Here is a 144,179-nt window from a genome sequence, read left to right as displayed (position 1 = left end):
AAATTATTTTCTGTTTTAACCTTTTCATTTGATTAACATTGAATATTGCTTGGTTTTTTGTTTACATTTGATTCATTCGCTTCATAACTTTTCAAAATACATAAATTCCCTATCCCTTATTAGGGAACAATACACGGTGACGTCTATCATCAGCATTAACACAAGACTTTTTTTGATAACATCATCCATGAATGAATATTAACTGCGTCATCATTCTCCAAAGAGACTTAAGCGGTCAGTTTGTCTTATATTTTTATTTCATTTACGATTATATATACATTAATTCATCCCACCAGTGATCAGTAATTTTTTTATTATATGATTTAAACTAAGTCATTATTGTCATATATATTTGCCAACATTATGAAACAGATTTTTTTCCTTTCTAGTTTAAGCTAATTTTGATCAAAATGGCTAACTTATATTTTCACTTTTTTTCTAAGAAAAACATTGTTTTGTGCATTGACTAATAAATTTATATTTATACAGTTTCTCATTTATTCAAATCAAACACTCTATATTGAATAGATAATTCTATTAATGGACCAAATTAACAAAAGACTGGTCGGGTTGCATATATGTATTAATTCCGAAGTAGTATCGAAACAAATGTATTGTCATAATCAGAAAACAATATGTTAAGGACAATCTATCGTTTGGATAAAATGAGAATATAGTATTGTCATATCATAACCGTTTTACGATACTATATTGATCTGAAAGGTAGGTGCCCTTGTATTCAAAGCACTACCCCGAATTCAGAAGAAAGTGATTAGTGAGTTCTTGAATGTTTTGGTTTGGTTATAAATACATAATCGGTCATTTAAATAAACTAATTGTAACTGACTATCAGAACATCTTTACCAAACCCCTCTGAGCTAGAATTTTGTATGAGAGTTTGTGATATTACCCGGATGTTCTAAGTCGAAGTGCGGAATGGTTTTAACTTGCGACCCATCGATTAAAAGTCCAGTGCCTAAAACACTTAGACATCGTTCAACATCAGCCATTTATTTAAACATCTATTGATGCAGTTCTATCTACTGCAGAAAAAGGTTCTTTACTTAAAATCATTGAAATCATTAGATGCAAATCTACTGAATTATTTCGTATAAAAATGTATTTTTGAAAAGTTTATAACTATTCTAAATGCTCTATCGTACTAAGCACGTAGTAGTTTACATCTTAATAACCTTAACAATTCTGAAATTTACATGCAAAATATTGAGCTTTTACTGAAATATCACGTAAATGTTGGGTAACTGTGCAATTTACTGTGGATCAATCAAGTAATCTACAAATCGACAGTACAAATTTTACGCTGTTAATAACAAAGATTTAACTAAATAGCCTTTGTGATAACATCAAGATGTTTTTGGTTGAAAGTGGTATGCTGAAAACCAGGGTTTATAAATATATATTCCGAAGTACAAATGAACAAAATAATCAGTTAACAGTTATTGAAATAAGGTCTTATCACTGAAAACTCATTTTTTGATATTAAGGTTTCCAGTTGTGTATTTTAAACATAAAACTAGTATAAAAAATAATCCATTTATGTGGGTAATAAATTATGTTATTCGCAAAGTATTTGAGTCTATTCAAACAACGTGAATTATTCTATTAAGAATATTAAAATTTTATTTCATTTATTTGTCAAAAACGTTTTGTGATACTTAAATAACAATTTGATAGTTTTCAGTAAAAAAAACTAGATGAGAACAGGATTTTGATGGGAGAAATTAGATAAACCTTAAAGGTGTAGGCATAGACTACTTAGCTTGTTTATTTATACCAACTTCTGAATGTATCTTAACAGCTAATTTACATCTGCTTTTTGAACACTAATGAAATTATTAACTGCTTTAATGTATGTATATATTTATATTAGCAAAGACGATAACTATGTACAGTGTAATATGATCACAATTATCAATGTACACGAATTACGTTCATAAGTATTAGTTAGCAGACGTCAATATAGTTCATAGTCTATAAATTTTATCGAAAACTCCGCCCTCGTCGACCACCTCGTTGACGGGTTCCAGAATGATGGCGTGAACCACGTAAATTGACAGTAGGGTTATTTGGTGTTTCCTTTTTTCTTACAATGGTGAATAATGAACATAATGATTCTGTACAGAATGCACATCCAGAGAATGTAGTGTTAATCTTTTCAGAATTATTTTCGCTTGAATTAGGAACTTTACCCTGGAAACAAAATAGGAGCATTTTAAATGCTGACAATCATATTATCAGTTCAGTTTATTACATTATGAAGTTTAATAGCTATACAACTATCTATGCAGGTTCAGCATACTTGGACGCGGTTAAATAGCAGCGATATTTTTTCTTATTTAGTGATATCACACAAAGAAGTTTTTTACTCAGCTTAGTCAAATTTCAGTTGACTGAAATACACACTTTTATTTCAACTATCATTCGGACATTAACAGTAATTGTGAGATTTTCACTACAGGCAAAAGGAGGGTAGTCGGTGCCAAAGTTATATATATATATATATATGCTCTTTGATGCCATCGTAGCAACTAGAGCGGATATGTATTTTAAATTTTAACAGAACCGCCTGTGATTATTTAGAGAACTTTCGTCTAGTTGCTCTTTCTCGAATGGTATAAAATACACTAAATAATAATAAATTGCGAATCACAGGTTAAATGCACTACGGAAACCTGAAAATTTATAACTACAATAATACCATGGACGAATAGCCATCATACGAAAAGTCTTCATTTAAGAATATCTATGTATTAATTATTATTAGCAAAACTAGTGCAACTTCACAGATGAGTAAGCCTAACAGCTATGATCAACAACTACGATTAAACTTGTGACGATTTTTGCAAGTTGTTCCATATTTTGAACAATTTTTTACCGAGCATATATCGTACATTCTATTTGTTATCGAAGCCAATTATTAGAATAATTGGACTCAATAAACACTGCTGATGAATTATTGTACTTTTTCAAACACAATACACCAAAGGCATAGATAGACTAGTCGACAACTTCAATCGGGGAAGATTTAAAATTATCGAGTTTAGTTTATGTTAAACTGGTGAGTATAATAAAATAAGATTCTTTTTTAAAAAAACATACAGTTTGTACATACCGGATCAAATCTCAAGTTAAGATGCATAGCTGTACATACTGAACAACTAACATTTTTGACAGACATACTTTTTACAGAGTCAGAAATAGACAGAAATGTTGGACATCTATAGAAAAACAAAAAGAGAAAGCACACAATATGTTAGAATAATAACAAAGTTTTTAGTGGAAAATGGAAAAAAAGCAGTCATCAAAAAACACTGAAATCGGTCTTTAAGCTTACGTACACAATAAGTAAAAGGAACTACTGTAAAAACCACATAACTGTGCTTAAAGATGCACCGAAAGAGCACAATCAAAAATGACAGTTAAAAGAAATATCTATAACCTCAGTTTTTAGAAACGAAAACTTGAATTCATGAAGGAACACATAAATATCTGTAACCGATAACCACAGAAGTCATGTCCATGGTTTTAGTTGAATGATTTCAAATACTTTGAATAATACATTGGAATGCTGTGTACTATTACTAAGCTTATTTACTACTTTTATCGGTTTATGAATAGACTACAATTAACAAAAATGACTAAGACAAAACACTGATCAGTAATCAATTTATAAAAACAGTAGCTGTACTGTTAAACATAAAGTGAAAAACATGCAAAGTCCATCAACATAGAACCACATTTCTTCACTGAATTGGCTCAGTCAGTTGTGAAGAAATATGACTTCCAGAAAAATATACAATCAAATATTGTAGCGAGTTTAGTGAAACTTCATCACGTAGTGAATGGTTTGAAACTACGAATAATATAATAATCATAAAGATAAATCCCAACTTCATAAGAATGAATTTTGTATCATTTAGGTGAAATGATTTTTTTTTCCGAAAAAGAATTACATAATAATAATCAACTAACCTATTACAATTTAAACGATATTTTGGTGCATTAGAATCATCTAAAACTAGTATACCATATGGACAATCAGGGCATGCATCAACTCCTAGTGATTCCATTGATTGTGGACATGTTGGATGAGGGCATCTATTACAACCGGATAATTTTGGCATTGATTCAAATGGTGGATGGGAAAAACAATACGGACAAAAAACCATATTCTACGTAAATAAATCAAAGAAATACATTAATTTTTTTAGAGTGGATGTTACATAAATCATTTTCAGTGAATGTTAATAAAAACCAAATAATAGAACAGAAAAAGAACTTAATAAGAGATCATAAATTAGAATTCTAGATATTGAAATAAAAATCTAGATTTAATAAAGTATGTTACTTTCACTGCATTCGTTTCTATGGCAATGTAAACTCCTTGTTATTCCCTCTTTGTCTGGTTATTATCTCCTTTTTTTTACAAAGATTAAGTGTATTAAGAATGGAATGGAATATAAACTGAACTGTTGGCATAAGAATTTATATGGATAAAATTAGGAAGTATAAATATTATGGTTATTTGTAATAACTAAATGGGAGTAACAATTTCGATATGTGAATCCCTAATTTATGTATGAATACACACAGGTGGATCTCAATGATTAAAAAGTCGCCTATATTTATATTATATATGTAAGATATATCAGGAACTACAGCAAAGATTATTGATACCGTTCTCAATAGGTGTAATGCATAAACAACGGAAATCACTGAAATGAATCTTATTCAACTAAAGAAAATCCAAACACCTAAAAAATACACTTCTCCAATTCCAAGAAACAATATATTGAACAAAGTGGGCACTCTCTTCATATACACTCTCTTCTATACGTGCATGAACATCAACGAGCTGTTAATGCACGTAGACAATTATGGATACACGTTCAACTGGTAAAATGTTGAAATCCTGGACATAAAGAATATTGAGATCGGAGAATCTTTAGAAGCTTGGCAGTCAGTTCAATCAGCAATCAATCAACAAAAAAAATCGATTCAATTTGTCAACCAATCATAAAAATTATGAGCAACTTGGGATGACAATCGAAATACATATAAATAAAAGGATCAACAATAACCAGTCAAGATCAATGTTGTCAACAACCTATTAGTTACGTATCTAGAAATTCGAATAGTTTATTTCTGTCTGCAGTTTGTACTGGTGTTATTCGAAAAGTAGATGAAAGCTTCGAAACTAAACTATCTGGGCCGAAAAACCTCATCAAAAACTTCATCATCATTGTGAGAATGGTGCCGCGTTCTCCGACGAATATGGTATAATCGCGAAACTTTTATTGTTTTAATGGATGTCATCACGACCTACTTCAAACAAACTTCTCAAAGAAGACAACACAACCAAAACTATCCATTCGAGTCACAAAGCTTCATCTTCTCAGAATCTGAACACTAATTATAGTGTACGAATTATCCAAAGTCAAACGAGTACCTTATATTTCTTGCACAGCGATTAAGAAAACAACAGGTTACCATAATAAGGTTAGACATGAAGTAAATTTCTAAACTCCTAAAGGCCCTTACATAAAGTGTTGACAAAATTAAGAATTTCACCTCACGCAACTAATTTCCATCAATATGGGATAAAAAATTTCTCTCAACAGACTATGCTCATAGATCGATGACCCACAATATCAATATGATATAATCATTGGTATATGTATAATATAAAAGGTGTATACAATGTACATAATGAGCATTTATACATTTTGTTAAATTCAGTAAATTCTTGTAAAATAACATTAGTTTAGTGATCCCCCAAAAATTCTTATAGTAAAGGATTAAATTTTTATGGCATATTCAAATGCGCAGCACTGAAAACTTAAGGGTCATGGTGTCCCAAAATAAGTATTTAGTTCTCCATAATGTAAATCCTCTTTAAGTATAGGGCCCCGCTACTTCCATTGTTGGGAAGGAGTAGCACTGCACATATTCCTTCTTTAGCTGACCTGTATAGAACGATGACACTTGAAGAAACGAATGTTTCAGCCAGTAGGGCTTGGCTGGGTCATCATGATAAGTAATTGATATCACCATGTCACGATATTTTAAACTATTATAAAATAACCGGAATTATAACTTCATACAATAAAAAGTCAAAAAGGAACTTACTCTTCCTTTACCGCCTTGAGTATAGCATAATAGTTCAAATTTATCTAAAGGACACTTTTCGGTTTTATACGGTCGGATTGTACCATTCTGTGGTAATGTATATGTTTCATTACAGATTGAACAATGAAGACGTTGTGGTCGAGAATCTATAAACTTTAAGTATCGGTGACATTTACCACATCTAAAGTATAAAAATGAGTAGTAATAACACAAAAGAAAAATTAAATTGTTCAACAGTTGGATAAATGAAAAAATACACTATCTCGAGTTATCTGAAATAAGAAAACTCCCAAATTTCAATTCTCATCGATTAAACTCACAATAGTTATAGACGTTTGTAAAGGGATTCATATAACTGTCTAGTTAGTAACTGACTACCTGAAGTTCAATTGATTTAGCGAACAAGAAATATTAGGCGGATAACATCACAAAAGTTTAATACGGCTTTTCTTCGGGATACTGACAAACTCAACAAATTCAAGATAGCCCTCAGCAACAGGTTCCAGGCCTTTCATGATCTACTCACTGGAGAGGGAACTACTATGGAGAGCAACTGGAAGGGGATAAAAGAGGCAATCACTTCAACATGTCAGGAGGTTTTGGGTAACAAAAATCACCATCACATCTTATGGGGTCCAAAATCCGTTGCCTGGTTGGTTTGATTCCTTCCTCAGCAATCGACATCAAAAAGCTAAAGTCAACTCCTCATTGTCGAAAGCCGTCCCTGTTAGAAGTGGGGTAATACAGGGTAGTGTCTTAGGCCCTTTGCTCTTTTTAGTTTTTATTATTGATATTTTTGTGTGGGAAAGTCACTTTTGCAAACTACCAAATCGTCCATGTAGGACAACTCACCGACTCATTCGAGGTAAAAACCGATGTTAGGCAAGGTTGCTTACTCTCACCCTTTTTCTTTCTCCTAGTGACCGACTGGATCATGAAGACGTCAACATCTGGAAGGAAGCACGGGATACAGTGGACAGGCAGGATGCAGCTTGACGATTTAGACTTCGCGGATGATCTGGCTCTTCTATCACACAGGCAACAACAAATGCAGGAGAAAACGACCAGAGTAGCAGCAACCTTAGCAGCAGTAGGTCTCAATATAAACAAAGGGAAAAGCAAGACTCTCCGATACAATACAGCATGCACCAATCGAATTACACTTAAAGCAGAAGCTTTGGTGGATGTGAAAACCTTTACATATCTGGACAGCATCATTGATGAACACGGTGGATCTGATGCAGATGTGAATGTGCGGATCGGCGAATCAAGAGCAGCATATTTACAACTGAAGAACATCTGGAACTCAAAACAATTATCAACCAACACCAAGATCAGAATTTTCAATACAAATATTAAGACAGTTTTACTGTATGGGGCGGAGACGTGGAGAACTACGAAAGCCATCATCCAGAAGATACAAGTGTTTATTAATAGTTGTCTACGCAACATACTTCAGATCCGTTGGCCAGACACCATCAACAACCTACTGTGAGAGAGAACAAACCAGATTTCAGCGGAGTAAGAAATCAGGAGGAAGCACTGGAAGTGGATAGGACACACATTGAGGAAATCACCCAACTGCGTCACAAGGCAAGCCCTCACATGGAATCCTGAAGGCCAAAGGGGGAGAGGAAGACCGAAGAACACATTACGCCGAGAAATGGAGACAGACATGAGAAGAATGAACAAAAACTGGATAGAACTAGAAAACAAAGCCCAGGACAGAGTGGGTTGGAGAACGCTGTTCGACGGTATATGCTCCATTGGGAGTAACAGGCGTAAGTAATACCATACATTGGTAAGAACTAACTTTGATAAGAAATCTATATTCAGTTTAATTTCCAACAATCGCGTATACATATGCATATTAAAATCTAAGATTCACCAATTATGTTACAAGTAATGATTCCAGTTATTCGGCTCAAGTTCGACAAGTGCAATTGGATTGGAGGTAAAATATAGAAGTTAATTAGCCACACTTTCAGATACTTATGTATATAGTTAACCGAATTCAAACAAAACTATACATATTTAGCATACAATGTCCTTAGTGAACCGTAGCTGATTTTTCCTGTTGTCAATTTCATAGTTTAAATTAAACTATGTAACTACGTCTTAATAAAGGATCACATATCAACTTAAAAAATCCTTCTGATTTCCATAAAATGAATTGCAAATGTCTGGATTTAATAGTTACTGGAACTAGTTAAAAGTTACAGTATGTATGCTTAACACGAATCCAGCTATACACTTGCAAATAACAACCCTACTTATGTATAAAAAGTCAGAAACGAAAATAAACAAAAACATGGCTCTACAAAACATAAGTTATTGAATATCTATGCTATTCTAGTGGCACTCGCGTATAATATCTTTAATCCTTAAACCCTAGGATCATAATAACGACTAGTGATTATAGTGATTTTTCTTCATGCATCTTGATGTATCATAAATAAGTATTATCATAGAGTTTTTGTCTCGATCAAGTTTTTTCATCTGTTAGTGTTTTAGGAAAGTACATCTTGCAAGTAAAAGCAAAATTACTGAATAGAAAAATTAAGCTAATTGTTCTCCACTTACCTGGATAAAGGTTTACCTGAACTAGCTAGAGTAGTGAATGAAACTTCAAACAGTTGATCCATACCATTAATATGTTCAACAAAATAACGATATTTGGCGGCAAAAATAGCTAAAACAAATTGTAATACTAAATCATATTTAGCATGACCACGAGCAATATGATTTAATTGTTCTTCTACAGCTCTACGCATATGTGGTAAGACAAGTTCGGCATCGATTGTTTGATAACCATGAACAAGAACAATCCCTAAGGGTGTAGGTTGTAGTTTACGCCCCGAAAGAAGCTGTGTTTGTTTAAGAAAGAACATACACAAACATATAGATAGGAATAGAATGAACGAGAAAACAATAATTTTGAGAGTAAAAAAGTTATATCTTAAAAAAAATAAAAAGTGACGAAAAATAATTTATATATTGACTTCTTGTAAGTAAGCAGGTAACACATTCCAAGTCAATGAAGATCATAGAGTGAAAAATATAAAACATTAAAACTAAAACGATTGTTAGTGTATTTAATGTTCAAAAGTAGTCTACAGTAAAATTAAGAAGTGCTTTTATGCGGTTAATAATTGAGAAAGTAAACCAATAAACATGGAGAAAAGCATGTTTTTCATGAGAGCATAAGGTCTTTTGTAAAAATCAGATAGCTTCGCACTGAACACTTGTTTTGAAGTGAATAAACTCTCAATTATGAAGTAGATTAAAAAGATAACTTGAAATCATAGTCTCTGCTATTCCATGAAAATTTCGTATTTTTCAGTCAATAGAGTTTCTATATTATTAGACACTAAAGCATAGTTTTTCGTTACTCTCATATCAGAACGAAATGCAAAATCGGAAAATTTACACTCATTATTATTTAAAAAGATTTAGTCACTAATTGGTTGTATTTTATTTGTTAACATTGAGCTTTTAATCAATAAACAGAAAATTAGGTTAAAGATTTATTCTAGATTTCCTTTTCATTTGTTTAAGTAAATAAATAAATATATAATTTGCTTATAATTATGTAAATAATTAGGCACATTTTTACTTGAGTAAATTTTCACATCAAAACAGTACAAACCGACATGGATAATCTTCATGGATTAACGTAAGGGCTGATTTATAAACGAACTAAGTGATTTAAGTTTCTTACATAAAAGCTTGAAGTTAATTCTAGTATTCGGTTACATATATACATGATGTTTGTAGAGAATCTAGGGTCAGACTCCAGTAGCTTTGTGCTAAATAAGCTAAGACAATTTCATGTTGAACAATGTAAAGTAATATATAGTGATGAACAATTGCAATCTATATGCTGGTGTGACAATTTGAACAGCGATACATTCGTGCCAGCTTCTATATATACAAGGAACAAGAATTCAGGTGGAAACAACCAATTTATTGTTTAATACAAAACCACAGAATCTCTTGGTAAAACATAAGAACCATACACTGAATACTTCATTTGTAAAATTTCGTCATTTGTCCTTCAACATACTATATGATTCTTCCAAGTAAAATTCCTTTTTATTTCCGTTTCTCTTTTCTTCAAGTCGACCTTCATAGCCTTCTGCTACCAGGTTTCCCACTTCCGATTGGTGTTACACACTAACGTCTGTCGACACAAGTAGTATACACTACACTATGACTGACTGAATGGTAGTCCATTGTCAGAAGTAATGAGTAATATGGTCCTAAAATGTTAACAGTGACTCTGTTACCTTATCTATTTTAAATCTTACTAATTTATTTTCATGTTATTGATCTCCTCTCTCACGGTATTGGTGAGGAAATGTAGTACCCTGGACTGATATACATCTACCTTAGGTCTTGATTTGTCTATATTAATTAATCATTAGTTTTAATCCTTATTTTGACTAGTTTATCCAATCCACCTCGTAATTATTTCGTCTCTATGCAAGTAAATAAACAGTTTGTTTTTTATTAATAAGAAGTGATGACATTCGCTGAGTTGAGTTATCTCTATTTAGGGACAGAAAAATAACATGGACATCAACACAAAGAAGCAAATATATAATATTATTACTATGATAGAGAATTTACTTGCACATAACCTCTTTGAACGATATTTTCTATGTGTGTTGGAATTGATGCATCAGTTCCAATACCATGACGTTCCATAGCGGTAATTAATTCAGATTCAGTTAAATAGTCTGGCGGACCAGTTTGTCCTTCAATTAAACTTGGTTCTTCAAGTAAATTGAATTGATAGCCTTGATTAAGAAGTGATTTAGGCAATGATTTATCTTCTACTGCTTGCCAGGTTAATATTCGTGTAAAACCAGGTTCAACTACTTTTAATCCACTTATTGTAAACAATTCACCATCACCAACGGATACAATCACTTGTGTTTGCTCATAACAACAATCGGGCATAATCTTCAAGGTAAATAGGAAAAAGAGTACAATCGTGTTGGTGATGCTAGATACACAGAAATCAATCGGTGAACATATTTTTGTAATTTGATTTTGGAAATTTGAATTCCTCATTTTAGCTCCAAAAGTGCCCATATAATTCACAATAACTTCCAGTGAAAACATTTTAGACTACATGAAAGTAATTAATTACAGTTTACTTTTTCAAAACCGATCAAAATTTGCCAAACAAGTTATGTGAAATGCACTTATGATCTTAAGTGTAAAGCGTTGAAAGCTAATGAAAAAACTAATGGACAGTATTTACCAGTTACCAAGTAATTCAGTCCTAGTAAATCTCAGTAACTAACGGAATAGCTTAAGCTTAGTTTAAAGAGATTTTCCAACATGAACTGATATCAATTAAGAATTTTAAAATGTCACTTTCAACGTCAAAGGCAATATGTCTTCTCGGTATTGTAGAAACATACATATACATTAAGAAATGAGCATTTTAAAAATTTGTACATAAAATCACTTACGGTAGCAATAAAATGTTGTGTAATATATTCATACAATCGGTAGGCTTCATGTCCCAGCTCTTGGGAAGACGCAAAACGCATGGGAGCAATAGGAGGATGATCACCCGCATCATGACCAGCACGAGGTGGAGTCAACCCACTGTGAAGAATCTCACGAGCTAGATCTCCCCAAAGTGGATTATTCACCTAAAATGATTATATCAATATAGAGAAAAACAGAGTTTTAAAGCAATTAGTCCCTTTGATAAATTTCGATAGTGTAATAATATTTTTATATATAAATGTTCTTAACAAGTATACGTGTGATCAGATTGTTCGAAATGTATTGCGCTAATATATCACATAGTTCTGATAATCTTCGTCTTCGTACTACACTATCGAAAAACAGAGGTGGTGAATTAAAATTTTAGCAGGAAATTACATGCAAAATAAAACCCATTAATTATAACTAAACTTATGTATTTCTTAGGATGGAAGCATCATAAAAATCGTTCGGCATGAAGATAAATAACCTATAAATCGGGTTTTAACTGGACAAACACAGGAAATGAGGGAGAAATGGAGAACTGTTTACTTAGAATTGTGGAACTCAGCAGTGTGGAATGACAACTAAGTACCAATGTTCCCTGGTCTTTAGTGTTTGTGTGGCTAAAATTCAGTTCGTGATTCAAATGATTTATTTGTTTTGATTTTTGCGATTGCTTAGATGTATCATCTGGTTGAAGTGTGAATGATGAATAATAACCATGACCGACAATGTTCAAGATTTTTATCAATCTAAGTACAGTAAAACCTATGAACTCTATACTGTACTAATATTATCTTATGTGAGGATCTGGAATTTCAAGAATAGTAACAGGCAGTTAAAATCGCCTTTTTAGGAAAATTTCCCAGTTACTTGCAAATAAAGATAGATGAGTCTCATTTCACCTATTTCAGTTTTGACAGCCATCAAACAAGAACAAAATGTAATGTAACGCCGAGTTCAGATGTTTTCACCTAGTAACTAGGTTACATTAATTGGATTAGGATGTAAAATAATTATGATTATTATATTTATCTTATATGACCAGTTTGTGACGATGAAGAATACTTTAACAATAGATGCTGAATTTGAGTCAGGATGGAATACTGTTACAATTATGACACCCAAAAACATCAAGTGTAAACTCAACTTTAAAACTATAATAATCGGGTAGTTGATCAAAGATGGTAAAGTAAAGGAGTTAGTCACTGAAGCTACTGCTCCGAATCATGTTGAGGTTCACATCGAACTTCAATTTATTCACAATTCGAATTCTTTACAATCTAGAGTATCTCAAATAATTGATTGCATTTATACGCGATTTAAGATAACATATTTCCAATAGTAATAAACGTAAGAAAACTTGATGGCTCTTTGAAGAATACTAACCAAACGTAACATACCTGCTGTTGCAGTAATCCACGTAAATCAAATGTGTTTGGATAAGCTGTTGTTTCAGTACGTGGATAGTTTATGTAACCAGATGTATACAATCGTTCCGCGATGGCCATTGCACTATGTGGTCCAATACCTAAACCAGCACTGGCAACTCGTAACATTTCTACTGTATTCAAACCTTGTGGACGTGGTTTAATCTTCTGTTTAACAGATACTTGGACGACTCTGAAATAGAATTAGGTTAATAAATCTTAAACGGCAGTAAAGTAAATACATGTGTATCATGTATGGCTGTTTAATTATAATTATTTGAATAGAATATACGTTAAGACAATTCGACCCATTAGAAACTGAGAGATAAATAGTTTTCTGCATGAAAAAAACGTGCCTACGCTTATCCATTTAATCGCAAATAAACATTCCTGAAATGAGTTGTAAACCAAATTTTTCAAAGTCCTAGTAAAATAATTTACACAGACGATTTTCGACTACACAACCAACTTTCAAAAACATGATTAATTTAAATTAGTGATGATCTTTAGACCTTTAAAATTCCAATGATTTCTACTACGTAAACGTACTGAGACTATAGTTTTGTGAAAGAACTTGAGCATTCGAATAATATATACATATAGTATAAAATTATGTGATAATAAATGGAATTTTTTTGTATCAGAAAAATTTAGAACAACATATATAAGCGAACAATATTCTCTTCGATTACATCATCATCAGGCTTTACTCTAATATACAGTAATATTTATATGCATATACGAAATTATTAAACCAATCATGGCAGTTTATGAGTCAATGATAACAGTGGAATAGATTACATATAGTTTATATAAATAAGTCATTTAAAGTTATTTATCGTATTCCTACTAGTTTTCCTTATGGGGTTCGATCTCGTCTCTTACACATAGCAAAAGCTATAGGAATTCGAGCCAACAATCCAAGCCTTTGAGTTCATAAGAAATTTGTAACACCCTTATCTCTCCCTTGGCCTTAATAAATGATTTCATTTTTCATACTCTTTCTTCGTTAATTTTTCTTCACCCCTTCCTACCAATTTCTTTCCTCAAATATTTGTTTCATGGTCCAAGTATCTGAACATTTCTTGTTGCGTAATCATATAATTTTTATGAATGTTATTTCAGTGTCTATATTTTTCTAATCATTTCCCATTATGTAACATTGATTCAAGCCTTTATTATTTTTATCACAACTAGTACACCTGTCATCACGCTACCGAATTGTACTTTTCACTTATTATGTTTATTTATGTAATCTATTCCACTGTTATCATTGACTCATAAACTGCCATGATTGGTTTAATAATTTCGTATATGCATATAAATATTACTGTACATTAGAGTAAAGCCTGATGATGATCTAATCGAAAAGAATATTGTTCGTTTATATATGTTGTTCTAAATCAGAAAAATCTACCGTTTATCAAAACTCCCACAATGAAACTGAGGCGTCAAGACTAAAAAAACTATTTGATGGTTTATTATCATTTTCTGTTTACTTTTAAGCTATCAAATTATAGGAATTAACTATTTTAAAAAATTGATTAGGAGCAAGATAATGTTAGTTTTATTTTTACTGTTTCAGACATTTTCATACATGTGTGTTCATAATAGAAAATTGTTTCAGGATCTTCAAAATTCTAAACTTTTACCATTTCAAACAGCGTACAGGAGCACTATATATACGTATTTCTGTGCAGTTTTGAAATAGAAAGAAACAGTTTTGAAGAAACACACATAATCAAATAGTTATTATACTAGTAACAACGTGAAGTGACAACTGCAGTCAAATTCATGTACTTAATACACTTGATTCATTTGAATACATCGGATCTTATTGTATTACTGATTATGAACAAAAGGAACAAAGCAGTAGCCAAGTTATCTAACCAATTATCATATCATATCATCTTTGATATAAATCAGTTTACTGCTTTCACTGTGAATCTTTAACATCAAAACTACTTCCTTACAAACAAAAAGTTTTAGTTTCATTAACTTACTCTGCTGTTTTGGAAGATTTGACTCGGTTTAAAAATACTGAAGCAGCTTCTTTATCAAAGATACGATCACGATTCCATGACATTTCTAGTACACCCCCGGTATCATCTACACCCGAGACCTATGATCGTTATCATTAACGAAAATAAATTTGAGGTGTAAAACAATAACAATAATTTTATTAAGGGAGGATAAACCTTGAAATATTTCATTTAGAACAGCATATACAAGCGAACAATATTGTTTTCAGTTAGATTGTTATCTGGACCTACTCTAATGCGTAATAATATTTATATGTATATTTGGGGTTCGTATGATCATTGGAGCAGGTGAATTCACTTTTTATCTTCCCTTAAATCCCAAGTTTCTGAAGTCCTCATAGGTTTTTTATCATTACACTTTTTTCTCGAACTGTAACTGGGATCGCTAACCTTTACTATTACCATCTGTACTATTTTGAGATTTCTTCTGATAATTTTATTGAGCTGTGCCAATAGGGTATGGCAACTTGAACCAATGTACACGTATCTCAGGCCCTACGTTGCGTTTGACTGACTGACATACGGAAATATCAAACCAATTGTTGGGGATGTTAGATACTCATAACTCACTTGGTAAATACCTTATTTTTGTAATTTTATTTTAAAATTCTAAATGTCTTCATTTTCGCGCCAAAAGCACTCTTTTCACCTTCATGTCGCATTTCCCACTTGAGAAAATCCTAAACGCTATCGGTCCGTTGTATCTTTTAGTATGCTATTTTGTAATGCTTCCCAAGGACAGTTTTATGCTATATATTTACGTTTGATTTGTACCCATTGGGGTTGCTTGTGCTTCTGGCTGCTTACGGAATATATTTTCCCCACTTCCAACTTGGACTTCTCACTCTAGTTAGGGGGGCTGGGATGCGTCAGAATAGATAGCTTATTGGTCTTTGGTCACAAGTCTTTGTTCGGCTCGCAAACTAGGCAAACTCGTAATAGCTTCAAACATAACACTAATCAAGACAGATTATGAGCCTATGATAACAACGAAAGTAACTGTACAAATAAACGTAATAAAAGGTAGAAACTGATGGTATGATGATAGGTGTACTACTAGTGATAACAAGAATAAAGGTTTGAATCATTTAATCAAAATTGAAATTTGATATCTGTAAGTTGCATAAACTGACAATATGTAGGGAGTATAAGGTGATAAACATGACTTAATGTGAAGTCATACAACACCACCTATGAGCTTCATCTAGTGTCGGTATTGATAATGCGACGTAATAGCACAAATCTTGGTAGTTACAAGACTTTTAGTGAATCCATGAACCAATACCCGGAAAATAAATTGATAAAACTATTGTAAATAGGATGTATCTCAGCTTATTCTTAATCAGTAGAAGATGGAGATGTAAATGATCAGAAAAGTGGCCGAAGGAAATACATTTTTTCTAATGTTAAAGTAATGTGATTAACACCAAGTCAATAGCTTAAGTAGTTACGTAATAAAATGAAAGGTACACATTAGTATCCAAAATAAAAACAGAGGGAACTGTAAGTTGAATTAAAGTCAAGGAGGGTGATTATTGATTTTAAGATCAGTGACACATTAATACTTGATATAAATCGAGAGACAAATGTTCAAATCACCAATGGACGCGATACAAAATTACATTGCACATAGTTTGTAAGTTATATGACTAGAAATTTGAAATTTGAAATACGTAAACCCGGATCTCTAAACGGAATAAATAGTAAGATCGATTATCAACTAGTTCTGGAAAAAATATGTGACAGAATTTAAGATTTTCTGCCACACTATAAAAATTGGACAAACACTCATGGTTCTAAACTACGAACACAACGTTTTTGCTTACCTTTATCCGCCAAAATGTTTCTGGTTTAAATGACTGGATTTGATCGTGTCGTTTTACGCAAAATCCAAGGGTAGGTGTTTGACAAGGTCCAAATGACACGAGATTGCTGTTTAGATCACCATACTTCCCCTTAAACAGATAGAAACTTTTATTCCAAGAGAATGTATACGGAAATCAATAAACAAACGAAAACAAGATAAATGAGTAAATGGCTTATAAAAATTACTAGGTTCTTAGTCGAAAAACAAAAAAATATAAAATGCTTGGTCTAAATGCTACCGTAAAATCTTCAATTTTATTCTATCACTACCACAATCAACGAGACTAATAATTCAGAATTAGTGATGACTACTTAATAACCTTGTCATGTAGTCAAATTACAACGATTAGTTTGGCCATACAGTATAAACTATTATTTATCAAATACATTTATTTAAAAACATTGGGCACCAAATATAAAATGCGCCACTCAAATCGTGAGAATAACAGTGACGAAAAGAAAGTACATTTAGAGACGAGAAAAATAATTGAACAAAAACAGTATATGATGGGAAATACAGTTTAGCTAACAATACAAACAAAAAATTTCCTTCCAATTAAATGAGTTCCTTTCATTATTTTACGATTTTAAAGGAAGATTACAATAGGGGTTCATTCATTGGCTTCTGTCTCAGGCATTGACTGATAGTATTCCAAGTCACTAGGTTGCACTACCCATCCGACGCCAATCAGGGATTTATGATGGATAAACAGATTCCAATCCTACATAGCTTCCTTTCATACCGCGGCACCATGTCATAAACTGACCATCTCCTCGCTTTTTCCAACTAGTTCCAGAGTCGAAAAATAATTGATGTGGAAGTCTTTGATAAGACATTCGTGCCATATGACTATGCTACCGAAGCGACATTTCAAGATGACGCCAACTGAGTCGTTTTAACTGTGCTCCAACACATTGCCGAACCTAAAGAATACTAACAAATGTTGTCTGAAAACGTCACCAATTCTTTGGAGACAACGAAGACCGACGCCAAACATTCTCAACTCAGAGAGGCCAGATTTCACAAACATAGAGCAGATTCTTTCCCACTGAATCGTTGTAAACCCAATCTTTTACAGACAGACTAAAAATACGACTGCACCAAAGATAACCTATGTTCGCATAATCTACTCTGGCTTTTACTACTACTCACACTATCACCAGCACCCACACGGCTAGCTAAACACACAAACATTTGGATTAATTATGACGCAATATCGTCGAGAGTGATTATAGGTACAGAGCTCCTGCCAGCCTCATGAAAGTACTTTACAAAGCACATGGAATACCGATCGATAGTGATTGTAAGCTGAAGTGAGGATAGCTCAACTTGCGTATCGTCATACAGTGATACAATATCATTCGAACACTCAAGATCAAAAGGTGTTTCTTTAAGTAACACATTCACACTATCATTACCAACATTGTAGTTCCATCAAAGCTATTTCCAGAATGTCATTGGAGGCAAAGTTGGAGAGAAATGATAAGACTAGTCAAACCCACAAAACCCCACTTCAGGAATGGAAAAATGGGGGTAGGTGGTTATATGTCGTCATTCTGTATACAGACCCTACAATATGTCAATAAACATCTCAGGAGCACCCTTTCTCGACGAACAATATTAGAACACATTCCTATCCAACAAATTGAAAGTAGTCCTGATATCAAAAAATATAGCGATTTTTGACCTAAAATAAAGATGATGGTGCTCTAACATTTGTGAGGTTTATTTACTTGAACTCATAAATATTGGTACAAGGGGGCACCAGATAAATATGCAGCACACGAAACAATGAGAATGGGAAGATAAAAAGAGGGTAAGGTGCATATAAAAAAAAAGAAAAAAAGAACAATACAAACCACAGATTTGTGTATGTTAGTATGATAATAAGAATAATAGAGGGGGAAACAGAAGTATACAACAAGAAAGACTCTTTCAGTTAAGGAAGTTATTATTATTATCATTATTATTTAGACACATAAACATTGGTACAAGGAGCACCAAATAGGTATGCGAAACACAAATCTTTCGATTTGTGTGCGGGCTGGTATATTGTCCAGGTGCCCGAACTCAAACAAGTGGTTTTCTTAGGGGACCACACCCGGAGCCTTCTACCTAAAGGTCTAATCCATAAGGCAGTGGAGCAACGTAGGGAGATGCAGTCCCATAGTAGCCGGTGACTAATAATTGGTTCATACGCCATTTGTTCTCTCAGGATACTAGAGCCCATGTGCACCATTGGTTTGAAATCAGGGTTTTCCAACTCCCCTAGGCGGACTTTCCGTGTCCAACAACCCGGTTGAAGCGCCGGACATTCGCTTTTCGTCCTCTCAGTTTCGTAAACAACACCCCCGCCGCGAGAAGGCAGTGAGTAGGACTTCCCTGTCAGTAGTTGTATGCACGTAGCCATGTGAAAGCATTTCATGAGGGAGGGCTGACTCTCCCCGATCTTTTACAGTCAGACTAACATCACGAAGGCGCCAAAGGTGGCCTAGCTTGGCATAAGCCTACGTGAATCGATCTCATCACTAACGCCACCACCACCACTTATCCAGCTATCCAGATACACGAGCTTTTTGACTACTTCTATCTGCTCACTACGTAGATTGAGTGCAGGATTAGAGTCCTCCCAGTCTTGTAAGAGTACTTTGCACTTCGAAGGTGCAAAGCACGTGCCATACTTATGAAAACTAATTGCCAACTGATTAAGTGCGGATTGCATGGCTTGGGCATTATCGCACAGTAAGACAATATCATCCGTATACTCAAGGTCGAGAAGTCGTTCTCCAGGCAACAGATCTACACCGCCATTACTTACATCTATCAGAGCTGTTTTCAGAATGTCATCGATGGCAAAGTTGAAGAGGAATGATGAGATTGGGCTACCCCGTCTATCCCCACTGCTTGAATGGAACAATGGAGGAAGGTGGTTGTATGCCCTCAATCCGTTTGAGGTATTTGTATATAGGGCCTTTAATATGTTACTAAACTTCTCAGACACACCTTTCTTCAATAGACAATCCCAGAGGACAGTCCTGTCCAACGAATCGAAGGCGGCCCTGATATCAAGAAACACTATGATTGTTGACCCGTGATAAGTATGACGGTGCTCTAACATTTGGCGGAGGGTAAAGATATGATCAATGCATCCTCGACCAGAACGAAAACCAGCCTGTTCCTTCCGAGTCAATCTTTCTCCGGTTTTAAAAAATCTACGAAGTATGACAGAAGCCAATAGTTTGGACGCAATTGGAAGTAGACTTATCCTCCGATAGTTGTTACAGGAACGACGTGAACCCTTTTTAAAGATAGGGACAACTATTGACTCATACCATGACGTTGGAACACTCTCTAGCTCCCAGACCTTTGTAAACAACTCAGTCAATTCCTTAGCCAGAAAGTCACCACCAATTTTAAAAAGAGCCGGAGGTAAGTCATCTAGGCTCGGTGATTTGTAGCGCTTCAAGAGTTAGAGTTCCTTGCGGACCTCGGCCTCATTTGGTGGAGCAGTTGTCACCGGCCATGGAGGACAGGACAATTTGATAGATGTTGCCGGAGCAGCGAGCCAGTTGAACTGTCCTTCAAAGAATTCTGCCCATCGTCCAAGACGTTGATGGATGTTAGTGATTGGCATCCCGTCATCGTCACAGACTGTTTCACTTACACCAGACTTCTTGCTGCTAGTGGCTCGGATGAGCAGGAGACAATTCACCGTAGCCAAGTGGTTCTGCAGCTTTAGGAGGTGAAGTTCCTTGAGGACTTTCCCCTTTTCAAGTGAATCAGTTGTCAACGGCTAGGGAGTGCAGGACAGCCTGGTCTATATTGCTGGGGCAGCAGACCGACTGAACTGCACATCGAAAAACTCGGTCAATTGTATGAGACGCCTTCGGATGCTATTGAATAGCGTCCAATCAGTTTTCCAGATTGTTTCACTCACATCAAGGTCTTTGTTGCCAGTGACCTGGGTGAGTTGAAAGAGCGTCCAGAAATTGACAGATGCAGATGTTTTCAACTTGTTGGCACACTCCAACCACTAGGTTCCTCGGTCCTTACGCAAGCTTTTCGTAATACCTTGATGTAAGAACCCACGTTTACTGTCAAACTCTCAGTCAGCCAGAGTAAACCGACTTGGCTCAAGGAGTTGTAAGGGCCCTGTAGAAACCCACTGCTTATATAAGTGGGACGTTTAGCAACACTGCAAGCGACTTTACTGCCCATTTCTATGATGTCATGCAAGTGCAGCCAGACTTAATCTATAATTTTTGGTGGTGTAATCGCTACCTTTGAATCTAGTCCAGTTTGATATTTCGCTGAGACGAAAGTTGTGTCCGATTTGCTGACAACAGTCTGTTTAAGGAGATAAATTAATTTAGCTTGTGGGACGCAAGATAATGATGATGAAAATGAGGGGAGGATATCATTATTTAAGGTCCTACCATGCCAAACAAGTCACTTGAAAAGCGTTAAAACCAAAAGTAGTAAAATAAAAATCTGGTAGAGAAGTCATAATACAGACTGTGCCAGAGTGTAGCAGTAATAAGCTGTTTCTCACAGGAAATCAGCATCTTCAGTCACACAGCCTTCTCACGAAAGAAGTTAAAAATGATGGGCTACGAAATTTAATACATGCTTCCTAGCCTGATGAAGTATCGATAAGGGTAGTAAGAATTTACAAGAATAACTGAATCATCTACCAATCACCATTCTATTTATCACCTTAACTAATTAAAAGTCGTAACAAAGATTTGAAATTATCTCCCATAAAGAAAGCAAACACTTCTGAGATAAATTAGAAAGTGATATTTCCACACTGAACTGCCGATAAGAGGGATGATAAAATAATGGTGCTGACTGACGAAACAGCAGCATTCATGAAGTTAACAGATTGGATATCACTAAGCAGTCTCAAAGAATTATTTATTCAGTTACATGGATGTAATGGTGATATCTATAATTTTGAGGAAATAGACGCTGATTATAGTATTCAGACTCGTATATCAATCAAAATACTCATTACTGCATTATTCGCAATCAGAATAGTCTATTTATGAACAGGTATATTTATTTAGATAGAAAGCTAAATAACCTAAAAAAAATCTCATCAGAAAAAGGATACAAACGTTACTATAATTATGATTTTATAGACTATTTTATTAATTGAGGAAAAACATTACTTCAGTTCTGAAAACTCACTTGAAAAAATTTCGTTTGGAACCTAGTGAACGCACAACCGATTCGAAGATCAAGTTCTTGCCTAGCATCTACTGACAATGCTTCGTGTTTGTTAGGTTCTCTAAGGTTTTTCATAGCACCATGTAGTTCTTGGTCAGTAACAGCACTGAAATGTGCACGTAGAATTCTTTTCTGAACATAAAATCACGGGTAGACAGACTAATCATGAAATAGAAGATTTATGAAATGAGACGAGTAAGCATTTTCAACTTACTCTCAAAATATGAGATTAAAAGAAACCAGTATGTTCAGTATAATTGAGCGATTGGAATCAAGTCCCTTTACACAGTGACAATTACGTGACATTTCATTTAAGAGCACTAATATTTTCCAATAATAACTCTTCATATAAACATTAAATAAAAGCGGAAACGCAAAACAGAATGGAGAAGCTACTGTCACAGTGTAAATTTGAAGCATATATAATAAATCAAGTGTTAGTTAAGTGGAAAACAGGATAACAAATGAGTCTCCAGTTGACATTTCAATAGTTGTAGTGAGCCAAAAATAAGCTATGACTATTCACCAATCAACTGCTAATCTTCAAACATTAAAGCACTTTTGGACAAGGTGAAGGAAATGTGAACTTATAAACGGAAAAAGAAAACCATAAAATGTGATAAATTAATGGAAACAGACAATAACTGTCAATCAGATAATCGAAAAGGTTGGGAATGATAATAAAAAACCATCACAATGTGACAACGTGTTTGAGACAATAATTAAAGTATGCACTAACGTTCGATGATACACCTCAATTGGTCATTATGGTCCTCAAAAGTTTAATGTTGTTCACAGCTGCAAAGTCAAAAATAAGTGAAAAATTACTCATGTTCTAGAACTACCAACCCTTTTAAAACTTTAATTTATAACTTCACTTGGTGTTGTTTACTTCTATCTTCCCATTGTTATTTAGGACCTTTTTCATACTACAGACAACGTACTGGTTATTGGACGACAATTCATCTTTTAACATAATGTTGATAATTGGGAATAATTCAGCTTATTAGCTCATATCATGCTGAAGGAAAAGCAACCAAATACAGTGAATTTACTGTACTCATCAAAAGTTGTCGTTTTTGCCTTGTTCAGATTTGTGAAAGAAATTGATTGTATGAAAATTCTTAATAGTCACAAATAAAAAATAGTAATGCACTGGGAAGTAAATAGACATGATATATAAGCAACTCACGGGATGTATCATAACTGAATGAACACAATTGATAACTTCAAAACAGATATTTTCGCCCTCTTTGTCACAATCAAGCCAAAGAATTAATATACCAGCATTTTTCGCCTAAACAATAGTACTGTCAAAGATATAAAAAACCTCGTGACGAAGAAAATCCACCATTTTCAATTTAGGGTTAGCTTCTTTTTTTTCAATTGGTGCAACAAACAATTCAGCCTAAATTTGATAAACTAGAAAAATCAACTTACAGGATCTACTTTATCCCAACTATTATAACGACTTAAGAAATCGACATTCATTACGTGACCACACACTGACGTCATTTTAAAGCGAACTTGCTCACTCATAAACTGACCGGTCCATTCATGAATAGAACATGCTCCATTGAATCCACGTCGACTTGAATTACGCTTATTAGATAACGATTTTGCTATTGATTCAGCTAGTGATGGTTTTTCAGCAACCATAAATACAGTCTGCATGGTATCTCCTGAAATGAACAGTAAACAAAGTCAGTCATATTTAAAGTAGAATCTGACACGTATGTACACAGTTTAAGTTACGCAACCCCATTAGCACATAGAAATGAAACTGTCAGGACAAATCCTACAATAGTAGAGGTAGTATTAGTCTTAGTGATGAAAGACTAGGCACCCGGAATACAATTCGCGAAGATTCTAAATTGGTGAAAAAAGTATTATGAAGACTTCAGAAGCTTGGAAGTTGAAGGAAGAAGAATAATGGATGCACCTGTACCATTGCGAACGGTTTTGAGTCTAGTTCTTTCTCAAGGCAACAAAATCACATGCGCAGAGATGATCTGTAAACATTCTCAATCAATACTGAGCATAGCAGCTGTTCAGTCTCGAGAACTAAACTTGCTAGCCCACAAAAATGAAAAATACCTGTTTATAGCTCCGAACTTAATCACCCAATAGATTCATAGCTCTGAATATGATTAAATTTTCACTGTTTGACAAGATTTTGAACACTTGCTAACACCCAAATTTAGTATATGGCTTATTAATTTGTCATGTTTCAATGGACTTACAGGTTAACACTATCTAACGCACAATACTTCTTTTCAAGTTCTGTGGTGAATTTCAAGTTTTAACCGTCAGTTTGTCAGTGTATTTGAGAATCTTAATATCCTGGACCCAAGCCTTAATGCATAAAGTAAAATGCCTTTCTGTCCCATCAATATGATATTAAAATGTGTTGAAAGATATTTAAATTTGTACAAAAGTATTCAGCACTATCAAAATACTCAAATGTTGAAACTCATGCACTTTAACGGGTTACCCAACCAATCAACTTCCATTTCTTTACAAACTGACAAAGTAAATTAAGCGAGAAAAAGACTCGTAAGAATTGACGAGTCAAAATATTGCGAAAGGTGTTATTTTGGTTGGTTTTAAAAAACTTATGGAATGTGTTATCAGGTATTGTACGAACTCGTGCAATAAATTGTTATTGAGTGCATAGGGAAAATTATGCACGAAATGTTACAAAGGTGACGAGATGTTTTACCGGTGTTAGGAACGAAGAATTCTTTCTACATTGTAAATTGATTACCTAAATTTCAGATATATTCGTAACTTAAAACTAATTTATGCATCCAACTTTTACTAACACTAGTGACGCAATAGTTCTATGCGTAACAATACCGTAAGAACAACCAAATTTAGGGTTCACAACTAATCTGGGAATGATATGATTACTTTTACAAGTGCGATTGCGTCTGGCCTCGATTACTAGTGTAACGAACCACTCAAGAAGCGCACCACTTTAAATGGTTCAAATGGTTGAGGACGGAATAGAAAAAGCTTTCGCTTAACGGGCTTCCGTGTCTAATAGCAGTGGATCACCAATACCTCCAGGCAAAAAACTAGGTATATCAACGATAATAGAGGAAAAAAAAGAATTTGGTAAATCATTATAATATGTTATCCTTAGTCCTTAAGAATAAGTCAAGTTTCCTCTTAAAGGACTCCTGCAAAGTCGCTTGGACTAGCTCAGTCGGCAGCGAATTCCAGCACTTGACAACTCTGACGGAGTAGAAGTTGTGTCTGCAGTCTGTTCTGCTATGTAGGGTCTCCAATTTCTGGGTGTTACCTCTCAGGTTAGTGTTATGACTAAGCTTAAGAAGATGTTTAAGGGGATGACCAGAAGTATTAAGGATACTACAAGTCATAAGAAGATCACCCCTAAGACGCCTGTACTCTAACGGGTAAAGGTTAAGTGATTTGAGGCGCTCTTCATAAGGTTTGAATTTGAGTCCCCGAACTGATTTCGTGGCTCGACGTTGTATACGTTCCAGAGTGTCCTTATCCTTTTGGAGGGAGGGAGGAAATACTATGTTTCCGTACTCTAAATGGGGACGGATAAAACTGTTGAAGATTATGTGGAAGGTTCTACCGTCAAACTGGCCAAAAATGCGCTTCAATGTTACCAGTGCAAGGTTTGCTTGAGAGGCGTTTTTGTCACAGTTCGCATACGATTTCAGGTCATAGGGTACCAACACTCCTAAATCTTTTTCGACTTGGGAAACTCCTAGAGGGGAGTTACCTAAGTTATAACTATAGTCTGCAACATGTCTCAGATGGACTACCTTGCACTTTGAAGTGTTGAAGGTAAGTCCGTTGTCGTCTGCCCAACTTTGAAGTCGGGTCAGATCCTCCTGAAGAACTAGTATGTCATTATGATTACGTATCTCTCTCCAAAGTTCCACATCATCAGCAAAAAGCAATAAGTCAGATAAAACTTGTTAAGGAAGATCGTTAATATAAATCAAGAAGAGAAGAGGTCCTAGTATTGAGCCCTGGGGGACCCCACTAGGACATTCCATAGCCTGAGAGAGAGTGAAGTTAACCCTGACCTTAAAATGTCGGTTTTCTAGATATGAAGTGAGCCAGTCAATCAAAGGGGGTTTGATATCTAATCGTCTAAACTTACTGTTAAGACATACATAGTTGACCCTATCAAAAATCCAGGTAAATGACGTCAACCTTCTACTTGCGATCACGGATGGTTGTCCATCTATCCACCGCAGTCAGCAGGTTGGTCATACAAGAATGACCCTTTCTGAAACCGTGCTGTTGGGGTGAGAAGAACTTTAAGGACAATAAGCATTCGTGTATACCGTCGTATATTAGAGATTCTATAATTTTAGGTATGGAGAGAAGGGCCACTGGTCGGTAGCTCGAGGGTTTACTGTGTCGACCTCCTTCGAAAGTTGGTGTGATGTGGGCCAGCTTCCGAATTTCCGGTAGTTCGCCTCGGTTTAGCGAGTCTGAAAACATCACGCTAGGTGGTGATGCCAGGATTGAAGCTGCCTCCCTCAATATAGCAGAATGAACCATATCCGGACCAGGAGAAGTGTCTTTTCTTAGGTGCTGCAGTTTACGGAGCACCAGGTCAACGCTCAGGTGCACTTCGGAAAATCATGTAGAGGTGCAGGTGAAGCTTTCATCAGTATAGTTGATGTGAGTCGGCTGGAATGTCTGAGAGTATTGTTCAGCCAAAAGTTTAGTGGCATCACCGTCGTTATTGGTCGGACCATTAGGACCTATCAGTTGGGAAACTCCAGTTTTGCCTTGCCTAAAAGAAGCTGCACATAAGATCGTGTGCAGTAAGAAATCTCAATGAGCATCCATTTCAAGTTGAGGGTGAACATCTCAATCCACCTGTTGTAGATAGTCCTGTAAAGCTAACACATCCGACCGTTTGAAATTCCAGCGCCTGTTGTTAGTGGGATATCTTAGCTCCATTTTGCTGACAAAGCTGAATGATAAGACGACGTGATCACTTTTCCCCAGGGGAGCCAGAAATGAGAGGTCGTCGACTAGGAATTCTTCATTTGTGAATACCCAGTCTAAGCGCGACGGCGTCTGACTGTTTCTCCAATGAGTTGCCGACTTCACATTTTCGAATAATCCCAGGTCACCGATGAGGTTGAAGAACAGAGCTTCAGTAGAGTTGTCACCTCCAATGAATGTATGTTCCACGAAGTTGATTCTAGGAAGATTGAAGTCCCCTAGAATCAGGATTTGAGAGAATCCGAGACGCGTAGAGCGGGTTAATCCTTCCAGCAAACGATTGTCTTACTCGATGTCGGCAGTGGGCTTCCTGTAAATGACCCCAACTAGACACCTTGAGGTGGTAGACAATCTTACTGAGCACCATACTGACTCATCAAGATTGAGAAACTCTTGGTTGTGAAGTTGGTGCGCATCCAGGCATGACCGTACGTATAGTGCTACCCCACCCCCCCATTCCTGTTTTTCTGTCGTTGCGAAATAAAGACATTCCAGGTATTGCTAACTCCTGGTCCGTAAACTGAGACGATATCCAAGTTTCGGATATTCCTATCAGATGAGCATCATTAGCGTTGCTAAGTTCACGTAGCTCATTCATTTTGTTTGGCAAACTCGCAGCGTTCATGTACAAGCAGTTTATGCTTTCATTTTGGAACGCGTGAGCCTCTTCCTGTGTGAGCCGTGTGTGAGTGGACAGGTAGCCTACCTATACAATGTGTACTGAGTTGGTAGTCCTTGTCTTTTACATGTTTTTATATGATCAAGACAGTCCACAAGTGGGATCGTCAGCTCCAGCTTGCGTTTGTGCTTGATCTATGTAAAGGTTTCACACGTTTTATACACTTGTGGAGATAGTTAATATAGACTTAATTTGTAATAATTTTCTAATTATTTTTGGAGTTGTATTTTTGTCTACCACAACTATCTGGTGAGCCCTTATGTCTATTTTCTCACCACACTCATTATCTCACCAGACGTGTAGGCTTTTTCATATGGTGTATTATCCTGATGATCTTAGTGACTTTGAGAGTCCTTCTGCAAACGCTCACCCTGAATTATTTCAGATGTCTGAAGCCATTTCGGAGTTCAGACTTCCAGCTTTCGCGTTAAGCAACTCAAGAATCTGGTTTGCCCAGACAAAAGCTTTGTTTTTGGCTTGAGCAATCTGGTCACAGACAACGAAATACACGAACATAGTAGGTTCCATTCCGATTGAAATGGCTTCCAAAATCGTTGATTTTGTCGAGATATCTTTACTGAAGTTAATCAATTAGCTTCGGACATGAACTATGATTCTTTCCTGTTAAGCCAATTATTATAACAACCTAGAAATTCCAGGTGATGTAACTACTGCATATTTAAGTGATCTACAAAGTAGCTTGGGCTTTCCGAAAGCAACAGCAATTAGCACGACGTGACTTTCCTATCTATCAAACCTCGATACAACTAGCTCACTAGTTTGTTGAAGGGGAATCTCAAGAACTAAGAACGCTCAACCAAAGCCCTTCAGGTGTTATATTGTGCGAGGAATGTTCTCCACACTCACGTTCAGTGTTGTGGAAGTCAACTCATATCACTGACACAAAAATTGGAAGGACGAATTAAATACATTACAGCATCAGTTCCCATTTCTACTAACACACCTTATACCAAAAAACTTTACAACTTCCTCCCCAAACCTCGCAAAACCCTATGTAGCGACTATTAGAAAGAATGAACAATAAGAGGTTCCCATCATAAAGTCGTGGATGATAGATAATAAAGGTGATAATTTAGGATGCTGAGAGGGGGTAAATCATTTTGGCTGGACTATATATTAATAAACGCCCAAAATCCAGTCAAAAAGACCATCGAATGTCATGGAATTGCATCTGACATGATTTTCAGTGAGATACTTTCATGAACTGAAAGGGATTCATGTCTCTACAGTAATCTGACGAACTGTCTAGACAGCAAAAAACATCGTTAACATGACTTATTGACCTAGGATTGAATGCACACATTACTGGACCATCAACCCCTCGTTTATGAAAATGTCTATAGGTTGTCGCATAACCTAATTACAAGAACATACTAAACAAAACAAGTCATCAGTCGACCTAACTTTCAGTACCCCACCAAAATCAAAGTCACGGAAGTCTTTGATAAACAACTAAACCAGGCACCCAACTAAAACAGTTTCGAACACCAGTGAGCAATAGTTAGAGCGCTATTCAAATAAGACTGGGGAATAGTTGGGAAAGTTATCAAGAATGAGACCATGTGAGTCACCATGTTGCGATGATAAGTGCTTTTTTCACAAAGAGGATCATCAGATGTCCGTTTCTACTGAGTATTCTCTGTCAACAATCCTTAGATTACAATCAATCATCAAAATTGTAGAAAACAACAATCCCATTTTTCGACTTTTAACGGAGAAGACAGAATCAAATCCGGTTGTTTAGAATTTTAACACTACTTTTAATATCATCGGATGTATTGGGTAGCCTCATAGATGATCATATGACTAGTTGACTAATGTAAACAGTCTCCACGATGAAATATACACTTATATCGTACTTCGGGAAAGCATTTGACATGACATTGGAGTTGTGAAATTTAGTGTTGTTAACATAAGTCAAACAGGTTTAACAGTGTTCCTCAATCAATAATTTGATCCCTACTTAAAAAATTAACCAAGCCCAATGATATTTTTGATTTGAAAATTATCCTAAAAATATTCTCTGTACAAAAATATCACATGATCGCCCTGCAAGTCTACTTCAAGTATGGCATCCTAAATACGTATATGTATTTGGACATGTAGTAATGTGGTGTATGCTACTTATGTCGACGGATATAAGTAGTATGTAACACCAATCGGAAGCGGAAAACATGGAACAGAATGCTATGAAGGTCGAGTTGAAGGAAAGAGAAAGGGAAATTAAAAGGAATTGTGACTTGAAAGAATCATATAGCTTGTGGAGGACAAATGATGAAATTTTACAAATGAAGTATTCAGTGTATGGTTCTTATATTTTACCAAGAGATTCAGTAATTTCGCAGATGGGTCTCAGGCTACTGAGCTATTTAGATGAAAAGTATTTCATGTACATTTTGCCTGGCTATAGTAGATACGCTTGACTGAGCGCCATCAGCGTATTGTGTCCGTCTCAACTGACAAGGTCATGATCAATGCTGAATGCCTACAGAACTATTGTTTGAGCATTCACTTCCAAATACAAGCTCTTTTTTCACATACTTATGTTCTATCCTTGAACATCATTTATTCAGGGATCCCGAAAGCGATGTCTCTACAACGGGAGCTTCTTAGTTCTATTCACAACTACTTGTAATCGTATTAGATCGGTCATTGTGTTTTATCTAATTGCACAGAACTACCACGTGCTATCACCGGGTTGGTCTAACAGGACCTTGCAGTTTTTGACAGAAAACTGATAGCAGATCGATCAGTTAAAGTAATTTTATATGCTTACAAGTTAATGACGCTATAGAGAAGAATTCAATGATTTGTATGTTTGTTAAGACATCATACATACTTATTACATACAGTGACGTAAGCTAATAAATCTTCACTGTGAAAGTTTAGCATAATCTATTTTTATAAAATATCTAGACGGGTTGTAGAAGCGTAATTAATGAATGTGCTGAAATCATTTTCCCTATCTCCTCTACTTCAATTAAATTTTCTTGACTATCACCATTTATTAACTACTGTTTTATTTACCAGGACTTCTGATTCTACTCAACAACTAAATTTCCATGGCCTTCGCATTGTCTTAGTAACGTGCATAGATGATCGGAAATGTAACTTTTGTTTTTTTATTATGATGCTTTTATTTCTGTTAAATAGTGTTAAGTTTCTTATTGTTCTTATCATTTTTTATTTCTTATATACTATAGAATGTTAAATAATTTATTTGTTGTACTAATTGTCAAGGGATTTGAACCGATTGTAACAATTATCTAGGTCAACCAAAAATGTGCATAAAAATAATACTACTGTTAGAAAAAGTTGTGTTTAAGTATTACTAATGTAAGAGTAGATGACTTAAATTACCTAAAGTATATTTTAACCGTGTAAATATATATGTCTAACATTATCAAATAATGTATACTTGTCGTATTCAAACCTTGGTAATCCTAACTTCTAATTGCCAGTAATGTGTCTGTGTAACGTCAAGGCTCAAGTGTGCATTATAAAGTGATTTATACAGAGCTTGGTAAGAAATATTTAAGGCACAGGTAACAGCAGTATTAATCAGTCATGAAAATATAAAAATTCTTGGATATATTCCCATTCATAGTTAGTTGACAACAAAATTGATTTTGGTTATCTATATACTATAATATATATTAAAACCAAAACCTTTTATGGACAAAGAGTAGTGTATATCAATACTATGTAATATCATTTACAAAAATTTACCCAAGCCAAAAACTCCACCACAAGTATGTGGTACTCATTAAATAATTTATATCCTCAGGAAGTAAATATTCTTATTACAAGACAAGTAGAAGTGACTAGGATTTAACTAAAGACATATAGAATATGTTATATAAGAGGCAAGCTGTCAAGATGTACAAGAGATTTAAAATTAGATCACTAAGTCCTAAAAGGTTTTCGAGTATACACAAAAGCAATGTCATTTTGTTAAGTTGTAGAAAACATCTACCATGAATACCATACGATAAAATTTATTTTTCTGATATTCTAACTCCTACCTTTAATGTACAAATAAACGCTACAATGTTTACAATGTGTAAAGAAGAAAAAAACAAAAGAATGTTTTACATATTATTGATACTTTTTCTTCGTTTATCATGTTTGCAATCAACAGCTAACTTTAAAATGATCATAAATACATCAACTATGTTATTAAAAAAGGATGTAAAATTAGGGAAACAAAGACTCTACTAATTTTGTATCCAAGTTCTAAGAAGAATTGCATTGAATCACTAATATAAATGAGAATATGTAATATGTAGTTTCAAGTTCATACTAAGTGAAATATAATAAGTGGTAGTGATTTCAAGAATTTCTAAAGAATCACTGAAAAAAAAATAAATAGACAGAGAAAGAGATATATAAGGTTATTTCTGAACTTGTTTGAATGAAATCGATCCTAAAGGATATGATTATCCAGCAGTTATATTAGTTTCTAAGCAGTTTTAAACAATCGATATTTATAATGGAAAATGTTGGTAGAAACAAAAAAAAATGAGCTTAGTAATAAAATCTGTGTGGAAAATTTCCTTTTTCTCAAAATTTCACACATAAATGGTTGATAAAAATCAAAAATGTTTTGTATCAAAAATTTTCAATATTCGTGTTATTTACTTCTAAATATTTAATATACAAATTTTATTATGATTGAATTCACTTAGTATTGTTTGTTTGAATCTTCCCATTGATGCTTAGGACTGCAACTGATCAGTCTCTTATTGGCATATGTGCATACTGTACGTATTGCCTCGAAACGCACGTCCTGGATTCCACTGCTAGCCACTATCCATCTTTGTATTATAATTGTTGAAATTTTTTATTAGTTTTTGAATTAAAACAGAACATTCCTTTGATCCAATCTAATTTGTTTAATAGAAAATTGTGAAACTGAACGAATACTTTCATGATTAATCATTATGAAATTTTGTTGGTTTATAAACTTCAGATTCACTATAGAGTTTCATTAGTTCAGGCTATTTTGAAATATATAACTGAAAATAATATGAGACTTTTATCCTTTTCTTTCTATTGAAATATTCGTATTTCTTGTTTATATTCTTGTGACTAATTATTTATATGATGATAACTTTGATAGTTTATCGTATTCCACTTCAAAGACTTGAAATTAATTGCACGGTCATTATGATTCTCTACCACCCATTGAATAGAAATTTAAGGGTGTAATAAAAAAACTTAGGAATTAGTGAACTTGTTTTTGAGAGTGTCACCTGTAATAATTTTTTAATTGGCTGTAATCCGGAATCCACAAATGAATAATATTGAGAAGAGAATACAAATGATGAAAGTAATGACAGGAAATTAGATAAATTAACTAAGTAAAAGTGAATACAAATTCTTCAAGAAAAATAAAACAATAAACAAATTATTAAAGATGTTGTCCCTTTTTAAGTTTTTCAACTACTCATTTTTAATATAAGGTAATAACTCTTTAAAATATACATATCTCTTTGCACAAAGACGATCAAGACTTGGGGAATCTATAGAACTTGTCTAATGTTTCGGTTTGACATTTTCATAATTTCTCTCACCATATTCAGTATATCACTCCTCACAATACTATGTGAATAAATGACATATCTGTTAGAAGTTTAACCACCCGAGTTTATTAGTAGTTCAATATTTATCAAATTACATATTTTCAATATCTAGAACTGAATTTATCATTTCGTGATTTCTAATATATTGGTTTCAGCAAACTGCCCTAATGATAATTAGATATTACTTTGAAAAGAATCTTTGTCTCATTCTGACATCAACTGGATAACCATTAGCATATAACCAGAAAAAGACAATTGTTTGGTCCTAGATAAAGATTTATCAGTGAAGCGTATTCACGATTATACGGTGGAACGAATCAAGTATCACAGTGAGCACAGCGGTTTTCAATCACTAAGACCAAATCCACTAGTATGAATTTCCCGGCTCAGTCACTGTATGATATTTTTCAAACTGCGTCAGTTCAGGATGGGAAGTTTAAGATTCTACAAAATCACCACAAGACCATTTAACCTGATAATAATGGTACAGTTTACTAGTAGTTATCTAAGTACTGCAGATGGTCACTGTGAAGTTAACGAAATATGGGTTGAGATAGTCCACCGCCGCTTACATTAGTTGAAAACACTTGGTGACTATCATAAAATACAATGTGACAATGCAAAATGTTTGACTTAATAGCAGTATGATCACATTCAACATTCTTCATTACGAATTAACCGCATGTTTAGAAATCACCATTCTGTGGACCAGACTGCAATGCTAACTGTGAAAACAAATAAAATTAAACTTTTTACAACTCAAGGACGACAGAATTAGTACCGAACCGCATAATAAACAGAATCTGTATACATCACAATCTTTCTAAAAATTTAAACAATTTTATAAGAGAAATGTAAAATTCCGAAAGAATGCTAAGAATTAAAGGAAGATTTTCTGGACGAATTTGTTAGTTATTAGAATCCTTATCTTTCAGTTCCCTAATAAAACCTGACTGCTGGTGTTTTTCCAACATTTCTTTGGATATACAGTTATACCTATTAAATTACAAAAACCGCTATTTTAATAGCGCTACTCTAGCTTAATAATGAGATGTTGTGTACGAAATGTGAATTTTTTAAAGTGGATACCAGAGTAAATGACTGACCCCTAAATAATCTATATAGACGAATGATAAATTAGCAGTTTTTGGATGAAAATATCAAAATATTCTGATGTTTAGTTTGGCCTAGAAATAGTATCCATCTTATAATGATATCACCTGGAAAACTGATGAAAACTGGAGACCATCTTATTGTTTCGACTTCGTAGTTTGAAATTAATATCATCGTGAGCCTTGACAATTATTATTTTAAATGAGTATTGAAGGGTTCCTAGAATTTTGGGATTTAAAACAAAACTAAAATTAATCGTTACATATATCATTCAAAATTTATAGCCTTTGGTAAAAAATGACACAACTAGATAAATTATTCAATAAATGAACTTTATTCTCACCAATGAACATGAACTATTCAAACAACACATATTCAATACTTTCTAATGTTCTGCAATATTCAAAATGATGTCAATCCATGAACAAGAAAAAAAGAATTATTAACGAAAACCTCATATCGTTTATTTTAACAAAATGATAGTTTTAAACAATTAAAACAAAATTAGTCCCATTGATGAAACCTTTATAACAGTATATATTTTAATATGTATGGTGTACAAAATATTTTGTTATTGATCGTTGATTAAAAATATAAAACTATAAAATAATTAATAGAAGATAAATAAGAAAACAAAGAAAAATTTACCGTACAACCATTTAGTTATATTATCCATAGTTTTCACTTCTATGTAATCTGTTATTCAATGAATGTTTTTGTTTTAATTCACATTCACTTTTGAAATTAAAATATTATTCACCGTATTTAAAAATACAATTTCTTTTAAAAAATAAATTGAAGAAAATTTAAAAATTAATTCATTTTAAAAGTATTCGGATCTTATTATTTAATCGATAATTCAGGTGATGAATTAAATGAACCTGACGACGACGACGATGATGATGATGAACGATTGTTTGGAGATTGTTGTCTAATAATTATTGGTTTATTGAATTGTTTTGAATATTTAATTTGTTGATTCAAATTAGAAGAATGTAAATCTGATTCATGTTTAGATTCTGAATTATAAGATGTTTCAAGTTTAATCTTATCTCCAACATCTTTATTGAATCGCTTCATATTATTATTATTACCATTATTATTACTATTATTATTATTACTATTTGTTTGGTACTTATTATATGATTTAAATGGTAATTCATTTGGTTTTAAAGTATTTTTTGTTTTTTTATTTTTAATATTTTTCTGATTTATATGGAAATTTTGTAGATAAGAAGATTTTTGATAGGGATATAATGAATTTGGTGTAATAAAATATTTTTTATAATCTCTTAATTGTTCTTCTCTAGTCATACCAGTTGTTGGTCGAATTTTTTGTAAACGTTTAGCTAATTCCTAAGTATTATTGAAAAGAAGAATAAATAGTAATTTTAAAAGAAAAGAAGCTATTAGGGGAGATGTATATTTACATATTTTGTAAGTTATGAAAAACGTTTTCGTTGTGTTTTCTTAAATTTCCACTACTATATTACTGTAGTGAATTAGACCGGTGGTGGGGACAATCGAACATATTTAAGCACAAATTACAGACTATCTCATTATATTCTGATAGCCATACAGTGAACAGTTAATTTGCAAAATAACAATCAATTGTCTCAATTTTGACTGTTTCTTCTGCAAATATCAGTCCGTCTTCTCTGATTTCATTGTTCATGCATTTTTGTACCGATTGCGCTTCATTCCTGTTCGTTCCTTATCGATCTTGTGCCAAAATACATTCTATGTCTGACAATCAGCATATACTACATATGTGGATATAAGTAGAACATACCATAGTACTATTCCTTTTAACGTGTTTTTTTTTTAAATTCATTTTTCCGTATCATCACCTGGATACACAAATATCTTTCTCAGTTTCAATATATTTCAAATCCATTTGTTCACAAATAATGAAAGAATAATAATAATAATACAGCTGTCTTTTAAATGAGTGAACTTTATAATAAAATTAGTAGATCTGTTGTAACAAGGTTACTTGCACGAATGCATGATTACCATACGTTTTCGTACTTAAATGTTACACATTTTTACGTTACACATCTTTAAATATGATATCTTTTTGTTAATTCATTATTAATCTGTCAAAATCAAACTAGAAATAAATTTTCAAGGTGTAACGACATTTGCACTACATTTGAGCGACCTTAAGAAAATTCACTTACCTACTTAGATCTAAAGAAGGATATAAATTAGTGTGAGAAATAAAAATCGGGATTTAGAGTTAGAAGCTAGGGTTGTAAACATGAACTCATATCAACTATAAGGCCGAAATGTTATTTAGCTATATGGGTTAGTGAATCTAACGTCAAAACCTGAAACTAGCCACCTTAAATATGATAGATTCGCTCTTAAATTATGCTCTCGTCATTTACAAGTTTCACATTAGTAAGAGAGAAAAGAGAGCAAAAAGTAGAAAAACACTGAAATAATGAAGACCTTATTGCATATTGAGCAAATAGGAACAAAGTAGAATTTTGATTTATCATATCGTGTGGCCGTATCTTAAAGCCAAATAATAGGTTTACAAACATCCTGACATGACTCTATAGGCTTGAAACTGAAATAGTAAACCATATTCAGTTCATGACAAACTTACATAGTTTTCCAGTTGTATTTTTTCATTTTGACGCAAACGATTCAGTGTTGAATGATACAATCTACGCACAGCTACTTCGTCATTCAAACATTTTGTTGTTGAATATCCTAAACTTGACAATGGTCGCTGATCTCGATATTTTAAATAATCCTCATACATGTTATAAAATGCTATTGTTCGATCACTTGGAAGTGGTCTTGAATTCGGATCTTTCCATGGTGGACGAATATGTAAGCGATGGATTTTTTTGTCAAAACTTTTCAAAGCATCTGCAATTTGTGCAACATTAATACATTCATTGTTTACATTATAAATATCCAAATTTGAAGTACTATGAAATGAGGGTCTGGTTTGTTTTTTCTGGTTGTTATTTTTGTCTGGTGATTGTCGTATTGGAGAATTTCTAGATGTTACATGTTTACTTTTACTTCTACGAATATTAGAAATCTCGTCAGGAGATGAAACCGATTCTTCTTTGTCGTCATCATCACTCACTAAGTCATTGTCGATATCCTTCACTACAGCTTTATTCATATTTCTTCTATCAGAATCGTTAACTGGTTTGTGAAATGCTGGACTTTCGACCAAATTGTTCTCATCTTCTTTCTCCTTCTTGTTCTCTTCTTCCTCTTCAGTGCTGTGATATGTTTCATCGTTTAGATCAAGATCTTCATTCCGTTGATACAGATCATCTTCTTGTTTTTGTTTTACTACAAACGTTTTAGTGTTTGCCTTAACTAAATTCGAATTATTGTTCTCATAATTTATATTGTTATTCTTTTTCAATGATTCCGGTATAGACTCGCTTTTTTCATACAAATGGAAATTACGAAACAGACGGTAGAATTAGTGTGAATTATTAACTGTCAAAATATTGATTAAACGAAAGAAGCTTTTGTGAAGTTCTCAATGAAAAATTTTTATTTTAAAATGGATAAACTCATTTACTAATGTTTAGTGAATAATTTATATTCAGATAATAACAATAATCATGATTAAGATAAAATAATAAAAAAGTTAATTCAAAAAGAAACCTCTTTCCGTTTAACTAGCCTTTTGTGTTTTCAGTCTTAATGGGCATATTTCGTTTCAGCAAATCGATAACCACGAAATCCTATTAAAAAGAACTCCGCATTTTTAAAGTGAAATCACTGAGTTGTCCAGGTATCTATAGCGTATTATTATTATTATCGAATCTCGTATACTGAATTTCTTCATAACCCTCCAGAGTATACATATATATAACATGATTTCTGAAGTACTTAGATATGTAATTTAAATTAAAGTTATATACTAACATTATTATCCCGAACATTACCTGAAATAAATATAACAGTGGTAACACTTGAGCCTCTCAAATGTCTATAGTTTTATCAGTCAATTTTCGTTTCCTTATATGCATTGAATGATGTACATGTCTTTTGTTAAACTTTACATAGGCTGTGAAATGGCTAAAAGACTGTCTATTAAATGATTAATAAAGTAAAGTATCCTGATGCCTGGAATAAGATTATTTAAATATACAAAAAACTGGGTATGTTGGAAAGCCCTCAGAATAAAACATAATCAGTCTCATCTCATGAAAAAGTAAAAAAAGAGACCCTTATACATTTCAATAATAAAGTTTAACATCCATATTAAACATAAGTACTTCATTTTGATTATTTGTTAAAATCTTATCAGAGGTTATATATATATATATCCCACTTTTTAATACGTTGGAAGTTGGCACTTTAAAGTTTTTATTACCTGATTTCTATTCATTATTAAAATTATCCTTTAATACTTATATACAGCAGAGAATTAGTCCATCTGATGCTACTCTTCAAAAGAAGAATTCCCCTAAAGCCCGAAGAGAAGTGAGATTTAATTTCTCATTATTTGAGATACTCTCAACAGTTTCCGCCTAAGATCCTAACATCGAGTCAATAACAGAATTTCTAAACCTCTTAAAGAAAACAGTATCGTCTAGATAATTGATCGAAATTTAATGACCCAATACCTGTATTGGTGTTTCACTTTCCACTTCAGTACCTGGATATCCAACCTAGAATTAGTTAGAAATAAATGGTGGGATATCACTTATTAAATTAAATAACTTTGCAGCATGCAAGTACGACTGACCTTTCTTCATAGAAATAAGAGGATAAATACTCCGACCTATTTCCATATTTTTAATCTTCATAACAAGCCAGGTTGTTAATCTGCTAAGTAGTGGAATTTTGTGATCAATAATAGAGGATGCACAAATAATATTAGACAAACTAATAGAATTGAAATTGCTGTAGCCTAGTGACAACTGCTAATGAGACCGAATTATCGACGCAAGTCACTGAAGTAGCAAATATTGGAAAACGAGACAACTGTTGAGCAAAACAAGTTATTTTGTTGATAAATTTGTATGCTTTTATACAGAATATCAGACACAAAACCAAACATGATTAAAAGTCAGCTTGAAAGTAGGTGACTTAAAAGTATTTCTCAGATCTACTAAGTCTGAAAAACACTAAGATCTACCCATCAGGCTTATTTCTTGGTCAACTGTGGTATTTGTACGAATTGATGACTCATTTGTACTTGATTTCCCGCTTATTAAGAATTCCAAACACAATACTTTCATTTGTGCTCATTTAGTTCTACTTACATCAGATTGCACTATTGGGGGAATTCTTAGTCAGTACAACAGTTTGAATACTTCTAATCACCATGTCAACACTCCAAGCAAAACGATATGGGATCTATCTATTGCCAATTTGATTAAGAGGTGATAATTTCGATTGATTTCACATATTCACCACTTTTTATGATTTTTGTCTCATCTATGGATTATAACCTCATCATTGACTCAAAATTTAAGACAATTGTGTCAGTGCGTAATTACCGAGAGTGAATAAATAATAGTTTTTATTTGCTGCCCCATTGTATTAATGAAATTTTACCACATAACTTGGTCTAGAACCACGCGAACATCCTAATAGTTTTAGTTTTATATCTGAGCAAATCAGTGGTTTTCATGAGATTGTTTGGGGAGCGGATCATTTTTTATGCGAGGAATACATTGTTGAATATGTTGAGACCACAGTAACGATTCTATAATAGAAGTTACATTTTTGGGAAATTCTAAGCGCAATGATTTGACTGATTTTGGACTAGTAAAATCAAGACTCTCCATCAACTTTGTCTTGTCAATGCTTGCAGCCACTCTATTATTGCGCTAACTCAGTTTTTCAATTATGATGCATTCTTTTTTGACTGCATTTGATACTAATTTGATAGCTTGTAACTGATATTCAGATATTTATTCATTTGCAAGTATACCTGGATTTCCCATTTATGGTTCGTTCAGCTGTAAATATAAGGATTTCAACCAACTGAATTAAAATAGCATTTTGCCAATCGATTCTTATCCCAGACATATGTGCTATAAATCATGATTTGTGACAAAGAACAGGTCCTATATTACTAAAATGAATGAACACGATCCTTGATATAACCATATCGGGGTAGTACATACTGTGTAGATATGTGATAAAGTGAAGTTGTAACCTCATATAAAATTTGTTTATTCATTTGTTAATTTATGAAGTCACTGGATGACTTTAATGTCTTGCTCATGTATAAATAATTTTGCTTTGAAAAGTTTGAAGCTATGAAGCTTGTAAAGTTCATAGTTTCAAATGGACAGTCGAAACTAATGACAGGGGTTTGTGATCGAATAAATTGCTTAATCAAACAATCGGAATACTTATCAGAATAGTTAGACAAATTCTTGCAACCATAATACAATAGTTGACACTTCCATTCCACTAAAATCTGAAGGAAGTCAGAAATTGTATCTTTACAAAAAGAATTTGTAAAACAAAGTTTATTTTTCTCATTTTAGTTCAAAACTGTTCTGACCAGACATTCTTGAAATGAGCATATCGGATAACCTCTAACTAATCGGTTAGTTAAATATTTGAATAAAGCACTTAGAAATGTTGTTACACTGAAATTCAACATGACGATTTACTCGGGTCACTATTTCGCTACCAGAAATTCAATGCTGCTACCCAAACCATGTAAATAATTACAAATGCCTCTGTTCTTGACATGTGTTAAAATAGGTTTGAGGGATTTCTTATTACTTACTGGAGATTATTGAGACAACGAATAATAGGAAGTAAAGACAATGTATTATGTCTCACGATACATTATTGTATCAGTTTTATACATGTTTTTTGTACTAATATTTAGTGTCGATGAAAACTATTTTTCTTATGCGTATTGTACTATACTATAATTTTTTCGAATTATATATTGCTAAGGTTGTGATATTTAATACTATAATTCCTAGTAATCAATACTCAACTGACTACTATAGGTTTAGTAGTTCTTAAACGTTAAGTTGTGGATAAATCCTAAAAAATGGACAACAGAAACATCTGAAATGTATACACGTCTTTCTGGACTTCATAAACTTAGTTAATAAGATAATTTCATATTGTATCCATAACATGTTCATCGCATTATTTATATGATTCTACAGAGACAGCTATATGTACTTAGGTTTTCAATAATGTTAATTCAACATACATTCACTGATAGACACGTAAAATGAAGAGCTTTTATAAAAATATTGAAGTTCATAATTACAATGAGAGTTTAAAAAGTTCCGTATTAGGATTTTAATATCATAAAAATTAATCAATAATATACCCATTGTTTAGTGAACTGTGTCGTTCATCGTTATATGCCGCAAATCCCTAAAGCAATGGTATACTAACTGGCAGAACTGCGATGAACTGCTCCTCGTTTCAATAGAGCAAGGGTTGATGATACTAGGTGCGAGGGTGGCTGTAAGGCTGGAAATAAGATTCCATAGCACCATAAAATATAACCACAACAGATACAACCAGTGATTTAGTTACTGATTCAAAGATAATGTTTAAATTGCATTCAGTAATACACGATTTAAATACATGGTTATCAGGCAAATGGAAAGATATTAAACTGAGCAGTGGTTAACAAAAATTAGCTAACAGCTAGTTGAATCTGTAAAACTCACAGTATCAACAGATTAACAGCACTGACTAAAATATGTATCAAGATTATGTATTTGTTCCTTCCTAACATCAAGCATCCCAATTTTTACCTGGTTAGAATTCAACCAAAGCCTTTGATAAATTTAGGCAAAGCACGAACAACACGGTATTCAGAATAAAATGAATTCATTATATTTCATGACTTGTCATCAGCTGCATACAACTCAAAAAACAAGTACAAGGAAAGAACAGAGAGTAAGACCTTTACAAGGTTTTCTGAACACATTCCTAGGAATGTACGACTAAAAGAAAATAAAGCCTTTACAAGTGTAGTTGCATGTCACATGGTAATAAATAAATTATTTTGCCACAATTACTTTTGGTTCCAATAGTTAGGATATTTATCATTCCGATCACTCACCGATGTTCTTCAAAGAATTCGAAATCCACAGAATCTTCTTGATCAGCTGGATTGTCACCAAAGTGATCGAAAAGTCTTCCAGTTGACATGATGCTTGGATGAGGCGGGAGACTCTAAACACTGTGTGTATCGATGATTTAGAAACGTAAAACAATACAAATATTTTTGAATTCTAGATAAAGGCATAAAGGACCATGTTATTCGTTCAGAATTTTCTCGGTGGACATTTAGAGCGAACATACACCACGTCTCTCATCAATAAACTTTCATGTGGAATAAATTTCACGAAACATATGGTCATTTTCCTATTCAGCTAATATGAAAGCTAACCCAGCAACTGAGTAATGTAGCCTCATATTTTTGCTAACTCACATAGGCCATTGTACTTAGGCCTGTAATAGCGATATAATCAGATCCACCTCATGAAATATGGGACCGATCGTAGATAAGTCAACTAACGATATTTCAACTCGCCTGCTTGTGGCCAGGAACGCATATAAGACCGCAGAATAAATACCCTGAAATGCCCGTCTATCTATTAGTAGTAAGTCCTGACTTTTCTGGATTGTGACAACATTCTTATTTAGTTTAAGTGGATTTGTTCTTTGATTCTATCAAGGTGCAAGTGTCCTTCTGTGATTTCTTCCCAATAACAAAACGTGGTGCATTGGAATTTCTACCTCCAGCCTACATCACTCCAGTAGGCCGAACGTATTTAGATTTTACTTTATAGTGCCAGCCTGAAACTCGTAGAAAAAATTACTTCCCTTTGTGTTAGGGGTCGCTGTATGCACTATATTGATTGCATTCTATTAATTTACTTGGATCCGATCAAATAATAACTTTTCGCAACACATGCCACCAATATAAGGGAGAGGGTCGCCTCACACACCAAGAGCTGTTCAATGTGTGTATTGTAAATTACATTTAGGACGAAATTATGTACTAACATGTATATTCTTATAATCATATCTCACATAATGGACACAAAATGTAGTGTTTTATTTAGTTGCACAAAGGTTTCGTGACTCATTGAGAGAAGATACTACTAGCTCCGAACAAGACTTCTCCGATCACATAAATTTCTCTAGAACTCATATAAACAAACTGTTGTATACATGTTTAAGTTGTTGATAACTCAATGCAAATGTCAATCAATTTATGTTCACTCTGTACATAAAATCCTGAAACACTGTTCTGGAGTAAGAGTATGAAAGTAACACAAGTCAGAACCCATCAAGTCACGTAGAAAATATAGTTACCTTTTTCTTCGAGGTAATATTGGAAAGATCAGCTTCCCCATAATTGCTCTCTCATCATTTGAGAATTCAGAAACTTGCGAGATGACCTTGGGTTGCGATTAATTACGGTTTTGTCCTACCCTTCAGACCTAACTGTTGTGATCATAAAATTAGATCTAACTGACAATGTGGGCAGTTAAATAATTGTGACAAAAGTCACTGCCATAAATCTATATCGTGGCTAGACTTTCGTGTTCAAAGTACCTGGTAGCATTTCTTCTAGGTACATCGTTCACAGAAATTTTCCAAATTTTAGAATGCATAACAGCTCGACTTACAATGGACACTAATATTTCACCAATGACTACTGTTGTGCAGTCTCTGATGATTTGGAAAACACTAAATCTCGCCTTCAAACAACAAATTAACGTTTCATAACACCATACTGATTTTTCAAACTACTAAAGTTCTGTCAGCAAGACCAGGGTCTATAAATCAACGCAGTTTCTAAAACATTGATGAGTTTTCCCGTTTCGCCAATTCAGTCATAAACTCCAGAACAGTGTGAACTACCCCCTAAACTGAAATGGATGTTGCCCTCTGAGAATTATTAGATTATGGCCTCTTAACGAATCGAGGCACGGGAACTGAGAAAATCGTAGTCTAATCACTAGTGAAAAACATAAACTGTGTAAGTTAAGTTTAAATAAGAATATCTGTTCAACAGAAACAGATAAAACTGCTCTTTAGTGATAGATCAAACAAAACAGAACGCTGAACGAAAAAACATCCATCATAAGTTACAAATACGACGGAATCGGGCTGCACATCGCCGTCATCTCGCGACCTTGACTCGGACGTCTAATGATTTCGACGCACCCAGAAAATCTCACCACATTCATGATTACTAGAAGATTCTCTATAGGCCATAATGTTCGAATCTGACAGCCTTTTTCATGAACTAAACTGTTCACCACCCAAAGTTCACTTCATCACCGAATCACATACAGCGGTCCTGAAATTATACTTATTATTGCAGATAAGACACCCGTGGGGAAGAATTCTGTGTCACTATAATCACTCTGCGGCTAGTAATCAACAGATTGTTACGGAATCAAAACTTGACGTTTATACTCAGTGAAGCTCTTCTGTAGAAATTCCTATAGTAGACCCTCTGAAGAGTAATATCTTTGTACTTTAGCAACTGCATGGAATATTAGGCAAGTTTATGAGAAACCGCTTTAAGTACACAAGTCTACAGCTCTCATCTTTAACCTCATACAAACGCCTTCACTCAGTATTGTAGATTCCTAAATCTGGTCCAGTTGATTTGAACGGAGCTCCAGAGTCCCTCACAAAATCAACCAAGAAGTCTGTTATAGTTTGGTTAGCCTGATAAGCTAACTCGCTACCTCTACATTAAACGTCAGCAAACACTGGGGCATAAGTCGATCAGTGGTCACGAGACTACGATATGGCATGCACTCTGATTCGCAAGAAACGCTATTGAACACTTCAACTAGACAAACCAATACACCCCATTAAAGCCATTATTTATACCAACGAAAAGCCTGGGTTAGGGCACCGATAATTGAAGGCTATAACTTTTCACGTGCTTTTTGTGGTGTTTGTATAAACTAATGATTCCTTGGTGCTTGATGGATGCTTGAGTTATAACTTCAAAGACAATACGTTCGTCCATACTGACCTAGTTCTGTCTACTTAGAATGTGCTATTTCAGGAATTCCTAGTTTAAGTAAAGACAGAATAAATATTGATGCAGAATAGTATTAATTCATTATATTTACTGATTCCTCATCAGCTGCTTACAAACAAATATGTATTAGAATTTTAGCATTGGAATAATAAATAGTATGGAACAATTGACATAATTGAATGTAAAGGATTGGAATAAAAAAGGTCATCAATGATAGCTATATATATACATGCAAGGAAAGGTCAGAGGTTATTAGGTATTAGAGTGAAGGAAGCATAAAGGGTGGGTGGCTTAATAGTTGAGTGGAGTTCAAAGACAGATCAGATCAAATGTGTGATATTTTAGTGGTAATTAAAAACAATTAGGGTGGGTTACGCAGTAATTAGATGAAATTTGGAGAGTTCATATAACTAATAGAGACAAGGGAGCGGAAATGTGTAAGCGAAAGGGTGGCTTAAGAATTGGGTAAGGGAAGAGGAATATAATAAAAACTAAATATAAAACAAGATAAAACTAATATCAAAAGATAAAACAAAAAACAAGACAAAAAAACAAAAACGGATTACCAGTGTAGTAATAAGTTTATCGCTGTCTCTTTTTGAGTACATAGATCCGGTTTGAGTTTCTTTATCGCGATCGCTTCAGCGAACCGGAGAGCAGTTGTACTTCTTTATTTGCTAATGATTTTAAAAGCATGAGAAATGTCAATGGTATGCCCGGTGTCGAGTAAATGCCGAGCTATTACACTGTTGAGAGCCCTGGTCCCTCGCAGCCTCAGTTTCTTGGGAACATGCTCAGAAATGCGAACATGTACTCTTCTCTCGGTTCTTTCAATGTATGTGCTTTAACACGTACATGTAAATTAGTAAATGCAGTTAAAGCTACCGAGAAAAGAGGACTTGTCGATTTCGGCTTGTTTGAGTGAGCAGTTAGTTTCCCACACCGTTGTCAGCTTAGCTGGAATTCATACTATTCTGCATCAATATTTATTCTGACTTTATTTAAATTCATAAAGGGAACTAACTGCATGAAATTTCTTAGTTTGTAAAATAATTCAAATACTCTTATTCACCACATTTTTCTTTTTATCCGCCTATAATTTTGCACCCAAAGCTGACAACATTTATTCCCGGAAAATACTATATTTTGATAGTGTTTTCATCAATTCGACACTTCATCTTTGTTTTCAACTTCAAAGCCGTAGTCTTTTAGATTACAAGCAGTGCTCTTTTGGTCCATAAGCGTATACATAGTACGTCTTAAAGATGTTAGATTTACTCTTTCCGGCGAACATGTATCGTCTGTTACGGTAAGTTGTAATGATCGCCACTCAGCTAACATGATTTCTACTCAAATATATATTTCTGATGATTCACGGGGCATCTAAAAAATTTAATCTCCCTTGATGCTTACATCAGCTGCAAAAGAACCAAATATTTCATCAAAGTAAATGATGTGAATCTATATAGACATTGGTCAATCTGAATCGTATTCCGACCTCTCTATAGACACACTAGAAATGCATCATGTACTTTTTCATGACCTACATCAACCGTGAGCCCCTTTTATAGATATAAATAGAACCACTCATTAACCACGTTAGTCAATTTTATTTTAAACTTCTTACAATCCACTAAGAGGCACCAATTACTGCTGGGAATTTTCTTAGAAACGTGGCTGAACCCAGGCAATCAACAAACCCATAGTCGGATACCATGTATAGCGGTTCACAGATTGTAAGTCAGACCGTAATAGATCATCAAATGATATAGATCTCGAGTATTAGTCTAAAGATATATTTCTTTTTTCAACTAAGTATACACAGGGTGATCACGCGATAGAGACTTGCAACAGATCTGTATGCAACCATGTCAAACATAGCGACCTTTAGATTAACTCCAATTTTTTCATCAGGAAAAATTCTAAGAACAGTCAAGTGGAAATTTACCTCACCCAAACTATTCACGATTTGTTACCACACAAATGTCTGATTAGTGCCTCAAAAAACCCTGATCTCGAAATTACAAAAATCGCCTAAAAAGCAGTTGATCATATATCTTCAGAAATGTACAAAAACCTCAGTATGTACAGAATGTCATAGCGTATAACGTACGTGATAGTACGAACTTATGATCTGTTGAAAATATCTTAACACAAGTATGTGGATTACCACGATCTCCGTGTATAACACGGAACTCACGTAAATCACAGACTAAATTCTCATAAAGCACCAAGCAAGATATAACATTTTGTCCAAAAGTAGGCTTAAAAGAGCCCAACATCACAAAAGGATAGAGAGTAATTACTGAAAAAGAACATTTGTAGTGAGAGTGATAAGTTTAGTACAATCACGTTTGCGGGACTGAATACTTTTTATGTTTCAGGCTCTTTGTGATGGAGGGCGAGGAAATCAATCAGTGATATTTGGGTTGTTTCCAGCACTCGCTACTCAAATCAACGCTTCCAATTTATGATGGATTCACTACACTAATAGGTTTACCTTTAACATGTTAACTTAGATGTTTACGTTACGACCAAGTAGTTGATATTGGATGAAAAAGTAAGAATAATAAAGAAATAACAGACAATGGAAGATATAGTTGTTAACGTTTTTGGGCACTTTATTCTTTTTCAATACACCTTTCATTCTAGTAAACAGCTTTCCTGATTTTAAGTTTGACTTTCTTTACGTCATTTGAATCCATTCCACCTTTTTACACATCACCACTCACTGTCCTTTAATACTGTATTCTCTTATCTGTAGACTCTTAAAATGAACTTTATTCTAGTGATGACGGCTAGTATGTATTTTTTTTAATGACTTGTCATACCCTCGCCTGGTTCGGCACAAACCATCAACCATTGTTTAGGATTTACATCCTAATGCTTTGCTGTTCCTTTGTCTCTCTTTTTGAGAATCACGTTCGCTCTGCACAGCCATTGAGTTCCCTCTTACACCTGGGATACAGAACTAACTCACATGTTTGTCAGGGTCACAGCTTATACTAAGAGCTCTTTAATTGTTACTTTATAACAGTCATCAGCGTATTAAACACTTTCATGACAATAATAGTCAGGAGGTAGCCCTTATGAACAATGCTGTAAATCCTTAGTGATTTATTAATGTCACGTTCTGCTGACTCTGGCTGGCTTTTAGCCTTGTTGGAAATCCCTGTGAGATCCATTTTGGAAGGTCTGTGCATGAAAATCCCTTCAAATACACACTGTTCTTACTACTTTCTTTCGATTCCCTCAGACGTACATTTTGTTGACGTTTTAATTTCATTTCAGATGGTATTATTTGTATTTCACTGTTGTTTTTTTCCTTACGTCTTGATTGAATTTTCACGTTATTCTTGAACTGCATCTATGTTGTTTTGGTCAATGTTCAGTTATAGCAGCTGCCATAATAATTTCTTTCCAATCGTGGCTGTGTTACTTGCAATGATTTTGAATTGAAACATTCTTTTACAATTAGAAACGTTTGATGTTACAACAGAATTAAGGGATTATTTTTTGAACGATCTGTACGTGGTCTATCCAGAATGGATAGAATAACATTTATTTGTTGCACTTGTTAATTCTCTCACATCCTTTATCAAATTATCTACTTAATGTAATTTAGATTTCACCACTGATTGGGAAACTATTGTTTAAGTAAATTGGTGACAGTACTTATTTCGGCAATTTTGTACATTTAAATTTATGTGAAATTCACAACCACCGTCAACTAAAATACCTTGTTTCAGTTTCAACTGGGTGACAGAGCGTATGTAAACTAACCTAGGCAGTTATTCATTATTCTAAACCTATTTAGTTTGTAAAAAACAGCCGTGTTATATGCTATTGATCATGCTCGTAAAAATGACATGGGACTAGTTTGCCGAAAATACATTTCTTTGCTGTCATGAAATGTTGTTGACATATAAAATTTAGGCATCGTGGATTTCTGCTAAAGCTCATACACTAATTGACCCTACAGTTATGTATGGGAAAATTAATCATGTTAACAAACTTTTTAGAGAAAATACAGGGCCCACCAGCTCATCTCAATTCCAAAGCCTCTGTCATCTGTTGAAAAAACCGAACGGAAGAAGTGAAGTTTACAACGTTCATTGAGTAGTTTATAATGCAGTGGCCCATAATAAGCAACATGTAATCTATGGACTGCCGAACGAATGGTTGCACAAAAGTTTTATTATAATGCATGCTTCGGATATCAAAATTAAATGCATTATCGAGAATAATCTCGATAGCTCTAACCATCACCTCAGTAACAATCACTAATAAGACCGATGAAAAGTCAAGTTCTGATGACATCGCAACAAGTCACCATAAATTGACTGAGCGTGATATACCAATTTTACTACTCAAGGTATTCTGCTCATCTTGAAAAGCCGAAACATATCTAGAAACCTGGATGGTAACTTACTTAGTCATTAAACATAAATCAAGACTAAAAAGAGATATCCAGAACCATTGATCAACAAATAATACTCCTGCTACTTCGCGAATTTTAGGTAAATAGTAGGAGCTGAAATATCTGGCCATCTGCTATCTTAAGGATACAACGGTGTCTGAATTCATTGCTTCCTTGACACTTAGTTATGCATTTAGCGTCTGATAGTCTTATTTAATGAAATTACTTGTGATCTGATTGACATGGTAATCTTACTATACTTCAATAGAATGAGAGCTTTTGATGGAGCACAGCACTATAGACAATGATATAGCTTAACTCGGGGTTTTATAAATAGGGTACTCACATTATGGAATGTCCACAGGCGCGTAATTTGAAAGTAGTAACATTTTTTCACGTGGTTTAGAAACTCTTAGACTTGTTCTTTTGTAGGCTGTATTGTCCTTAGATTATCATCCTATCGCGTTTATCGCTTACACTTTACTCTAGGTTAATAAATTTTAACCGACACTTGCCCAGTTAATAGAGATTTAACTGATCAGTACTTCCTTACATTATAACTGAGCACTTTTTATCTGTAATACGTTATATACTAATAGTCTCTGATCCTAGTATTAACCCGGTTAATACGTAGAAATAATTAAATACTCATATATATCTGTTAGACAGGATTTTAACTCATACAGCTTCAAAATATGTCAAGTAACTCGGGTAAAAGAGAGATTTCACCAGCTTTCAAGCCTACTAAAAGGTCAAAGTCCGTAACTCCTAAGACTGATGACTCAGTACCTGAAAATGATAAGCATTTATCCTTTGAACCCCATTCTACCTACCCACAAGTGTCACTAACACTACCTGATTCTCCGAGTAACAACCCCTCTATTTCTTCGTGCAGTATGCCAACGGTAAGACTAGTTGACATAAAAAGCGAAATGCCCACGTGCATCAAAACGTCAACACAGTCCACCAGACCTCATGCTTTACTTAGGCCTAGGTCCAATATACCAAAAGCCAAGGAGTCTAACAGTGTATCTCACGTATACGAGAATGCTGATCGATATAGTACTGACATTCGTCAGTTACAAAACTCCCTAGCCGAAATTTACAGTAGACTTAACCAACTAGCACCCCTCACACACATATGGGGTATTAATACCGATAAAAATCTCGAACAACTCACTAAAGCTGAGTGTATTTTAGATTTTGTGGCTGAAGAAGTGACGAAAAGAATGATGTCTTCCCACAATGCAGTAGTTTACAATCTCCCTGATCGCATACACCCAAATAAGTTGAGGGACATCTGCCTTAAAGCATGCGATATGCTGAAAGTCAACTGCCAAGTCATCCGCCTTAGAAAAAGGTCGGATAGATTGACTTGCCCTCTACTATTTAAGTTTGACTGTTGTAACGATGCTAAGCAATTTATTGATTTGAGCAAAAATATCAGCTCATTAATTCCATACAATAGCATAAAAGTCACTCCTAACCTAACACCGTGTCAACGTCGTATAAGAAGACGTGAAGCAATAGAATCGTATGATAGAGTGATAGTAAAAAAACAGCTAAAGACAGTATGCAACAAAATGAATGATATAAAGCGCATGGATAACAAGCATGATGTTATACCACAAACGACTGGTCCATCCGTAGATCTAGATGAGTCTGCAGATCAGAAATCTTTGAATAAGATACGGTCCCCATCTGTCACTAAAAAGCGTGACGGCATCTCTGATCCCGGGTGTTCGCTCAGTATAATACCAAAATGTGGGCCGTGTAACGAAACACACCCAACTAAACATATTCATGTAAAAATTGATTCCCCAAGAGATACTTCACAAGAGGATTCGAATGAACCTAAGTTCATCTCACAGAGACAAAGAAATCCTTTATCTCTGACAAAAAAGACTGGGGAGATAAAATCCAAAATACGAAATAGGGGGACACGTAAGATTGAGGCCAACTGTTCTGTGGGTATCCCAACAACAGTGAATAGGTTCTACCCGCTGATATCATGTAACTTGCCATCAACACCTCTCACAATGGGTAGTACGCTTGAGCGTAACAAACCTTTTTACACGCACACTCATAAAAACTATCAGAATACTGATCACTCCACTCACCTTCTTAAGCCTAAAACCGTTAATAAGCATGGTAATTACAGGTTCCTCACTCCACACCCTATGTACATTCCCCAGGATCACAATTGTAATTACTCTCAGAACGAGAACTTTCCAGTATCAACCCACCACATGAAGACGGCCTCCATATATAACAACAGTCGTAACCACTTCCAGTTACGAGCATCAGACCCCCCTCATGCTCGCACTAGCGCAAATAGTTATAACAGTGGCTACGAGCTTAACCATCAAAACTGTCTTGCAAATAACAGTACACTTTATAGTCAACATGTACCAGATTTTTTTGGAATAAGGCCCCTAGTTGCACCCCTGTTGAAGCATATAGCCCTAGTCATTTAAAACCAAGTGCGGAACATAAACTCGCTTCCCCCGTACAGTTCGCATCAGAAAGTACTCCCACCCTTTCCTCCTGGATAAACTCCCCAAGCAACTTCACTAGCTCATTTGATACATGCCCCAGTAACTCTAGCTATCAAAATACAGAGCTATTGAAAAACACTCAATCCATCACTTCAAACCCACATCAAACCTGCGAGGGTCATGACATCTTTAATCGAGATACTCTCACTCACTTTAACTTAGTAGGCCACTTGTTTAATATGTGTCTTATCAACGCTAGGTCGATCTGCAATAAAAAGACTGATTTAGCTCTGTTTGCTTCCATATATCAACCATCACTTATAATGATATCTGAAGCTTGGACTAACAGTAATATTTCCGATCTAAGTATATTTCTTGATAACTACCTCCTATATAGAAGCGATAGATTGAAAGGACGAGGCGGAGGATGCCTTATTTATGCTCACTCTAGCTTAAACTCACTACTATGCGATATACCTGAACTGAACAAACTGAAGGACTCGGAGTGGATTGTTTTAAAGCCATCAAATTCCTTTACCTTACTGTTCGGCTGTATCTACCAGCAACCTAACTTGGCAATAGGTGAAATAGCAGTATTATCAGAGGTATTCACACTAGCATCATTCACAAGCAAGCTCATTTGTGGTGACTTCAATATGCCTGAAATTTCTTGGTTTCCAGTCAAAGCTCCGAAACGTTATGAATCATTTATTGAATGTCTAGAACTAGGACAGTGGACTCAATATGTTAGTAGCCCTACCAGACATCAAAATATCTTGGACTTAGTCTTTACCAGTGACCTCACCCCCAATACTGTGTATATTGGAAAAAAGTTTCCAGGTAGTGATCATAACACTGTCGTATGTAGCCTTAATATAGAAAACACAAACGGTAGACGTAAAAATGTAACCCTTCGTAGAAACTATCGCAAGGTAGATTGGAATAATTTTCACAATCACCTAAGAAGCACTGACTGGGGAACATTCTTTACTGCAAACAATACCGACACACTAACCAATATATTTTATCACAACATCGAAAGTATCATCAACAAAATCGCATCTTTAGAGTACTGGAGACCTAAGTTTTCTAAAGATCTGTATATACCGGTCGGTACACGAAGACGTTTGCAGAGACATTGTACTCGCTTCCACAACTCTAATGATTTCTCCTCTTTAGTAACGATGACAGAAATACTTGTCCGGACAGACGCAATAAGTACGCAAAAAGCAATCGAACAGGAAAAACGTGCTGTTGAACTTAGTAATAACTCCTCAGCACTCACCACACTCTTTCAAAATAAACTTAAACGTTCTAAGTCGAGAGGAAACATATTTATTAAAGACAAACAAGTATATGAAAATCCTAAACTTGTTACGGAACTATTTAATGAACACTTTTGTTGCTCATTAACTGATGAAAAACCACTTAACGATTCAGAACTTATCACAGCATCTGCCTGTGAGATTACTAACGTAGACTTCAATGTACAGAATATCTCTATCTCTACAATCGTGTAATAAGTCTATTTTTCTTGTGGCATAGCTAATTGTACTAATATTGACCTAGATAATAATTTCACAAGCTCACCACTCTCTGTACCACATAAGCAAGTAAAGCGTGCCTGAATCGTGTCGTCTAAGACAGGTAAAACTGCAAATTGCAATAACTATTTATACGTTGATTTACTAATGAAAAAACAAGTTCCTTGGATGTAAGAAGTCAATTGCTGTCCAAAAGGTATATGATCTAAGTAGTCCAACGGTTTTCAAGGACAGATGTGATATTTAAGGCCCGAGTAATCTGCAATGTTCAAATGTTCATCTGGGTCAAGATTGTACACTGTCATCCGTGTTGCTTGTGAGCCATATGGGTCTTCCCAAATAAGTCAACAACCAGAAAAAACTGTTTACAAAGATCCATTTTGTGTTCTGGTGATTCTTGCGTCAACACCTATTGGCAGGTTGAAAATAATGTTTTTCACATCCCTTTCAAGCTGCTTTCCATGATGGTTTTTTCTAATGTATTTCACGTGGCTCAAAACTTGTTGTGGAGAACTATCTTAAACCATGGGTTTGTAAGCACGTCAGATAAGTTCTATACTGTGGCTTATCCCTTATCAGGACAGTCGATTATTCCCAACAATTCTCCTGGGTTACAGACACACAAAACTGATCCTTATTATCTGCACTACTATCATTGAGGTTGTATAACACAGAATGAAGTTCATCATAATCCCTTCCTCCCTCACTTGAAGAATGGTTTGATGATCCTGGAACTATAAATCCTCCTTCAAGCCATTTTGGCGTTTCTTTGGAAAGCATCAGCTCGAACCTTTCTGTGTGTGGGGCGTTTCTTCCATGGATGGGATATAACAACACTTCGCCCGAAGCTAGTCTCTTCAATATAGCTTGTATCCAGTAGGTTTCGCCTAGTTCGAACAACACCGGGTATTCTCATTTCCGCTGCTATTCAAATATTCCTCCTGGTTTCTTACATTGCCTATACATTCTACGTACTAATATTTATTGTTTCCCTGGTCGTCAGTTTTATTAGTCTCACAGCTTCAGAAGTATCCTAGGTTTTGTCAGGTGTGATAACTCTTCTATATGAAGACCATTCGACTGTCAGTGCAGAGTTAATGTGGATCAGCCGAAATTTTTTAAATATGGTGTTATTAACAACTCTAAAGCGGTTATTTTCGTATAACCAGGTATATAAAATTATAATCGCGTCCATTCTGAACGTCTCTGAAGTCACATTTACATGTTCAAAACAGTGATGAATCGAACCATTATGCTTCACATAGTTCTCTTATTTGACCGAATACTTATTTGGCGAATACTTTAAAAGTGTTAAATAAATTCAGGTCCTATTTATCATGATATATTGCGGGAAGTCAGGGACATTTTAGGAATTTCAGCAAGTTCTAAAACATGCGTCTTTGCATTAAAAAACTGTTAACAATATATAAATCCCCTCAACAAAAATGACACTCGGAGCTGACAAACGTTTACATACGTCTCATCGCTAGTTCATCCGGCACGCTTGGGGCATCTAGACAATTTTCACATGTGTGGATAGTGTTTGAAAAAATAGTAGTTTTCAAGTGCATAAAAGTTCAATTATTATTCCTTCTACTTGATAACTGTTCATCCCAATAAAAAGTGTATAAATCTGCCTCCAGAGATAAATTATTGGAGAATCAGGGAGTCGTTGACGATGTATGCCATTTGCTATATTTGGAACTTGCAGAGACGACACGCCTTATAACCGCTGGGGAGAAAATGCGTAGGCAAAAATGAACTGTATTCAAACTAAATGGTTTGGTACCACTGACCTTGTACAGAAAATATCTGAACACAGGCAGATATTTTATTCTGGTGAAAAATCTAAAACAATACACAATAATTGTGGTGATCTTTCACTGTAAATGTTTTAAAAAATATCCAGCACGTAGAAAACTACATGTAGTAAAAATAGAAGGCAAGTTTCAAATGAGCAAGCCACCTCGTGCTACTCAAATACCAAGTGCTCTCCTTTACCTCACCCGTCCAAGATCATGTTAACGAAGGGGAGGTATCCAAATGCCACTACCATCTGAGAGCGTACCTTGAATTAGTTTAGTTTTCTACAGGAAAAAAATTTAACATATGTAAAAAGATGTATTCTTCCAATGCAACTTCGAAGACGGACGGAAATTTGATCTCATCACTTGGGTAACGAAGTAACTATGATTCAACATTTATAACCCTCTCTTATTATACAAGAGTTCAACTGATTGTTGCAGGAAAAAATCCATTATGACGTCACAAATATAGCCCCATATAGAGTTTCTTCTTGCTATTTCGGTAATACTTCTTAGGTATTTGACCTTGGGTTAGCGGGCTATTCGTCTGACTTTCGGAACAAGCGGGTTATGAATTTCTTGAGTATTCCTTTAAAGAAGTCGGCTTCTGTTGATTTATCTAGTCAGTTTCAACAACTGATCGCCCTTCAGTATGGTGCGTTGACCGCGAATGCGTGCGTTGGTTCACTCAGTGAGCTAGCGCTAATGCGAACTGTCGCATGTGTCAAGGGCGATAATTACAATCCGACAGTCGAAGCTATCGCATCGTAAGTTGAATGGTACTAAGAACTGTATTCAATAGTCTCACTTCTGGTATTTTTAGTTTATTGTGTGAAAGGGGTCTTTTGAACGGTTTTTCGGTGTTTAATCTTTCTCATATTGTTCACTACTGTTTTGTGGTCATATAAACACCAATTTCCCATACCAACTTTCAAGAATCGCCATTTATATCCTCCAATTGCTTGTCGGCTTATGAGTATATCGCAATGGTTTTTACAGTTCGTAGTTATTTGACTACTGGTCTTTGGAGATTCATTGTTTGCTGGTGAATATACAGTATATATACCTATTTGATATTCAGAATAATGCTATGACATTAATCCAATGACTGTGCCTCAGTGACAATGACTTTTCAAGGAAACAATTATCTCTACTGTCTATGAATGTATAATAAGCAGGTTACTCAAGCAAAACATGCATTAAATCTGACATTTTACTAGTGTGCCTGATATTATGATTAGGTAGATATGAAACCATAAACCTTTGATTATTGTCCGGAGAGCTTGGATTGCGAACTTTAAAACTTGAAATTCGCTATCCCATTAGCAGGACGCTTTTTCGTAATGTTAGGAGTTGGAAGTTCTTACATGGGTTGCTCTTACTCAAGGCAAGCAAAATACCATGATAACAGTCGTCCTCATAAAGTTCATAATAGGTGTATAAAAACCTAATAAGAAAGTAATCCGGCTTATTATCCAGCTATGTTTACCACCTAGATGTGTTTATTTTCGCCAATCAGAGTAATCTGGTCAACATGTACCATGTGGAACTTCTGTTTATCAATGCTTTGTGTCAAGAAAACCAGTTGAAAAAAGCATGTAGTGATGTGGTGTAAGTAGACTACATTTTTTAAACGTGATCTAAATCCGTACTCGTACACATCCCAAATGTCTATTCGTAAATGTTACCACATTCTGGCTGGAATAAATTGTGTAAAAAGAACAAAAACCAGAAAGTAGTATATCAACGATAATGAAAACTTGTTGCTCGGGGTATATTTCCCAAAAAAATGAAACGGATAGAATCATGACGTCAATCCGTTTCCCGTTTGATGTACTCATTACTGTCGATTTTCAAAGTACGTACGGCTGTCAAACGTCGCTTATTCACATACTTTCAACCAAAAATTTTTTAATTCTTACTATCAGCTGGTCAGATTCCCGTTCTTCTGTCAAATTTGCCTCATTTGGTTGACACTATCAGCTCCAACGACTCAAAATGTCCTACTCTTTTACGAATAATAACGGTTCGAGCCTACGAGATAAGGTCCTCGCTTTTTTAAAACCCCTGCTAACCATAAATTAGCTCTTCAAAGTCAAACGCTTCTAGCAAAATTTAATGTCTTGAGGCTTGGTTGTATACTGTATTTTCACAACAGAGTCATCAGTTAGGGAATTTCGCTGTTGCATTAAAAGATATAGTCAATGGGAGTAAATTCGCGCATTAATTTTCGGATTTTCGTCTATTGAGGTAGTTGAAATATGTAGTATGGATGACCAGTCACCCTCTATCTCTCTATATTGTGTTGACTCCATTCAACATATGTTGAAAAACCAAGAATAATCAGGTCAGTGAATTCAGTGATTCTAAACTGTACTGATGCAAAAAGAAGCAGACTTCTGCCATGCAGCTATCAAAATAATGGCTTATTGGTTAGGGTGGTGGTGGCAACCAGTAGGCTGTCAGGTAGTATCAGTGGCTCCAGCACTAATACTGTGACGCGGATTTGAGTTCATAGCTCTGTACTTTCCAAGTGAGTTGGTTTCCAGATGGCTGGTTTTAAACTGTGTAATACATCTGTCATAGTTGCTTAGACGCATTCACTTAACACTCTCTAGACCGTAAACGCCTTCCACTCATTTTTAAAAATTACTTTCGGTTTGTGTCTCATACGCCTATTATAAAATTTTATCAGTTTTTTTCTGTTTCTGGTGTTGCAAAGTGAGCGTACATACGTTTTACAATGTTGGTAGTTTATACGTTCTTGGCTGCGCCAAACTACAGATTTGTATATTTACGCCTGAGGTACACTTGCCAAGCTGAAAGCTACTATCAGATTAGCCAAATTAGATTGGACTCATCTTTTCCTTTTGGTTGGAGGGTTCCAAATTAAAGCTTGCCCTGTGATACAGTTTTATGGTTTGTTCAGTGTCTCATCCACCAATCACATCTTTTTTTAACCTCAACTGGCAGTCGGTTTGCCCTCTATTAGAATAGGGTATTGCTGATGATCTATAAACGAATCTGGAAAATCTTGCTTTGCTAGTTGTTTATAAATACCCATACGTTTTCGATGATGATGGAGTTAGTTCTTCAAGCCTCAGCTTTCTATAATAAGATTTTTTTAACGTTGATGTTGAGAGAAGATTCTAGTTCCATTCAATCTCTCCATTGTATTCCGTGCTTACCCTGAGATGTCTTCATAATTCAGTCGACTACCAGAAGAAGGGGAAAGAACGAGACTAAGCAGCTTTGTCTGATACCGATCTTCACTTGGAATACATCTCTAGGTTGTCCTCCATGCACGACTTTTCAGTCCTGTCCCTCGTAGGGGTGTAGGGATTTAGACGGTACATAATCTATCCTTACAAAAGCCAGCTTTTTAAACTCATTTGGATGTCTTTTGAATCTCTCATTAGGTTCAGTAATTGATGGTGGTGTGATGTATCTGTAGTATTCACAATTAATAAAATCTTTCCTCAGTATCTTGATGAGGTATCCCTCCTTTCGGTCTTTTGTTACTTTTTCTTCCTCCCAAATCTTTCTGAATAGAACATGGGACATCTTTATAGTTGTTTGTACATCTGACTTTAGCACTTTGGCTCGTATATTGTTTACTCCTGCTGCCTTGCCTTTTCCCATTTGTCTGATGGTTTTGTTAGTTTCTATTGTTCCTCTGCTTTTTAACCTTAGTGATTAGCGTTCCCTCTTCATTTCTAATTGATTCCTACTACTTTTCACTGCAAGTTTCTTATCTGTATCATATTGTTCTTTCATATTTCTCTCTGTTGCAGATTTTTCTGCTATTTGTCAGGCCATCTACATATTTCCTCTTGTCTGATCTAATGATTTTCTCACTCGGTTGTCTACTTATGTATATCCAGTTCATGTTCTGTCTTTCCTTAGTTTTGACTGATGTTTTCTTTCTTGAATCTTGCCTAGACCACAGAGGTCCATTATCTATGATGATGCTTCTTGGGGCCAAGCGCCTAGCATTTTGAGGTTGTCGCTTTAGTCCGCTTCCAGTTGTTCTCCTTAGTGGTTTCCTCTTTTAGCAGATACACTATATTTCTTTTGTGTATTATTACCATTGAAGTAACTACTATGAATTTGGCGTTCATCTTGTGCTAATGAAGTATGGCAACTTGGACCGATGCATATATGTGCCTGGTCCTACGTTATAGCTGACTGACTGACTTAGCAGATATGATCGGACTTGGAACTTGTTGCTATTAGCCATATTGAACTTCCTCCCTCCCTGCACTGATGTGGTGTGTAGCGAATTGTGTGAAAGGTGAACTTCTCTAAACCTCAATTTAATCGTGTTTACCGTCTCCACCAAAAGTCTGGTTACGGTATGTAGAATGGTTTAGAAGAATTGTTTGAAAATATAAACATCACTTTGGAGAGCATTAAGCAAACAAAATAAATAGAATTTGATGACCATAAACTAGCGTTTCTCTATTGTTTAGTTGAACGAAGACATAATAATAAGTTCAGGAAATCAACACTTTCTGAGAGATACTTAGATTATAGTTCAGGTCATGCGTTTCGTGCGAAAGTCATAGTTGTAAAAAAATTAACAGAAGTACTAATCTCGTCGCAGATAAAGAGGACCAACAGATTGAATTGAAGGAGGTTTTGTCTACACTTAGGGATAAGAACTACCCCGAAGAGTTTTTGAAGATTATTAGAAATGAAAGAAAAACTAAACTAAAATGTATACCGAAAGATTGGATGTCCACTGTGGTCATCCCATACCGTGGTGAGACATCCAAAGAAATCAAGCGGATTCTAAACAACCACTGTATAAGAGTGTATTTTAAGGCTTGTGACACCGTAAGATCAGCATTAGTGAAAGTTAGGGATAGGTTCTCAAATGAAAAATAACAGAATATTGTCTATGAGATCAACTGCCATGATTGTAATGCAACGTATGTAGGAGAAACTTCTAGACAATTGAATGTGAGGTTAATGGAACACAAACAATGTTTGAAATGTTCCCAAATCCTCGGTTGGCCCAAAGAAACTTTAGAATAAGTCGGATATAGCGTTATATGCGTTGGAAACAGAACAGAAGAATAATTTTGAAGGGATCAGAATACTTGAGAAAGGTTTTAACACTCATAAAGAAGGATTGATAGCAGAATCTCTATATATATGTTCGAGCAAGAACAGCCTGGACTAAAAAGATGGTATTCAACTGGCAAGTACTTGGCAAATATTCGTTAAGAAGTAATTGGACCCATTCTTTCTCCAACCTGTTTATTTCACATTCATCGTTATGCTGACTAAAATTAATGTGGGTTATTTTAGTAATACAATTATGTATTGGGTGATTCTCATGTTTCGATAGTGTAATAAGAAGATGAAGATTATCAGAACTATGTGATATATTAGCGCAATACGTTCTCATGTTACATGCACATAAGTGATTCAGAAGCAATTTTTCAACATTCAACTTGCACTTTTATTTTTCCCTTCTTATAAAAACATATTAACACCTAATATCAACTATTAATAACCCAATCGTGCACATACATACACACGCACAATTCGTCCAGTCATTTATTTTCACATCTTGAACCTTTTACATGATTCGCATTTAACTGACTCATGTTATTCTATTTGCCAAGCTCAACATCCAAATATGATTGGATTAGTGCAGTACAGATATGATTTGATTTGATCGTCAAACGCTACATATTTCTTTGATGAAGAAGTCCAGACAAGTTTTCTGGACGAAACGTTGGAATTATTTAAATTTCAATCGCTGGAATTATTTCGAATATAATTTTCACATATAATGACTTCTCTATACTTGGCGCTCTATTTTTATCAAACTATTCGTCCTAATATTGACGAATATTCGTATAAACTTCAATTTGTTTACGCCTATTTATCCTATAGTAATGCTCGTGTTAACTATTTGATGTAGTTTCTGGAATAATTTTGTAGGTACCATGATGCGATGTATCAGCTAGAAGGACGTCTAAATGTGAATATTGCTTCACGAATTGATTTTAAGTGGAGCGATATTTCTGGAAAATCTAACAAAAGTAAGTTCTTACTCGGTGTTAATTTTTTTTAATAGAAGAAAGCTCTCTTAAATTTGAACGTTCAAATGTCTTGTTTTGCTATGGTGCTGCTCACAGTCAACTTGGTGAATCGTGCCGTCCGAATTGTGAAAATTCACTCCAACAAGCTTTGAAATCTTTTAAGGTATCAACAATACAATTTCTTTTTAATGTGGATAGCAATGTATCACCTTTATATATATATATATATATATATAATATATATATATATATGTAACGTGTCTAGCCATGGAATCGCACAATCTCTGGGACCCCCGATTTCGCGTTGCTTTGGACCAACAGATATCAGTCATTGAATGGTCACCTCGATCTTTTCCACTCAGTCCTGGAGTCAGCAAACGATCCGTATTGTGAAAATAGCTGGAATAATGTCTGTAAAATACGATCAGACCACTGAAGTTGGCGTTTTAAAGTGGTGAAACCAATTAAATTATCGTCATTGCTCCTGCATGCATCCTGATGAATCTAGCTATTGTTAACATGGTGTTGCCACCTGATGTGAGCAATCTTTCAAAGGCACTCATGACCGAACACAGAGCGTTACCGAACGTCATTAACTCATAACAGAATCATATTGAACAATGGGTTACAAACCAGACATTCCACAACTTTACATTATACTGGCGCCAAAAATGACCCAGATTGGTATAAACTACCCTAATTTTCTGTGTAAGCAGATTTATCTTATCCGTCCCATCACCCACTGATCAGTTAGCGAGTCAGTCAGCTACAACGTAGGACCAGGCACATATATGCATTGGTCCAAGTTGCCATACCTCATTAGCACAACAAGACGAACAACGAATTCATAGAAGTAGTTAATTTAATGGTGGCGATATATAAAAGAAAGATTGTGTATAAGGAAGAAAGAAAGATATGTAGCAATTTTAACCTCATAGTTTAAGGGAAGACAAAGAGTGTATACACCTACGCCATTGTGATCCATTCTGATCTATTCAGTTCTATGGAAATTGCGTTCGACAGATATTATGGTACTAGTCGGAGAATGAATGCCCAGGTCGGGCGTTTAGGCACAGAAGAGAGTCGTTTAAGTGGTCGATGGGGACTTGTTGGTCGCAGAACAGATAACGGGGATCGTCTACTGTAACTTTGCGCAGACCACAACCTGTTTCTAGCTAGCAATAACTTCTAGCACAGTCATCACCGATGTGCCACCTGGTGCCCTCCCTCTACATCTGAAGCCTGGACTCAGCTACCGCTGGCGTGGTTGTGTACAAGACTGCTGCTCCTTTAAGAGTACCTATCTGGACTCTGGTCATGCCTTTGTTTGCTCTAATCTTACCCTAAGTTCCAACGGTCAACAAATTCATCGTCCTAAACGGATCGATGTCAACAAATTGGTGGCAGCTTCTGTTGCAACCAAATATCAAATCGAGCTAGGTTCAAGGCTAGCTACCATCCTACCGAAAAGTATGGATTAGCATTGTCTTACTATGTGATGATACCCAAGCCATTCAATCGGCACTTAATCAGTTGTCATTCAGTGTCCATAGGTACGGTATGTGCTTTGCACCTTAGAAGTGCAAAGTACTCTTACAAGACTGGGAGGACCCTAATCCTATACTCACCCTGGGTGGTGAGCAGATTGAAGTAATTGAGAAGTTCGTGTATCTAGGTAGCTGCATAAGTGGTGGTGGTGGTGTGAGTGATGAGATCAATTCACGTATTGTGAAAACCAGAGTGGCTTATGTCAAGCCTGGTCATCATTGACGTCTTCATGATGTTAGTCTGGTTGTAAAAGGTCGGATCTACAACGCGTCGGTGAGAGCAGTTTTGCTCTATGCTTGTGAAACCTGGCCTCTCCGAGTTGAAGATGTTAGACGACTCTCCATGTTTGATCATCGTTGTCTCCGAAGGATTGCTGATATCTAGTGGCAAAAGCATGTTAGTAATGCAAAGGTTCAGCATCGTGTGTTCGGGCGCAGAGACGATAATCTAATTGGTGTTACCATCTTGAAACATCGGCTTCGGTGGTTTGGATATGTCGTACGAATGTTGTCCCAGAGAATTCTATGTCGCGCTTTATTTGCCGACGTTGAGACTAGTTGAAGAAAGAGGAGAGAGGTGGTCAGTATTTGACTTGGTGTCGAGGTATGAAAAAAAGCTGTACAGGACTAACTTCTGTCGGTCCTTCACGACCCCCTGGCTGGGTTCCGAGAGATGGTGCAACACAGTGGCTAGAGACGTTATCAGATATGGTTCAGAATAGAAGCCAGTGGCGATCCTACTGTAAATTTCTTTTACTTCATAAAAAAGTGGACGTAACTTCTTTAAGTGAAAGAATTCTTTCTGGTTGTACCTTTGCTAACTGAACTGCCTCTTCCATTATTACTATTTCACCCTCACACACTAATTTTTGTTCGTTGTTTTCCTTCTCTTTGTCATACGCACTTCACATTCTCTACCTCTTCACAGCCTGATTGTTATTGTGTGGCGCATATGTATTTGGTGCCCCCTTGTACCAATATTTATGTGTTCAACTAAATCAATATATATTTATATTTGTAATGCTTTACTTGATTCTTGAAAAGGGGTCTCATATAGAGTGCATATATATTTATATCAAGTTTCCAAAGACGTAGTCTAACCTGTCTATTGTCTTTTGTGGATCATAATGCGAATGTGAAAGATGGCAAGTTTAAACAACATCCATAACATTCACTTTTGCTTCCAATTGTCTTTCTATGCACTCCGAAACCTAGATAATAGGCTCAGCCTGAGACTTTATTCCTAATGTGTTCGGATTTTCCAACACTTCGTGGTGGAATTTCTTTTTCTAACTACATAACATCAAGTGGATGGTGTAGCGGAATCATCTCTTTTCTTATTAGTTACACTGCAGTATTCGATTAACAGGGTTCAATGATCATTAGTGATAAGAGCACTTCGTGACAAATCTTTCTACATGTTAATATGACATGGGAATAATTGCAAAAACTTCTATTTTATCACCATGTTTCACATCTTTTTCCAATTTTCTTTACAGATTGCTTCCTGCACATTTGATTACATATCTTCAGATTTAATGTCTGGGGTTAAAGATCCTCTGCCAGATTTGACTCCATCATCACTAACGCTGTTTAGCAATCTTATGCTTGCTCAAGCATATGAATGTGTCCTCTCGAAAGCTGAAAAAGGTAATGATGCAATATTATAATATGATATTTCTTCCTTAGATAAGAAAAAGCCTGGGATTTTAGCAAGAATAGCATCAACCTTGACTAATCTTTACGAAGACTGCCTATCAGAGTGTTCAGGTGGAGCTAAAAATGTTGTTCCAAAAGTAATGTAATTTTTTTATCATTCCTATATTAGGATTGGTCTGGTGTATTAAGCATGAAAAAAGGTTTGTATGAAGCTCTGACCCAATATCATCAGTCTAAAGCTTGTTGCGAAGCCAAGCAGTATGGGGAACAAGTAGCTCGCATATCAGTAAGCTGCATTACTTTTTTCAACGTTTTAATTATCTTTTTCAATTAAACAATCAGAAAAAGCTACAGGGCATTTAATCTGACTTCTTTCTTGCTCAGGTTGCTTTATTGTAGTGATCTAAGATGTAGCTAAATATATCTAATATATTTGTATTGTAGAATTACTAGTTTGTTATAGTTCCATAAACAGTAATCGTAAGGTTGAGTTGTAAATAAGTTTTCAGTGTTAGGGATGTTTTTTACCAAGGCCATTGTAATGTATTCTGGTCATATTCATTGAATGCGTGACTTGGGACAAGATGTAATAAATAGTAAAATCAGTGCAAACCACTCAATGATTGTTTAAAGCTAGTGATGTTTTCTCTTAGCCGTTAAGGGGATCTGAAAAAATACCGAGAATAGTTTGGAACCTATGGTCAGATAGTATGCGATCTATTTTGTACTGTTTACTCTTGTAAACGTTTTCTCTGCCTTTATATTTTATTGTGTTGTTAAGAATAAGTTGATAATGCTCAATCACCAAATACAACACATGCTGAAGCAAATTATTCCTAAAATTTGCATATCGATTTAAGGTGATTTTTGCTCTAATGTCCGGCGCTTTAACCGGATTGGTGGACATGGAGGGTCCACCTAGGGGAGTTGGAAAACCCTGATTCCAAACCAATAGTGCACATGGGCTCCAGTATCCTGAAGGAACGAATGGCGTATGAACCTATTGTTGGTCACCGGCTACCATGGGACTGCATCTCCTCACGATGCTCCACTGCCTTGTGGATCAGACCTTTAGGTCAAAGGCTCGGGGTGTGGCCCCCTAAGAAAACCACCTGCTTCAGTCTGGGCACCTGGGCAGTATCTCAGCCCTCACACAAATCAAATGAGATTTGTGAGGCGCATATGTATCTGGTGCTTTTTGTACCAATATTTATGTGTTTAAATAAATAAATAATAATAAATGATTTTTGCTCTATTGATTAATTCAAAGTATTTTTCATTCACTGATTACCAGTAAATTTCCAATCGTATTAGTTCTTTTAGGATGCAGTTAGTTGTTTGATTTCCGATTCATTCTCATCTTGCTGATTAATTCACTGTAATTCTGAGATCGTTGAAAACCGCTGTCACTAGTGATCGTTTAATTACTCAATATTTAATTGAATGAATTTGTATGTAATTTGCTTCTCCTGGGGTCACCCGGCCGTTGCTGCTACCTTGACGTGGTGGTCGGGCTTGTCTATCGTGATGAACCAATCGAGCTATACTGGCTGGAACAATCGTTCCTCGAGATACTGCCGCGCCAGGCAAATCGGTTGAAGAGCGATAAGACTAAAAGCAGCAAACCCAAGGTCCGAAGGCGAATTCGTACTGCTGACTGTACAGAGATGTGACAGCAGTGAGGCGTTTCTTGAATTTCAGTGGTTAGCTTGCCTTCTTTGTTTTTGACCTATCTCTCTGGTTTATTATCTTTCCCTACCAGTTTCTTCGTTGTGTCATATAGCTGTCTCATATTTCCTTCTCTTGCAGCCTTTTTCGCCGTCGTTGCTAGTTTTTCCAAGTATTTCTGCTTGTCGGCTCTAATGCTCTTCTTCATTTGCTTGTTTGCTTCTGTGTATTCAGTTTGTACCTTGACTTTCCCTGCTCGTGTTCGACTGTCGTTAATTGCTGTCTTGTTCTTCCTTTCTTGAATCTTGTCTAGGTTTTCAATAGAGATCCATTCCTTATGATGATGCTTCTTGCGGCTCAAAACCTCTTGACACGTTGAAGTTAATGCTTTTTTTATCCCTTTCCAGTCGTTCTCCATCGTAGTTTCTTGTTCTTTCAGTAGATCCTGTAAAGTTTGGAACCTGTTGTTGAGAGTTATCTTGAATTGGTTGAGTTTGTTAGTGTCTCGAAGGAAGGCTGTATTGAACCTTTGTAGTGCTGTTTCCCCAGTTGTCTAGTGTTTCTTTAGCTTCAGTTTCGTCTTGGCCACAACCAGCCAGTGGTGATCTGAAGCTATGTCAACTCTCCTAGTTCTCACATCTTACATTGTCCTTCGGAATTCCTTGTTGATACAAATATGATCTATCTGGTTATTTGTGTTGTGGTTCGGCGAGATCCATGTAGCTTTGTGTATGAGTTTGTGTGGAAATATTGTTCCGCCTATAACCAATTTGTTGAATGCACATAGATTTGCAAATCTCTAGTCATTCTCGTTCCTTTATCCCAGACAGTCGATGTCATCCCATCATATCTTCATATCTTGTGTTTTCCAGTTCGACTTTAGCATTTAGATCTCCCATCAGGATGGTGAGGTTCTTTCTTGGACACTTAACTATGATTGATTACAGCCTCTCATAGAACTGATCTTTATCGTCGTTGCTATCATTAGTGGGTGCATAACATTGGATAACATTCATTGTGATCTCCTCCTTCTTTGTTTTGAATGATGCTTTGATAATTCTAGACCCATGAGATTCCCGTCCTACAAATGCATTTGGTGCTTCTCCGCACAGCATTAGAGCAACTCCATGAGTGTGTGGAGCATTTTCCTCTTCGTGACCAGATTACAGCAGCATCTCTCCCGCATCTAACCTTTGCTGTCTAGCTTGTGTCCAATGAGTTTCGCTGATTCCAAGTACTGTCAATTTGTATCTCCTCATTTCGATTGCTATTTGACTGGTCTTCTCGGTCTCCCACATTGTCTGGACGTTCCATGTACCTATAAAGAGTGTTGCTCTGGTTGTAAGAAGGGGCATCGGCCTCGTGACTCCGCTTTCATCAGGAAGCGTCATATTTCTTCCTTCAACTCCCAGGGCAGAATTTGAATGGTTTGAATTATATTATCTGGTTAGCGTTTTTTAGCGAGTTAGTTTTCTACGGGATGGGGTCGCTAACCCCATACCCAACCCTCCTCCTTTACCCGGGCTTGGGACCGGCAGTAACTCTAGAAGAGCTACAGGCGGAGTTTGGGAGAGAGTTAGGGACGGCCAAACCAAAACGTGGCATCAGTACTTGATGTCACTAACTTCTAGTCTGAGCCATGTTGGTAGATGCAGACTACTTGGTCGGGGTCCGCGTGACTATCGTAACCAATGTTTGGAGACTCCGGGCGACGGCTCATAATAAATCACAATGGCGTAGGTGTATACACTCTTTGTCTTCCCTTAAACTATGAGGTTAAAATTGCTACATATCTTTCTTTCTTCCTTATACACAATCTTTCTTTTATATATCGCCACCATTAAATTAACTACTTCTATGAATTCGTTGTTCGTCTTGTTGTGCTAATGAGGTATGGCAACTTGGACCAATGCATATATGTGCCTGGTCCTACGTTGTAGCTGACTGACTGACTCCTGTGTTCTCTGTCAAGAAAGGCTTCTATGCTATCTTCAACTTGTCACTATAGTTAGCGGGCAGGAGAGTTAGCTGCAGTTACGTCTATTTTATTGAATCCAGAGTTAAAGAAAATCATTTTAGTCTACAAACATATTGGAATAGCAGCTATTTTAGACTTATTTCACTGACCTTTCACGAAGTACCTTTTTTCCAGTAGATGAAAACAATAACTGAACATGATCTATTTGATCTTATCATATTTTGTGAACTCTCCTCTAATCCCTAAAACCTGATTCATATTGATGTAAAGCGTTCGTAAAATTGGATAATTAAAAATGGAGACTACAGATAAAGAAATTGTCATTTCATTCTCAGGTGACTGACTTTTTAGTATTTTTAGATAGTATTTCTTGTGAATGATGTGTTTTTAGGATATTGTGTCTCAAGTGTCCGGTCAGCGAATAAAAGCTTGTTTTTCATCCATTAAATCACAAATTGGTACAAAGAAAAGATTTTCATATCATTGGAGGATTTTTTTAGAAGAACAGCATTGTTTTAAAGGGATTCTTTGACTATTCTTCATTAGATGTCATCATATGCTAATCATCACTTGTCATTTTTCCTGATGACAATTTGTTTTGGCATGTGAAGTAGGCTCTCAGCTGAGTATTATTTTCAGTATAGTATTGTGAAGACTGTTGAATATTAGTGAGACAACAAAAAACAACTGTTCAGAACCTGGAAACACTGAATAGCCGTTTCGTCCTGGCATGGAACTTTTCATTTGCGCACACCCACAACCTCACCGCCAGGAATCGAGCCCAAAATCTTCGGTTTCGCACTAGAATGCCTAACTTATAGATCACTGAGCCAGCATTCAGTGATGTGCAAGTTTAACTTCAATTAATCCAAAGTGCTGCTCCAACATACCTATAATTATTATTTTCCCACTCATAACGAGCCTCGGGTGAAAATTCCCGGAGTCCTAGTGAGAAGCCATAGTAAAGTTCAACCGTATCAAGTGTGAGGGTTAACTACCAAACACAATGAAAGGTGGTCGCACAGTATCGTGGAGTGATTGTAGCTAGACCTATATATCGTCGAATCTCAACTCAGTGGTCTAAAGGTTAGGTGTTCGTGCGCCATAATGGTGTGCCAAATTGTTGTAATCACTTTTTATTAGAGAATAATTCAAATTTTATAGGAGTTTCGTGAATAAGTCAGTTCCTAATTTAAACTAAAAATTCTACAGTCTCCACGAATTTCCCTATACTAGCGATGGATTTATTTTCAAAAATTTTATTCAGAATAATTAAAATCTGATATTATATTTTAATCACTTCCTAGATAGATGAATAAATTCATGTATTGATTCATTCTTTAAAATTGTTGAATATATACTTTATTTTTATTTTTATGGATGTTTCATGTTATCCCATTGTGTAATTGTCAAATTCTAACTTTGTTAAAATTTCACATTATCTATTCAAATATCACAGATTAGCTTTTGGTATTGTTATAAAAATATTTATAAGTTCTATTGTTCGACTTGTAACTTAATATAAATAAGGATACAAAGTCTAACACTGTTGACTTACTTCAAAACCTGTGTTACCGTTTCAGAGACAATTAAAAATATCTAGAAGAAAAAACTAATACTTATAATGCATTACTTTCCTTTTTTCAAAACTTTCTATTGCATTAACACCTAAATTTTCATGTTTCATGTTTTTACGCGCTCCTATCTTGTCCTGCTTTTTCTTAATACAGTTTGCCTATGAGCTAATCAAAGGTGTTGCTCGAAGTAGTTGTTTTCAGCGAAAGAATTTAGTGGAACAATTTAAACAAGAAGAATCAGTTGCAGTAAAAGACAATGATCATATATATCACGAAAAGGTACCGCCTAGAGGAAGTCTTGCTCCTGTTGAAAGTGTTGATGTCATTAAAAAAACCCCACTCACATTCCCTTTGTCTTCATCGAATACCAAAGATTACTTCGAAAATCTACTTCCTATGGCTGTTACTGAAGCTGTTAACACTGCCAAAGGTGTTCGTGCATCTCTTATCGATAGCGAAATTTGTAGGCTACGAGGAGCATCTACTAAAGTGAATGAGTGAGTGCATCTTTTTTATGCAACCTGTGTAATCACGGAAATAATAAAAAAATTAATACCAGAACCAGACATTTGAAACCCAATTATGGCTGATTTTTAAACTTCGAGTAATTCTGTGTATATGGTGACTGTCTCTCACTGTCATTCAATCTATTCGGTCCTCCTATATAAATATGAATTCATTCAAGTTATCATTTCCAGTCAAAACAGAAATAAAAAATTAGTGTGGAAGAAACTAAAATACTAAAGGATCAGGCTCAAATAAAAACCACGCAAAAATGTTTTAAAATAAAGATTATGTTCGAAATTCCTAATTAAAACATCGAGATAGGGGTGGTGGTCGGAGCTGTTTGGTGTATGTTCCATTTGCCCTAATCGATGATGATTAACAGTCCCATTAACTTTTTCTAGAATTCAACTCTTAACACCATTATTATTTACCTGATTGTTCTACAACACATAAACAACATTAGGATGTTGAGTGACCAAATGCTAGAAATTTATGTTTCAACCACAGCATTATGGACAGCACTATTTCAAACCTTACCCTTTAATAAGCAATTATCTATCCCTCACGCTCCACTGGTAAAATAAACGTCTTATTTATCTTTGTCTTGATCGCATCAAACATCACAAACATAACAGCGTAATATAAATGACTATCGCATATGTCGCTTGTTCTAATGAAATCTTTAGCAATATCGAATTTCCTAATAATAACTGCTCACTGTTACAGTTTAGTTGTTGTATGTATTGTTGTTAGTTGTACATATGTCATTTTATCTATTTACGTGTAGACGTCGTCGTTTATCTCCTAGTGGTGTTTGAGCCTACTTATTTGCTTATTTACTTACTCTTGTTACCCTCGTGGAGGAGCATAAGTCACACACTAACAGTCTCGAACTTCTGTGTGTGACTTTGGTGCTTGAGCTGGTATATTGTCCGGTCCAGCTGCTTTCCCTCTCTTGATTTGTCTGATGGCCATGCGGATTTCTTCGATCGTTGATGGAGTAACATCTATTGGGAGGTGTGTGTGTGCTGCTTCGATGTCCGATGGATTCAATGGAGCTGGTCTATTCAAGAGTTACTCGAATTGTCCCACTTATCTGTTCCTTGAGTCTCAGTGATTGTCTTGCCTTCTTTGCCCTTGACCGTTCTCTCTGGTTTACTATGTATCCCTGTCAGTTTTTGTTGTTGTGTCATTTAGTTGTTTCATATTTCCTTCTCTTGCAGCTTTTTTTCTCGCTGTCGTTGCTAGGTCTTCCATGTTTTTCTTATAAGCGTCAGTGCTCTTCTTCACCTGATTGTTTGCTTCTGTGTATTCAGCTTGCGCCGCGACTTTCTGTGTTCTTGTTTGACTGTTGTTGAATGCCATCTTCTTGTTCTTCCTTTCTTGAATCTTGTCTAGGTTTTCGATAGTGATCCATTCCTTATGATGATGATTCTTGTGACCCAGGACCTCCTGGGTCTACTATACTTGTATTATTCCAAGTTTTTCTCTTGATATTCATATCTGCCTACTATGCTTTTTACTTTCGTTAAACAATTCGTGTTGTGTTTCTCTGATTATACCTAAATGTAGTATTGTCTTTGGAGTGGAAAGTGGAATAATACTTTAGAGTCAAACTTTCTTTCATGTCAATTGTAAGAGTTTTGGTTATTAGTTTAGGGATTGCAGGTACTCTATTTCGGTTTCACCAACATTGTAGTGTTTACTTTGACGATTTTGCCGCCATTTTCCGATGGTTCTTGCTCTAGAAAATCTTTTTGTTGCATCACTACGAAATTGGCTGTTTGAAGCTTCTTTTCTTCAACCATCCCTTATTCTAGTCGCAAGTTTTTTGTGTGAAAATGATTTAATATCTCCTATACCATTTTCTATGTAACGAGCTATTAATGGTGTTATTTTTCGATATTTTCAGAGTGTTGGCTTCGTACAATTTACCGGCAGCACTACTTGCTAATGGATTAAGCTCAATTACGAGTAATATTTTATCCAAAGCTTCTTCTGTACGTCGAGATGGTGGGGCAGAAAAATTGTATCAGCAACTACTGTCAATACCTGAATGCGTTCAACGTAATAAGGAAATTATTGAGGCTGTAAGCTTTCAAAATATTTGATTGAAATTGTAAAAACACTGAATTAATTCAGAGTTATAAATATTCATTTAAATTTATAATTCTGAAATTGAATCTGGGTTCATATATTGTTTTTAGTTACATTTATTTTAACTTAAAATAATTATACTATCCGGCTGTCTTTGTTTTTTTTCTCTCACAAAAGTATGCTTTAGTAACAATAGATCGAACAATTGATTCTTTATAATTGTGTAACACAAGTTTGAGTTGGTTTATTCAAGAGTACCTTTACTCCGCTCATAAATAATATGACTTGTAATTTATTAAATTATACTCGTTTACATAATGATCCGATTATTTTTTGTAAAAAAAGATAAATAAGTGGTTTTGTAGTTAGAGCATGGTTATTTCGAAACATTGGGTACCAAATTGAGTCTTGCTCCACTTCAACATGTTAGCCAAGCAGTATCACTAACTTCCGCGCCTAAGAGAAATGTGAAGCGAAATACTTAAAAACTTGTACGTGGTTACTGAGTTGTATTGAATTTATTTTAATTTTAATGAGCTGATTTTATGTCATTACCGTTTGAATACCTAGACAATCCTGTCACAGACTCATAATAACTCAAGAATGTATGTACTTAGTCGAGATAATCTTTTAATGTTTCTTAATTAGAGTAAATCTGTTTCCTTGTTTTCTATACAAATTTATTTACTTTCAAATCAATACCGTTCTATTTCAATTATTTAGGAGAAAAGTTCACTAGATGATGAAGAGAATTCTGATAATAGTTTACGAAAACAATATGGTGAACGTTGGTCACGGAAACCATCAAGTGAATTAAACAAATTATGGCGTTCTGATATACAAAAATGTTTGAATTTACTTGAACAGGTAAGCAATTCATTGTTCTGTAGTCGGTTACTATTCTTTTGTAAGAAATTAAAATTATTAACATTCCTGAATAAAATAACATTTTGAATGGAAAAGGAAAAAAGTTTTGATAGTGATAAAAAAGTGGTACTGAAAGATAGTGTGGTGTGGTCTACTTATATCTATATAAGTAGTATATGGTGTTGGTCAGACATAGAATGTATTTTGCCAGAAGACCGATGTGCAAAGAACTGAAATGAAGCGCAATCGTTTGGAAAATGCATGAGCAATGAAATTAGAGAAGAAACAGAGAAGATTGAAACAATTGGTTGTTAATTTGCAAATTGACTGTTCATTGTTTGGTTATCAGAATTTACTGAGATAGTCTGTAATTTTTGCTTAAATACATTCGATTGTCCCCAGTTGTGTTTTGTTCACTACATTTGGTGTCGCTGCCAACCAGAAGGAGGAAGGGTGCTGTTCTGCGGACGCCGCTGCGGGTCTGGAGTTGAGGTGCTAGTTGGGGCAGTCTGGTGCGGAGTGGTGGCGTCGAGTGGAGTGTTCTGGCGGGGCGGCGTTGGCTGTAGCGGGTGCTGTCGACGGAGAGGAGCAGTGGGACGTGCGGCTGCTGGGCGGACATCGGATGTAGATGGCTCAGCAGGCCGGTGGAGTACGGGTGTTGAACGTCCCAGGTGCCGGGTGGATGCGGATGTTGGTGCCCCGGCAGGTCGACGGAGCTATGGAGGTCAGCGCGCCGCAGACTCGACATTCTGACGGAGAGTTTGGCACAGACTGCAGTGGAAGAAGATTGCGGCTTGGCGAGCAGAACCACCGCATGGTCGAATGCTTTAAAGGGGGGACGAGTGTGGTGTGGTCTACTTATATCTATATAAGTAGTATATGGTGTTGGTCAGACATAGAATGTATTTTGCCAGAAGACCGATGTGCAAAGAACTGAAATGAAGCGCAATCGTTTGGAAAATGCATGAGCAATGAAATTAGAGAAGAAACAGAGAAGATTGAAACAATTGGTTGTTAATTTGCAAATTGACTGTTCATTGTTTGGTTATCAGAATTTACTGAGATAGTCTGTAATTTTTGCTTAAATACATTCGATTGTCCCCAGTTGTGTTTTGTTCACTACAATAGTATCAATAAAATTTCATGAAATAAATGCGTTTTAGTATTCATATAAATGATACTTTTGAATAATCTACATTAAGCTTACCAGTTTCTTCTGTTCTTGATTTAAAGGCGATTCGTTACATGATCTGACAGACTTCACCTATTAAATTGTGTTACAAAAACAGAGATACCAATCTATCCCTTCATTTATCCCATTACAACATGTTATCATCTAACTACTTCCAAATTTTCCAGCTTTCCTCACGGTGATCAGACGTTATTTAGAATAAATGTGTTTAGGCGTACAAAACCTCTCGTTCAGTATTTTGATTTGTATGTTGTGTATTGGAAGGACGCAAACACTGCTTTATTTTAAAATACATTGTATGGCTTTATTGGAAAAAAAACTGGCCATTCTATTAAAACAAAAGCAGCTAAATATGGGGACTACGCTTACGCTAGAGCGTTGCAAGTTACATTTAAGGTTATTTGAAAACCAGATAATGACTTGGCTAGCGTTCATATTAAACTTAAGTACATGGTTTTAAAACAATCGTGTAACTCAAATAATTTAGTTGGATTTCAGACAACTGAATGCCGATGGAGAAATAATTTGATGGTTAAGGCAGTCAGCTTTCAACCATTATATCACAGGTTTGAAATCCTCTTCACTTTGGTTTGAGTAGTTGGGTTGTGTCAGTGGTCTTCACATACTGTATGTATGAAACCGGAGTAGATAGAACTGTTTTTGATAGATGAGCTAAATTCGAACAGCGCTTTACGTACTTCTGTTTGGGTAGCTGCTTATTATTTTCATTTTACACTATAAGTTAACATCAAAGTTTAGCACCCGAACTCTTGTTCGACTACTGAGTTGTGTTATCATTTGAAACCTTGGCAGTTTACTTATTCTTTAGTTTGCGGATGGACATCTCTTCCACCCCACAAGTTGGCTAAAGCCAACCTAGCTTTCTGAATCCGTGCCACGTTTTCGTCAGACACGCACCTACCAGGACCAATGAGACCTCCAAGATATATGAAGTGGTCGACATTTAACTACATTACTCCCTATCATTAATTCAGATTTTGACGTTGATTAGTTCTGAAGCAACATTTTGGATTTAGGTGAGGAAGGCCTCCAAAACGACCTGGTATTGTTACTCAAAGCGATCAAAAGACTTTGAGTAACATCTCAGTCAGTCTAACTGCTGAAGCTGAACTACTAGAGTTAATCCATCGGGGCATACTACTCTTCCTTGCTTTGGATTAGCTGTAGCTTCCTCAGCATAACTAAGAATTGTGAAACTTGTGCCGATTTCCCGTTCATTATGTTTAGAGATAGCGCATGGCTGAAAGGTATCTGAAGTCCAGTTAATCAGTTCCCTAAAGCGTTCTGTCCATCTGTCTAATCTCATAAGTTAAGAGTAGATCATCGTTCCATATTTCTTAATACCTGTTTTTTTGATAAGCCTGAAAAGCTGCCTATCGCCACTTCTTTTCCCATCTCTTTTGGGTTCGCTGCCTACTATCGTTTATGATCATTGAGCAAACGTTTTGTTAGTCTACGTTTGAGTTGTGGTTGCTCTTCATCGTTCTCTAAGCCTCCCGAACTAAACATCACTTCTATGAATAAATAACTGCCTCTTTAGTTATTTCTGAAATATACTCTTGACTTCATTTGGTATTGTTTACTTGTATCTTCCCATTGTTAGTTAGGACTGCAATTGATCAGCCTCTTGTTGGCATATGTGCTTCCAGTGCGTTATAAGCTTATAATACTTGTGACTTCAGGCAATATCGGGGCAGTCCTCACTGAATGCACATACGCCAACAAGCGACTGATCAATGGCAGTCCTAAATAACAATGGGGAAGATACAAGTAAACAACATCAAGTGAATTTAAACTTCACCCCATTGCACAAGCAGGTGGCTATCAGGACTCAGTATCTAAGTGGATAACGCGGTGGCGTTTGAAGCAAACGGCACTGGGTCCGAGTCCCTGAGTGAACATCAAGCGTCCACATTTAAATCTATTGTGCTTGTTACGTAGACGCAGCGTACATCGATAGAATAAGATTCTGGAGTCCTAGTTAAGGAAACTTGTTGACCATCTTTACATAATGTTCAAACCTCGAAATTTCTGAGATGTAGGTTAGACAGAGTTTCCAGAATACCAAAAATAACGTTTCGTGAACTTGAATCGTTAGCGGTAATTGTGCCCAGTACAACGATAAACATATGCGAAGGATTGATGATTGGGATAGAAGGGGTATTAAGAAGTAGTGAAGGAATTCGGTCGTAAGCAAGTGGATCTAGAGTACTATCAGAGGTATGAAGTTAGTTGTCACTACCAGGCTATCCGCACTGTCGAAGAACAATTCTTTTCGAGTTACCTGAAGATGGAACTAAATTAGTAAATTGTCTTAGTGACCGAGCGTGACTACAGATGCGAAGCGAAAACTTCCTGGGGACCGGTTGCGTACTCGGCCTGCTTTTAAGTAGTTGTAGATGAGTTAGCTCTATACTTTAGAGGCCTTGTCTCCGGAAAAGGAAATTGATGGGATAAAGTGTGGTGCAATGTTTTTAGGGCTGATGTTTCCTATTCCATTCTTTCTGTTGTGAGAAGACAGTACCACTGAAGATATTAATTATCTCAAGGAAAAACCTAAATGCTGCGATACACACCGGTACAATCATTAGTAAGATTTCGCCCTCAGACCTTGAGTTACTGCTTTTAGTCCCACCGTTCACCAACCAACCTACCTAGCAGTGTAGGACATAAGGGAATGAATATTCTTAGCAATATTGCTCGATTGGGTTATTGCGATAGGTAAGATCAACCACCACATCTAGTTAAGAGCTACGCTCGGGTTCCACAAATAGAGCATTTTTGCCTAGATTCTTTATTTGTTCTTTCTGGATCCCCGAACCTGTATAGATCAGCGTGCATGTACCTTCCAAGTATCAGATAGCTTCATGATTTGTCTGCATCGAATATATATGTGTCTCACGTTTTGATCCCAATCCAGTTGGGGTATATTAATCTGTACTCCATGACAGAACTTCTAAAGCCAACTGAAATAGGATTAAACAAAAAGTATTATGTTGCTAGGAATCATATAGGTTCCTATTTCTTGAAGTAGTTGACTGGTGGTGGTTCAAGCTCCAAAACGATCTATGTTAGAAAGCAATGGTTTGGGTACCCCCATATGATGGTACTCGAATTCAAGTGTAGTAGTTCAGCAACAAGATTAGACTCTTTCAACCTTGGACATTTCATTATTTTTCAGATTGCATCCCCCTCCGGGCTAAAATAAAAACTAAAGTATGTGGACTTGTACATAAGAGTGTACATCTTTGTTTCTTTTTATAGATAAGAAGTTTTTTCGACTTAATAGCATTTGAATAACTGCATAATTCATTGTACTACCTTGAAAATCTTATATAGTTGTATAATTTATAAAAATGCGATTTTTTTTATTTGTTTTTAAATTTCTCATTCCAAAACTCAATTACGCTCATTTGATTCTTTTATTTCATCTAGACTACGAAAACAGATGCGTCTCTTTTAGATCGATATGAAAAGCATAAAGAACATTTTGAAATATTAAGTAAACCAGAAGATGAACTTCAAGCGCTTATTGAATCAGATTCAAAATTTCCCGAATCTGGTACTGAAGCCAATAATGAAGAACTAAAATCTGAACTAACTCAATTATGCAACAAACTAGAATCAATTAAAACGGAAAGAAATGATCTCATCGAACAGTTAAAATTAGTCGATTATTCACCAGATCTAGGTAAGATTTCTTAATTTAATTTGTTATGGTAACCTTTTGTTTCTTAATTTTGATAAGTTTTTTAAGTGTGGTATTATGATGCGGCTACTATGCTTACTAATTTAGGTCCAAAACTAGTAAATCTCCGTGTTCTTTTGAATGATCTAAGTTGAGTATTTATCCCCGGTAAGTCGTTAATTAGTAAAAGATCGCTTGGTATTGACCAATGTACACTACCTGTAGTGAGTAAACTAGGAATCATTTCGTTTTTTATTGATTTATATGTGCGAAACATTTCTTTCAAAGGTGAAGATTCACATGCAAGTTGTGTTCATTCGATCATGGAAATCTTTGAATCCTTATGCGCTTTTGATGGATCCACCGAGTACTAGAGTGGAATAATAAATCAGTTGATTAGGCCATGAACTTTCATTGACTCATGTGGTTAAGTAAGTGGAAAGTAAGCTATAAATGATCGAAATATAATATGGCATCCGTTTGTATAGGTATTGATTGCTGAACTGAGATCTGCTTTAATATTCAGACGTTCTGATTGTGGGGTGCACGAGATGTATGTAATATATGAGTCAAGGCTTCGGGTGACATAGTTGGAAATTATGTTGTTTTATTCTAAAACGGCTACACTCGAAATACAAATTCACATCTTCAAAAATCTTCGCCACTTTTTTACGTATTCAGTATCATTTCTAAGGTCTTTACAGTCATGAGACGCTAATAGAAAGCACGTGCTCGATGAACCAATCAGAATTTCGCTTCTAACCCTTTATTCTATTCTGTCTATAGTCTAATGTCCTAGACTTGGCCAATTTTACTTTCTGACATGGATAACCAACCTTGAGGCAACGTAAGTTACACTCCTATCAATCTATTTATCCGAAAGCTTTTCTCTATCAACCTTAAGTCTGAAGATAAGTCAGTAGCCAAGCTTATATTAATATTGTTTCAATCCCCCAGTCTATCCAGTCAGCACAGCGCAGCCAACAGCTATCTCAAACACTCATTAACTTACATACGCGAATTATCAGACCGCATAGCACACCAAATAGGAAGTCATACTTTAAATACAATCATGCCATAAGTGGCAAAGAGTGAAGCGAACAGTAGGTCTACTGGAAGCCTCGAATGACGAGAATATTAAAATACGATTATACAGTCATCTATTAGCCATACGATAATACTAAATAATAATTCAAAAGGTCCCAACTTTCCTAATACTTTTCAAATTATAAAAAAGACTTGTACTATTGGCTCAAGTTGGAAGCGGCATTTATCCTTTATAAAATTAAGCAAATCTGTTTGAACAAAAAAACAAGCATTGATTCGTTTCACTTGGGCAATTTTTGGTTATCGCGGTTGAAAGTAATTAGCCTCAGACGAACTTTGTTCACATAGTTCGCGTTTAATTTCGATATTTCGAGAAAATTAGCACTTCGTCGTTAAAAACTTGTCGACCAATGGATCTTGTTATCTTACTGAATTTATAAAATATGAACTAATAATATATGGTATTAGCTTTGTTCTGCAATGGAACTGAATAACACTAGGTTGGTTTTTTTCTATTCCTCATCTTTTTTGACATTAATTGAAAACAAATATTTGCTTTCATTAGAACTATTTAGAATAGTTGTTATTTTGCGTTTTGTTTACTTAAAATGAACACAAGTTTTCTTTCAGTCACTCGACTCTTTACACATTTGTGCGTATGTGTGTGTGAAATTTCATTATATTACTTTAGTAGTCAGGAGAATATTTTTCTTCAATTTTGTTTCATTTAGTCACTCACATAAAACTTTCACCATAACTATTGATTGATTCAATTTAAAATAGTAGTTGTTTTTATTGTCGCGGTTGCTGAATGATAGACAGTTTCTGTTAATAGGGTTTTAATTCATCGTTTTAATCCAAAGCATTATAAGAATTAAGTAGTTTATTAGTCAATAAAAAAGTCCCAGTTTAACGGTTATCTGCTCATCAGATTGAATCAGAAAGTCAGAAGTAAGTTGTCTACAAAAAAGTGGAAAACTATTATTTATTTTGCCTTGTTATAAAGTCGACTTGTGCACATTTACGTTGCACACTGATTAGTGTTATGAAGATGGGTTTCCCAAGCTAGAATGAAAACATTTCGTTTGTTAACGTTATGAATGAAATCTTGATCAATAGATAGGAAGCTACTCACAAGACTGAAAAATTGACTCAACCCAATGAATGATTTCCAACACAGAATTGTATTTATTACACAAGTGATACATTGTTATTCATTGTAGACACCGACCCAGTTCATATCTCAAGTGAAAATAGTTTTGTATCTAAAAATGCGTTGCATGTGTTAATTCAATTGCTAAAACCCATTATCCCACAGTATCACTTTCTGTCAGCGTTAATAACTTTTATGAATAAAGTCTTTAATTTGGAATAGGTTTCTCCCTTATGAATACTTAATATGTATTTGTATTTTTCAACAGTTAAAAAGCTATTGACGTACTATAGAGAACATAATGAAACAATTGATTTACAAATTGCTACTGATATGCTTGAGGAAAAAATGGTATCTGTGCGTGAACTTATTCAAGAAAATTTAAACAAACAAGAAAGTTTATTAAATGACTTACAAACAAAAGCTGATATGTTTTATGGTGCGTCCGATGGTAATTCAAAAGATAAAGGACTATTGACAATGCTTAACCTGGCTGCAGATGAGTATTCTGCACTTACAGAAGCTGTTCGTGATGCCACGAAATTTTACGCTGAGCTTACTGAGATTTGTGTGAATACCCAGTGTAAGGTAAATTGACGTGAAACAAATATTTACAGTTTTATATTTCCTATTTGTAATGATTATGAGTTACTGTTTTGGACTCTTTGATGGGAAAATATACAACTGATTCTGTACTCTCTATTACTTCATATAGTTTCATTATAACTTTCAATAAATAAGTCATTGTATGAATGCAAATTATGTTATTTGGCTTTAGCTTTATTTACTGACACCTTTCTGATATCATCTTTGAATCCTGATTTGTTCTGGTGATGTTGTGTTTGTTATGTTTGGGAGCTGGAATTTATTGTTCGGTCATTATTATTTTAGTACAGTTTAAGAGTTTCATTCCACTCTATCAGTGTTTTGGTGTTGAATAACTGAACCTGTGTTTATTTAACTACTAAAGTTTGTTCGATGTGATGTGATGTTAAATATGGCAGGTACGACATACTTAAAAGCCTTAATTATCGTTTCCTAAATCTAGGTCTTAAATATATCCGTAATTTGGATCTAGATTCACATATCGTTAAGGTAAGGATTTAGCGTTTTGAATGTTTTACTCCAGATATTTCTTACAGACACAAGTCCCAGCATTCAGTTAATATAGCTGTTAACTACCAGTGTGAGGTTGTGGAGATGGTTACATTTTTCATTGAGATCATAAATCGATGAATGTTAGACCACCATTGAAAACCTGGAAGCACTGGACGGGCGTTTCGTCTCAGTATGGGAATCCTCAGCAGCGCACATCCACGATCCCACCTCACGAGATTCGAACCAAGGACCTATCGGTCTCGCGCGCGAACGCTTAACCTCTAGACAAGTCCCAGTATTCAGTAAATTTAGTTGTTAACTATCTACAATTAAATATTCATAGTATCATTACAAAGGATATGGATTCATACATAAAATTTCATTACAACTTTACTGCAAATTTATTTCTGGTAACCAAGTAATGTATGATGATTGAGTTGCTGACATGTCTAACCGATATTAAGTAAACAGCTACAATTTTAATTTAGATTTTAACCAAACATGCTCATTTCTTACTTTTTTTTGTATATTTCTCCCATCATTTTCACATTTGGAAGATTGAAGATTTCTGCGCTGCACGTACTACTGAGAAAAATGAATTAATGTCTGATATCGCAACAAATATAAGCCGAGTTCGTGTTTCAGATCAACAAGTCTTTCCGAAACCATCCGGCAAGTTGAAAATTCTGTTTAAAACTTTGCACAGCTACCTGTTCGTTTGTTTTCATCTTGATTACTTTAACATTTAAGTCCCTTTTTTTTATTGTATTTCTAAAAACCCTTTAGTAAATAAGTTAATTGATTTGAAATTTTTTCAGTGTTCTTTTTCGTATTACTATTTAGAATAACTGAAAAGCAACAATTAGAGCAAAATTAGTCACAATCGACGTAAAAGCTTATCACTAATGTGTATCAAACCAAGTTCCCACACCATATCAACGTAGTGAGTTGAAATTAACTAGATAAGCGTCAAAAAAGTTGAAATAATTGTAGTATCTGTGATAAGTAACACTAAGCATAGAGAATAGGCTTCAAAAAGAAACAACATAATAAGACAATCAAATTTATTAAACTTCACTAGAACTCATTATTTAATTCCCTTGCCTGATGTTCAATCTATCTGTTTGCCATATCTACCTACTGACTTCTTATTAAAGCTTCTTCATATAATTTAATGTAAAAACATTATGAATTGTAGGTGATTGATGAAAGATAAAACTAACGGAATCTTATACAATAGCTGATCATTTTATTTGAAATTAGCTAACACATAGTATTTTATTTTCTGTTGTTTTTTATTCAGTCCCTACTCGACCTGAACCATCTTATGCTAACCGTGTTAACCCTGTTCCTCCTGCTCATCCTCAAGTTCCAATGCCAATACCAACAATCCCCATGATGAATAATAACACATATCCGATGCCTCCACAACCATGGAATCCTCAAGGCTGTATGTCATAATTTATCTCTCAATTTGTTTCAAAATTGTTTATTTTAGATTCTACCATCTACTATTACTACGGATATCAGGTTGTTACCGTAGCTAATATTGTAAGATGATATATCATATATGTTAACCACCAAATATCATAAAGCTTAGTTCCTTCTGTCACAGTAACGACTATAAACGAGATCCACACTTCCCTGAATTCTACCCCTCAACATTAAAGGACTGATGGACAAGGATGAGTATGTAGGCCTTTGTTCCCCTTAATATTATGGTAAACAATGACTGCTTACTCATAGATAAGTTAGGTTTGGTCTTAAGAATTGACTATTAAAACTACAATTTTCTGGGAGGAGGGGGGGTAGATGAATTTAAGTTATACACGTGGTATAAAATTTTCAAAGTGACTGGTCAAAAATCTTTTTTAAGCTATTCTGCATAGATGTTTGTCTAACAGAACATTTGTAAATTTATGTACATAATGCTGTAATATGTACTTGACTATTTCAATGTTTGCTGATATTAGTTGTAAGTGGAGTCGAAGTATAAGCAGTTGAGTGCAGTACATTGTGGTTTTTCATGATACTCATTGTTTAATTAATGCCTTTTTTCCTAACAATCATTATATACTTGTAATCTTAGTTATCTACTTAGTGAATAAATTCACGTATACATGGTCAGTTATTTAATTTTATTTCTAGATCCTGTGATGCCTCAACCTTCACCATTTGGTAAGCATTGAAATCTTGATGTAAATTGTTTTAAGCAGGATATGGAATGAAAGTTTTTCTGTGGTATGTTGTTTAATATGTTTTTTTGTTGAAAAAAAATCATATTTGTGTACTTGACTAAAGTAAGAGTAAGAAGTGTATCGGAAGAAGATGAAATCATTGATTTTGTGAAATCCTGTCAGCTACTTACAACCTAGAAACAATAGTAATCATTATTTATAACCACCTTTATATCATATTAATAAGGTAAAGTGACTGAACATTTATTCGTTACTGAATGTGAAAATTTTAGAAACGCTTCTAGAGAATGAAAATTGATGCTACAACGTTACCTAATAATAACCATAAAACTGAATAGATTTACAGAATAATATGAGCGAAGCTCAAAAATCGACTCATGGTTAAAATTGTTATTGAGAATGTGAAATGAGATATTATCTAATTGATCAATAAAAAATAGAACTTACTGGGATAATGAGAGATTTAAAACGGTATCCTATTTTGAATGCATTGATTCGATTTCATCGGTTTAGTCGTGATAACTTCGGACAAGTCGATCAATCAGTTTTATTCTTCTATTCTTTTTGTTCTTCCTTTATTCAAATTTACTAATGGGTAAAATTGTATAAAATACTGGTATGTTTGTGTGTGTGTTGATTCAGTTGTCGTAATTTTTATCAGTAGTTCTGCACAAACCATTTAAATAAAATATAAGTTAATTTTAATGTGTAAATGAAGATTAAAATAAAAGGATTGTTGATAGTTTTATATAATTTGATATGGTAAGTGGATACAAAAAAGAAACGTGTTGGGGTGATCCGAAGTATTCCTCGAAAAAGTCCAGAGGGGTCCTTAAAAACTCGGAGAAACATTTTATCCAATCAGAGCTAAATAGAAGCCTCCCAGAAACATCTAGAGAGTGAGGAGTCACGTGCCACATTTCTGATTGGACAAATGCCTCTTCGGCTACTTTATTTCGTATGATTCCAGAATCTTCCATAAACCCAAGACCATCTGAATCGCTATAAATACTCTCGATTTTCTGTACATAGAGGAACATTGAAGTAAAGCGTTCTTCTAACACTTCGTGTCTTTTCTCTCCTGTTCAAGTTGCCGTGTCGATTTAGCCTGGTGTTATTAGAAGAACTTAGAATACGGAATCAAGCGTTTAGTTAGATTTATCATATTTCCTATATGGTTTAAAGTTTATCGTTTTCCCTATTTGGAATTTTTCCCAAGGTAATGACTAAATTATTGATAATAACTCCTTATCCCTTTGATAACTGTGTTACATTTGTTTTTTTTGTTACATAATTTATGAACATCATACAGTTTGTTTATACTAACATATTACAAGATCATTGATCATTCCTCTCAGTATGTTGATCCAGCTGTACTGTATTATTAATCATTTAACAGGATAAATGCTATTGGTTCTTACATTAGTAGAATGAATCATGTTACATAACTTAGACCATGACAAATTATCAGTTTTGAAAATTAAATCAACATTAAATATCCTAGTATAATAATTTCAGTTAAGTTAATCAGTGCATAGTAGAATCATCTCAGCGAAAATAATATGTCCTTATTTTTGAAGCAAAATTCGTTGTTCACTAACGGTCTGATTTCCCTTCCATTTTATCACTGTATCAGCTATTCCGTGTCATTAAAAAAAAAGCTGTTGACATACTTTATACGTTTCCCTTTTATTGTTTATAGATTACTGATTGTTACTACTGTTTCATTCATCCCACATTTTATGTATTCCTAGTTTCAAATGATCACTATTATACTTAGATATTTCAATTCAATAGATTTTCCCATTGAGACACTAAAACGATAAGTTTAGAGAAGAAATATTCTTTTCCATTAATTCTCCATCAAGGCTCTACATTAATCATATATGTTTCATAAGTGAGTAGAAAGTCGATGCCAATTAGATGGTAGTGAGTCAGTTTAACAAAGTAATAATCAGTTAATTACATAACGTTTGGGAAATTAAAATGAAGATTAAAACTATAGTGAGCTTTCATATACGATTAATTATTACAAATAGCTATATAATTAAAATTGGATGTAAATTTATTTGCATTGTCTCACAGAATAATCTCTTAGAGCTCAACTAAAAAAAACAAGTTTAACTAATTCGTATCAGACTCTACTTAGTTCGGCCTGTTATGTGTTAGGATTATGAAATTACGACCGCGACCATATTCTTACTTTCAAGTTATGTTGACTGAACCTGTAAATTATGCCAATTAATGCATATTTGATATCTTGAACTAAATATTATGAAAATCACCAGGATAGTTGATTCCTGAGTTACATTGAATTCCATTTTTTATCATTGAAATAGCTGTTAATTGCACAATTACAAGTTCACTTCAAGTGATTTTCAAACGTTTGCCAAATCAATTATTTATAGTTCAAGGTAGAGTACAACTAATTAAGGTTGTCATCTTAAGACCTCTATTCCAGCACATAGGTTGTGATCACTTGCAAATTAGGTGATTGTCATAATCAATAATTAGTATTCAAATCAATCGAGTGAAAAACAGTGTATTTTCGTTTTCGGTTTTTAAAAGTCAATTAGGAAAATAGTTTGTAATCGAATATCTTTTTGAACAGATAAAGAAAATTCGTTTGCTGTTTGCTTAATTTATATGATCGAGTACTGTAGTAATCTCAAACTTCATTGAATTCGTTTGAAGGAAAATTACTTGATTAATAATTTAGAACGTTCATTTTTTGAAATAGGTTTTCATAAGATAAAATCTAGTGCATTCTTTCCCAATAGATTTCGAAACAACGATCATTGTGATAACGTTGAATGTCTCTACACATTTAGATACAGTCTTCCATTTTGGTTGAAAGATAACTTGTATTTTTAATGTACACAAGAAGAACAAGTAAAGTGAATTGAACTGTGTGATGGGTTTTATTTATAGATTTTTGTTATCCTGTTCAATCAAGTTGTTGCTCGAACTTTAATTTTTTATCCCATTACATTTAGGAATGGCTCCTTATCCAGCAATGTATCCATTCTATGGCGCTTATCCTACAATGCCGATGCCTCCAAATGCATCATTTTCCTCCCCTAACATGATGCACCCTGCTCATTCAATGGGTGCTAATGGTGCTTTTCCTAATGTTAGTGGAGGTATTACTGACCCACCTGCTCCCGCTGCTGGTGGTGGTCTTCAGGGACAGTATCTACCTGGACAACCTTCTGCACAGCCTTAAAAAGATTCCCCTATTAACATATGATTTTTATTATATTCTCCATATCTTTGTTTAACAAATGTTTCTTATGTCTGTGCTTTTGTTACCACACAAAACGTGTATTTATTATAAGTATCCATCTTATTGATTTACTTTTCGACAATCTTTAAAATCAAAGAAAGACAATTTAATGATCTTAAATAATTTTATGCTTCTTTCTCATATTTGTCCTCTTCTATAAATAAAAAGTGGCTATCGACAATGTTTGTATTCTTTGACTTTTTCATGAAGTTACTGGTGAACAAATATTTAGCGTAATCCATAGTTGATTTTTTCACGAATAGACACATACACCGAATTTGGCATTATGATTGCGAGTTCTATGTATATCCAAATTAAAAATAAACCTTTTGCTATTCAATCAATCATCAAATACTGTAGAACCGATATAGACATTTTTCTCTGTAGAAATTCCAACTATAAGACCAAGATAAATTAGCTCTCTAAGCGTGGAAGGATGAGAATAAGCAACCTTGTCTGACTCCAGTCCTTACTTGGAATGCATCTGTCAGCTGTCCTCCATGCACGACTTTGCAGTGTAGTCCGTCGTATGAATTGATGATGATGTTGGCGATTTTCTCAGATACATTATAGTGTCGAAGAAGGTTCCATAATTTTTTTATCCACACTGTCAAACGCTTTCTCATAGTCAAGGAAGTTGATGCATAGCGATGAATTTCATTTAATTGGTTGTTCAACGATGGTCTGTAGTGTCGCGATTTGGTTTGTGCACGACTGATCCTTACGGAATCCAGCCTGTTGATCTCGAAGTTGGTCGTCTACTGAATCTTCCATCCGGTTCAGCAACACTGTTGAAAACCTTTCCCGGTACTGACAGTAGTGTGATTCCTCTATATTTGTCACATTTGCTCAGATCTCTTTTTGTTATATTGATGAGGTATCCTTCTTTCTAGTCTGTCTGTGGCACTTGTTCTTCCTCCCAAATCTTCCTGGATAGGATGTGGAGCATGTTCGCAGTTACTTCTGTGTGTGACTTCGGTGCTAGAGCTGGTATATTGTCCGGTCCAGCTGCTTTCCCTCTCTTGATTTGTCTGATGGCCATGCGGATTTCTTCGATCGTTGATGGAGTAACATCTATAGGGAGGTGTGTGTGTGCTGCTTCGATGTCCGATGGATTCAATGGAGCTGGTCTATTCAGGAGTTACTCGAATTGTCCCACTTATCTGTTCCTTGAGTCTCAGTGATTGTCTTGCCTTCTTTGATTTACTGTATTTTCATTGGGTTTCGCTTATTCTGAGCACCGCCAAGTTGTACTCTCGTTTCCACAGTATCGCTAGAAATGATTTTAGCGCTTATAAAATTAAAATCTTCTTAGAACTATCTTTGACCTGTTTCCTTTTTCAAAATGTTGCATTGAGTCCTTTTCATCTGGACAGATATGTCTATCCTTTTAATCATGCCTACAAATCTTTTGATCAATGTAGTAACCAGTTTTCTATGACTGGGCACATTTGAGTTTTCTTATCTATTTTCATAGTTGAAAGCGTGACCACCACGGAAAACCTGGAAGCACTGGACGGACGTTTCATCCTACTATGGGACTCCTCAGCAGTGCGCATCCACGATCCCGCACTCGCGAGATTCGAACACAGGACCTACCTGTCTCGCACCAGAGCCCTTAACCGATAGACCACTGAGCTGTCTGGCATCCAACGATGTTAATGTCTAACTTCAACTGATTCACGAAGTTGAGCAACAGTTCACCAATTGTCTTCAGTGAGTTCCTATCTCTCTACAGACGTGGTTTGAACTCCACTGGTCACTGCTTCTTACTAAAACTCCTGGATGTACTTCTCGAAGTCAGTCACTAGTGAGCATATAATTATATTAATTATCAGAAGGAGTGTTGTGGAGATTTAGTATTTTCATATCTATGTTTTCATTTCAAAGGGAAGAGTGATGCTTCCACCCAATGGGCTGCAGTTTTAAATTTCGCCTTATGTGCAGGCGATGTAGGAGGATATCAATCATGAAGACATGTTATCCTGATAACATTTTTGTATGATGATTATAAATTTAAGTAATTCATTGCAGATTTTTACGTAGTGCTGACACATTTGAACTGATAATTAAATAGTTATCATTACCAAGTTTTGATAATTTCAAAAAAGTTGAACATTGGGTAGATTGTTATAAACAATATATTTTTAATATCCCAATGAATAGAAAAATTAGATTTTCTGATGTTTCATGATTCAGTATAAGCTACTTCTTCAGAGAATAAATAACCAAATTAAGTAAAATTTCGACATAATATCCGTGTTGTTCCGCTGTACTGTTTAAACTTGGATTGATTTTAATTAAGTTACTTATTATCTGAAGAAGTGGCTTATACTGAGTCACGAAACGTCATAAGATCTAATTTTTCTACTCATTGGGATATTACAAATACATTATTTATTTATGATAATAAAATAACATTAGTCCGAATGTATTTAGAAAGACTCGATCCAGATTGTTGCTGCTACCTTGTCGTGATGGTCGAGCTTTCCTATCGTGATGATCCAGTCTGGCCATACTGGCTGGAACAATCGTTCCTCAAGGTCCTACCACTCCAGGCAGTTCGGTTGACTAAAATCAGCAGACCCAAGGTCCGAGGGAGAAGTCCTACTGCTAAAATATTATCCTCAACAATTATCAGGCACCCAACAAGATTTCGTGAACTGCAAATACAAGAAAATCAGGCTGGCTTCAGACTCGATCGTGGCTGCATCGACCACATGTTCACGTCAATGAATTACCGCGATTGCTTGATCCATCGACATTATTTTTTGCGGATGATGTCAAGATCTGGAGAAAAACAGGAAGTGAGGCTGGTCATTTTGACCTCCAAGCGGGCCTTAGATAGCCCAAAAGCTGGAGCTCAGAAATTAATTCTAGAAAGAGTGTGCTCATGCACATCGGACACGGCAACAGTTACCAGTATACTATCAATGGTATATCTCTTCCATGCGTGCAGGAACATAGAGTGAGTCACGACTTGACAACAACACCGCATTTCAATCTAGCCGCCACCAAAGTTTTTCGCGCGTTATGGTGACTTCTCCGAGAATACAAATGTTTTGACGAGGAGGCGTTTCAAGTTTTATCTACCACCTACATAAGATCACACTTAGAGTGCTTTATCCAAGCAGCTGGTCCATGTCTTGTTAAGGATACTTACTCATTTGAGCGTGTTCAGTGTGTGAACAGAATTAGTCAATTGTCTTTCCACACTATCTTAGGATGAGAGCTTAAAACGTCTAAACCTTTTCCCCTTATCATATCGTAGAACACAATGTGACCTCATATTGGGATTCTGTATCTTTAGTTACGATTTAGTTGTTAATATGTCTCATCTTTCTACTCCCTCTACCACTAAAAATCTTCGAGACCAGAGCAAGAAGGTTCAAAAGCCGCGATCTAATAAACTCAAAATAGGATTCCGTTTTCCTCATCGACTGGTCATTGACTGGATCGCCTTACCCAAACAAGTGATAACAGACAAATCAGTGAACATTTTTAAGGAGAAGCTGAACCTTCACTGGAAAACAAACTGTAAATATTATCACAAGTTCACCAACTTACTATACTTCTAACTGAAGACATAAGAGATACAAAAATGCATCTTGAAAATAAACTCACTGAAATGAATTTTGTTTATTTATTATTCTATGAAAATATTTGTAGAAATTAACAAAATATTATGTAGAGCTGAGGATTTTGATTTATTTATTAAGAAACTGATATAAACAAACGTCACCGTATATAGTAACTCAACTCGTCATACTGATCAATAATTATATAATGAAAGTTTAAAGCACGAAAATCGATACTACATGTGTAAATTACTAATTTATTTAACAGGACATTAACATTTCCAGATCGTAACCATTAATTCTACGTTTTTAGTCTGTGGTATCTATCTATCTACCTATATATATTTCATTGTAATACTTTCAATTACTAATCGAATGACTCATTCACTGTTCTACCAAAAAGGGTAGTAATATTAATAGAAATAACAGTAAGAATTACAATCACATAGTTTCCAACCCGTGAGTATTAATTAAGTTAATCATTCTATCTTAGATGTGTTCATTCACTCAATAGATTATACTTAACCATTACAACTAATAATAACGATTTACAAATAAAAGTGTTTTACTATCAAAACTATTTCAATTAAAAATTTTTGATTAAATTAATGGTCGATTGATTGGTTGATTTACTACCTAACTGTTTGATTAACTAAATGACATAATTCACTTAGTATTGCTTGTTTGAATCTTCCCATTGATGTGTAGTACTGTAACTGGTCAGTCTCTTAAATGACATAATGATATCATTACTGAATTTTTTGTATTTCAATTGATTGCAACTAGAAATTGAAGAAGATTTCAAAATGATTCAAACAAACAATACTAAGTGAATTCAAACTTCACCCCATCGCACAAGCAAGTGGCTATCAGGATTCAGTGGCCGAGTGGATAACGCGATGGCGTTTGAAGCGAGGGTACTGGGTTCGAGTCCCAGAGTGAACATCAACTCTGAGATGTAGGTACATCCGGCTGACGAGTCCCAAATAGGACGAAACGCGCGTCCTGGATTCCACTGCTAGCCACTATCCATCTTTGCTTATATTCCAAAATGGTTTTAGAACTTTTCTAAAAATCTATGAATAAAAATTTATAGTTAATAAATGTAAACTAATTATTAAATGTAATGTAGAATACTAATTTCGATTAGTGTAGAAATAAGAAGACGAAGACTATCAGAACTATGTGATATATATAAACATCCATCATCCTCTATTGCCAAACACATAATCGAAACAGGCCATAAGCTTGATCTTAACTCAGCTTTTGTGGTGTTGTACAAAAGTGTAGAAGGGCGTATACTAAGGTTTATGGAAGCCTAAGCCATACGAAAATCCAAACCCCATCTGTGTATTCAAAAAACAGTATGTTTTCACCTTAAACCTACCCTGGTAACATTAGCTTATTAACCAGAGTGATTAGGTGTCAAATTGTTTTCACATTATTATTATTATCCTTGTCTCCTCTTACCCCCCATTTCCAGTCTAGTTGACCTTTTATTTTTATATATAAATGTTCTTAACAAGTATATATGTGTGATCAAATTGTTCGAAATGTATTACTCTAATATATCACATAGTTCTGATAATCTTCGTCTTCTTATTTCTACACTATCGAAGTTTATCAAAGGGACTAATTGCTTTAAATTTCTCAAAAGTAGAATACTAAGTCAAATAATTATTAGCAGTTTAAAGATCCCCATAGATAATTCAAAAATGAACAATATTTGAGCGAACAATTGTTTTCAATAACTTCATCATCAGGCTCTACAGTTATAAGTCCATAATTATAAATAATTATTAAATTTCATTGATATTATGAATTTGTGTTGATATCCAATAGAATCATTATGAAATTATCAATACTTTATATTTTCAGAAGAGTAGATCACTTAAATTTCATGTAGTATTGTTTGTTTGAATCTTCCCATTGATGTGTTAGGACTGCAACTGGTCAATCTCTAATTGGCATATGTGCATACTGTGCGTATTGCTTCGATATAGCCTTAACATCCGGCTGACGAGTCCCAAATAGGACGAAACGCGCGTCCTGGATTTCACTGCTGGCCACTATCCATCTTTGCTTACAGTAGATCACTTTATTTGTAATTTAAATAAATTTACTAAGATTAAAAGTAATAAATTAAAGGTAATGAAAAATTTGTTTTGTTCTAATTGATCACTTGTTAGCAATATTTTTTTAAAGATACTGACGCTTTCAAATTAACATTGATTTAAACTAAATTTCTGTTAAATTAACTCGGTTTGCTGTTGATATATTAATTTTAATATTTACCAGTGGTATTAGTGTATGCAAATCTAGATTTACACATTAGTGTAAGTAACTTAGGTATGCTTGTACCACATGGGGAAACTTACTTACTTACTTACTTACGCCTGTTACTCCCAATGGAGCATAGGCCGCCGACCAGCTTTCTCCAACCCACTCTGTCCTGGGCCTTCTTTTCTATTCTATCCAGTTCTTGTTCATTCTTCTCATGTCTGTTTCCATTTCTCGGCGTAATGTGTTCTTTGGTCTTCCTCTTCTCCTTTGACCTTCAGGATTCCATGTGAGGGCTTGCCTTGTGACACAATTGGATGATTTCCTCAAAGTGTGCCCAATCCACTTCCAGCGCTTCCTCCTGATTTCTTCCTCCGCTGGAATCTGGTTTGTTCTCTCCCACAGTAGCCTGTTGCTGATAGTGTCTGGCCATCGGATCCGAAGTATCTTGCGTAGACAGCTGTTAATAAACACCTGTATCTTCTGGATAATGGCTTTCATAGTTCTCCACGTCTCCGCCCCATACAGTAGAACTGTCTTGACATTTGTATTGAAAATTCTAACCTTGGTGTTGGTTGACAATTGTTTTGAGCTCCAGATGTTTTTCAGTTGTAGGTATGCTGCTCTTGCTTTGCCGATCCTTGCCCTCACATCTGCATCAGATCCACGGTGTTCATCAATGATGCTGTCCAGATATGTAAAGGTTTCCACATCTTCCAAAGCTTCTCCGTCAAGTGTAATTGGATTGGTGCATGTTGTATTGTATCGGAGAGTCTTGCTTTTCCCTTTGTTTATATTGAGACCTACTGCTGCCGAGGCTGTTGCTACACTGGTCGTCTTCTCTTGCATTTGTTGTTGCGTTTGTGATAGAAGAGCCAGATCATCTGCGAAGTCTAAATCGTTCAGCTGCATCCTGCCTGTCCACTGTATCCCGTGATTTCCTCCAGATGTTGACGTCTTCATGATCCAGTCGATCACCAGGAGAATGAGAAAGGGTGAGAGTAAGCAACCTTGCCTAACATCGGTTTTTACCTCGAATGAATCGGTGAGTTGTCCTCCGTGGACGATTTGGCAGTTTAGTCCATCATAGGAATTCCGTATGATATTAACTATCTTTTCAGGCACGCCGTAGTGTCGAAGAAGCCTCCATAGTGTCGTCCTGTCCACGCTATCAAATGCCTTCTCGTAGTCGATGAAGTTGATGTAGAGTGATGAATTCCATTCGATTGATTGTTCCACAATGATACGTAGAGTTGCGATTTGGTCTGTGCACGATCTATCCTTACGAAATTTAGCTTGTTGATCTCGAAGTTGGGCGTCCACGGAATCCTTCATCCTGTTTAACAATACTCTGTTGAAGACATTTCCTGGTATTGAGAGAAGAGTGATGCCCCTGTAGTTGTCGCACTTGCTCAGATCGCCTTTCTTTGGTATCTTGATCAGAAGTCCTTTTTTCCAGTCTGTTGGTACTTGTTCTTCGTCCCAAATCTTACTGAAGAGGATGTGGAGTATCTTGGCAGTTGCTGTTACATTTGCTTTCAGTGCCTCTGCCGGGATGTTGTCTGGTCCCGCTGCTTTGCCACTCTTGATTTGTCTAATGGCCATGCTGATCTCTTCAATTGTTGGTGGGCCAATATCGATTGGGAGGTCTGTGGGTGCTGCTTCGATGTTGGGTGGGTTCAGTGGAGCTGGTCGATTCAAGAGTTCCTTGAAGTGTTCTACCCACCTGTTTCGTTGTTCTTCAGTGTCGGTGATTACTTTGCCTTCCTTGCTTTTCACTGGTCGTTCCGGCTTACGGTAATTTCCAGCGAGTTTCTTTATTGTATCATACAGTTGTCTCATGCTTCCTTCTCTTGCAGCCTTTTCCGCTGTCATCGCTAAATCTTCCACATATTTACGTTTGTCGGTTCTGATGCTCCTCTTCACTTGCTTGTTTGCCTCTGTGTATTCGGCTTGTGCCTTGGCTTTTTCCGCTCTGGTTCGGCTGATATTGATTGCTGCCTTCTTGTTCCTCCTTTCTTCAATCTTATCCAGTGTACCAACAGTGATCCATTCCTTGTGATGGTGCTTCTTTTGGCCCAGAACCTCCTGACATGTTGAAACGATTGCCTCCTTGATACCTTTCCAGTTGCTCTCCATGGTAGTCCCCTCTCCATTTAGTAGATCATGAAAGGCCTCGAACCTGTTGCTGAGTTGAGTTTGTTGAGTTTGTCAGCATCTCGAAGAAAGGCCGTGTTAAACTTCTGTGATGTTGTCCGCGCCGTTGTCCAGTGCTTCTTGAGTTTTAGTTTCATCTTGGCGACCAGCAAGTGATGATCTGAGGCTATATCAGCTCCTCTTCTGGTTCTCACATCCTCCATCGTCCTCCTGAACTTTTTGTTGATGCAGATATGGTCGATTTGATTCTGTGTAGTGTGATCCGGTGAAATCCAAGTGGCTTTGTGTATGTTTTTGTGTGGGAATATGGTGCCATCTATGACCAGTTTATTGAAGGCACATAGGTTTGCAAATCTCTCACCATTTTCGTTCCTTTCTCCCAGTCCATGTTGTCCCATGACTTCTTCGTATCCAGTGTTGTCAATTCCAACCTTGGCATTGAAATCTCCCATCAGAATGGTCAGGTCCTTGGTTGGGCACTTCTCGAAGATCGACTGCAGCCTATCGTAGAATTGGTCTTTAGCGTCTTCATCGTAGTCGTTGGTCGGCGCATAGCATTGGATGACGTTCATTGCAATGCCCTCTGTCTTTGTTTTGAAGGAGGCTTTGATGATCCTTGGTCCATGAGATTCCCATCCTATAAGTGCATTTTGTGCTTTTCTGGACAGCATCAATGCAACTCCTTGTGTATGTGGGGCATTTTCTTCTTCATGACCGGAGTATAACAGAAGTTCTCCTGAAGATAGTCGTTGTTGTCCAACCTGCGTCCAATGTGTTTCGCTGATTTCCAGCACCTCCAGGTTGTATTTTCTCATTTCTGCAGCAATTTGGAAGACTCTTCCGGTCTCCCACATTGTCCAGACATTCCATGTACCTATAAAAATTGTTGCTCTGGTTGTTAGAAGGTGCATCGGCCTCATGACTTCCGAAGGAACTCGGCTTTCATCATGAGACGTCATAATTATTCCTTCTACTCCCAGGGCAGAGTTTAAATGGTTTGAATAATTTTTTTCTTGTTAGCGTTTTTTTAGCGAGTTGATTTTCTACGGGATGGGGTCGCTAACCCCATGCCCAACCCTCCCCCTTTACCCGGGCTTGGGACCGGCAGTAGCCCCCGGAGTAGCTACAGGCGGAGTTACATAGGGAAACAGTTCCCTCTAATTTGCAGAAATGTCAAATCGATGTTACGGTTAATAAACTAAACATTTAAGCACTGTACTTTGGCTTACTGAATAACAGATGGTTAATCAAGGATAACACCAAAGTTTAAAAACAACGAATCAAGATCCAGTCTGGTTGATCATACTTAAAATGAAATAAACAATGTTTTGCTTATACCAAATTATTCATTGTATGAAAAGATACTATCCGTAGTAGTCACGACATTCCACCCGAAAAAACGTGTCTAATCAAAAGAAATAGATATTCTAGTATACATAAATCAAAAATATACTCAAAATCTTGTTATTGACAAACACATGATGTTGTAAGTTTCATAGTGTTAATTTCATGGTCATGATTTAGAATTTACGTCACAGATTTATAAATGTAATCGCATACACAACACGGAGCCTACTAAAATATTTCTATTCACTTTTTTATTGACATTTAGAAGAAAATTATCTGTCACCTGTCCAATCAATACGAACATCAATAAAATTGATCCAATTTGTATGTACTGATTGGTAAATTTTACCAGTATTTTCGTTTCCATGAGTCTAGAGCCATACCTCAGAATCTCATAAGATAATGTAAAAAAACAGGATCCCAAGGTGATTTTAGAAAATTTGGTTGAGAATTGAAACGCGACACCGATAAAAAATTACAACAAATGAAGTAAATTATGTCAAATATCTTCAATGAAGATTTCAAACATTTTGGTTAAGATTTGTTATTTTTAATTTTATCGGTTGATGTCAGACTGAGGTAAAAATTGTGCCCAGCTGTCAATTTATAGATTATTTTAAGAATTACCAATTTATTTAATCTAAAGAGAAGAGTGTAGAATTAGAATATACAATTTTCAGTCATGCATAATTGTCCACACTCGAACGTATTGATTTAGTATTAAGTGTTGGTAGCTGGCACGATGGGTCGAATGGAAAACCTTTAGACAGTTTAAAGATTCTTATTTTCACAGCTAATAATTATGTTTTCAGAAAAACAAGTAGAAATAATATTTCATGCATAAGAAAGAGTTTACATACGCCCAGTCTCAACTGGTCAAAACGTTTATCCAATGAATATCTAAACCATATGACCATTTGATGAATAATTATGCCAAAATACATTCAGTCAACTATTTTCATTCAAGAATTTCGTCTGTATCGGTCCATGGCTATCAAACATAGTCTTTGAAAGTAAAAGTCATTTTCAGGCTTTTGATCACTAGTGTACTGGAAACATTGTTCTCATAGATTGAGACGACCGAGTGAGAAATTGTTAAAGTTAGGCACAGGCTAAGTCAGTTGGTCAGATTGTGAGTCTTTGTCTAATGAAGAAGTTGGGACATGTGTTACGTATGTCTGACCACCGCCTACTTTCATGGGGAATGTTAGTTGGTGTGGGGGTAGGGTGGAAGAGGGTTTATGAAATCTCTGACTGTTGGTCTAAGTCATGTTGGTAAATACAGATTACCGAGCAACAACCGTGATTAGTGGTTGGAGATATCATTTAGAAAAGGTCACAGTGGCGCAGATGAATACATACCTTATTTCACTCTCGATCTTGAATGTCACACATCTTTCTACTCAGTCCTCGGTCTCATTGATTGTCGTTGTAACTAGATTATTTTTATCTCGTCTGCTATACATGTTAATTTTACCTTGTCGTGTTAATGTGATGTGACCACTTGGGTCTGAGCAGATTTGTGTGGGACATGGTATCATGTGTGGCAGTAGTCAGTAGAAAACGATATACCTAGTTCTAGTTCTACCCCTGACTTGAAAGCAAGCATTGTAATCAATTCAACTCTACAGCATATCATTAACAACCCGAACAGCTCAGTGATAACCTATCAGAACGTGGAGTTGACAGATGTGAGTTCGAATCTCACTAGGGGTACCGTTCCTTCTTGTAGGAAAATGCTACGTGGTACTAAACATAGATCCTTTATCGACTGTGTTCAACTATCCACAATGTAAACATATATTTCACCAGAAGTGATGATCAACGCGTAGTTGGACATATGAATGAATAGATACACTATTTGATAACCATTTAGGTAATTATGTCGATGTTATGTTTTGACCAAATTTTTGTCGTAATCCCTTTTTTACAGGCTAGATGGTAGTTTTATCAGTTTACACTTAATTAGGTCTACTTACAAAACAGAAATAAGTAAGTAGTGTTATAACTTGTAGCCTGTGTGCTCTATTAATGTATAACGTGATAATACCGCCAATTAGAGAGCAGTGAATTATCTATCGAACCAACCCGTACGAGCAGTTTAGAGTCTTTATAGATCCTTGCTTCCCGCCTAGCCCTGCCAGTTAAGTAGGAATCATCATTTCATTTATTGAGTCCAGAACACTAATCTCAGCCTCTGCAGTATGAATCATTTATTTCAAAGGTACAGTGTTTATATACCAACCAGACAGAGCACATCGTACCATAAAATGGGAAACAATATTTGTACAAGATTTAGCCAAATGTGGCTTTGAATAAGGGAGATAATAATTGATAGACAGGACATAACTCAAGAATGGTAAATCACATGATAGTAGTTCATAAGTCAAAATAAAGCACATAATAAGAGGGACATGAATATGAATAGTTTAGTTATTTAACAATTATACGATAAAAATATACGCATAATATTTGTCCCTAAATGGATACCAAAAGTTATCATTCAGTGTTCTTATCCGGATATAACAAGTAGATAATCAGTTTAGAAGTGCTTTCATCAAAATACCTTGATTAGTTAAACTAGTGTGATAGTCACAGTTGAAATTCTTGTTGTAACTGAATGTCTACAAAATAGAGTTATTGACTTGATCAGCTGACAGAAATATATATGACGAATTGTACATAACCAGTGTAGAACACATATGAAGCTTTTATTTAATGTGTGTGAATGCTGTATCATATGAATTTTTCTATATTGTAAGTTTGAAGTAGTGAAATTATATAGTGATATAATATAATCACAGTTTGTATTAATATTATTAATATTAATATATACACTTACTTCGAACTTGAGTGCTTATTTAGGCTTTTTCATAGGAGAAATAACTATTTCACATTTTAATTCAACTTATCTGTATATAAAGAGTTACCCAAGTTAATTTATTTTTCTGTTTTACATATTTGATGTTAATAAATAATAAACTTTTTAGTACATATTTTATCGAAGATGAGTTAAAGTGCTCAAGATTTTGCCTTTTATTTATTCGTGATGTAAAACACAGGATACGAAGTTAGGAGACATATGGAAGTTACAAATGTCGGACTGTAAATTTCATCGAGGAACTAGTCATAAATAGTGAATCCACAAAGTTGATGGTATTAATGTGTGGAACGCTATATAAATACTGAAATAGGTCAATGATACTGTTAACCTTCATTGGCTTAAATATTTACAAAAGCTTCTTCGTAAACACAGCAGTTGTAGCACTTGCAGCTTAGATGTACATTGAAAGATAGCACCCTAACCAAAAGAGAGGATCAGTCCATAAAGTCATTGGCCGACGGAAAGCACATCGTCAAAAGGAAACTGGGTGATAATTAATACACACGATTAAAGGTGGTTTGCTCAAAGAATGTTACTGGGATAGTTAAATTCATGTCGTATCTTCCTTATTATCATGGGTTTTCATATCTGCACTTACCATTTATTCATTTTAATCATTATTCTGAATCGTATTAGTGACTTTTTGTTTTTTGATTTCATTGATGTTATTATTAATATTAATGCTTCGATTTCTATCATATCAATTTCATCTCGGTGTGTTGATAGACTGTATACCTTCTCAGGGTTCTAAGATGTTGATAACATTATTGGCGCTGAATTCAGAGAGACTGTAAAAGGCCATTGGTCTAAGCAATTACAGCTACGATACCCAAATGTGAAACAAAATGTTATGTGGTATATGCTACTTCTGTTGACAGATATTGGTATGTAACACCATTCAGAAGTGGAATGCATGCCAGCAGAAGATTGAGAAGATTCAATTACAGAGAATAAAAAGGGAAACAGAAAGTAATTGTAATAACAACGGAATTGAAGAAATCAGGAAACACATAAAAGATAACTGATGGAAGATGTGCAAATGATGTATTTAATTTATGATTTCCATATTTTACGAAAACACTCAATAATTTTTCAATAAGCAACACATTGGTCTTTATCATAGTTGAAAGCGTAAGTCAATTGAAGCTAGACCACCATGGAAAACCTGGAAACACTGGACGGCCGTTTCGTTCTATTATGGGACTCCTCAGCAGTGCGCATCCACGAACCCGCTCTCGTGAGATTCGAACTCAGGACCTACCAGTCTCGAGCCGAAGCCCTTAACCGATAGACCACTGAGCTGGCATCCAACGGTGTTAATGTCTAACTTCAACATTGGTCTTTCCCACCTGAGCGTTCGTTTAACATAAATATACTTATTTTACAGATAAAAAATCTCTCTTTAGAATGGGTATTTCTTACCACAGTTGTGTCTTGGCATTATTCTATTATTATTATTATTATTATAAAGCATAGCCATGTAAAGAAAAAATATATAAAAATATTTGTGCTATATTCTATCGAATAGTTTTAAATGGTTATTTAACTAGAACCAGTTTGTGATGTAAACCTTCTCTTCAAAAAGAAAAACCTCCAGTGAAAATACGAAATTAAAAAAAGTGTTATGTTACGAATGATGAAATTCACAATTCAATAGTTATCAATTTGTATTAAGTACTTAATTAGTACAATAAGTGAGAAGAAGATTATCTTAATCTGTAAAGTCATTAGTTCAATAAAATTAAAATATTTAGAAAATAGGAAGTTTGCTAAGACACCACATACCAATACATTCCGTTCGTTCAATAAAAATTTTATAATAACACACCAAACGACACTAGAATCTTCTAAACAAAAAAATATTAATGGTCAAAGAACATTCTTAGATTTAATTCTTGTGGTTTAAAAATTCGTATAGTTTACAACTTTAACTAATCATAATATTAAAGTAGAATATTACATTAAAATTTAGACTATGACAAAATAATATTCACTTCACTATATTCAAAATCGATTCAATCATAAGATCTTCTCATTCGTAAAAGGTTGTACTTTGTTTAATCACTGTCGGTAATATGTTTACTTCGAGTAATGCCTTTATATTAATTGTATGGCCCACAAATACCCTGGTACGGCCGAGGGTGTGGAAAGTCAGCTCTTCCTCTCGAAATGCTCTCACATGGCCATGCGAATACAGCCACTGTAAGAGAAGTTCTAGTCACTAGCTTCTCGCGGTAAGGGCGTTGTTTACAAAATTGAGAGGACGAAAAGCGAATGTTCGGCGCTTTGACCCGGTTGGTGGACACGGAGGGTTCACCTAGGGGAGTTGGAAAACCAATGGTACACATGGACCCCAAGATCCCGATGGAAGAAATGGCATTTGAACCTATTGTTGGTGACCGGATAGCATGGGACTGAATCTCCTAACATCGCTCTACTGCCTTGCGGATTAGACCTTCAAGTCAAATGCTCGAGGGTTGAACTCCTAAGAAAACTATCTTTTTCGGTCTGGGCACTTGGGTAGTATCACAGCCCACACACAAAACAATGATAACTACGACTGGAAAATTTTCTCTTGCTGCAACATTCTCTCAGACAAACCTTATTCACAATCATTTGATAGTATTCGTTTTTATTTCTTTTATACTACATCACTTATGTATTCCCTTTTATTCTCATTTCGGGTATTTTATTCTTCAACTTATACAGTAACTCACCTACGGTGACGATCATGTTCTGTCTCAACGATCTGAAATCACTGACTGGTAGAAAATTGAATGCTACCACACACTGCGAATACTGACAGTTTTTCTGAAACCACATATACCACTCAAAGTAGCTTCCTTCAACGTTATCACACTAATGCAGATCGGATGACAGATAGGGTTGGTCGCAAGACAGATAACAGTGACCGTATACTGCAACTGTGCGCAGATCACAACCTATTTCTGGTTAGCACTAACTTCCGGCACAGTCATCGCCGATGTGCCACCTGACACCCTCCTTCTGCATCTGAAGCCTGGACTCGGATTGATCACATCGCGATCAGCTACCGCCGGCGTGGTTGTGTACAAGACTGCTGCTTCTTTTAGAGTGTTTATCTTGACTTTGGTCATGCCATTGTTTGCTCTAATCTTACCCTAAGTTCCAACGGTCAACAAATTCATCGTCCTAAACGGATCGATGTCAACAAATTGGTTGCAGCTTCTGTTGCAACTAAGTATCAAACCGAGCTAGGTTCAAGGCTAGTTACCATCCTACCGAAAAGTATAGATTAGCATTGGTCGCAATCGCATGACGCCATGAAAATGGTGAGTAAAGTCGCTTATGGCTTCGCGGAACGTCCTGCTTATAAGCACTGGGTTTCTACTAGCTCCTTACAAATCAATAAAGCACATCGGTCTACTTCCGGTGACCGTGAGTTCGACCACAAACAACGACTGTTACGTAATGAACTTGGACAAAGCTTGAGTAAGGACCGAAAAGTCTGGTGGTGGGAGCGTGCCAATGAGTTGAAAACAGTAGCTGCATCTGTCAATTTCCAGAAGCTCTTTCAACTGGTCCAAGTCATTAGAAGCGAGACATCTGGTGTGAGTGAAACAATCTGTGAAGATGACGGGATGCCAATCACTAGCATCTATTGATGTCTTGGACGAGTTTCTCGAGGAGCAGTTCAATTAGTCTGCTGCCCCGCAGATATCAATCCGATTGTCCTGCCCTCCATGGCATGTGATGCCTCGCCCACCTAAGGAGGAGGATGTCCACAAGGAACTCCGAATCTTGAAGCACTACAGATCAGACCCAGATGACCTACCTCCTGCTCTTTTTAAGGATGGTGGTGACTGACTGGCTAAGGAATTGACTGAGTTGTTTACAAAGGTCTGGGAGCTAGAGAGTGTTCCAACGTCATGGAATGAGTCGGTAGTTGTCCCCATCTTTAAAAAGGGTTCACGTCGTTCATGTAACAACTATCGGGGGATAAGTCTACTTCCGATTGCGTCCAAACTAATGGCTTCTGTCATACTTCGTAGATTGTTTAAAACCGGAGAAAGATTGACTCGGAAGGAGCAGGCTGTTTTTCATTCCGGTCGAGCATGTATTGATCATATGTTCACCCTCTGCTAAATGTTAGAACACCGTCATACTTATCACGGGCCAACAAGCGTAGTGTTTCTTGATATCAGGGCCGCCTTCGATTCGTTGGACAGGACTGTCCTCTGGGATTGTCTATTGGAGAAAGGTGTGTATAAGAAGTTTAGTAACATCTTAAAGTCCCTATATACAAATACCTCAGACAGAGTGAGGGCATGCAACCACCTTCCTCCATTGTTCCATTCAAGCAGTGTGGCTAGACAGGGTTCCTCAATCTCATCACTCCTCTTCAACTTTGCCATAGATGTCATTCTGGAAACATCTCTGATAGATGTAAGTAATGGTGGTGTAGATCTGTTGCCTGGAGAAAGACTTCTCGACCTCGAGTATGCGGATGATATTGTCTTACTATGCGATAATGCCCAAGCCATGCAATCCTCACTTAATCAGTTGGCAATAGGTCTCCGTAGGTACGGTATGTGCTTTGCACCTTCGAAGTGCAAAGTACTCTTACAAGACTGGGAGGACTCTAATCCTGAACTCACTCTACGTAGTGAGCAAATAGAAGTAGTCGAGAAGCTCGTGTATCTGCATAAGTGGTGGTGGCGTGGGTGAAAGCCAGAGTGGCTTATGCCAAGCTGAGCGACCTTTGGCGCCTTCGTGATGTTAGTCTGGTTGTAAAAGATCGGATCTACAACGCGTCAGTGAGAGCAGTTTTGCTTTATGCTTGTGAAACCTGGCCTCTCCGAGTTGAGGATGTTAGACGTCTCTCTGTGTTTATTCATGGATGTCTCCGAAGGATTGCTATTATACAGTCGCAACAGCGTGTTAGTAATACGGAGGTTCGGCATAGTGTGTCCGGGCAAGGCGACGATAATCCAATTAATGTCACCATCTTGAAACACCGATTTCGGTGGCTTGGACATGTTCTACGAATGTTGTCCCACAGAATTCTGCGTCGTGCATTAATTGCCGACGCTGGGACTAGTTGAAGAAAGAGGAAATCAGTGTAGGACATGGTGTCGAGGTATGAAAGCAAGCTGAACAGCACTGGCTTCTGTTGGACCTTCACGACTTACTGGCTGGGGTCCGAAAGATAGCGCAATACAGTGGCTTAAGAAATTACCATATATCGTTCCGAATAGAAGCCAGTGGCCATCCTACTGTAAATTTCTTTTACTTCATAAAAATAATGGACTTAACTTCTTTAATTGAAAGAATTCTTACTGGTTGTACCTTTGCTAACTGAACTGCCTCTCCCATTATTATTATTATTTCACCCTCATACACTAATTTTCGTTCGTTGTTTTCCCTCTCTTTATCATACGCACGTCACATTCTCTACCTCTTCACAGCCTGATTGTTATTGTGTGGCGCATATGAATTTGGTGCCCCCTTGTACCAATGTTAGTGTGTTGAAATATATAAATAAATAAAATTGCTTTAATCTATAAATTTCTTTATGTCTTTGGATCATACTTTGCAACACAATCAAGGGTGAAGGTTTTTATCTTATTCACGATTCGTCAACTAAACTTCCTGGTATCTTAGTGTTCACATTAAAACTCAAACTTAGGAAATGATCGCTCTAAATGTCAACGGTTCATTCATTATGCTGCTGAATTCAGACGGCCGATAAACTGTTAAAAAAGTATGACACCAGTGGATATTCTTTTAAAATATAAAGTTGTTAATATTATGTATATATCAATACAATAAAATGTAATCGCTCATAGAAAACAGGTAAGTATGTACATCAAACAAAGAAAAAGAAAGTTAACTAAATACAGTGCAGAACAGTTTGTCGGTTTGAATCACTTTGATCATCAACAGTATAGAAGAAAAAACAAAATCAATAAATAAGAAAGCACTAGGCAAACAACGGAAGTACAAAATAAGAGGAAAAAGGAATTGCATAAGCAAAGATTGTTATCACTGATTAGATGATAGACAATGAGTGTGAACAACTTGATTTTTAGGAATAAGCCAAGCAAAGCTATCGGATGGACCATATACATAAATTGATTGATGGCATATAGAGCACAAAGTATCATCTTCAATTAATAAACAATTTGATTTTTTAGGGAGATCGACAACAGATAATTTCGCATTATATTTAGTTAAACCATATTCTAACTGAAGTTCTGACCATTCATGAAGAGTAGATCTAAGTGCATTATGTAGGAATGGTTTGATTTCTAGAATGTCCCATGTTGATGGTAAACGAAATAATAACTGGAAGAAAAATAACAATACTTAATCTTTCTTTTCCAAAGGATATGATTAATTCGGAGATAGTTTTCGTAAAAAAAATCTATATTAGTTGAAATAGGCACTGAAAACATTAAAAACAGCCGGTTTGCATGGTACTTTTATCTGACAAACCGTCAGTAATGTTGAGTTTGTGACTGCAGTAGGATCAGTGAAGCCACTTGTATACAAGATAAGAATAAGAATTGGGACTTTATTACTCTGATATCCAACTAGATGAAGAGAAATATTAAATTGTCAGTCGAAAATATCAAACAGTTACATTTAGGGGGTTTGATGATAGTGGATTGTATCTATGGGTACTGAGAACGATTTTACACATTGTGCACACAGTCAGCAGCCAACTCCGAGCAAATCAATATGGGAATTATGCTTATTACAATTCTTAAAATAGATGGACCATTAGCAACTAAGGAAAGAAGTTGGTCGAGTAGAAAAACCCTCGAGTCTTATTTGAATCAAACAAGGAAATTTGTATAACTGAAAAACAACAAACCAAGGCAGAGATCAAACGAAGTAGACAGTCAATTTAAGTAATTATGAGAGTATACTAAAACGAAATTAGTTGCTATCATGTCTAGGATCAACAGTATCGACTCACTGAATAAAGCAACACTAATATATCATTATAACAATTTTAACCTTTATGACATAGAAGAAAAAGAATATCTAATTACCTTTTGAATAATTGAATTTTAAGTCAGGATTATTAAGAAGATTCAAAATCATTTTCTTTATATCATCATTAGAGTTCTCCTCGTTAATAAGAAGTCTATTTAAGGAGAGAGAAAAGAACCAAGAAGGGAAGGGAATACATAAAACCAAGTAAAAAAGAAATATGACAATGTTAAAAGTTTTCAATTAACTGTTTTTATTTGTTAAAGTTTTGAATGATTGAATAGATTGGAAACGATTTTTTTTAATTCCCATAGTGTGAAAATTTTAAACAACACAAATAAGGGAACAAAGTTTTTTTTTCCCCACTGGATATTTTTTTTACAGCTTTACGCTTAATATACAATAATTTCTATATGCATATATGAAAAAACTAAAGACCGGTTAAAGTAATTTGTGAATTATTGATAATTATCTACATACTTAAAATGATTATTCATACATTTATTGGTACGTGATTTTCAATCACTAGTATTTTTAGCATTAGACAGTTTACGAATATGGTGGAGTTTTTAATTATTTAAATCACGAATTGATATTAGCTAGATCATCATTGAAAACAAAGAAGAACTGGAAAACTATTTCATCTAATTATGTGACTCTTTAGTGGCGCGCTCAGCGTTCGCAAGCAGGACCAACGTTCTAGAGTTCGATTTCTTATGGAATGGCATTGGATGCATATTACTGAGTCTCATGCTAGGACGTAACAGCTATTCAGCCATTTTTAATCTTCTACGATGGTCTCGTTAAGATTGATTATTTTGATATGTTTATTTCTCCAAGCTTTGACCTACTTCTTAGGTCAGCATTCTTATTCATGTTATTATTTTTTATTTATTAATAAACCTGTTAAATGAAGCTATGTAAAACTATTTCATTGTTACAATAGACCGACACGTTACCTTAACTAGTTCAATATTTTCAATACATCCATGTAAGGATTACAGTAAAGCCTGATGAAGTGCTTAATTGAAAATATTGTTCATGTATGTGTGTTGTTTTGATTCGATTGACGTTACAAAACACTTTTATGTTTGAAGTGTTGAATTTTCACGTAACAAATAGACAGAAACTATAAATTCCTTTGATTTTAAGAAGCTTTACGATTTAACGTAGATGAAAAAAAGAAGCGATTCAGTATATAAAATTTTATTTGCAACAATATCATTTAATTGAACTTTACAGACATATTTATGGTTTATTTTTACACATAAATTATAACAAAATAGGAGGGTGTTACATTATTTCAACTGAAAGGAACCACCATTCAAGAGTATCTACAAAGTTGCAAAAACTCGATTAAAGAGTTTGGGTCAGAAATTTGTAATTTTTGTCAGTTCACCAATTCGACCCCGATCTTTATGTTCACGGGAGACATTTAATATGTTATTGCACCATGGTCTTAGTACCACTTCTAATTTTACAAGTTATTAGTGGGGAATTCTTTTGTTCCTCATATTCCTGATATTCGTCAAGTAGATAATTTTCTCATACATCTCTATAAACTAGTACTTTTTATTACTCTTAAAACTATCATGTAACTTATATTTCATACTTGAAAACTACTGATAATTTCTGATAGCATGGTTAAATAATGTAACACCTTGTAATTCAAATATGTTTTTCATCACGAACTGAAATCAAATTAAAGATGGCAAAAACCAAGAAGCACTCCATAATTGATTCGTCTCAGTTTGAGACTAATTTATAGAGAATACTTGCGATCCTACATGAAACAGAAACAAAAATCGTCACATCTCTCAGTGAAAAAGGCACTACTGAATAACAGAGTCCGAAACCGATAATTCACAGTTTTAACTACAGGCGATTTGCACATAATGACACAATACTAAAAAAGCTGTCTAAACCAACTCAACACAACATCCCACTAAGTAGAAAGTTATTCGATTCACATTCATTTTTAATGGTTATTCACCTGATGCTAGTACCGTTGAAACTAGCTCAATGGAATCGCAAAAGCTGTTTACTACTTATAATACCCATGTAGTAAATTACTTAACATTTTACAGGTAACAGATATAATTAAAATTAAATATTTCAACACTTATGTTTCTGGAGTCTACTCACGTACGATTTTCATGTTTTCCGATTGATCTGACAATTCATTTAACTAAAAATCAGATCAAATATTTGCTCCAAGACTACATACCGTAATGCATGAAGTTATATGAATTCAGTAAGCGATATGAAAAGTAAGGGTAGATGTAGTCGATCATTTTATTCGCTGACTTGTTCTGAACCACATAAATTCCAATGAAATCAAAATTATTCAAAAATGTATATTAAAAGTAACAATCGATTGATTACTTTATATAAATACAATTTTTGAATAAAAACCCATGACAATAGTGAGACATTGTTTTATCGAAAGTATACTTCTTTCTCTTGCACTTGATAACGAAATAATTGACCAATATAATGCAACTACTTTTGAAAGCCACAGACTATTCTAGTTATCTCTAACATTTTTATTATCTCTCAATTCATTAGACTACACCTGTAATACCGTTCATTAGATCGGCGTTCTGAATATTCTGACCTAATAAACTTAATTTACTTTATTGATTTTGTCGTGATGTTTTTGTGGTATTTGTACTAATCGATTATTTCTTTTGTAAGCGATTCTGTGGTTCAGTTGATTTTCAAATACAATATTTCTAGATGTGCTCACTGCAATCTCACTTATTGCGATACTGGTATATATACAATACTCCTAGTTATTGCGAATTCCATTATTCCTGATCACTACAGTTTTACAACTGGAAAGTAATTTTTATTATGCAATGGGTGATAAGTAAAAACTAAACAGATTTGAAAGTGCGTTTTCTTTTAATTTGATGCTCCTCAGTGGAGCATGTCCATGACTAATCTTAAGATTGAACATAAAATTTACGACGAGTACAATATCATCCGGTCACAAAGTTGAATAAAGAGACCATAATACCACAAAATAACTTCAAGAACTCAAAATCGACCCTAATCAGTAGTTAGCACGCATTTAATATTCATTATATTGATTTAATACAGATTGTAAAGTTTTTAAGCAATTCACGTGAATAAACCAAGTTTAAAAAACCCTCCTACATATTCGTTAGTATGAAGATAATAATCTATAAATAGTAAACTATAATCTAAATCAAGTTAAATTCTTACCTATCAAGACAGATTTCAACAAATGTTGTAAATAACAAGGAGAATATTGATTGATTGTTAGAATCACCTTCCATAAATTCAAACTGGTCCCAATAATGACAATTATCAAGTGAATTTACTGCTATTGTATTACATTGTACATTAGTATCATTTTTACGTGCGCTATAATGAATAGGTTGTTGACGGCTGAATGTAAGACAATAGTACAATGCGGCTTTATAATCATTTATATCTTCAATAAGATATTTTAAAGCTTTCATATGATTATTGGCCTGAATAAAAAAGATTATTTCAACAACCAAAAAAGATTAAATATCAGAAACCTGTCGTTGAATTGAATAAATATGTAAGTTTAAATAAATGGTTTGCGAAAAGTAATTCAATCTGACAAGTTTTCATTAAGGAGTGAAATCGACTGGAGAAATTTAAAAATACCAGTAGTCTACGAAACTGAAGGTCCTTTATTTCGACGTCATGTATAGCCGCAGATTTCTGCAATGTTAGGCAGACGTATAATATGACAAAAGAGTTGCACAATGGTCTTTGGATTTCAATCGCTATCTAGCTGAACATAGTAAGCGATAAAAATTATCTTCAGATGTATAAAAAATGCTGATTCACGAAAAAAGACATTATTTGGGTTTTTTGATTGTTTTTCAACTGCCAGATTAAGACTAGAAGGTGAAGACATCATCTGTTTTCTTTTAGGATTCGAATTTCAGAAATACATGACGAAGTAGCTGGTGATTTTATCAGTAAACTAATGAGTTTGTAAATGAAACCCTATTAAATAAGCGTCTCAAAAATACAAATTCAAATAAAAGATGACAAAATGTACATTTCATTTATTTATTTGAACACATAAACAATGGGAAAAATGATAACCAAAATAAATATGAGCCATACAAATTAGAATATGAGATAATGAAGAAATAGATCAGTAAGGGTGAATATAATCAGAAACAAATGAATGAATAGAAATAAGTGAACGATATTAGTCTGTAATCAGATGAGCAGCTCAGTGTATAAAAATACGAGAAAGAATCTTTCCAGTTAAAAAAGTTCTCACTTTTTTATAAGAAAGAATGGTAAATTACATCAGGACTGATATCGAAGTCTATTTTGAGCCAGATTTGATAAAGTCCCAAGTAACTTAATTGCACTATCACCCAAACCTCAACCAGAGGATTACAAAGGATTGAAAGATCCAAGTCCTGCATTTTTGTAATTTTATTTTGAAATAATGAATTTCTTTGTTTTTGCTCCAAAAAGAGCTCTTTTTCACGTTCATGTCGTATTTCCCACTTGGGAAAATCTTAAACGTTATTGGTTCGTTGTATCTTTCAGTATGCTATTTTGTAAAGCTCCCCAAGAACAATTTTATGCTGTATGTATAAGTTTGATTTGTACCTGTTGGGATTGCTTGTGCTTCTGGCTGCTTATGGAATATATCTTCCCCACTTTCAACCTGGGCTTCTCACTAGTTAGCGGGGCCGAGGACAATGGATTAGAATAGCCTGTCGTGTTACTGTGTCTTTGATCTTCGTTCCGTTTACCGAGTAAGGTGAACTCATAACAGAATCAAGCATATCAGTCCCCGATAACTTTCCCTTAAATGTCAACAAGATGACAATTTATTTTTGACTAACCCGACCGTTCTGCTACCTTGACGTGGTGGTCGGGCTTGTCTATCGTGATGAACCAATCGAGCTATATTGGCTGGAACAATCGTTCCTCGAGGTCCTACCATGCCAGACAGGTCGGTTGAAGAGTGGTAAGACTAAAAGCAGCAATCTCAAGATCCGAAGTCGAAGTCGTACTGCCGACTGTACAGAGGTGTGACAGCAGTAAGGTGTTTCCTTCAGACAACCAGCATGACAGCGATGCTGCCTTCCCACAAGGAGGAGTGGGGTTAGAAAAGGTCGACACCAAAAATGCACACCTCGCCTTATCCCACGGATATCCGTCTCCGGCGGTAAGGTCCTTTGAAGAACGGAGCTAACACGTCAAAAATCCCCCACAAAAAGGCCGTGCGTGACAGACCTCAAGCAGTTGTCCCTTGGGCACTGCGGTCACGCTCCCAGGTCGTTAAGACCAACACTAATCCAACTTCTTTTTCAGGTCCCTCAAGAAATACCCTTCCACGGTGTGGGCAGCCGGGAAGTGATATTAGCCCTCATACCCGTAACTGCACACGAGACCAAGTTGGTCACTTTCAAATCCTTCCTACACCTCCTAATAACTCTCTTATTTCCACGACTAACCCTTCCCACGTCCTTTTATCTCCTCGCACCGCTAGGGCAAACGATTCAAGTACATGGAACGTTATTCCTGGTCTCCTGAAACCACGCTCTAAACTACATATAGGAACTTTTAATGTCCGAACATTGTGCCAAATAGGACAACAGGCTTCCTTAGCTAGGACTCTAGAATCTTACACCATCGATGTGTGCTGCGTCTCCGAAACGCGCATACAAGATCCGAGTAGCGTCACTCATTTGACCTCACCTAATCAAAATAAAGAACCATCTCGATACACGCTTCGTGTATCTGGAAGCCCTGATGCTGCTTCCCGTGGACTCGCTGTAGTAGGTATAGCATTAAGTCCTAGGGCAGAACTAGCTCTTTTAGACTGGATCCCAGTAGACAGTCGTCTATGCGCTGTCCGACTAAACGGATCAGTAAGGACTCGGAAAGATAGGGAAACTCGTCGCCTCTGCCTACTCTCCCACTGACTGCAGCTCAGACGATATAAAAGATGAGTTTTACAGGAAACTTTCTGACCTTCTCCGAAAGCTAGGCGTTCTGATGTAGTAATAGTGGCTGGTGACTTTAATGCTCAAGTAGGTAAACTAAGTGAAAGGGAAAGACATCTGGGTGGATCTTATGGTGTCGTGGCTAAAAGAACAGATAATGGCGACCGTCCGTTGCCGCTGTGCTCAGATAACCGTATATTTCTTGCAAATACTAACTTTAAGCATAAGGAAGAACATCTTTTGACATGGTGACCCCCGAATTCGCCCCAACGTTGGACCCAATTAGATCACACCGCTATCAGCCACCGATGGAGGGGTTCGATAGAAGACTGTCGATCATTCTGGGGCACATGTTTAGACTCAGATCATGCTCTAGTGCGAGCACGTATCTGTCTGCGTCTTACTGGATGTAGGAAAGACACTGCAGGGAAGCCTCTAAGGGTCCTACTTAATGATAAGCAAGCTAAGAATATATTTCAGGAACAACTACAAAAAACAGTTAGGCAGCCATGTAAGTAGTGCATACCCTGAGGCAGCGTGGAATGACATTCCAAAAGCTGTGGAAACAGAAGTGATATCCGCTAGTAAGGTAAGCTATAAGGTTAGGGAGAAACAATGGATCTCGGCAGCATCTACCGCACTGATAGATGCTCGAAAACGCATCCCACCTGGCTCTGAACATAACGAAGAGCGAAGTCAGCTTAAGCGAAGGCTAATAAGAAGCCTACGCAATGAACGGAAAAGGCAGCGGCAATAGGTAACAGCAGACAGCTATACAGACTTATTAAAGAAACCGGCATTAGGAACCCAACTATTAGCGAAACTATCTCAGACAAAGATGGGCATATTATTCATTCTCAATCCAGGAGATTGGATAGATGGGCAGAACACTTTAGGGATCAGTTCAACTGGCCTTCAGCCACACTTCAGTTACCCACGATCCCCATTCATCCTGAATGGCAAATTGAGGTAAGTCCTCCAACTCTCTACGAGGTTGAAAAAGCTATAGGAAATCTGAAGCGAGGGAAAGCCGCAGGCCCTGACAGGTTTACCCCTGAGATTTTTAAGGATGGTGGTCCAGTACTAGCAACGAGATTGACTGAGGTCTTAGGTAGAATCTGGGAACTGGACGTAATTCCATCTGACTGGTCCCAATCACTGATTGTGCCAGTCTATAAGAAAGGACAAAAGTCCTCCTGTGACAATCACAGAGGGATCAGTTTGACTAATATAGTGTCTAAAATATTAGCTTCAATAATACTTGGACGCCTAACCAAAGCTCGTGAAGAGCAGACTAGAGAAAACCAGGCTGGTTTCCGACCTCGACATGGTTGCATAGACCAGATATCTACTCTACGTCAGGTCCTAGAACATCGACACACATTCAGATGTCCCACAATAGTAGTATTTCTTGACCTTAAGGCGGCATTTGACTCCGTTGATCGTGAGGTTCTATGGCAGTGTTTGTCAATGAAAGGAGTACCAAAGAAGTACATTAACCTCATAAAGGCTCTCTACTCGAACACAACTGGTCGAGTTAGAGCCTATGGAGAACTGTCATCAGAATTGGTTACCTCAAGTGGTGTTCGTCAGGGCTGTCCACTCTCCCCATTCTTGTTTAACTTTGTCGTTGACATGCTTTTAGAGATATCACTTTCATCATCTCAACTTTTACCGGGAGGCTCACTTGTTGACTTAGAATACGCCGACGACATAGTTTTATTCGGTGAAGACTCTGACAAAATGCAGAGTCTTCTGACCACTATAAGCAACTATGCAGGCATGTTCGGGATGCGATTCTCTCCCTCGAAGTGCAAAATGTTACTTCAGGATTGGGTTGCATCGACACCTGAACTAATGATAGGGAGTGAAGTAGTTGAGCGTGTTGACAGCTTCATTTATCTTGGGAATCTCATCAACCCTTGTGGTCTGGTGTGTGACGAAATCTCAGCACGGATACAGAAGGCTTGTCTAGCTTTCGCCAACTTGCGCCATTTATGGCGTAGGTGAGATATCCGTCTAGCAACAAAAGGACGGGTTTATTGTGCAGCAGTCCGTTCCGTCCTACTTTATGGCAGTGAAACATGGCCGATAAGAGTAGAGGATATTCGTAGGCTACTAGTATTCGATCATAGATGTCTTCGACGCATTGCTCGTATATCCTGGGACCACCGGGTAAGTAATGCAGTTGTTAGGAAACAGGTACTAGGTAAGGATGGCAAATCGATTGATGAAGTAGTGAAACTTCATCAGTTGAGATGGCTGGGACATGTGTTACGTATGCCCAACCACCGGCTACCCAGACGTGCAATGTTCCATGGTGTAGGAGTAGGTTGGAAGAAAGCTAGGGGCGGCCAGACCAAAACATGGCATAAATCCATGGAGTCACTGACAAGTGAACTGAGCCATGTTTGTAGGTGTAGACTACCTGGTTGGGACTAGCGAGATGATAGCAACCGATGGTTAGAGACCTTGAATGACATGGCTCAAAATCGTTTGCAATGGCGAAGGTGCATACACTCTTTGTGTTCTACCAAATTCTAATCTTCTGAATTCTTCATGCCCTTATCCTTTTTCTCTTTCCAAATTTATTTCACTGTATTATACCCCTTGAATAACATCTTCAAACCCTTATTTGTCACATAATACTTATACTCTTACTACTTCTACCACTATGGGATTTGAATTGACAACTGCATCTCTGTGCTAATGTGGTATGGCAACTCGAACTGATGTACGTACGTACGAAGTTCTACGTTGTAACTGACTGACTGACTTTGACTTACTCCAAACTACCCAACAGTGTCATAGGAAAACATATATTGGACATGGGTCATTCAGTAGATCCTAGTACTGTCTTTCAAGTAATAAATAGACAGAATAACCGTAGACTTCTACGTTACGCAGAGGTGTCAGCTATTCATCGTCTAAAACACAATTAATGTGCACCTGGCACTGCCACGGTGACTAGCTCACGGTTGAATTTCATTTCCCTTTATGTTCTCGGGTTTGTTTTTTGACCTCATCTTTATCTGTTGACAATAATTCAACTTTATTTCAGCTTTCATCTCTGCTTTGTGGTTTTTATAACTCCTATTGCCATTTGAACATTATTCAATAAAATATTTGACCGTTTGTCAAAATAAGCATTCAGATGCTCTTATTTTCTCATACGCCCCACAATTATTGTTATCATTATCAGTATTATTGTCTCCACTGTTATAACCAATTCAACATTGTTTTTATTTGGTAATTACTGCCATTATCCCCACTTTATCTAGCGTAATCAAAACAACTTACAAATGGTTCTTATCCCCGATTACATCATGGTCTTATTCGCATTTAAAACGTCCATCTATATATTACAATTACAGTTATAAAACATTTCGTTTATTAGTACAAAGTAGTGAATATGCGAATGAAATGAATGCGATTCACTCCATAATTTATTCCTTATTCTTGCTTAAAAACACTCGTCCATAAAACTGATTCCGTGAAGTTTTCTAAAATTGTTAAGCCTATCAGAAATTAAGAGGATAATTTACGTAAGGCAGTTTTATTAAAGATAGTTTGTAGAATGACGTGGAAAGGAAGTTTTTATTTATGTAATCCATCGATTAATCATATGTTTTTGAATTATGCCTTGTGGCATGAAAGGTATATATAGTATCAAAATGTCAATAACGAAAGTGTAATAGACTGGAGATATTCTCGAATAATTAAAGGGCCTATATTTAAAACACTCAAGCAAAGCTCTGTCACACACTAAACGATCTAGCAACAAAAAATTGAACCAACAGAGTATTACAGTTCCAGGAATGCCCACAATTTGGGATGTAAGCGTTTAAAATAGTATCAAAAACTTGCCATTAACAACAAAAACCCAATGAACCATTTTAAAAATACCGTTAACTAACCTTTCCCTCAAGAATCGCTATTTCATAAGCTAATTTCTTTTGAACTGCAACACTCTCATTATGTAAACGGTCCAGTAATGTTTTATGTGATATCAATAACGAATAACGGATTAGTTGGCAAAATTCAGTTCTGTTTTAAAGTTCAGAAATACAGGTAAACATCAGACTAACTACTGATAAGATAATAAGTAACTAAATAGTGAACCTGTCATTTTCAAAAATACATTGACGACAATTTGAAGTTGTAAATGGAAAGAAATAGACAATATCTTGATGTGACAGTTTCAGGATTTGTACTAATCGCTTTCCTGTGGTGTGATAGACGGAACTGATCATATATAAAACAAACTGACAAGGCACGTCACATAATTTTAGTGTTATTGTCTATCAAAGTGTTATGGAACAGCATATCGACTGGGTGAGCAAAGAACATTTGATAATAATAATGAGTTCTATTCTCACTCATTTAGTTTACACATGAGATTAAGTTGACTTTAATATGGCCTCCGAAATTATGCACATAGCTTACGGGTTTGTCTTCTTGAAGCCATTGAAGCTATTGCAATCCACATCCCAAAAACCCGACCCCTGTACCTAAAAGAATGTAAAACCCCTCTCTAACTTCGACATTAACATAAGTCCTATAAAAGTGAACGGGCCTACTTTTCATAATTCCGCGATTCTCGTCCACTTGAGTTTTCTTACTTGAATTCTGAAGTTTCTTCTTTATACTTAATTAATTTTATTACCCGACAATCCTTCGGCTACATATTCCGACTGTTATTACTAATATTGAACTTTTTGTCAAATACTTTGTCAATCCTAATATCCTATTATCGATCCTACAAATTCTTCATTGAGTAACTGTTACTAATACTCAACACTTCATCCATTCTATTATTATTAATCCTTTATCTGCACATTGTAATTTGTTCATTTATCAATAAATACCTTAAAACATTGTTCACTTTATGCACTCTAACTTATACGTGTTTTATTCATCATTCGCTATTATTTCTAAACACATTTAAAGTTGTAAATATTACTATATAACCCAGGTCGACTTGACTAGTTTAATTTATTCTTAGTGTATGGTCAAGTGTACAATCATAATAAAAACTAGTTGAAAAGAAACATTGCTTTATTCATCATTTTATTTAATGTCTAGATGTGAATTATCACTATGTTGATAAAAACGAAGAAAAAAGTCTACTTCTACAGAGCAAAATCGAAAAACAATTCATAGGTAGTTAAAAATTCGATTATATGCTACATTCATAACCTTTAATATCGCTTGTAAAATTACTCATTTACAAACGATTTTATCATATTACATGATAATTAGCATTTTTGAATATATTATCGAAAAACCAAATCTTGGATTTAAAAAAACAACTCCCTAAATATTCAAAAAGAGATTAATAAGGTATGCTTAATCCGATCAAATTATTGACTTATTGTACAATTACATTGTCATACATGTATAGATTTATTATGATTGAATAATACTTGATAACATCGAAATGCTATTTGTAATAATATGCTACGTTTGAGATCATAATATCACCTAGGACGGGCGAACAGAAAGAAAATCAGCAACATAAAAACAGGACAAGTTAAGCTATTCCACTGTGCCACAGCCCTGCTAACTAGAGGGAGAAGACTTAGATTCAGTCGGGAGAATACATACTCGACAAGCAACCCGGAAGCACGGACAAACAAGCATACAACTCATGAGTATATATACAGTACAAAAATGACCTAGGAAAACGTCACAAATTAGAGTAATAAAAGAGAAAACGAGCCAATCCCATTTAAAGTCCTTCCTGGCGGAAAATACAAGCTGAAGGTGAAAATGGATGCTTTTAGCGCGGAAATGGGAAATTCAGATTTCTATAACAAAATTACAGAGATGAGACGTTTACCAATTGATTTCTGGGGATCTAGAATCCCTAACATAATAAAAATACAAACATAGTGTATTGAGCAATCAATTCATTTGAATTCTGAAGAGAGCAAGAACAAAGATTTGACAAGAATAACATGAATTCATTTTATTTATTGAATAACTGAGCTTTACTCATCCTATTCTTACTTACGATCAGCATTTGTTCCCTACGCAACCACTTGTTTATAGATTCCTGGTCTTTCACTACTATTAGTGTTGTAGAACGTTTCTTCAAATTAGAAACATATTAACAATATTTTATTTAGTTTACTAAACTCATTTAGATCCTTGTTATACTACATTGATAAATGAACATAAAAAATTCCAACCAAACTCCATCATGTAAACAATTTGAACCCATTTTGTCATTATGATTTCTAAATATTAAAGGTTGTAAGCCGCTGATAAGAACCAAACGAAATAAAATGAATCCATGTTATTTCTCTCAAATCTTTATTTTTGATCTCTTCAAAATGAGAAAAAAAACTGTGTATGGTTCACTCGCTCACATTTCAGTAAGCTAACTTGTTCATTGAGACGTGAACATGGTAAACATAACTTCAAACGTCAGAGTTTTACTTATTAGGTTACCGAGTGAATATTGCCAGAAACTTCTCAAAGGTTAAAACTTGTTTTCAAAGGTGAAGAAATTTGATAAATGGCTTAATCGGTTAGTCATTACAATTATTTTTAAAACTTCGTTATTGTTCACTAGAATAATGATCCATTGACTGCTTTTGGTTCCTTTGGAGCGCCGAAATGTCAGTCAGTAAGTTTTCACCTCAACTCTGTAGTATCAGTAACTAATACAGAGACAAATACATAAATTTTAACTTGATTACTGAGTTGCATCATTATTGAATTATCACCTTACACACCACTTCCACTCGCCAGTTAATACCACGACAGATTACTTACAATAACAATATTGTTTTAAGCTGACCTGATGATAATAATAGAATAATTAGGAAAATGAGCGATTGTATAAAGACTGTCTATGCATAAAAAGAATGTGATTTCAAATTTATCTCCAAGTATCAATATTACTGCCACTGGTTTTTATCACTTAAGAATATGTTTCGGTAAACCAATTTACAATACATCTTGCTGGCAAAAGGCAGTGGAATTCACAATCGATCATAACATTTCCGTTGATGGTCAATTTTTTGATACTATTATTGAAGTACTTAACTAGTAAGTGTTATGATTTTTTAGTAAATAAACTCAAAGAAATAAAAGAAGAGTTACCTCAGTTCACGAATTCGTTTTTTCATGTCATCATCAAATAAATTGTCAGTGCTCTTTAACTTCATTAATAGAGTATTTAAATAAAGTTTGCCTAACAGATTATGATTTTCTGGGTGCTAAAATACAAAGTAGATAGACGAAGATCATTATAAAAAGTGGAAGTAGGATTGTATTTGAAGTGAAGATAACAACAAAATAAGTAATAATTGTGTTTCATAGTAAAGAGGAATGTTATATATCATTAAATTACAAACTTTGTGGCGTAGCCATAGTAGTATAGTATAAGATCGATATATTTAACACGCGGAAATATATAATTCTAAAAACAACAATGTTTCGACTGTATAGCAGCATCAATACAACTCAAATCTTACGTTTATCATGAGGACCTGCAATAAAAACTATTCTAAAGGCTGAAATAACAATAAACGTATTTCCTTCTAATTAGAAAATTATTTCTGCCACAGATTGACACTAACTAGTTTCAACCATCAAATCAATGAATCAAAACACAAAGGTAATGAGCTCACTGAAAAACCTGAAGGTCTTCAATAGGACGCTTTGTAGGGTAGAAGAGAAATTCCAAAACTGAATAGAGGAGAAATCCAATGGGCCTCGGATTCCAAAGATTCTGAAGCTGAGAAGAAACCAACTTCACACTAAATAAATCTATACCAACCATGTACGGTTGCTTATGTACCATACCGATAGAAGATACAAATTTTACTGTGTACATGGGCCACAAACCCCTCACGAAAGGATTAAGTGTAAACGATAATAATTATTCTCTGAACGAAATCCATCTGTTATAATTTATTTCTCAGTTTACGTTCAATATATGTTATATTAAAGGCCAACAAAGCGAAGCAGATTACGCACTATAAAGAACAACGATAAACTCTTTTATTACAAGTGGAATCAACTTTCGCTGTCTGATGAAGTTGCAAGCGACGGACATTGAGTTAAGGAATCTGAGATCCGATGACACAACAACATTAGTTTTCGAAAATGTTCCTTTTTTAGCGCAATAGAGATATGTTGACAGACCGACTGCGACCATTAATCCCAAAACTATCGCGACAGAAGGTATTTGGAAGTATTCACAACATTTCGTATCCGGGAATGAAAGCCACGATGAAGCTAATCAGCGAACGCTTCGTATGGACACACATGAATCGTGATGTGCGTAATTGGATATAGGCATGCATGAATTGTCAAAAAGTCAAAGTACATCGTCATACTAGCTCCGCAATAGGTTTCTTTTACCCATCCAAAAGGGCTTACCCAAAATTAACCATAATCGAGATTTGTTGTTGGACGGTTGCTGTAACAGTGCACACAAGCACATATATAGTTCGACCTTCCATACTATTGTTTCCATCCAAAAGAACATCACAAATATTAGTGCAACTTTACAGAAAGGTTTATACTTCAAAAATCTCAAGCAATAGAAGACATGCTAAATGCAATAAATCCCATAAAAACAAAGCTAAGTATACCAATAGTGGATTCTGAGATTTCTCGCGTAAATATTTCCATGATCAGTCATTTACAATAGATCAGATGACTTACACAATTGGGAAGAGAATAACATAAATGTTTCAAATAAGTCATTGTCATATTTGGATATGAAGAAATAAGACTTTGAATAATATGATTAGGTGATAAAATTTGGGATGGCCCAAGGCTACTTTCCAAAGAAGTCTCGGTTGTACTGTCACTAATAATAGACAATTCACATGATGAATTAATATAACTTGAGGGAATAGGAAAGCGCAGCATGAGCTGTTCAGCTATAATCTCATGATTAGTTCTTAAAGCTTGCATAAAATGATTCCATACTAATTCAGCATAGACAGAAAATTCATAATTTACATCACTTGATGAATGAATAGCCACTCCCTTATAAGGTGATTGTTTCTGAGAGTCAGTTGGATCATGCGCGGATAGGCTAGAATGTAAAACACGGTTAAGTAGGTAAAAGCATCATTATTAACCTTCATTCATATAGAATCAAACAAAATAAGCGGTGTTAAAATATATCATGAATTCCAAATCATAGTGCTACTATAAAAAACATGAATCAACAAAGACTTTTGTTAGATTTCAAATATTTTAGTCGATTTAATTTTTTACATCCGGTAAACATCCATTTAGTGTATAACAGTACAACTTAATAAAATAACGAAATGGCTTAGAGGATTGAATTAGTGATTTCGACAAACCGAACCGATTCCAGTACCCCGAATGAACAGCTATCGGAAGGCAGAGCTGAGTGTTGTATACGGGTTGTGACTGTTATATCTCAAGGGCCCCTCTGTTATGTCTGGCGTGTCACCTCTTCCATTTCTGGGGGTGTCGTCATGTGCGTGACGACTGTTGGGTCCGCAGTCTTAGACTGATGGAATGAAGACTTATTGGCTCCCTAAAACCATCTCCGAATATGTCCCAAAACCACGTTATCTATAGACCGAAATACAATCATTTATATATTAAATTTTATATACATATAGGGGGAAATAGAGTTATTGTAAAAACACACATAATGCAGTTCACCGGAATTCGTACAAGAAATATGTCACACCAAACGAGAGTTCACACTCATCATATCAAACGAAGTTTATACTGAGTTTTTTTTGCCCCCAGATGCCCTGGTACGGCCGAGAGTGGGGAGAGTCTGCTCTCCCTCTCGAAATGCTCTCACATGGCCACGCGTATATAGCCCCTGCCAGGGAAGTCCTACTCACTGCCTTCTCGTGGCGGGGGTGTTGTTCACGAAAGTGAGAGGACAAAAAGCGAATGTCCGGTGCTTTAACCGGGTTGGTGGATGTGGAGTGTCCACCTAGGGGAGTTGTAAAACCCTGATTCCAAACCAATGGTGCACATGGGCTCCAGGATCCTGATGGAACGAATGGCGTATGAACCAACTGTTGGTCACCGGCTACCATGGGACTGCATCTCCTCACGATGCTCCACTGCCTTGTGGGTTAGACCTTTAGATCAAAGGCTCGAGGTGTGGTCCCCTAAGAAAACCACCTGCTTCGGTTTGGGCACCTGGGCAGTATCACAGCCCTCACACAAATAAATGAAACGTGTGTGGCGCATATGTATCCGGTGCACTTTATACCAATATGTATGTGATTAAATAAATAAAATAAAATTATACTGAGTTGATACAAAAAATAACAACATTAAAATGTCACACTGAACGAAGTTCACACCTGTCGCTCTGGCCAAGATCCATCATGAATTGATACATAAAATGTTGACCTAAATAATGTCATCTTATCCAGTCATATTACTAATGAACCCGGATATATAAAACTATGAAATCTATTTTTATGCAAAGCATTAAATTAATAGAGTATGTCTGAGATAATTATCACATAACAAATGGTAAATGAAGGAATATAACGTTCATAAATCAACAAATAATCCCGTACTCCTTCCTATCGCATCAGTTGGATCTTTTGGAAAGACTCCAACTTAGTACACAAGTAGTCAGGACGAATGAAACACTAGTCAAGTGCTATCAGTAATCATGAAGAAAGATGTTACATATTATCAGTCCCAGTCACCAGATAGTATTCAACTACTTCTCATTCCAAAGCAAAAAGAAATGTGTATGTTTTGGGATAAGATTCTTCATAATGATTAGTAGATTCAAAAATGTTGTTCTAGAGAAAAAATTCTTAGTTTACAAAGGTTACAAAATAAGTAAATGTACAAACATAATAGTATGTTATACAATTGCTGCTAGATTACTGGCTAGATGAAACAGATATTAATATGGAGAACAGAAGCATGATTTTATTCTCAAATGTCCTTGAACTGTCTTTCATGTTATGTGATAATAATGATAATTATTATCACGTAACTTATGAAGAGGTAGAAACTTTCACGTACCCGGGAAGCAGCATCATCGATGAACAAGGATGATCGAATTCAGACGTAGAGGCAAGGATTGGCAAAGGACAAGATTCCTACAGTTGAAGAACATATCGAACTCAAAACAACTGTCGACCAATATCAAGGTCACAATCTTCAATACGAACATCAAGACAGTCTTACTGTATGGAGCTGAAACTTGGAGAACTACTCCAAACATCATCAAAAAAGCACAAGTATTTATAAACAGTTGTCTACGCAAGATACTCAGCGTCCGTTGGCTGAATACCATCAGCAACAACTTACTGTGGAAGAGAACAAGCAAGCTTCTAACTGAAGGGATAATTAGGGAAAACGATGGAAGTGGATAGGACATACATTGAAGAAATCATCAAACGCCATCACGAGGCAAGTGCTAACTCGGAATCCTGAAGGGAAGAGGGAAGATCAAGGAACACACCGCGCATGAAATTGGAGGCAGATGTCAGTAGAATGAATAGCAATTGAAAACAAGTAAAAAGAAGAGCAGAGGACAGAGCTCAGTGGAAAATCCTGGTGGGTGGCCTATGCCTGTGTTCCTCCACGAGGGGTAATAGGCGTAAGTAAGTAGGTAGCTTACGAATAAAAAAGCAGGGTTTAATTTTCTAGTCAGAGAAACTTATAAAGGTTACTTGAACAATCGATGCATATCAATGAAACTGAAAAGTTCACAGTCACTTAGATTTCCTATCAGTTATTGATTTTACTATGCTAGAAAAATTCCCAAATAGAAAATTAAGTTTTATTAAAAACATATTCGATGAATAAGTTTGACTGACTTCATATAAAGAAAAACATATTACAGTCGACTAGCTTCTGATATCTCGTATGTCATTATCTAATGTATAATAAAATGTTTCAAAGTATGAATGATTACCTTCATATATTTCATTAAAATACATAAACAGTATAATGCAAATAATGAGTAAAACAAGAAATATCCCGACCGTTGCTGCTACCTTGACGTGGTGGTCGGGCTTGTCTATCGTGATGAACCAATCGAGCTACATTGGCTGGAACAATTATTCCTCAAGGTCCTAACATTCCAGGCAGGTCGGTTGAAGAGTGGTAAGACTAAAAGCAGAAATCCCAAGATCCGAAGTCGAAGTCGCACTGCCGACTGTACAGAGGTGTGACGGTAGTAAGGTGTTTCCTCCAGACAACCAGCATAACAGCGATGCTGTCTTCCCACAAGGAGGGGTGGGGTTAGAAAAGGTCGACCCTAAAAATGCACACCTCGCCTTATCCCACGGATTTCCGTCTCCGGCGGCCAGACCAAAACATGGCATAAATCCATGGAGTCACTGACAAGTGAACTGAGACATGTTGGTAGGTGTAGACTACCTGGTTGGGACTAGCGAGATGATAGCAACCGATGGTTAGAGACCTTGAATGACATGGCTCAAAATCGTTTGCAATGGCGAAGGTGCATACACTCTTTGTGTTCTACCAAATTCTAATCTTCTGAATTCTTCATGCCCCTATCCTTTTTCTCTTTCCAAATTTATTTCACTGTATTATACCCCTTGAATAACATCTTCAAACCCTTATTTGTCACATAATACTTATACTCTTACTACTTCTACCACTATGGGATTTGAATTGACAACTGCATCTCTGTGCTAATGTGGTATGGCAACTCGAACTGATGTACGTACGTACGAAGTTCTACGTTGTAACTGACTGACTGAAAACAAGGAATATAAACATTTTAAACTTACTCCAATAGTATAGAAATATAAAATTCTACTCCTGGAAAACTTGAATCATTTAGCTCATTGTAAACTAGTCTAAAAATAAATTACAAGAATGGAAGAATTTAACTAACATATTTTGAAGTATATTTTACTTATTCAGATTAATGTATGTATTCGAAAAAAAAGAAAAGATGAGCTATAAAAAACAGATAGAATAAAAAATTTTCTCTAAACGTACTACGTGTAAATTCATTCCACTTTTGAGTAGAACTAAGAGACACTCAACATGGACAAGAAAAACAAAGTGTTACGATAAACAAAACAGAAAAAAATTCAATAGTCTCTACAGTTGAATCGTTGTTTATTCAGAAACTATAAATTCTTTCATTTGTATTTTAGTTGTTATATCCGAAGGACTAAAGAAGTGGTAACTTCTACGGCTAATTTGTGGGCTATTATTATATATTAATATATACTGATTAAGTATGATTTAGGTAATCTGTATACCACTTCACAGTATTACGATATTATCTGCAAAAGCAGTACATATTCGAAAAGAGATCTGCAGTTAAAAGTCAATTTTTAATAACAATTAATTTTGTTATTTGGGAAACTGGAATGCTGTAAATTACAGCATCATATGTATAGAAAAATCTCACTTATAGGCATAAGGAAGTAAATATACAGGTTAATCAAGAAAACGAATGAAATGCTATCACTACCCCCACTTACTTTCGCCATATTTCCAATGCACCTGAAAGGTTACCTTGCCAACGATAAATAAGCGCCAAAGCATGGTAGGCATTATTATTTTCTAAGTAGACAGTTAAATCTTCCACGTCAATGTGTATCAAGCTTGAAATCAGATCAACTAAACTTTGATCACTATTACTAGTTGACTTAGTGAGACCACTTTCACCTGATCGAGAATCACTAGAAGACGTTGTATCAATGATTAATTCATAGAGATATGGTTGAATACCAGCCTGTTGTAATCGAACGTACAGTTTAACTAAGGCAGTTTCTACAAACTGAAAGAGTAAAACATACTGTCAAGTATCGAATAAGGTAACTCAGACAATGATAAAGATAACAGTCAAAAACTTTAAACGCTCGGTTTACTGGTAAATATCTTCAAAGATCAATAATCACACACATGTTAGTGTACTACAACATATTGCACAACTACCCCATAAGAAATATCGGTAATATTAAAGCCGCAGTACATGAGTGAGATTTAGATATATAACTGATTTTTCTTGAACTAATCACAGTAACTCCTTGAAACAATTACGCCAATTAGGTATCACAGTTCCTTTTTCTCTCCTAGCTCCGGCTACTCCAAAAGACGAATACTGCAGACAAAGCTTTACCACTAAATCATCCAGCTCATAGAACACAACACCTGAATTGAACAACTGTTTCTGTTAGCAGTTCACACCAATTTATAGATGTCGTGTGATTAAAAGAGTTGACTGATTTTCAAGAAGTGTTAATGTAAATTCTTGGATAACTATTGAGTTTTATGAGGCAAAATGTCTTCCCAAACAAACTGGATTATAGGTAATAAGTAGAAGCAGTAGATTTTGAAAATTCCCCTGTATAATGTACTTTAAATTTATGCAACTTTTACTAACAGTTAATTTCTTTAAACTTTTATGAAAATTATCGATGATTGAAGATGGAATAACCAGTTAGTAACCGATTCCATATTCTTCTACAATTGCACTACGATTTACGGACTGAACTTACTGGGTGATGACTAAAGCCATTAACTGAAGAAGCCAAAGTATATTACATTCAGTTCAAACTAATCGGTTTGCAATTCAATGTCTATTTGTGAACCCATTAGATCACAATTTACGGACTGAACTTAGTGGGTGATGACTAAAGCCATTGACTGAAGAAGCCAAAGTATATTACGTTCAGTTCAAACTAATCGGTTTGCAATTCAATGTCTATTTGTGAACCCATTAGATCACAACTCAATAGTATTTAAAACTGATGATGTGAAAATGTATTTAACAAGCGAGGAGATGACAGTAATGACAGACTCAATTATACTCACATGTAAATGCTTCTCAACAAATTTACTTTTATGATGTTTACGCAAAAAGTTGAAAAGGAATTCTTGATATCTTAATAACCATGATGAACTAATTGTTAGATCATGATCATCATTGTCTGAATCTTCTGCAGCTCTTAAAATGCACAAATCACTAGTCAAATTAATTCCAGATATTTGAGTATCACCGTTGTTATTGTCATGACTAGGTTCCGGATTGGTCTGATGCAGTTTGTAGAACCAATTAGGCATAAAATAACAACCTTTTGGCAAGAGATCGGAATACCGGAACAGGATCTGATTACAGAAAAGAAGAAATAAACAAACGTTTTTTTTAATTTTCACATCCTAAGCAGTAAATAAATTGTAATATATAAATAGAGGCAAGTTGCGTTAATAATTATGTACAACCGTTCACAAACCTATGTCTACAAGTCTTGATTGGTGTCATAACCCAATAAACATCATAAGTGATATGTACTGATAAACTAAAGTACTCCACTCAATATCAGAAAAACTGCAGTATGATGATATCTGAATTTTGATAATAATACTAAGGATTAGTGGAGTTCAACAACCGAATACAAATGTGGATATGCAGACTGTGACGTTAAAGTTCACCGATTAAATTCAAAACAACTTATTGCTTCTAGTGCTAAATAATATGTTGAGGCTAGGGATCACACGAGTTTATGTTTGTTTGATATCGAATTGATGGATAAACTCTCTGATCAAATAAGAAACAATGTAATATTTACCTTCTAATCAATAATAAGTTTATTTACTCAGCTTTGGGCTATACTGTATTTGTGAGTGCTAGTTTGTTTAGATCGAAGTAGATTGAGTAGGTTTCCATACTTCTATCTATCAGTTAAGACTTAAGTGTCTTCGCTACTGATCGACCACTCCAGAAAGAATATATTCCATTACAGTTTACTGTAATAGACTAAATATTAAATGTGTAATAAAACGTAGTAGGTTACGTTCTAAATAAGTGCATCATTTATTTGAAGAGTCTATAATACGGACTGATTTTAGCTGAAAAAAACACTAGAAAAAACAGAAGAGATGAAAGAGCTGCTTCACTTGAGTTTGTGACATTTATACCACTGAGTTGCAATCCAGTGGTAGTATACAATTAGTCACGACTTCAGTCGATCTACTTACGGAATGACAATAAGTGCTTTATTCCTGATATAATTAACTCCACAGATCACAGCTTAATAGGCTAATTATCAATACACTAAAATAAGGACCATTTTAAATACAATAATAATAATCATAATAATAATAAAAGGATAATATAAGGAGAAGTAATTCACTTCACGTATGTCTATTGTGCTTTGTTCAAAGTAGGAAGCTGCTTTATCTAGTTCACCCTTTTCAAAATGATAAAATCCTAAAAGTCCAAGTACTCGTTGACGTCTCTGGAAAAGTAAAATATAGGAAATTGTATTGTTGACAGATAATTCCTATTTAAACAATAAAAATCAAAAATACGAAGTTCAGTGAAGGGATCCCTTTCCAACGAATCTATTATCAAGCTGTACAATCGTATATATATATGATCAATGAAGTTGTCGACGCGTTCGACTACTTCACTCCCTATCTTTAGTTCAGGTGTTGACGCAGGCCGATCCTGGAGTAACAATTTACATTTAGAGGGGCAAAAACACATCCCAAACATCCTTGCATTGTTCCTCTATGCTACCAAAAGACTCAGCATTTTATCAGCGTCTTCACCAAACAGGACTATGTCATCTGTGTATTCTAAGCCGATAAGTAGACCTCCTGGAAGTAGATCAATGCCCGAAAATTCAGTTGACGAGAACGTTATTTCCAGCAGTAGGTCTATAATGAAGTTAAACAAAAATGGAGTTAGTGGACAGCCTTGACGGACACCATTTGAGGTTGCAAAACCAGATGACAGTTCGCCATTAGCTCTGACTCGACTGGTAGTGTTCGAGTAAAGAGCCTTCACATGGTTTATGTACTTCTCAGGTATGCCTTTCAATGACAGACAATACCACAGAGCCTCTCGGTCTACAGAGTCAAATGCTGCTTTTAAGTCAAGAAGAACTATCATTGTCGGACGCCGATAAGCATGTCTGTGTTCTAAAACCTGACGAATAGTGAATATGTCGTCGATACAGCCACGACCAGGTCTGAAGCCAGCCTGATTTTCTCGTGTTTGCAGTTCACGAGTCTTAGTTAGGCGCCTGATAATTATTGAGGCTAGTATTTTAGATACTATGTTAGTCAGACTAATCCCTCTATGGTTATCGCAGGATGATTTTGACCCCTTTTTATATATTGGGACAATAAGTGATTGTGACCAGTCGGATGGGATTACATCCGTCTCCCAGATTTTAGCCAGAATATTAGTCAACCTAATCGCATAACCATGAATTGAATAGATTGATATATTGTGAAGCACGGTTGTTTTAGTTACTATGTTAATAATAATACACATAGTTTAAAAGATTTAAAATCCAGAAAACATAATAAAACTGTATCAAAAAGAAAAATCACGAATTATCTAACAATATATTACAACAAAATTGAGTCTAATTATAAATTTACCCTATCGAATAATTGTTGTTCATGTTTGAATTTCTCAACTTGCAACTGCATGACTTGAGTAAGACGATTTCGTTCCTGTTGTTGTACATGAAAAGCTTGTTTAAGACAACCAGTTAAGATGAACCTGCGTGCAATCAAATCCCAACGTTCTGGTCCTAAGACTTGAATATTTCTGATGGATGCGGTATCAGTATTAAAGTCAGATGTTTCAGTAAAGTATAACAAATGAGCATCAGCAGAAAAACAAGCTACAGATGGCTTTTGAAGATTTATTGTTTGTATCTGGGATTGTGTTAAGATGCTAAAATAAGAGGAGAGTGACAGGTATGTTAGTTTTAGGAGTGTGAGATTAGGATGAGAAGGTTGCTAATACTATGATAATTGATAGAACAGTCTCATCTACATTTTCATCAACAATTTCAAGCGTAAAATGGAAAAGACTACGGTCTGATATCGTTTTAATGAAATTAATTAAAATTCTAAAAATTCCTCAGTCAAATCTAAAATAATTCTATTTTCTATTGGCAATATTCCTAATTGTATTTCGTAAATAGTCATTGAAAAACTGAAAAGATGTGCAAAAAGAATTCATAATCTTTGGCAGAAATACCAGTATTTCATTGTACATCACCAGATGTTCATCCACAAAGGAGTTAACTTATCAATAAATATTACCTATCAGAATGGCATAACATCTCTAACCTTAGTGTCAAGTAACTCAGTAAAACATAAAATTTTATTTGATATAAAGGCATTCAGATAATGAAGTGATTTTACAATGATACAAAAATAAGATATTTTTATTTCGTTGAACATTTCTTAGAAAGATAATTAATAATAATAACAACAATTTAACTCATTTACAAGGTACGTGGATTTGATCCACAAAAAAATGTGAGGGAAATGGACAATATGTAGTTCTCCAAACTGAGGTAGATGAAGTGGGGTTCAAAACTGTGAATTAATGACTGAAAGTTGAATGTCTTAACCACTAAGCCACAGCTGCAAATTATTTATTGTCAGATATTAAAAAAAATAGAGTTCTAGGCGTACAGTCTTTATTTGAGTAAAAACAATAGAAAAATGCCTTTTACAATAAACTTTGTCAGGTTATATTTCATCTAACTACAAATGAAATCTGACGATGTGCTTTCTCCAAATGAGTTTATGTATCATCCTAATCATGTAAGGTCAAGTAAGTAATTATGAATGAGTTCCCCTAGTGTCTGTATAGCAGATTTATGGGATATAATTATTGCATCATCGAACAAAGATCCCTGCGCAACGGTTATATTTGATATATTTTCAAGACTGGGTAAATCCCTACCTTTATAGGAAAGTGGCTAAAAAGTATGTTTCTCATTCCAGAACGAATATTTTTTGTTTCCCAAACCGGATTAGACGAAGTAGGTTTAAGTTTGAAACTTGATTGTTAACCACTATCCCATCACTCTATTGAAAAGTGATACATTCAAGCTACTTTTACATAATTTTACGCCAGTAGTTTATAATTTCATTTAAAGATAAAAGCATACGAGCTATTTTCATGATTCTTATGTTCAGAAACTAAATCTTATAAACACATAACACTGTTAATCTTATAACTCTATTTATTTTGTATGATTGATATGGCGTTTTCCTTAGTTTCATGGAACTTGGAATTTCAAAAAAACGCTTCTAAGAGCATAAGTGATCAACTTCAGAGAGGTTTTCTAAAAGTTACTGATTATAGGTATGTAATAAAAAGCAAATAGTTACTCAATATGTCCAACTACCTCAATGGTAAGTACGATGATTATTGGAACTAGCATCCATTGTTCAGTTTATTTTATTTTACTGCTGGAATCTGATGACTCAGAAAATTGAGATGATAATAAAGAATGTATTGTACTGGAAAACAGAAATCGATAAGAAATAGGATTGTTCCTAAGTAGTAAAATAATGTCTCACTCAGTTGCAATAATATCAGAGAAACAAAACTGACTCCAAAGGATTATTAATTAACATAATTGCAAGTCTTCGCATACATTTTTAACCAACATAGAAAATAAAAATGGTTTGACGGTTTATGCAGACTGGTCCGACAACGGAATGATCTGTATGGTAGGGTTATTCAGAACATGTGATAACATGAATATGGAAGATATAAACTTATATATCATCGATTAGCAGTCTGTGTTGACACAGTTTTATCACCCACTGCAATCTCAGTGGTTCTACATAACAAGGAGATAAACGGAATGGCAAATCTAGTACAGGAGCACACTTAAATGACAAAAATTAAGCCGAGAATTTAGCTTATGCATGTAGATGTTCCTTACTCTTAAAGTTATTCCGCTCATTTGTTCTGGTTCCGATAATTGAATATTTTGTTATTTACATGTATTTATTTTAAGATCATAGAATTGACTCCGCTTGAATACACTGCTACGAAACATAAAACTTGGTTTAAAACATTGTTGTAGCAGGTCGTGGTCAGAAATATTTTTAGACTTACAAATAAATTATATGAGATGATAAAGAATTAATAAAAATTTAAAAGTTACACATACTTGTGAATGGTAAAAAATTCGTCAGTAATAGTGAAGAAATAATTTTTCCACACAAAAACTTCTACTATATTTGATGATAACTGAAGTGGTGCACGGTGAGATACACCATTAGCATCGACAATAATACCCAATGATCCTGGACCAGAAACAATAAATTCATTCTGCAAGTTTTGAATTTTTATAAGAAAACATTAGCGTTCTAACAAACCTGAGTAAAATAAGCTATGTAATTTCGTACTGGTTCTTTTACTGAGCGTAATAACTCTGTAGTAGCGTTTGTACGTAAATTTATTGATATGTAACTACTGTCCGATGCGACACATAAAAATTGTGGTGAGATGCACTAAAGAGAGTCACTAAATCAAGCAAAAATAGTATGAATTTACAAGAGACAGTGATACTTCTGTTAACTTGGTCTCAAAAACAAGCATACATGTCGATACAAAAATATGATGTAGTTGGATTAAACCCGATTTAAATCCTATGCACAGCTAAATTAACGTAATAATTATGCACACCATTAATTCGAATTTGAAAATGATTAAAATACCTTCTCTTTCTCATCATCGAAAGAGCACAACTGGAATGATGAAACACCTTTAAAAGATGGAATAAAATTTATGATCTAAAAACAATAAAAAAGGTTTTACAAAGTTTATTTTCATACCTCAAGCTTTTCAGCGTTACATAAGATAAGATTTTCATCACTGAAAATAGAAACTGTAGTTTTTTTGGAAGAAGTTTCAAGCCTTGAAATTGGTTTGGTCTGATTAGGTTATAACATAAAAACAAATCAGAGATTTACAAATATTCTCCTTGATAGAACATTACTGAAACAAAATGATGTTTTATCGTCATACAACTCTTGAATAATTAACTGGGATACTAAACTTTAGTTATGATAGAAAACAACCATACTGAACAACATACCCCTTGCTTGTTCCAATAAACAGAAAGTCTGAAAATGAACACATGGCTGTTATCTATGAAGGCATATAAGATAACGCATTTGTCACAACAATACCTCCACTTCGGTTTCCATAGCAGTACATGATCTTGAATGTGACTGAAATAACGAATACTTTGTGTTCTCTGGTTCAATATTATTGACATAATCATTCATCATTAGGTAGGATAATTGTTGAATGCAAAAACGTCAGTGTCTGAAAATGACATGAAATAAACGTGTTTGAAGCAACTACATGGACGCACTTATACAGTGATAACATTCATATAACATTTTACAATCAGACAAAAGGACATTGTGAAACCCCACATTAATTGCCACACTGAAAATAGTGAAAAATAATATCACAGAAAATGGATAAAAATGAAAACGAAATTGAAGGAAGGAATATCGCGAATTTCACGCCTACAATAGGCTCATATGGACCATTTGAAATTCCATTCTGTTACGTCTGGCCGATTGTGAACGCTATATTTGCTCCCCTAAGCTAGTTCCGTATCCCCGAGCTAGAACTATACACCGACTTGAAGACCAGAGAGAAGACACGAGTATGAGAGAAGTGCTTTACTACAAGGTTCATTTATGTACAGAAAAACGGGGGTTTTATAGTAATTAAAAGACCTTGGGACTCCATAGTAGCAGTATGTTAAACAGCCAATCAGGACCTCGTTATTTTAGTAGCATAGCTTCTAACTAATCGCTGATTGGTTGGGCTCTTTACGAGCCTCTGGAGGCTCTGATAAAGTTTACTGTAAGCCGACTTAACACATTCCCATGTACAGAATTTATCCAGCGTTATTTCATGCTCAGAAGCAACATCAAAACTTAGATATCACACAGAAAGCACTGTATGACATTTTTGTTTTTCAGTAAACAACACTTGGATGTCACGTACAAGAGTTTCTATCAGTACAACATAACAGAAGTATAGCTGAATGGTTTATCATGGTGGTTTTGTTTATACAAGCTTACAAGCAGACCACCCTAAAAGATATAAAGAGCATTTCAGGAAATGTTGTTATCCTAAATTTTCATAGGATTGATTCCAAATCTAGAAACAAAAGTTTCTGTGTAATTTTAGAATAAAACAGAAAATGAGTGGAGAATTATGAGCACCAGAAAGATATGAAATGTTCAAACCAATGAAAATCCAAGAAAGTATATTTAAAAGACGTAGCACCCACGCAAGTACTAATGTACAGCAAACACAGTTTACCATTCATGAGACAGAACTGACTGAATGTATTTCAACTCCACTTGGGAAAGTGACACTAACCCTTATAATAAGACTCAAAGTCAAACACATTAAAAATCAAAATAGGTAAATAGATTACTTACTATTGTAAGAGCCTAAGAACACTAGCCAATGAGTGATTCGCAGCTACCAACTATGGCTGCGTCTATACTATAACCCCCCCTAATAACGCGGTATACTTTATTTGGCAACATAACAAAAACACTTTTTGAGAAGAGCAAATGATGACAGTTTGAATTATGAGCATTTATGGTCAGTACACGATAATTCACACTTCTGAGTCAACTCAACCACACCCAAGTTAATTTCAGTCGGATGAAGTAAATTTAATTCGATAATTGCTAAATTTAACCAGTTTCATTGAAGTCTTCATTGTGATTTTCAACGACTACCTAGGACGACGATATTGTAGGAAAGCAGTGCAACAGGTGCTCAGAATATCCAGGTGTAAGTCTTCGCAAAACATAGTCCTTATAATATTGTAGTAGTTTGCCAACCACAGTTGACAAAAGTAGCAAGGCTCAAACACTGGTTATAATATAACCGTACTAAGACTCCCTTAAGCAGACCTCCAACAGTTAGTTGATGAATAATAATGCACAGAAGAGATATTTGCATACAAATAATATGAGATGCATTGGTGGCCTGGTCAGGGACCTATCAAGTTGAAATACTGCCAAGTACAAAAACATGAAATATAAACTAACAAATAAATAACTTGAGGAAGAAATTGTCATTTTACGTAGCCACGCTTTAAATACCAAATAATACGCTTAAATAACAGGCAGTATAAAACAGTCTACAAGGAGAGCTGTGTGTAAATTAATAAACCATAATCACAAACAGGACACATAATAAACCAATACGACTACGTAGAAGATTTGAAACTTGTGTTGCAGGTTAGCAAACCAAAGTTTAGTTGTTAACTATTAGTTAACCACCATGAGCACGCATTATTTTAAGCCACCTTTGTGCCAACAATCCAACTGACTGGGAACTTTTCCCCAATAGCTCAGTAAGTGTCTATTGAGTACATGCTCATAAAGTAGTTCCTCAAAAACAGGTGTTGTCATCACCGCTTTCATCTACTTCAACGGCAGTTAGTAACCCTTAAGTTGGAGTAATTGTAAAAGTGATAGCAAAAGGCTGCACAATGATGACAGAAAAACATTGTAAAGGATTCTGAAAGCAGTCACTGAACTGTCTAGCAAGATGGACAAACTGGCTGCTTATATCGGAAGTTCATGCATGGGTGTGAAGGACAGGTACAGCGACAGTTCGAGTTGAGGATTCCCATTGAAAATGCCTGAGGAAATGCGTACTGTTGAAGCTGCTTTAGAGAAACAAACGTTCCGTGACCAGTTCGTTATTTATTATTTAAATATATTTATTTTAACATTGTAACATGCCCCCAAATGCCCTGGTTCGGCCGAGAGTGGGGAGAGTCCGCTCTCCCTCTCCAAATGCTCTCACATGGCCACGCGTATATAGCCTCTGTCAGGGAAGTCCTACTCACTGCCCTCTCGTGGCATGACTGTTGTTTACGAAATTGAGAGGACGAAAAGCGAATGTCCGGCGCTTTAATCGGGTTGGTGGACACTGCGAGTCCACCTAGGGGAGTTGGAAAACCCCGATTCCAAACCAATGGTACACATGGGTTCAAGTATCCTGAGGGAACAAATGGAGTATGAATCAATAGTCGGTCACCGGCTACCATGGGACTGCATCTCCTCACGATGCTCCACTGCCTTGTGGATCAGATCTTTAGGTCGAAGGCTTCGGGTTTGGCCCCCTAGGAAAACCACCTGCTTCAGTTTGGGCACCTGGGCAGTATCACAGCCCTTACACAAATCGAATGAGATTTGTGCGAAGCACATGTATCTGGTGCTTCCTTGTACAAATATTTATGCTTAAATAATAATTATTATTATTTTAATATAAATATTGGTACAAAGGGACACTACATATATATGCGCCACACAAAAATTGTCATTTCTTTTAATTGTGTGAGGGCTATGATACTGAACGGTTGCTCAGACCGAAACAGGTGGTTTTCTTAAGGGGCCACACTCGGAGCCTTCTACCTAAATGTATGATCCACAAGGTAGTGGAGCATCGTGAAGAGATGCAGTCCCATGGTAGCCGGTGACCGACGATTGGTTCATACGCCGTTTGTTCCCTCAGGCCCCCGGAGTCCATGTGCACCATTGGTTTGGAATCAGGGTTTTCTAACTCCCCTAGGTGGACACTCCACATCCACCAACTCTGTTAAAGCGCCGGACATTCGCTTTTCGTCCTCTCAATTTCGTAAACAACAGTAATTCCACGAGAAGGCAGTGAGTAGGACTTCCCTGACAGAGGCTATATACACGTGGCCGTGTGAGAGCATTTCGAGAGAGGGCGAGCCCTCGCCACTCGGTCGTACCAGGGCATTTGGGGATTATCAGATTGTCCGAAATCGTATGTGGTGATCTTCAGAAGTCGACCAAAGCATGTCTAGCTCATGTACTGACGCCGGGACTAACAATTACCTATACCTTACGTTGGATTAAAAGTAGAATAGGTATAAGTAATTACGGGTCTTACAGAACGATTCAAAATAAGTCCACATCACAGTCTTAGTATATTCATAGATGTTCTGTGTCCGCGGTTTCGAATTGCAACCTGACCAGAGAAAGAAATAACACAAACCATGGATGTTGCAAGCTAGGCTTCCTTACACGCCGCAAGAGATAAAGTCAATAAGCGTGGATGACGATCCAAAGAAAGGGTGAGCTAAATGCACTTTCGATCTGTAATTGAATATCTGTTTTTGATTTTATATTGGTTTCTAGTAAACATTTACAGTGAAGTATTAATTTCCTGTTTATCGTGTTTTCAGCTGGTTTCGCAAGTGCTCACAGACCTTACTGTAAGCTTTTAGTTCAGCAGACATTATTGTTATTACCACTGGTACGCAATCAACCTTTCACACGGCATTACGGATTCATATATTTGGTGATCGCTATGACATAGGGCATTCGTTTGTTTAGCAATTTGGCTGTTTTGATACTGCGTTTGTAATGCAGAAGAGTACTGTAGAACACTGAACGACAGTTCAACATTAACCTGATGTACCAAAAAGAAACGCAATAACAGTTTTGTCAGAATTCGAAGAGGTTAACTATAAACGGACAATTTATTTGTACGCTTATTAAACTTCAATAAACAATTTCATTTATAATGCATTAGTCTCTTAACTACGGCAATACTTATTTATCGCGACAGACCGGTTCTTGTTGCCGTGGTCTAATTGCTTTGAAACTGCGTTCATTTCACGAAATTAACTGAAGGAAGAAATTGGATAGGTACTTAGCAAATTGTGGGTACTTATTATTCAGTTGGTAGGCTTTTCTGTACAGTAGGGGTTTTTCCCGAATAAGGTATTGGGGAAAACCGGAAATTGTGCAAAAAGTCCACTTAATGCGGAAAATTGAGGTTTGATCACTAAACGTCAATGAATCTCCCCAAAGTTGTCGAAAATTCTGAGAACATACTGGGGAAAACCCAAAACTGTGGGGAAATTTCAGAGGTTTTAACTATGAATATAGATGCATTTCTACAAGGCTTTGAGTTTTCCCCAGATCTGGGAAGTTTGGGGTTTTTGTGTCATGTGCTCAGACCTCCCCTATTACAGCTTCCCCAAAATTTTCCCAAAAGGGGAGAAATTTTGTCAAAATATGAATATTAAGTTGTCATTGGGCTCACAGTGACGGTTCCCCTGAAATTCGCACAAACTTGGAGCCTAAACTGTACTGAAATAGACTATTTCTGACTGCAATCAGACGAGCAAAATTAAACGACAAGAAATTATGTAACAGTTCCATTTACTGACTTATCAGAGATACCAAGTATTTCCTTAGGACACTGAAATTCTCTATGAAATCCTGAAAATCGAAAGTTGCATTAAATGTACATCTTATTTATTAGACCTGCAGCCTGTGAGACAAGTATGATATGACCAAAGTCCACAAACAAAATCAAAAACTGACGATTACAACGTACTTCGTACCGCAGTAGTGCAGCAAATCATACCGTAACGCCAAATCCAAAATGTTTCACTTTGAAAATAGGTCAAATGTGTCTGGACGGAATAAAAGAAGCTTTAACTTAACGGGCTTCCTTATCTAGCTGCAGCAGATCAACAATGCCTTCATTTAGAAACCTAGGTATATTTAACGACAAAAAGAAAAATAAAGGGAAACTATAGGTAAATACTATCCCTAATCCCAAAGAATATGTCAGGTTTTAAGTAATATATTTCTGCCGGGGCAGATATTGGACACCTGGAAAGTCCCCTAAACCACTTTAGCTGGCAGAGGATTCTAGAATTTGACTGCTTATGGAGAGTAAAAAGTATGCCCACAGTCCATTCTGCTGCGTTGTCTCTAATTTCTGGGTGTTACCCGTAAGGTTTTTGTTGGGACTATGCTTAAGTAGATATTTTAGGAGAATTTCAGGAGCGTTGAGGATTCTGTATGTCACCTCTGAGACGCCTATACTCTGACAGGAAAAGACTCAGTGATCTGAGGGTTCTTTATAAGGTTTGAATGTGAGTCCACGAACGGATTTTGTGGCTGGCCTCTGCATACGTCCAAGTGTACTCTTATCGATTTAGAGTAAAGGGAAAACACTATATTTCCATGCTGTAAATGGGGTCACATAAAACTGTTGAAGATTAAGTGGCACTTTCTACATCCAAACTGGCCAAAGATGAGCGTCAGTGTTACCGATGTAAGGTTTTGGTCAGAAGGCATTTTTGTCGCAGTTGGTGTAAGGCTTTAGATCATGGGGTGTCAAAACTCCTAGATCTTTTTTTCAATTTGGGGTACCCCTAAAGGGAAGTTACCTAAGTTTTGTGAGTAGTCTGCAACTTGTCTCAGATGGACTACTTTACACTTTGAAGTGTTCACAGTAAATTCGTTGTTCTCCTCCCACTCTTGAAGTCGAATCAGATCCTTCTGAAGTGCCAGTTTATCATCTTGACTGCAAACTTCTCCACGAAGTTTCAAATAGGCTGCCCCAAGTAACAACTAGGAAGATACTTGCCGAGGAAGGTCATTTATATATATTAAGAAGTGAGGAATTCCTAGTCCTGAATCATGAGAGACCCCACCGAAACATTGTGTAGCCTGAAAAACGTTAAGATCACCCTAACCATTATAAGTTTATAAATTAGATCAGATGTAAAAGTCTGCTAATGGCTACTTGTTACCTAACTATTTGAGCTTATTAATGGGAGATGCACGACTGACCACACTTAAGCATTTCGAGAAGTCAAGATATATGACATCAGCACCCCACCTGCGATCAAGGATGGTTCTCCATCTGTCTAACGCGGTCAGCAGGTTGAATATACAGAAGTGGCCCATCTTGAAACGGTGCTGTCAGGGTGGAAAGAAGTTTTGGATAGCAAGTGGTCACGTAGACCGTCACACATCAGAGACCACATAACTTTTCATGGTGCTGGGAGAGAATCTTGAAGATGCCCCATGTATTTGTGGTTTGACAACACTTTAACTAATAACACCTACAATTGAATCACGCCCACTCAGTGAAATCAAAAATCAGGAGCTAGGAGGTTCGAAGATAAATTTTATAGGTTATCAATGTATCGAGAAGTGACTGATCTAACTGTCTAGCGGTTGCAGGAGAACTTAGGCACGGCTTTCCCACTCGTGATCTGGTGCGGATGCATGACCGGGTGCCTTCAGCTAGGTGAATCCATTAAAACTAATGCGATCGGCATCAAATGTCGAAGACTTAAAGAGCTATTGATTTTGGGGATTTATTTGACGCTACAATCTGATTATCGATTGTCGAAGAAAGACTGCATGGCAGATTAATCTTTCCGGATTAGGGGCAGACTCATCGATTAGCTTGGTATGATGCTAAAGCCCATCTTCTTTTATTTTTGCTCATTGTTTCTTTGCTTGCTTGAACTGCCTGTTTGTACTGTCGTCGCTGTTTTACTTATATTCTTCCCAGTTGTACCTTTTGCGTACATCACCGAGTTGCTAATCTCACATTTTCGAATAGTTCCAAATCTTCATCGAGGTCAAAGAAACGAGTTGTCACCACCAGTTTAACTGTGTGTCGGCGAATGTGACTTGAAGAAGATTCAAGTCTCACAGAATAGGAATATGAGTATATCTGGGACGAATAGATTCGGATAAACTCTACAGAATACAACTGCCGTATTTGGCGTCGGCAGTGGGCTTTCTGTAGTCGACTACAATTAGACATCTCAAAGTGTTAGACAATCCTAATGGACGCCATACAGATCAGTCAAGATTGATAAATTACAGCGTGAACACTTGATTTGTCACCAAGAAAACGTGACCGTACATGACAACTCTGGACCCTGTTCCTGTTTCTTCTGTTGTTGAGAAACTAGGAATGCAGAATTATAGTCCACTTCGTAATCAGTACTATTATGGCAATAGACCTAATCCGAAAATTGTAGATATGTCATAGTTTGGAGACAATCTATAAAATCTCACATGGAAGTCACATCATTGTCTATTCTGACTTCTCGTATGATAACAATCCGCGATATAACGTTCGAGGTTTGTAAAGGACACATTCAGGCCAAAGATAAAATGATATATGTAATGTAGGTAAAGGCAAGTTATATAGAATGGCCACGTCTGCAAGGCTGGGAAATGCCATCTCTTTGAATCCTTACATTCTCGCGTTAACTAATGTTGACCTTCTCTCGGTGTTAAGTGTTGAATATTCATTTTCCCAGTTATTTCATGTTCAGCTTTGAGGGCTATGTGGTTAGGACCAACACCACTACAGAAATGCAGGGCATTGCATGCTCCCGGCCTCGTGATTCGAGAAGATGCTTATGTGTCAGATATTACAATCAGATGAGTATTGATAGCAATACTGAGTTAGCATAACTCATGCACTTTATTCCATGAGCTTTTTGTGCCTTAAGGTAACCCTCGTGTTATTGATAGAAGAAACCAGAGAAGTAGTAAATAGGTCTTTATTTCGATCTTCGCGCAGTCACAGTGGAGCGTGGGATTATCTGTTCAGACAAACAAAGGCTCTCAACATTCAATATAAGATAATAGGGAATATAACGCTTACACAAAGTAAGGAAGTGAATGAATACTTGAACAACACTGTTTGAGCATTCGCTTGGTTGTTTGGGGTCAACTCTTAACCAACCAACCTGAGCTGTTACATTAGCTTCCCCCTAGAATCGACTTCCGTAGGAACGTCGGTTCGATTAACCTATCTATCGAAAACACCTTAGTTCTACTTCTCATCCCAAGGCGAAATTATCAACTCGCTCACTATTTGACTTACAATCAGTTACGACTAACGCTTTCAACGATAGTCCATGGATGTCTCTTCATTTACTAGCTTGTCATCTTATTTTGTAGCATGTGATCTTTTCTACAACTATCGCTGACGGTTTGCTGCGTGCTTTTAAGAGAAAGTGTGAGAATGTGGAATAAGAATATCTGAGGAAGTGCCGCTAGCGGGCTACCCAACACCATGTTGGTGAGGTACGATTTTTCGATGCTCAGACCGGCTATCAGGTGTTTACTCACCTACCTCTTGAGTCGCCCTCAAGTAAAAAGTAAAGAAGAGTCTACTTCAAAGGTAATGGTGAAAATCAAGCAAACCTGAAGAACTGCTCCACTGCCTGCATAAAATAATAAGATACAAAATGGAAATACATAAATGCAATGGATAATTGTTCGGTTCATGTAAGTGCTTGGCCTCCAGAACGTATTGGTATTGTGGAAGGAAATAAACATAGTGTAGATATCTTGTGCACGAAGAACCATGAAAACAACAAAAAAAACTCTTTTGTAATGCGTATATGTAAAAGGGTGAACTTACTAGATGTTGGACTCTTTAACGACATCGATCAAATGCATGACCTTGAGCCAGTGATGACCGCCTCTTACAACTAGGTGCGTAACCAAGAGTGCATCGGAGTAATCCACAAAACGGAAACGAATATACGGTTAAGAAGCAAAAAAAAATTGTGTGGAGTATGCGGATCAAGTACAGTTGTGTCAAATACCCTTTTCTGGTTTGATTTAGGTATGCATGATATATTGAAGCAATATTTCGTCAATTCATCCAAGTAACGAATTGGTTTGCACCTCAGAAGTGTGTATGTCTTATTACTCATTAGTATTGTGAATGATTAGTCGATAAAAGGAAAAATTGCAGTCATTCCCCCGTGGTTTGATGTGGTCTAGTGGCTAGGCACACGGTCCAGCATTCAGGAGGGCAGAGGTTCGAGTGCTTGGGGCCTGCGTTTTTGTTCACCAAAACCCCCTTCAATACGACGTTTGTTGGCCATAAGTTGCTCAGATATGAGAGAAAGATAACAAGAGGACGGATTTATATGTCAAGGTGCCATATTGGAACAGTACAAGTTCTTTGTTTGTATTAATAATAATACTATAGAAAAAAAAATGATGAGAACTTTAATAAGTACTTGATCATGGTTTAATCCAAAATGTTTTATCTAAAAAAAAACTTATTAATAGTAGTATTAATCGTATCAAGCTACTAAACATATCTTCGACCGAAAACTTTTAGAATTAGTTCATATGGTATATATGTATAGCCAGTCTACGTGAAAAATGTATACAGATATATAAGAAGTACAACCAACATAGTTAATTAACCAGAAAAAGAAATTATAAAACTCGCCTGGGTTGCTTTTTGAATTCGTTGTATTTGCCAGTGTTAGTTGTATGAGTTTGATTAAAATCCTCAGCCATCGTTTCGGAATACCTAGCTTATGTGTCCAGTATTTAAAAAAAATATTTAACATAACACTTATATATCAAAGGTAAAAGGTCTGGGGAGTTGTATGTGAGGCGGAATGAGGAAAAAAAATTATTTTTAAGTAGATACAGGGTCTGATTAGCTACGTGGTTAGATTTATCTTGCAGCCGAAACTGTCAACATCCTTGACTGACTAATCGGATGTGCCCAGCGAACCGTTTTAGTCATTTGTAAAGATTTATCATCTTTATATTTTGATTCCGTAATGGATTTGTCAGTTAAACGATCTAACAACACGTATGGTGGTTCATGATCTAGATAAGCCGGCTTTAGCCTATCAATACTTACTGTGTCGATGTTTCCATGTTTTTCTATCACGAAATATTTAGATTTTCTTGAGACGACTTTGAAAGGACCTTCAAATGG

At 35.7% G+C, this 144,179-nt stretch overlaps 5 protein-coding genes across 5 annotated transcripts in view; 2 read left to right on the top strand and 3 right to left on the bottom strand.

The window, feature by feature from the left end:
* Positions 1–485, top strand: part of Smp_087580 (pcd6 interacting protein-related) — a gene marked incomplete at its 5' end in the record, with an annotated part of 22,867 nt that extends 22,382 nt beyond the window's left edge. The window contains one exon of the mRNA XM_018799437.1: positions 1–485. This exon is cut by the window's left edge and continues 52 nt beyond it.
* Positions 486–1,870: 1,385 nt separating this feature from the next.
* Positions 1,871–42,791, bottom strand: Smp_169790 (putative prokaryotic DNA topoisomerase; the record flags this gene model as incomplete). Its single annotated transcript, XM_018799436.1, has 17 exons — positions 1,871–2,211; positions 3,134–3,239; positions 3,994–4,193; positions 6,151–6,331; positions 8,734–9,017; positions 10,783–11,118; positions 11,637–11,822; positions 13,065–13,284; positions 13,384–13,481; positions 16,960–17,088; positions 22,194–22,364; positions 23,425–23,529; positions 23,563–23,640; positions 23,673–23,914; positions 35,957–35,996; positions 37,258–38,062; positions 42,703–42,791. 17 exons carry the CDS (start codon positions 42,789–42,791, stop codon positions 2,002–2,004), a joined length of 3,480 nt encoding a protein of 1,159 aa, XP_018651225.1. The 3' UTR covers positions 1,871–2,001.
* Positions 42,792–49,704: 6,913 nt separating this feature from the next.
* Positions 49,705–49,980, bottom strand: Smp_197350 (hypothetical protein; the record flags this gene model as incomplete). The annotated part of the gene is made up of 1 exon (XM_018799435.1): positions 49,705–49,980. One exon carries the CDS (start codon positions 49,978–49,980, stop codon positions 49,705–49,707), a length of 276 nt encoding a protein of 91 aa, XP_018651224.1.
* Positions 49,981–56,497: 6,517 nt separating this feature from the next.
* On the top strand, positions 56,498–87,750 carry Smp_087620 (putative programmed cell death 6-interacting protein; the record flags this gene model as incomplete). Its single annotated transcript, XM_018799434.1, has 15 exons — positions 56,498–56,694; positions 61,886–61,986; positions 62,022–62,149; positions 65,033–65,183; positions 65,223–65,329; positions 65,362–65,478; positions 70,569–70,912; positions 72,835–73,012; positions 73,743–73,886; positions 78,535–78,790; positions 81,256–81,575; positions 82,643–82,721; positions 83,389–83,535; positions 84,234–84,263; positions 87,280–87,750. 15 exons carry the CDS (start codon positions 56,498–56,500, stop codon positions 87,507–87,509), a joined length of 2,529 nt encoding a protein of 842 aa, XP_018651223.1. The 3' UTR covers positions 87,510–87,750.
* An 18,089-nt stretch (positions 87,751–105,839) lies between these two features.
* Smp_169800 (putative tgf beta receptor associated protein-1) lies at positions 105,840–133,843 on the bottom strand (the record flags this gene model as incomplete). Its single annotated transcript, XM_018799433.1, has 16 exons — positions 105,840–106,142; positions 106,293–106,390; positions 106,856–106,950; positions 110,028–110,299; positions 116,701–116,830; positions 119,897–120,012; positions 121,469–121,847; positions 125,545–125,613; positions 126,253–126,551; positions 127,589–127,882; positions 128,908–129,012; positions 130,169–130,469; positions 132,721–132,881; positions 132,929–133,063; positions 133,271–133,345; positions 133,745–133,843. The coding sequence occupies 16 exons, from the start codon at positions 133,841–133,843 to the stop codon at positions 105,840–105,842; spliced, it is 2,931 nt and encodes a 976-aa protein (XP_018651222.1).
* Between the last annotated feature and the right edge of the window lie 10,336 nt (positions 133,844–144,179).

Source organism: Schistosoma mansoni, chromosome 3 (assembly GCF_000237925.1).
Source record: "Schistosoma mansoni strain Puerto Rico chromosome 3, complete genome".
NCBI lineage: Eukaryota > Metazoa > Platyhelminthes > Trematoda > Strigeidida > Schistosomatidae > Schistosoma > Schistosoma mansoni.
The sequence above is the reverse complement of the archived record's forward strand: the minus strand, read 5'-3'. Positions and strand labels throughout refer to the sequence as shown.